The sequence below is a fragment of the Hesperophylax consimilis genome, chromosome 18 (genome assembly GCF_061612785.1).
Source record: "Hesperophylax consimilis isolate HC1 chromosome 18, BYU_Hcon_1.0, whole genome shotgun sequence".
NCBI classification, from domain to species: Eukaryota; Metazoa; Arthropoda; class Insecta; order Trichoptera; family Limnephilidae; genus Hesperophylax; species Hesperophylax consimilis.
The window spans coordinates 4031310-4175488 of NC_142853.1; the positions used below are offsets into that span (position 1 = coordinate 4031310).

Consider the following 144179-nt stretch of genomic DNA (forward strand, 5'->3'; position numbering starts at 1 on the left):
TTATTTTTCATCCAACAGTACATATAACCACATATTTTAATATCCCTACACCCCCTCCCCCTCAATATTTTTTTATGCAAATATAAGGCTTTTTTATAGGAAAAAGGGTCGTAATTCATTTGTTAGTTATGTAAGCTTTCAATAGATGGCAGAAATGACATATATTTTTTTCCGTAATATAGAAAAATCGTTTCGTTCTCAGTGCTGATTTAAACTCTCCCCTGAAAATACAATGATGGTGGAGTGTGGTATTTTCTATATATTATGCGTAATACCATTTTTTTTAATACATAGCAGGCGGTCTGTGGCAGGACAACGTCTGCCCGGGCCCACAAGTTTATTATAAAAACTGCATGTCTGTTCAGATACAGACACAAAAGCTCGTGTTGCTTTTACTTCCAACAGGTGGCGCTGTTCAAAAAAACAATTTTTTACCGATGGAAGATGACATCTATTTAATATAGGTATATAAAAACACACGCGTTTTTGGATGAAACCTTGTGTCAAAATTTCAAAACAATCGATGAAGAACTTTCAGAGATTTAAGATTTTGAATAAACGAACATTTACATTTATTTATATACATAGATAGATTTGTATTATTTTGTTTTGTGTTATCACTAAATAAATAAATAAAAACAAAAATGTCATACCATAAAATCGATTCCAAGAAGTAGTAATTCTGAAGTCGAATCTGTTAAAATAAAATGGAATTGTATAAACCTTTTCATTACTGTGATAAATCCAATTTTAGAACAAAAATTCAAATTACTGTTCACGGAAGGGCGGGTTCCGGATTTGCAGCCCTAACTCAAAAAATATCCTGATGATGAAATCCCACCAGAGTTCAGGTTCGAGTATCGAAGCACACTGGAGTAATATATTTACAAAACAGTCTGCAAACCGATGGATCTAAGTGAAAAGTGACGACGAAAAGCTAAAACATTGATGCTTATCTATATTAATATTTGTTATCTATTATTTCTCTTAGTATCTCTCTTTTTTTAATTCCTATTAAATTTATGGTATTACCTGTATGTATATATATGTTATCTGTGTGTTTTTTTACAGTAACCCTACAATGAATTCCCTCAGGGCCTATGTCAACTTTAGGGATTTTTTTTAAATAAAAGGAAGTAGTGCAAGTTCTGGGAAAGAAAATGGAATTAGGGGTGGGTAGGAATCTAGATATCAGAGTGTCAGGAGTGACGGACGAATAATAAGTAGGCAGGCGCATCTAGAACACACCTCACCCGATGAACCCGGGCACTCCTGCTAAATCACTAAACGTACCCAAGCCCGCCTTCCAAATGTACAGTCTATGAGATTACACTAACCTCCCCACATTCCGGAATAAAGACAATTATTAAAATGATTAAATGTCTGTTTATCGACTTCCGAATCAGACAGGGAACGAAACTGGACGAGAAAAATGACTTAACTAATTTAAGGGGGGGCTAGGGTTTTAAATTTTTTATTTTTGCATTTTTTTTTTAATAAATGCTTAATATGTTAAGAATACTGTGTTCAAATTTCAAGTTGTGTGGAGCAAAATTGACGAAGTTACGAGTATTTTTATACCTGTCGGATTTTAATCCCTACCCGACCATACGTATAAGCCGAGCAGAGCAGAAAGCTGAGAGACAAACTAAAGAAGGCAGGATTCGTCGTAGACAGGAGCAAAAAGGTGCTTAGACATCATGGATGATAGCAACATCCTTTATGGACCTGGCATTGATGATTCAGTGTGAGGTAAGCCGATAAAATTTGCTTATAAACGTCTAATACCAGATTTTTTAGTGTTCAAAACTTTATAGCGTTTTTCCCACAACTCACGTTTTCAAAGTCGGTGACCGTCATAACTTCAAAACTACTGCACCGATCCTTTTGAAATTTTGAAAACTATTTCTTTACATAATTTACGAGGTAACGCTGGAGAGTTTTTTTCAAATTTGTTAATAATTATTATTTTACAATAACAAATTAGCCGATTTTTTTCACTAAAAATAGCGTTTTTCCCTTCAAAGTGTTCCAAAAAAGTGAAAAATTAAAATTTCGAAAAACCCTCCCAGCGTTACCTGGGAAAAACTATTATCTAACGAAAGAACTTTGATTTTTTGATTTCAGATGACCCAGCACCGAGTTATGAGGGTCACCGCCATTCTACTTTTTTTTGAGACACGTCCGAATAATTGCTGCCATTGCCGTGTTTTTTTAATATTTCTCCGTGAAAATTTTATAAGACATTCTTAAAATGTCATACTTTACTGTCCTATTAGATTTAATAAAGAAATTTTAAATGTGTTGTCACAAAAAAAATGCCTTTTTTTGTACGAATTAACCCTAGCCCCCCCTTAAGTCATTTTTTTAAGTTTTAAAATTGTAAAAAAATACGTGGATCTTCCAAATGGTATTCATGAATTATTTTGATTTTATATCTAATTGCTTATTTGATGTGTGCATTTCAAAAATACTAAAAAACTTTTCCAGACAATTATCTCGCTAATCGTTAAAAAATACCATTAATGCTGCTTGATATTGGTGTGAATGATATTCACTTGAATCATTTTTACTGTAAATGCCTCACAGATTTTTTTTAAATCACTTCAATCAAAATTCATTCAAATAAAAATAGGGGATAGGTAAATAAAATTATATAAACTATCAGATAAAAAACCGCCGATGCCGTTTGCTGTTTGAAATCGCAGAGGGCGCCACCTCCGTTTGCAACACTCCTGTAACTGTACAGTCAGTAAGATAATAATACAATGGGTCGCCTCAATGTGACATAGCTACAGTTTGATAATGACCTGAACGCCGAAACTGTTTTTAAAATAATAAAAACTAAAATACTTGCAGAACTTTAACATTATTTGATAAGTTTTAAATTTAAATAAAAATACCGCACAAATACTTTATACTATTTTATTATAATTAAACCTTCAGGCTAATGTGTTCGCTTTCGAGAACAGGCCATATGGTATCGTAGAAATCATTGTGTCTCGATTAGAAATATGATCTTAACGGTGTTAGAATGAGAAAACACCACTCTTTATAGGTACTAAAGAAGAATCACAGAAGAATGAATTTTTGTTATAATTTGTAATAATTGTCACGAATTTTTTATCAATTATTTTTATATGAAAAGATAAAAAACGAGATACAATAATGTTTAAAATACCTTTGTCTAGTAAAGGTGATATTTTAAAATTTCTTTATGTGTGATTTCAATATTTTAATATTACAAAAATTATATGTTTATTGCTAATAACAAAATTTGAAAGCGTACTTTATAACATTTCTAAAACCGTTTTTAGTTTTCGGATACGTTAATAAATATTACATTTATTTAGATTTTATTGCGAATACATACAGGTTCTCCAACTTTCAGACAGCGTTTTTAAGAAATATAACAGTCAATATGCCAGAGACCTGAGGGATTAATAAAAAATTATTTGCGACAACGGGATTCGAACCCTCGACCTCCTGATGACCGCGGAGGTCTTCCATAGAATATGATATGATATTTGGCACTCGACTAAGCATCTTCAGTAGTATAGTGGTAAGTATCCCCGCCTGTCACGCGGGAGACCGGGGTTCGATTCCCCGCTGGAGAGATATTTTTTATTAAAAAAAAAAAAAAAATACTCGATGCTGTGTGGTTGCTCGACCGGTACCTATGTCACATTTGAGGATGCTGTGTAAAGGGTATTTTAATGAAAGGAAGGAGTAAACCAGGGCCTTCTGAATCAAGTGATCTGTGGTATACACGGTGTCCGGAAACTCGTAGTACAAGCGGGAAAATGATCACATTTGTAGTCGATTTTGTATTACAATTTTTTTTTGATTTGAGCGTTCGTTTTCGAGTAGGCCAAGTTAAAAAATGGATTTTTTGTATCAAATGTGTTGTTTCATATCAGGTAGTGAGTCAGAGTGTGATCCGGCTTCAAACATGTTGTTAACCCTTTATAGCCCAAAAAAGGATTTAAAAAAAAGTAAGAACCGGTTACGAAGGAATTGGGCAACAAATATGTTTCCAAACCATTTAGCTGTTCTTTAGATCATACGAGGGTCAATTAACAATAATAAAGTTGTAATATTCAATTATAATACGTTGGTTGAAACACACGTGTACAGTGCACACGCATGCACACATACTTGCAATACAAGCAATAACTTAAGGCGATGCACTACGTCGAGTAATATTTTAGATTGAACCGCTATCAATAATAACCCTTACGTAGATGGCGATAAGGTTTAAATTCCCGCTTAACACCATCCGCATGTTTTGATTTATGCAAGAAAAAAACATGGCCAAAAAGTGCCTTAGTTATTTTATTTTGTGGATGTTCAGGCATAAATATTTAATTCTTTTTCGATCATTTTATAAATAACTTAATTTTCCACATTATAAAATAAAATCATAACCGAAAATGGGTTCGTAAGTAGGAGATTTTGAACTTTAAAGCAGTTTTCATAGGCTTTATACATTATTTTTTTCTGGGCTTATAAAAATTCTTATCTTAAAAATAATGGATTATTTCAAAGGCCAAGATGTATTCTTCTGGCAGTATTTAATTAAATCATCTGAAACATTTCTAGGCGACCAAATTTTCAAACAAAAAACACATGATTTTGCATTACTACATATGGCATCGCCTTAATAATTGAAAATATTAAAATATGGTGAAAATTTTTGATTAATTTTTTACTCTAAAATTTACACATTTTAAGTGTGTGTAAAATAAATTCTGAATTAAAATGAATAAAATAAAAATAATTATACACGTGAATTAATGCTCAACGGCTTGGTTCCATTGAACACGTTGATTTGGAACCATGCTCGTGTTTGCGTCCACACTAAACCCTCAGTCGGCCTCAAATCCCGGCGTGCGCAAGTAAATTCTATTTCATTAATTTGTGTTATTTCACAAATTACTCATTAAAAAAATATATATAGTATATTTGCGGCTTGTTTCACAGTGGAAGATACTGTCAATATCGCTCTGGTTGACCACCATTAAGAATTTGAAACATCGCTTGAAGTTGGCAGACTTCCCCATCTTCCTCTTCTCCATCTCCTTCCCCTCCCTACTACAGTCACTCTCCCAACATTCCTGAATTGGGGATGTCGTAGTCTCACTCGATCCAGACGGCTGAGAGCCGTTGGGACTCTTGTGCGGATTCACAAAAACAGTTAATAAATCTTCACAATTTGCTGGTAGAGTGACGGAGGACCTAGCTAGCACAGGATTAAAGCGCTTGAGTGGGAACCACACGCATTGGACCACTAAATTTGATCCTAATTTGGATTTAAATACACTTATCAGTAACTGCATTATCTCACCTATGAAACGAAATGACGTTTGTGATATTTTTCAGCATTATTATAATATTCATCTGTTAGTTTGTCTATTTTTACATTCAAGTAGCAAGTTCACTAGTTAGCTACCGATGTCGCTGTCATCGAAGGTCTTTAATGCAAATGGCCAAATATTCCTGTTACGACATGTTAATTTGCATATTATCGTAATATACACAAGTTCATAACACGCGCGGGAAGTGAATAATTACCCATAATGGAAATAATTCTACTGTGAAACAATAAATTCGCTTGTTCTTTTAAGAGAAGTGTTTTGTTAAGTTTTACGGTGTTTTGTTAAATTGTTCGACAATAAAAGTGCTATAAGGGTCATTCCGCCGTTTCGTTCAAATCGCATGTTCTTGCAAAAAAGTCATATGAAAAATAATGTTTTTCAAGAAAGTTTTATTGGAAAATGTAGTTATTTAAAAAAGGAAAAAGTAGTATTTACCGGATTAGGCATTTGTTACTTAATAACTTTATGGTATACAAAAAACATGCTAAAATCTCATTACCTTCCCCGTGTAAATGAGGGACCGGTAAATTGATCAATAAATAAGAACATTTTACACTTGTAAAATCACTACATTCATTAATCGACCTGAATGTACAACTAATTTTGCATATTTATTGGTGTTTAATTTATTTTTAAAGTTACTGTATCATAGAAAGAATTGAGATTTTGTTTTTGTCCAGAAAAAATCGCTGTCGTCTTCCGCCAAAGCGGTAATTAAAATTGTGACCGTGTTTGTCACTGTTCGTCAGCTGTACCCCACCCCGCGCCTCCGTTACTAATCAGTGTACCGCTATATCTGGACGGGGGAGGACGTGCGTCGCTGAATAAAGAAATATCTGCGATCTCCGTGCTCGAAAACGACTTTGTCACCGACCAGGCATCATTACCTTCCAGCATTTTTTAAAGTAAGTACATGTTTTAAAAATTCGAATCATGAACCTATAAACTATAATTAGTCGGACTATTTTTTATTGAAACATAAAGATTTGTAATGTCATTATTAAGCGAGTTATTAAGGAAAGATTGTCAAAACCTCATTACCCTCCGTCTCATTACCTTCCGTATCGTAAAATTTTTTGCCGGATGGTAATTTAGAGGAGTGGAGGGTAATGATAAATTTGTAAGGGTTATTTTTACGTGCATCTGGGACCATGTTTGGGGGTTCATAAAAGTTAATATTATCAATAAAAGCAGTTTCTTGCGTTCTAGCGTCGGACAATTTCAGTTTTGGTGAAATACATATTTTCGTTTTATCTATTTACTGATATGGAAAAACAATCTGTTAAAATTTACCCTGCAAATTTTTATTTGAAAATCGATTTTTTTATTCAATGATATAATTACGGAGAATTTAATAACAGCACAAACATTAACTACTATGAGTGGACAATAGAAAAACAAACCTACAGGGGAAAGGATGGAATCCAGAAAATGAAAACCATAACAACTAAAAAGAAGCTCGAGGACAACCCTCGTAAAATAATCGAAAAGTTAGATACCACCATGGATGTTTTCTTAAAACACACACGAAACATCGTAATGCAGTACTCCGCTATCAGAGAATTGAAAGATAATCTGACAGACACGGAGGTTCTCATACTTGTTGATTTTAGCGAGAACTATTGGTTGAAATACCATGAAGAAATTCAGTCCTTTCATTTTGGTGGCAGCCGAGGACAAGTCTCTCTTCATACAGGAGTACTTTACTATGTAGACAGCCAGACGGGTAGATGTCACAGTTGACATGAATATTGAAAACTTAAGCCTACAAATTGACTCGCCTACTATTTTCAATAATATTGATGACAATATGCTATTGAGCGAATTCGACGGCTCCATGTTTTTGGACGATACTATTGCTTCAACGCCAGAGCCTGCTAAAACTATAGAAAAGAAATGTAAAGTTAAAATACTCTCAAACGTCCCGTTCGACTATCAGCATTATTCCCTTTATAAAAATAGTACGCAAGAATTCAATCCTTTCGATCAATGTGAGTTCGAGAAGTTCATCCGATCCCTAAGAGTAGAATATCCTGATTTCGATGAATCAAAACAGCAGTCCCCCAAAACTGTGGAACTCCCACACATGGACATTGACGAGGAAACCAACAAAGAGGATAAGGAGGCGCCATTCAAATACTACTTAGATGACTGGATAATGGTTCAATATAAAATAACTAACACGACACATCATTTCATTGGGAAAATTATTGGAAAACATGAGTACACACTAGAGTACAAAGTAATTTTTTTGAAAAAAGCTCGAGGGAATTCCAAAAAATTTGTCTGGCCAACAATTAGTGACGACGATTTCATTTTGGAATCACAAATTCTTCAGCGCTTGCAAGATCCAGATGAGAATGAAAGAGGACAATTCACTTTCAAAAATTTGCTTAACTTTGATTTGAAATAGTTTTCCAGCAAAAACTTTCACAAGAATGATCTCAAGTTCCTTAAATATTATGTTCCTATTTAGATGTAAGACCTTTATCTTGTACTTATTAGTTACATATGTTGTGTTTGTTTTAAGTATCTGTGATTTTATTTTAAACTGCATTTCAATTGACTTCTGATTTTTTCTTATTTTTAATTATTATTTTTATTATTTCTATTTTTCAAATATTACAATGTTTGCTTAGGAATGTGAAAATTTTGTATTTCTTGTGTACAAACCTACTTATAAAACGTAATTATAAAGAATTTGACTATTCCTTATAATTTTTGGGTAAGTAGTATAATAGGAAAATTTTAGTTGTGTTGGGTTTGATGTTCCAGCTGCCTTTTCTTTATTTGTATTTTGATATTTTTTTCCATTATTTTTTAACAATTCATACAGATATTCAAAAGCATAAGTAAGCAGAACTGATTACGTATGAAAAAATGTATTTCTTGTCTCCAATGTTCAAAAGTCTGAATAAAGCATTTAGTTTTTCACTATAATAGGTTTTTCTTCTTTTTCCTAATCCGCTCACCACGTCAAATGATACTTAGCATGATTTGAAATCTATTTTATTATTCAATTTCTATTCAAATTTCATTATTCACAGACATTTTAAGAACCTTAAACATGTTCACTACCATCTATTAATATTTCATTACCAAACTTCATTACCATCCAAATGTTTAAATGACCATCCAACAGTTTTTCATTACCATCCACACCTTCATTACCTTCCATCAATTTTCTTCGAATCCAAGTGTCGCACAAAGGTGCCTTTTTCACTTTTATACATCTGATAGGTACGGGAACCCATTTCTATAAAAATATATAGTAAAAAGGCAAAAAAAAAAAAATCCGCGGAAACAGGCAAATTTGAACGAAACGGCGGAATGACCCATAAACGATATGAAACTATTAGAAACTAGAATTATTTACGGGTTTAACAGTTTTTTACAAATTACAACTACAATTTTTTTTGAGTGTGATGGTTGAAAAAGAAATCATTAAAAAAGATTATAAAATCTTGAGAATAAAAATTAATTAAATTAAAATTTTTGATCTTATACATTATTGATGATTAAAAATAAAAATAAAACTAACAATGCAATGAAAATCAACGACTTTAACCAATTTATCAATGCAACTCTTAAACCTAACCTAATCTGAATGAAAAATGTATGCGTTGTAAATTAGATCAAATTACAAATTTTAATGGGAATATTTAATTTAATGATAAGAATATTGCTTATTTATCAAGTGTAATTTATATGAAAATATTTATTTTTATGTTGTAGAAACAAAAATAATAAATCTGTTATATTAATCCCAGACAAAGCGTAGAAAGAGCAAATCTCAACGTCTTTGCTATCAAAGCTCCGTAATAGTAATGACGGCAAGTTGTGTGGTAATGATTGTATAATTTCTCATAAAGAGTTTTACCAAAAAAGCAATTGTCGACCTTGCGGCTTTTATTTTAAACTTAGCCCCTCCACTCTCTTGTAGGCGGTGCCAAGAAGGTGGGACATTTATAACCCAGTGGACATGTGAAACTCTTGACTTTTGTTCACCTTTTAAATTTTTATTTATTTTTTATTTACGCCCGTCGGGCTTTTACATAAAACAATAATAATTTAATAACATTACATAGTTCATTAAAATTATTAATTATTATTATTCCCAGCTGCATGAATGAGATTTACAATTCAATTTATCCATATTTTCAGTATGTAGATTAACAATAGAATATTAAAAATATAGCAAAACAATTAATCATCGTAATACACATAAGTAAAAAATACAAAAAGAGAGAGAAAAACCAACATTAAAAGAAAAAGTAAATTATAAGGTGAATATTTACATAAAAAAGTAAGTTACAGATTATATAATAGAACTAGCTGACGTGTGACGCGTTGCTGGGAGACTTTTTTTTATCTACTTTCTATAATATAATGTGCATGTTTTATATATGAAAACCTTCCAGAAGTAATTTTCTAAATGATAATGAAAACCCTATCAAAATTCGTTGCTTAGCTCAGAAGAACTTAGCGTACAAACAGACAGACGCGGATAGTAACTTTATTTTATAGTATTTATTAGAGATTAGAGATAATGTTAGCGAAACAAAAAGTTAGAAATTTGTAATTTAAATTTTATTATGGATTAAATGAAAATATGAACGGAACTGCATTTATTTCCTATGCCTATGTAGTCTTATTGATTAAATTAAATTGATTTACATAAAGTCATACGTAAGACTTTTTTGGTGAAATTTTACACAATAGTTAAAATGTTTTAAAAAATTGTTGAAGTTTGGAGCTAGATCGATTGTGAAATTATCTTCCCGTATGGTTCAAACATTTACCCATGCATAGTTGAAACGTATTCATAAAGATTTTTATACTTTAGTTCAACTAACCACTTACTATCCTATTAATAAACGTGTTTTAAATGGTATAAAACCGAGAACCAATCTTTTACGAAATGTTAATTATGTTTAATTAGCAGTCATGTAAAATTTGAAACACATTTATTTTTAAATGCCTTAATATTTAATTTTTTATTTAAAGCGTAAATACCTTGAAAAAAATTTTTAACAAATAAAATTGATAAGTTTAGTTAATATGAAGTAGGTAATGTACAAATACATAACAATAAATTCGTATCATTGGAGACATTACTTTTTACATGACATTAAATTCAAAACATTGTGGAAATTACTTTCATGTTTACAGCATAAAAGACAAGTTAGGTAAGCACCTTGATTTTTTTCATTGTTTCTATGATGTGTAAGAAAGCGCCCCTGAGGTGATATCTCACAAAAGCGGCGCTATACAAATTATCCAATAATAAATAAATTATTATTTTAAATGATTTAAAACGTGTTTAAGGGAATGTGTGGTGGGAATTTTAGGTCTAAAGGCCAAAAATATTAAATAATTATATGAACGTACTACACATTTGTTGTTTATCTGTAAGTTAAAATTTGTTTGCTTTCAACTCTCCCTAAGTTCAGAAGACAATTGTTAACCAATTTACGCAAAATTCGGAATTCAATATCAATTTAAAGTTGAAAATTTAGTTTAAATTATTATTTTTATTTACTTATTTTTGTATATGAAACTAATGTTATTAAGTATTTGAATCAATTTCTTGAAAATATGGCGCTCAACTTAGGTTAATATAATATTAGAAAAAAATGTTTCAAATATAAAAAAATAAGAAAAAAAAATAAGGGTTAATTAAATAAAATTTGTGAAAAGCTCGTTATCTAATCAATATTGAAAACATTTTCTGTTTCCACCGTACGAAGAAGAAGAACGAAATCAAAATGCTAAATAACATTAAGTAAAATAAGTCCACTATCCGTCCCACCAAAAACGATTGCAACACGACCTGCGCACGACAAGCGACCATATCATTTCCCAGCTGCTGTCCGCGGTAGTCACAGTTACAGTTGGTCGTGCGGCCGCCGAAGAAAGCGGCGCGTCGGGCGCACATAGTTCCCAAATCTATCGCTCGAGCGCTACTTGTGACAGTTTCCCGCGCTTTTCCTGGTTTGTGAAAAAAATCGTGCGTGTCGCTTTTATTTTAATGTTGTTTTTTATTGTTTTTGTGTTCGCATGTTGTTGGAATTATTATTTTTTGTAATTGGAAATGATAATTTGAGATAAGTAAACTACAAATAAAAATTTTAATAATTTTTTTTGTTTCTGGAAAAAAATTTCAGGTTTGAACGAAATATATTATGTCACAGCATTTATTATGTTTATCGTAAATTAATTACTGCACGGAGAAAAAAATAGTATTGCTAATTTATTAAGAATCTCTTTAAATTAATCGAATGAATTAACAGGTTCCGGATAAACTTTTGGTAAATTTTGAATATATTATCACGATGTTGAAGGAACTACAAATTTGCAACATTTCGCCACAAGGTGAATAACACATTGAGGTAAAAAAATTATTACAAATGCGGTATAGAGTTATGTTTCCACGCCAGTGGCCTCGGGTTCGATTCCCGATAAAGACCATTTAAAAATACTAACATCTTTGTTTTTTTTTAATATAACGTGATGTTTGTCTGTATATTGTGATTGTGACACGTTAAAATCCGCATTATCTTCCATCTGTTGGATCCAATCATAAGATTTTTCCCTACAAATTTTATTCTTATCCGAAACCTAATGAACATAAAAATCCTTATATTTCTGACATATTTTTGATGAGACATTTTTTTAAATATGTGAAATAAGTAAGTCTCAACTGCTCCCGGCCGTCTAGATCAAGTGAGAATATGGCTTACCCAATCGGGGTATGTTGTGAGACTGAAGTTAATGGGGAGGGGTAGGAGATGAGGCAGAGGAAGGTGGGGATGTACCTGGTTATTCAGATTCAACTTTTATATAATGCGCAATGAAAATACTAATAAAAAGTTAAATAACATGCTTCCAAAACAGAATTTGTGTTTTAATTGTTTTTTTTAACGATATCCCTCTTTGTTTATTTGGAAAACACGCGATACTTCCAAAACGAATAAAATTTGTAAAGAGATCCAAATAGTATAATGTTTTAATAACATCCAACGGAATAAAGTCTAGCTTTGACAAAGGTATTAATTTTGATTAATCATTTTATTAATCTATTTTGATTAATCTTTATAACGAATAGGTTTACATTATGAATTCCAAAAAATATGTTTTAGATAAATTGAAAGTTTTTCTATCGTTTCGCTTATTTATTTACTTTTTTTTATTATCTAAACCCGCTAAACTGCCAAAGCAGTTTGTCAGCAGCAAAAGAATATAAATAAAAAATAAATTACTCAATGGAAAATATAAATGTAAACAACTAAAAAATATAATTCATCAATAGAAATGTATGAACGCATAAAGGAAACAACTTAAAAAATACAATATTATAGCTGAGATTATCTGTGACAGTTTCACTTGATTAACTTTTTTACTTTCTTATAAAATTATTTACAAAATAAATGAAAACCAATTTTGCGCTTGAAATCGAATGTTTCTAGACACCGTTTGTCAAGCGATTTTAATGCCTATTACCTAGAATATAAGTTATAGCAAGATTTTACAGATTTTTGGCTTGTAGCTTCCTCTTAACATTTATTTTGTACCAGAGTCTTGTTCTCGAAGGCGTCGCCATAACCTCATTTACTGTAAAGCCAGCCGCACTAATTTGTTCGTGAACTCACCCGTGGGGATAGCCACATACTTCCTAAATGCAGTTTATCAAAATATCAATTTGTTTATCATGTCTAAAGGTTTTTGCCATTTCAAATAAATTGTTTAAACGATACAATAATAACGTCTTAGACCTTTAACTATCCCGCAACCAAGTGGGGGAGTAGGTATTACCCAAAATTAGTATCCGTCTTATATTAGCGTAAATACTTGACGTATCATTTTGGTATTTTACGTATTTCTGTGCAAATACATAAGTTACCATTAATAATTTACTGAATAATTGGGATTTCCATAGCTTAAAAGCCCATAAGACAGAAAAATGCACGAGGTCGTCTTATTTGTCATCTTGGCCTCTCAAGAGTTATAACCTGTAAAGTTATTAAAAAATATATTATTAATTATTAAAGAAATCTAATTTCATAAATAAATGTATGTATTTGATGCCCTGATAGAGTGATGATATTTAAATTATGGGTCTTGCAAAATCATGCATATTTTTTTATAATTAATAATTTTTCAAATAATATAAATAATTTAATAATGCAATCATAACTAAATAGAAGGTTTGTTTTTAATAAATGTCACAATTATTTATGTATTTATAACACTGATAGAGTGAGAGGGGTTAAATGAATCATTCATATTTCATAATTTTACTAAGAATGGCATTCAATTCGGGTAATTTCAGTTCTATCAACAAAACGTATGAGCGTCATAATTATATACTAGGTTATGTGTTAACCCGGTGGGGTTACCCAACTAATGCTTGGATTGACTCAGTTGCCACAAAACCGTCGAACCAGACGGTGTTTGTTATCAAATATCGTATTGGTAAAAATTCAAAATATTAATAAAAATACAAATTTCATAATATCACTAATAATAATGCTTTCGCAGTAAATGAAAAAAATGGCGCGTTCTTAAAGAATCTAGTTTACCCAGCTTGCGACAAAATTAATACATTGTACCATATCGATGGCCTTGTGCACATATGTGTTAAGTGCAATTAGAAAATTAAATTAATTAAGTTAATTATAAGTGCAACAAAATTAATGTGAATATTCATTTTTTATCCATTCTAGATGTAATAAGTTATGTAACTTTCCCACGAAACATCTATTTGTAAAGTAAGTAATCTCAATAAACGCTTTTAAAAATATAATTAATGCTTTTTTCTTAAAACCGCACTTAACTCATTTGCACGCTAGGCCATCTTAATTTAATAATCGAATCTAACATCATTAAAACTGGTGCATTTTCAAAAATATTTATTTTATAAAAAAAAATATTATTGAATTTTTTAAATTAATTGTGTCCAGGTTTACCAAGTTTGTGTCAAATTTATCACATTTTACGTAAAGTGGGTGCAGTTTTAAGTATTGATTAGATACAATGGTATCGTAAAGTGAAGCTCTCCAGTGATTTGTGACAAGTGTTTGTTTGGAAGTTGCCATGGAGTCCACGATGGCTCCCGATGGTAATGTGGTCCCCAGAGATGTGGTGGCTGTTCACATCGGAGGGAGGTTGGGTCATCCGAACAATTTCGGCAATGGAAGCAGCATCATGGACCAATTCTCCTGCAGTGACGAGGAAATGCCGGATCTTCACTCGTATTTTAAAGGTATTTTTTATTCAGTTATTTAATTTGTTTTACTGCCCTCTTATCCTTTTTACACTGACTCTTATCCCTTTTACGCTGACTCCTATCCTTCTAACATCGACTCATATTCTTCTTACACTGACTCTCATTCTTCTTACACTAACTCTATTCCTTCTTACCCTGACTATTATCATTTTTACATTGATTCTTATCCTTCTTACCCTGACTATTATCATTTTTACATTGATTCTTATCCTTCATACCCTGACTATTATCATTTTTACATTGATTCTTATCCTTCTTACCCTGACTATTATAATTTTTACACTGACTCTTATCCTTCTTAAACTAACTGTTATCTTTCTTACGCTTGTAAGTTAGTACTTGCTATTAATTTTGTTATTGTTGACAAATAATTAATCTATGAATTTACGTATGCGTATTGAAACAACTAAAAATCTTCATTAATGGAAAGAATTTAGAGGAATTATTCGTTCATCTAACAGAAGACTGCACAAGCTAAATCAAATGTACAACAAAATACATTATCACTATTAATTCTTAACGTTTATGATACCAAACCAATATTAAAAATACATATTATGTTGGTAACCGCTTACCAGGCATATTAGGGTAGTAATCAGGGATATTATGGTGTCAACCAGGCATATTGTGTTGGTAATCAAGCATATTAGAATGGTAACCAGGAAAATTATGTTTGTAACCAGGTATTTTATACAAGTAAGCACTGGTTACTGGTTACTAACCAGGCATATCATGACTTTTACATGTTTCCAGCAGTCATTTGTTTCTGTTTCATCTTATTGGTAAGCCTTTTTTATTTCTAAGAATAGTTTTTTTCGGAATTCGTCAATTTGCCGAAAAAATGTATGAGTTTGGTTCAAGATTTATGGTATGTAATAATTTAGCCTCGAACGAAAGGAAGTGTCGTATCAAATTCTCATTTGCATAAAATTTCTTCCTATTATTTCACACAATAAGTAAGATTCTTCTTGCAGACATATACCTCACCGACATAAAATATAGATATATTGACTACGAGTATGTCGATGACTCAAAATCAATCACTTCGAGATTACTGCGGTCTAATAGTGAAGTGAAGTGTCGCGAAGTTAAAAATAAATTTAATGAAAAACTCCCCTAACCCATTTTACGTATTAACGTGTCCAATTACCATGGTTTTTTAAGCAAATATAAGTTGTTAATTAGTTAGTCATGTTTCTGAAAATACACTCAAATTCTGAAAATGTTGCCACTCAACTGTAACATACATTACTTTTTCAAAGGCTGCTAATAAAACTTACCTTCAAGCAAAATAATAATATGTAATTTCTTATGTAAAACGTACGGAGCGATCAATTTTCGTATGCCTTTATCGAGAATATATACCGTCCTGTTTTTTGTTATGAAAAGAAAATTATTTTGCGTAAAATTTCATTATTTTATCATATTAAGGTAGGAACCTATTTTAAGGTTTGATGTCACAGGTACTTTGCGAAAAAATACAGCGTTGTTTCGATCAATAATACCTTTAAATTTCACTGTAGGCGTTTGTATTGTAGTGATATTCTTAGTGTGGGTAAATAATCATGTTGTGAGAAGGTTGTATGCAAATACGAAAAATAAAAGTAACAGTGTGGTAATGAACTAAAATTACCAGGACTTATGAAGATATTAGAAAAGATTAGAATGTTTAGTGAAATTGTGAATATTTAATAATTGGAGACAATATTAACGACTATCAGATTCGGTCACATCTAAGAATGTAATCCTCGGAATCATTACAATTATACAAATATTAAAATTAGATGTTTTACGTATTAGGTTAATGCAAAAAAAAAAAAAATTATTCATCCTAGACTTGTAGAAACGTCAATAGATGTCGAACATTAAAATAAAAATGAATATTTTTATCGAAGACACTATCTTGATTGCATTTAGTACTGGTAGAATCTTGCAATCATACATAAAATTATGATAATGTTGATAGCTCTTAGTCGAAGTATGATACATTTAAATATGACCAAGGAGGATAGGTTCGAATTAGCTCAGTAGCAGAACAAGGCCCAGTCAAGGCTGAGGTCCTGGGTTCATTTCCTAGATGCGTCTGAATATTTTCTATTTTGTCTGTTTGAGAGTCTTTCATATTGTCTTCTATGATATTACAATTTGAGGTTTTACTCACTTATTTATTGCAAAAAAAAATAAATGTGAATTTTTGAAATAACATATTTCACACAAGTGAATGTTTATTCTGAATACTGTCAGTCAAAGATTCGTGAAAAGTAATTTTCTTTTTTTTATGGATGAATTCGTGGAATTTTCTAATATGTTGCTATACATGTTGCGAACCACATGGATTCCTTAGTTCTACCATTTGATCTGAGCAGGCTTTATTGAAATATTTATTTATATTTTTAATTTTATACAACAACTTCACATTACTGCTCAATTTGCTACAAATTCTTCTCTGTTAAAAATAATTATTCAACATTATAAGTTTTGTTATCTAGCCAACTGACTTTATCAGTGGGTCATTAACAAATTTAATACTGTTCGTGTGTTATTTGCTATCCCTTAACAAAAGATTATGTTTCTCATAGTTAAATAGATAAACGCCATGCACCTCACGATTTCGATAAATTATGCAAAAAAATATTGTATTTAGGCAATGATTTATGTCTTGATGTAGGTTGTTAATTTTTTTTATGAATACTCATTTTGAGAGCTGCAAAGTTATTTTTGAAGGGTTAACCGAACATCCGAACCGCAATTTGGACCTTTTTTATATTTGTTACCAACGGGCAATACTTTTATTTTCTTTCTTTCTAAGAACTTCTAAGAAGAAAGCTTCTGTACACGACCGGGTACCAATTTCACGGTATCTATACCACGCGGTTTCTGGAGGTGATATTTGCGAGTACGATCACAATATGATTCCGACAGTAGATATACAAAAGCCGCTAATTATGGCGCGGCCTTTTTGTTGACAAATTAGAGAGACGTCAGAAAAAGGGAGATATAATAATTCCGATCAAAAATTGGAACCGAAATATTTTGACGTCATATGATTGCCTAACTATATCCACCAATGAAAAACTCTGAAAGTCTATGGAATAAGCTTTCAGAGTTTTCATTGGTGTAACGTATAATAAGTAGGCTCCGAATTAGAATTTTCCTGTCTATATATATTGGCATATCTATGGTTTTCAAGACCAATTTGTTTCATACAAAAGGCCCGAAGATATCGATCTAGTGAATGCTCGAAACTGAAATTTTTCTTGATGACATGAATGTCGAACTGTGGATCCGCAGTATTTTCCCCAGCTAGGGTTGAACGTATAATTAAATTTCTTAAAACTCTCAGATCGAATAATTATATCCGACTTCATATTTATATTCAAAATTGTAAATGGTAGTGTAGACAGTCTTGATTTAATTAACCTCATTGAATTTCATATTCCAATAATACCTAGATTACATGAAGTTAGTAATAGGTACGCAGATGTAGCGGATCTGTTTAACGGTACAGAAACTAGGTACAAGAAGGCTATAATATCATATCTTATAAATCATTACTAATTTAAGGTAAGTCTACACATACTTGGTGGGATAATATTTTGTACGTGCTTGTATCTCCAGCTTGTATTAATTTTATATTTTCTGTCGTCATTTTATGATCAAATACCACAGTCAATTGTTATTCTGTGACATGTAATTATTGTGTATGGTATATTTAAATAAATAAATAATATTTGTTAATATTATTGGTTGCGCGAATACACAATACACACTATACATCAATATACATATACATCTCTCACACATATATACATACATGTGACCACTGTACTGAGGGAGTATTGTTGTCCTTTGGTTCTATCTTCCTATCCATTCTTGCACATTTATGTGCACTTTGCAATAAGTATGTTACAGGAACTCGAGAAGTCTCTTACAATATCTCGAACCGCATCGCTCTCCTCTCAGTGCCACCGCCGTGATCTGTGAGAAGATCAAACGTGAAAAACGAGCGCCTCTTTTCCCAATGGTGAGTCCTTCCTTTCATGCAACATATTGTCTCATGTGCAGTGGTAATTACACTAAATTCAAGGTCCTTCGAGAAACATTTTTACACTCATGAAACAACTTCATTACACCTTACACACCAATTATTTAATCAAAACCTTAATTTAGTTTTCCCTTCAAAACCGTTGGACAATTTTTGAGAGAAGTAACTATGTTCATTTTAATGCTAGCCATAAATGTTTTATATCCGCTTGCAACATCATAAGCTATGTGCGTTAGAAATTTCCAACACTTGCTGCAAAGAAAATAAAACAAATCGATTTGATGTCCAACATGACAGGCGTGTTGTCTTGTTAAAAACCAACGTACAGTTTTATGATCGAATTCAAGAAAAAAACAACAACAGAAGGTACGCAATGGAATCAACATATCTTTATTTATGTATTTTTGATACATATTTTTAGTATTTTTTTATAAAGTATTATTTGGTAATGTGAGCCACACTGGGTGCTTTACCCGTGCTGAGGCCTCCATTTTAAAATTTTTGTCTGACAAATTGTGTATGTAAATAAAATGGACTGTATTGAAAATATGTTAAATTAAACGAAACACTTTAAAATTTACCTACCAACTCTTAATAACTCAAAAGTACCCAGAAAGATTTATAGAGGGTGTCTGGGGTAAAAAGCGATATCTTCTAGAGGCGATTCTACATGATGTTAAAAGTAAAAAAAATAAATAACTTTTTTCAAAATTCAAATATGTATTTTCCTATACCAACCATTCAACCTTTTTACCTAAAAATTATCAATATTATAAAACTTAGGATTACGTTTTTTCTTCTTTTTTACTTCTATCATCACGTAGAATCACCTCCCGAAGTTAGAGCCCTTTACCCCCGGACAACCTGTATTTTAAACTTTTGTAACATTATTAATTTACGCACGGTGTCTGAAAACTCGTAGTTTAAGCGGAAAACTGGTGAATCTGCGTCATATAAAGAACTCCAAAAAAACTTTTTTTTCGTTCTGATCTTTTAGATTTTTTCTACAAAAAAAAACAAAAAGATTGATATTACATACCAACAGATTTTTTTAAATTTTAACTAAAAATTCTCATGTTTGGACTGGATTGACTCGAGGACGAAAGCTGATATCAAAAAAATTATATATAGAATGTAGATTCACCAGTGTCCCACTTGTACCACGAGTTTCTGGACACAGTGCTTTTAAAGACTTTCTTCTGACTGGCCAAGGAAAACCATATAACAAAAATACTAATCCCCTGCTTTGACTGAAAGTTACACAATTTTTTTCACACGTACGTACGAGTATGTTAACAATAAAATACTTATTTTAGGATAGCTTATTCAAATATTTAGATAGTGTACCTTGAGGAAACAAACACTTCGGGATAATCAATATTCTACACTTTATGTAAACACGTAGAATTCGAGTTATATAGACCATAATTTAATATTTATAATAAAGAAGGATGTATGATTTTTTACGCACAAGCATATGTCAAAATATATGTTTTCCTAGTATTTGTTAAAATGTAAAAAAAATCTGACCTTTATGTACAATCTTGTAAACTGATAGAAAATTATAAATTTATTTCGTACTAGGTATGTGGGAAGTAAATTATACATTTATTACTCTTACCGATACCACGGAACATACTATACGGGGACCTTGAATCAGAAATATTTCTGGGGGATACATTAACATTTTAATTAATTCCGAAAATTTAGTAACGATTTATTTAGACCTTAGAATATAAGTTATTTCAATTTTAGATTAATTAAAATAGTACCTTACGACTAAAATATTTTATGTAAAACGATTTGAAAATTTTATTATTAAAATGCATAATATAAAATTGGCCGTATAATCAGATTTTATTTTACTAGACGATGAATTAGTAACTTCCCGAGGAATTCCACCAGAAATATCTGAGATTTTAGTAATACGTTCATCAGAAATAATTAAAATAAATCCTGCGGAAAGATCAATTTTCTAGGCCTGCTGAGGCAAATTCGACCGTAGGTCCGTTCATTACGCCGGGCCGCGCGCTGAATATTGTTTTTCACACAGACATATGAATATAATGTCTATGGTCTATGTCTATACAATACACCAGAGCCGCGCGTCGCATATTTCTGTGCATGGCCTCTTCACTTATGTCTTTATGATTTTTTAACCTGATTACCAATAAATTGAAGAGATTCTTGATTCTTGAGATGTTAAACTTTTGTCTGTTTTGTACACTGCAAAATAAAATAATTCATAAGATAAAAATTATTGTTATATTATTTACACACAGTGAAAGATGCATTCGGTATTTATAGCCCTTTGTACTGAATATTTTGTCTGAAATAACAATAAGAAATACAATAAACTGAAGACATGTTGCGTAATTGATCCATTGTTTTGATTATTCACCCACAGGTTATTGCACGTCCTGAAGTTGACTTTCGATATGCAAAGTTACTCAATACTTTAATCTGTGACCATGTGCTTCTAAACAATGTTGCATCAAGATAAGACCGTGGCGACACGTAAAAGCAAATTTGAATAGTTTCGCGTCACGTTATGAAGAATATTAATATACTATAATATCTAATGGCAGATGGGTCGTTATTTTAAGTAGGTACTTGTTGCATTTTGGACTTTGAATGATTTGTAAATATATCTAATATATTGAATGCCAATGAAATCATAAAAGCAATAATTGCGACCTTCGCTAATTTTGCAATCAAAGTGACTGGACGATTATGAATGATGTAGTTATAAGTAAAATATACATGTGGTAGTAGGAATATAGGAGTAATAGGTCAGTGGAAGATTTTACCTACAATGTGCAATACTTAAGGCGACACAATACGCTAATAACGGGGATTTGATCAATGCTCACATTTTAATTAATTCCGACGAATTAATTTAAGTGAACCCATGCGGTAGTCGTAAATTAGCTTCCTTCTACTGTCGTTGCACACGTAAACAATTGTGTAATGAACCCACTGCAGGTTTAACTGGAAAAAATCTTATTTAAACTGAAGGTACACAATGATGAAATAAAAAATTGAGTTATTGATACACACATTACCCAAGTAAAAACTTTAGTGTTCTTTGCCTTAGCCTTTCATCGTCTAGTTTGTTTGATTGTTTACGAGAAATTTGTAGGTAGCAAAAAAGTAAAAGTTGAATAATTTTTCCGGAATAATCGATTAGAGATTTAAGTGTTTACAAATCTTCATAGACTTTTACTAAACATTCACAGTTAGTATAAAAATAAACCAGGAACATTGATTTTTTTTTAACACTAACCCCACACAAGAGGCCCCGAGGAAAATAATTTCCCTCAACTGTGTCATCTTTGAGGATGCTGTGTGGAGGGTATTTTTAAGGAAAAGAGGAAGTTCTGGGTAGGAAAAAGGTGAGAGGGGTGGGCAAGAACTTAAGGATCAGTGTGTGAAGGAGTGACGGACCTATGAATCTATTCCTCCCGGTGACTGGACAACTCATCAAAATGATAATTCATCACATCTTTAAAACGTTATATAAAGTCTTGGAAAGTGATGAAACAAAAACTTTATTAACTGGGTTAAGTAGGTTAGGTTAGGTTAGGTTAGGTTTAAATTTTTATTTTTTTCATCGTTTCTAATACTTCACTTTATATCACTTTTTAAAAGTGTGTTGAATTGTCACTGTGTTGAGTTATCATGGAACCATCCCTCCCACTGCGGTGCAAGGCGACGGGTCGAGACACCAGTTGGAGAGGTCAAGGGGTCTCCCCAAACTATTCTCTATTGACCTGGTTGGCAGGCATATCCTGTAAATACCAACTGAAATACCGTCTCTTAATGATCAATGGGACCTTGGCCGAGAAATTAAAGTTAATGAAAATTTTTTTAAAAGTGCCAACTTTCAAGCATATGAAAAAGGTGAAAAACGGCAAACTGTTTTCGCAATATATATATATATATATATACATATATATATATATATATATATTTATATATATATATATTTTTAAGAAAGACAAACATTCCCGGGTTACGAATATCCTGAATATTTTATATTATGTTATGTGAATATTTTAAAATCTCCTACTACCTACCACCACAGTAAGCGGAAAATGTTGCTTGTGTTGTGATGGAGGACTTAGCCAGCCGAGGAATTGAATACACTACACCTGGGTGGGACCCAAATGCGACGTCAATTAGATGCCATTTAATAAAAAATTGCCTATTATTCTGTAATACACTCATATTAAAACTATGTTAAATAGGTTACGTAGGTTTGTAAGTTAATTTTTTACATTGCTTTTAGTGACCTTATATAACTTTTCAACGGTGTGTTGAGTTATCATGGAACCAAAAATGTTGCAAATAATCCTATGATATTTGAAGAAAAAAAGGAAAAATATTTTTATTTTCACGGAACGGTTTTTGACAGAGGATTATTTAGAATTCTCGACAAGTTTATTTATTATAGACTGAGCGTACCGAAGTCCTGTTTTAATTTGCTATTTTGAATTTCATATATCTGTAATTTTGTTTCTTCGTTCCGTTTCCCTTTCATGATGGTAGAAATGTTGGATAGTGCTTTTTTTATCTCGCCAGAGTTCGCATGAGCGCGAATCCTTCTACAAGTTGTCAAATCCGAACAATCCATATTATGATACCTAACCGCCCGAAGAAAGTTTGAAAAAAGACTTGGACAAATTTTGGTTTTTATTTAATCTTATGATTTCAGAGGATTTCACTATAAAAAGAGCCAGATAAAATATTTAAAAAATATATTACTGTGATATGCTTTTGCAACGACCGAATTTACACCAATCAACCTTTCCATTTAAGTTGAAGCTGGATCATGAACATTGCAAAAGACTGACGCAAAAACTGGTCAATGTATGAAGTTGTTTGTATAAATGTTACGAAATAAGAATGTCTTGAAAAGGGTCCCACAGTTAACTTTTTCAGACTTGCCAATCTCGCTTTAAACATGTGTTTTTTCAGACTCTAAATGAGAGCAATTCAATTGCAACTCTGAAGACGAATTTTAAGTGTCTCTCTGAATTCTGTTGACGTTTATCCGAATTTATTTATTTAATATCCACGGTATAAATATACCATACAAATACATAAAATTAACATAGGGATGATGTCTAAGGAACTGAAAAGAAAAATAAATTACAATAACGAGATACACGGACACGGGACGATAAATTCTAAGCAAATTAGATTGCCAACAAGAAAAAAAACAAGCACCCAAAAATCTCTGATGTACCAGGCCGTTCAACTCTATAACAAAATCCCGAAGGAAATTGCTGTGATAGAAAATATTAATAAGTTCAAAAATGAATTAAGAAAATATGTCTATCTCAATTATTAATGTTTCTTTTTTTGTGACTTTATTGAAATATTTAAAGAAAGATTATGTTTGCCAAACAATGTACATGTTTATATGTTTATAAAACTATTAGCACACACGAAGATGTGAGCTAACTTAAGATTAATAAATAAATAAATAAATACAAAATATTGCATATCTCTGTATACAAGCATAATAAAATACTAGAAATAATTAAGACAAGACAATAAAAAACACCCTAAAACAAAGCAAGTGATTTAAAGTGACGCAGCCGTGCACAAAAATATGCGACGCTCGGCCATGGTGTATTGGATAAACCTTCGGTTCAATTTTCCCTATCAAATCTAAAAGTAGGTATCTTAACGACGTAAGTGATGAAGTCGTGTAAAAACAATATTCGGCGCGCGGCCCGGCGTAATGACGGCCTACGGTCGACTTTGCCGTAACAGGCCTAGATAATCGACTGTCCGTGGGATTTACTTTAATTATTTATGATGAATGTATTACTAAAATCTCAAATGTTTCTAGAGGGATCTTTCGGAAAGTTACTAATTCATCATCTAGAAAAATAAAATCTGATGCTTACCGCTAATTTTATAGTTAAAAAACGTGTTATAAAATTTTAAGACCGATTTACATAAAATATTCTAATTCTAAGGTCCTATTTTTTTTAATCATAAAAATAAATAACCTACATCCATAAGAATCCCTCTAGAAACATTTGAGATTTTAGTAACACGTTCATCACAAATAATTAGAATGTGAGCGTCAAGCAAACCCACGTTATTAGAGTTTTATGTCGCCCTAACTGTGGCATTTGATCGTAAAATTACGACAAAAGATATAAAATTAATACAAGTTTTAGAAGGAGATGAAAATAGGAGACAAGTACGTACTAAATTTAATAAAAAACTATAATTAGATTACGTTTAATTTAATTTTTTATAATAGTTGCAAAATTACTTTGTGGCAAATTAAAGGTGGTGTACACAAAGTACCTACATATTTAATTTTTATATAATTATTTAATATTGATTGAAAATATATGACAATATAGCCTTCTTGTACCTGCCATCTGAATCTAGGTACAAGCGAGTGTTTGAAATGCTCAGTCCTGGTATTGTTAATTTTAAACAGGATTTGAAACGATAGCTCTCGTAGATACATGGAATTCAATTGGGTTAGTTAAAACAATACTGTGTACACAACCATTTACAACTTTGAACTTACTAATAACATATGAAGTCGTTTCAAAAATAATAGCTTTAGGATCTTGTTATGCTTACCCCATGAACTTATTATTTGGACTGATTGATTGCTGATGACTTTGCTGATCTAAGAATTTGATTTTCTTTGAGTTGTTGTTACGCTGTATTGTTTCGTAGTGATCAAAGTAAAATGTAAAAGTAAATTATAAATACATTTCTTAAAACCTATGAATCACGATCGAGTGTGAAATTATTTCACATATTGTATGTTTACGTAATTAAAGAATGACTGTGCGTTATAAAGACGTAAGCACGTTTTATATTACGGTTATTTTTCCGCTTATTACGAAAGAAGGAAACAGAATGATACTCGTCAGTTCATTGTTTACTAATTTGCTATTATACCAGTCAAAATCAACAAACCCAATCAAAGTATTATTCCGGATATTATGATTATATGAACCTTTAATAATTGTTTTGTATAGCACAATACTACCAAAAAAATTATTGTATGTGAAGAATTAATTTTCCATTATTATGTTGACCTTTTAACGGTTCCATGATAACTCCTCAAAATGATAATTCAACATACCTATAAATAGTGCTATAAAGAAATGAAAAGTGATGAAACTAAAACTAGGTTAAATAGGTTTTAACTATTTTATAACTTAAGTGAAACATGTAGGTGTTAAAATTCGCTCATTTTACGCAAAATAACCAGATGTGATTTTGAATTCACCATATTTATTGTATGAAAACTCCACGTCTGTAATATTACTAATTTCACAGTTAAGCTGCTGCCACACGCAAAGCTCACATCAACAGATAATATAAAGCACAATAGCGCTCGCCATACAATCCCATACAGACCCGACACACGTAAAAAGATAACGCGCTATAAGTGTGGTTCTGAACTTCGCTAACCGAATTTATTTTACGTAACCGCTCCCGACGCGATATTTGAAAAGTTATGCGTCCCCCTCTCCGCCGTAAAAAGGAGAGGGGGTCATTTTAATTACGGAGCTACCGACTAAGTTCCGTGTTCCCTTTGACAGCCATGACATAAGCAGCCTAATAATGCATTTCTTATTTATTATGTTAGCTCATATCGTCATGTGTGCTAGTAAATTTAGAAACATAAAAAAAACTTTATTTGGCAAACATACTTAACATATATTTAAAATATAAATATAATCAATATTTGAATTTGAAGTAAACAAATTTTCGCCCTTTCAAAATTAATCATATTTTTAACTCAGTATGTTTATATGGTAATATCATTCGGTTTTTTGATAAAGTTGTACGGCCTGATACCTACATAGAGAAGCTTCTAGTTTGTTCGTTTGTTGATTGTTTTCAATTGTTTTCCTGGGTAATCTGGTTTGCTCTCGTCAGCTCTCGTGCTCTCTTCTCGTTCCCTGCCCTGGTGTTGGTCCTTGCCGCCTTTGCCTTCGACATTTTTGGAAATCGACTTGAGCTTATTTTACAATAATTTATTATATGTCGCTTTCGTCGATCGGCGTGCGAACTGCGAATTTCCTGATTCGACGGAGAGGTTATGTCAGGTTATGTGAAAATGCGCTATTTACGCGCAGATTGTTTAAAATCTAAAAAGTTTATAAATAGCATTTATAATTATATAGTTGGCGGCATCATCATCTGAGGATGAGGTGTCCAACAGATCCAGCAATAGGCGACAAGTATCATCCATTTCGAAAACGTGCTCAAGCTGTCAGTAAGTAAAGTTGTCACTTTGGCAGATGAAATTATGTTCCTCGACCGCTCTCGAATTCAACTGACCCCCTCTCCTACCATAGGAAGAAATATTTGATAGCGTCGTGTGTCGGTAGAAAAGATGATGCGCTGTACATTAACTTTTGATGTGAGCTTTGCGTGTGGCAGCAGCATTATTGTTAGATATAATACGTTTCTTTACAATCATAACAAAATAGAAGTATTTTTTATTGTAAAAGGTATTTTTAACGAAATTGACAAAAAAATAATTATTACAGAAAAAAATATGTATCTTGCTATTGTATGATTTTTGACGAATGTTTGAAAATACGTAAAATAATTTTCGTACACGGTTTTATCAAACACGAGAATTGCAGATACGTTTCTTTTGCATTACATGGGTGATATGTCGACATTATTTTTGTGATTTTGTTTTATTTAAAACATTTCAACCGTTCTAACTTTAAATATTTCGTCGAAAATTCATTTGAACTTTTCGAAGTAATTTGGGTTACCCACTATATTAATATATGATATGACCGTTTCTTTAGATTTATTTTCTGTCACAAATAATGCAGAAGACTGGTCTAGACCTTGAAAATAATCCAATGCAAAAGATACCGATCTATAAATTGAAAAAATAATCAAGAAATGATGGACGAATCTTGCATAAATAAACGTCGAACGAATAATTGTGATATTTTTATGCAGCATGGAAATAATGAATTATTCAAGGAATATAAAATTTCGTTTGAGACTTAATCTTGGATAGTTGTGAACAGATTTTTGCCAACTGGAATAGATATTAAGAATTTTGAGTGGATCCCAAAAAAAACTTTTGTTTATGATATCGAAACAGGCACGTGGCCGTTGCTGAGAACTATTTGTAAAAATTGTAAACATTAATGATAATTGGTTAATACAATAGGTGTGAATGAAAATATTGTTAATTGTAGCACAGATGGAGACGACACACTTACAAATTTAAGCGGGTAAAAGAGAAAAGGTAAGTTTACAAACGGTCACTATATCTCTTACAACTGCTGTAAATAAGTCCGCCAAAAGCCTTTGACAGACCACGTTGTAAGCGCGCGCTATTCCCATTGGAATTGTATGGTGAGCGATGCGTATAGCGTAATCTCTCATCCCTGTTATGTTTGGATGAATTACAATGTGTAATAGTTGCAAGCTGATATTTTTTTAATGTTAAGTCACTGAATTTTTGTGGTCGAGGGGTAAGGTTCTCGACCAGCAAGCTGAGGGTCTCGGTTTCGAATCGGGACGTGCGAAAGTAAAATTTATTTGATTAATTTGTGTTATTTCAAAAAATAATCATTTAAATAATATCAGATATATTTGTGGCATTTTCCAGAGTGGAAGATACTGTATATCGCCCTGGTACTTCCCCACCATCCTCTCCCCCATCCCCTTCCTCTCCCCACTACCTTCAGCCTACCCATACAACATACCCCAATTGGGGATGCCATAGTCTCACTGGCTGCAAATGGTTAGGAGCAGTTGGAACTCTTTTGCGGTATTCACATAATTTATTTGTAATAAGATAAAAACCGATCATGTAAATAAAAATAAAAAAATATATTATTTTTTGAAAATTTTTCTGGTGGTTTTGAAGATTATAATAATATAATGACAGGATGTAACATTAATTTATTGATGTATTGATTAAGACATTACAAACTGAAAAAGCTGTGCAATTTTCAGTACGGCATATCTCAAAGTTTTAGAGTTCTGCTGCTGCCGAAAGTCAAGACAGAAAAATACACACGCACGGAGAAAACTTACTTATAAGAAATATTGTTAAATTATTAAAAATCTGATCAAAAGATTTGACAAATTTCATAACAAACTATCAGTAAAGCACGAATATGTTACGAGGTAGTAGGAACACGTGTTCTTCAAATTAATAATAGTTTCGCATCTCTTGCATAATATTTATTCGGACAAAGGCACCTGAGTGAAAATGTGTTTAGATATATTCTGAATGACTAATATTTTACTGTGAAATGATCATGCAGTCACATTTTTAACAGTATCTCGAACAAAAAGCCGTACTCATTTCTCCGTGTGAAACACAAAACCTTCGTCTACGGAGCTAAGTAAACATGTTCAACTCCTTTTTCTCCTCATTTATGACGCAAGTCATTACACTGTCTGAACACACAGGAACTAAAGTCTCCAGTTCGAGGTACCAAAAGCCAGTTAGCCTTGTGGTGCCATTTTCTTACTTAACAAATTGACCCAGTTCTTACCTCCTTACCGAGTGCGAACAAAACAAATACCAGTCAGTACCAAATGTATAAATTATTGCACAGCAGAAAAGAGTCTGTCGTTCTTTCTGAAAATTAAGAAGATTAGTTCCTAGAAATGATGGCCCTGAGACGAACTCTATTTGTGGTAAAACCGTAAACAACTATATCGTATTATGAATGAATAATGCGAGACAGGCGCGACGTAAGCGAATTCAAAAATTGTTTAAATGAATCAACCACCCTCTTCCTCTATTCAAGGGTGCTCTACAACTTTATTAATTTAACCTAAAAACTTATTACTTAAATTTATAACTAATAACTTACAGCTAAGATTTATAACAACAAGCAACTTACAGCTACGATTTATTACTAGTGATTTACAATTAAGATTTATAGCAACTAGTGATTTACAATTAAGATTTATAGCAATTAGTGACTTACAAATAAACTTTATAACAACTAGTGACTAAGATTTATAACTGGTGATTTACAATTAAGATTAATAGCAATTAGTGACTTACAAATAAACTTTATAACAACTAGTGACTAAGATTTAGAACTGGTGATTTACAATTAAGATTTATAACAACTAGTGCCTAGTGATCTATAATTAAGATTTATAACGTAAGAGACTTACAGGTTGAGTGGAGATATGATGTCTTTTGTGACAAAACAGAACACCGCAGAACAACAGTCATATTACAATACGGAAAGAAAGGAAACATATAACATTATATAAGTTAACAAGGAAAAGAATAAACATTTATAGATTTATTAAAAGAAATAAAGAAACAACAAAAAACATAAAATATGTTACGCAGTGATATCAGATTTATATTAAAATAGAGGCACATTAAAAATATCAGCTAACATAGCATACAAGTTACCAGTGGTGTGTAATCCATTTAAAACAGAATTCTGGCCTGAAACCGTAGTATGAATGTTACAATAATACATTTTAGGGAGTTGATCTAATGGTAGGAACATGAAAGTGAAACAACATTAATATATCAGGGCTATCTAATTAATAATTTACAATTTTATATAAAAACTAGCTGACGTGTACCCGGCGTTGGCGGAGGTTATCCTTAGGTGATTTTTATTTATTTATACTGGGTTTTTACAGACGTACTCACTTACGTGAGAACAATCCAGTTATAAAAACTCAGTTAATATTCAAATAGGTACAAGAATTACTAAAATCTACTCAGCCATAGGACATATTAATTTTCATATACCTAAATAAAGATTAAAATATAAAACAAATTAAAAAAAAAAATTCAAAATTAAAAATATATATGAAACACACAGACATAGGAATCAATAGACGAGAAGATAATGGCGAGGGGTAAAATCAACTGTTGAAGAACGAAGGGAGTGAAGCTGACTGTGATTCGTCAATAAATCAATCTGACAGTAAATAGGCATCTCGCATTATAATATCAACATTTACTTCTTAAAAGTAAAATCTGCTTTTGAATGAATAGACATTTTTACATGGGAGCGCAAATTACTCGCCACGTTATGAACAAATTTGCCAAGTCCAAATTCGGCAAAAAAAATCGGTTCCATTTTCAGAGTCGAATATTTCGTTTAAGTATTTAGTAAAGACACTTTTATAAATGTTCATAATTTACTTCCCAGCAACCAACCAGCATTGTGTTTCGCGTCCAGACGTTTCTCGATGTGATAGTAACAACTGATCTATATTATACGATGTGAATATGCTTAAAATAAAGTAAAATAATGCTTATATATGGAATGTAATACGACAATTGGGTTTATTCTCTTTTTCACATCTATTTTTACAAGTTTTCATAGCACAAGTCAATATTCTGCCGTGTTATTTCGTAAAATGAACCGATGATGCCTCGACCATAGTTCGCACAAGAATGATGACGTCACGTTTTCAAATTTCACTTGAGGCCATACGCGAGCCCAGCCGGCTCCAATGGAACCGGTATGGGGAGTGGGGATAATACGCTTTTAATCACTTAGGGCAGGTCTACTAATATTCATATGTCTATGATGAAACACAAATATTACAAAAAAGTAAGAGACGCAAGTAATACATAATATAATCAGTGCAACATATTTTTTAACAACAACTAATTTTTTTTTCTGAATCCATATAAATTATCGACAAAAATATCTACTTCAGCACACTCAATCTTATTATACAGTCGACACATTTGGGTCAGAGGGCAAAAATAGGCGATATTATTTTTGAAAATATTCAGGTGAAAAATGCTATGGTGTCTTAAACAATGGGAATTGGGGACATTTATTTCAACATTGCTAAGACATAATGAGGTATCAAGATGGCCGTGAATAATTTTATGCAAACATATTAGGTCAGTCAGCCTTCTTATTTTAAGTGTATTAATCTTAAAGTATTCACGACGTGCGTCGTATGATCTAAGATAGTCATGTAGTCAACATTTGAAAGATAATAGTCTAAGGACGGGTTGTTTCGGAGAATTTGAACAATTCATCAAATTTCAACGTTAATTTGCGAGTTCTGTGAAAGTCCTAATCAAGTTCTGATATTATATCATTATAGGCTAGTTGCTTGACAGAACTGAAATAATAACAGAACTATAAAATATCTTTCACAGAACTCGCAAAATAACGTTGAAATTTGATGAATTGTTCAAATTCTCCGAAACAACCCGTCCTAAGCATTTTTTTTGAACCGATTGTATAATTTTTTCATACTTGCAATAATGTGGATTCCAAATAGTGCCTCCATATTCAAGTTTACTTCTAATTAAGGCATAGTAAAGGGTTAGAATTTATTAATGATCTTTTAAAGATATACTATTCCGTAGCACATTATTTTGATGTATCTCATAAGGTTTAGCCAGAGTTAGCAAGGAAAGCGCCTGAAAATATATTTTACGACTTAATTACAAAACATCGACTTTTCTCTAATTTTTGTTTATACAGGTTTTCCAATAAGAGGTGTTATTTTGATATTCAATCGTAAAAGATCAATGTTTTCGTTGCTTGTGTGGCACGTGACACCGTGTTGTTGAAAGTAAACGTTGTCCAGATCAATACCATCCAATTCCGGCCATAAAAAAATCATTAATCATCTCTCGATAGCGCAATCCATTCACCATAAATGTTGCTCCAGCCTCATTTTCGAAAAAGTAAGGTCCAATGACTCCGCCGGAAAATAAACCGCACCAAACAATAACACGTTGAGGATAGAGAGGCTTTTCAACAATAACTCTTGGGTTTTTCGAGCCCCAGATGCGACAATTTTGCTTGTTGACGAAGCCACCGAGGTGGAAATGGGCCTCATCACTCAAGATGATTTGCATTTGATTCACGTGAATTTTAATAATTTCAATACTTTGTTGAAGCGTGTATCGTTCCATATTTATTAATGGCGTAGTTTCTACTTGTTAAATGTCAAAAAATAACAGCTTCAAAAAAACATCTACCGAAATAGCGGGCTATTCAAAATAACACCTCTTATTGGAAAACCATGTATAATATGCATGTATTTAATATGTAAACCTTCCGGAAGAAATTTTCTAAATGAGAATGAAAATCCTATCAAAATCCGTTGCGTAATTTAGAAAAACTAAGCGCACAAACAGACAAGCATGAACAGCGAATTTATTTTTTATACTATTTAGAATAATAGATATAGGAATGTTGTAAGGCTGATGAAATAGGGACGGGAAGGAGATTAAAATTTTAATTGGCTAATACTATTTTCACTTTCATATACCAAATTAATGATACATAAAAAAATATCTAAGCGATTGATTTTATAATTAATTAAATATTTAAACACATCAGCTGATACTTAACAGATAGATAATGTGGGTGCGCGTCAATCTTGCCAGTACGGCAAGATTCTACGCATGTCTATACCGCTCACCGAACCATAGCGAATCAGACACTTCCGAGCTCTTCAAACATTTGAGCGATACTATTGATGATCTCTTGCCCCGCTACCCTTCGGCCGAGTTTGTTGTTCTGGGGGACTTCAACGTTCATAACGAACCATGGTTGAAGTTCTCAGGCCCAACGGACTCGGCTGGCCGACAGGCGGAATCCTTTGCCATTTGCTACGGATTAGAGCAATTGGTTCAGGAGCCTACAAGGGTTCCTGATGTCCAGACTCACCGCTCCAATCTGTTAGACCTATTCTTAACTACTGTGCCACACGGTTATAAGATTGACGTCACAGCGCCTCTGGGATCATCTGACCACTGCCTAGTGACGACATCAATCCCCGTTAGCCTCAGACCAACCAATGAGAGGCTGAGGAGAAAAGTGTGGCACTATAGGTCAGCAGATTGGTTCGGTATGCGGGCCCATTTCAATGCTTTTCCGTGGTCAGCTGTTTGTTTTCGGACTTCGGACCCTTCAAGATGTGCCCAGGAGATTGGTGAAGTCATCAAATCGGCGATGGATGGCTTCATACAATCGACTACTAAAGAAACTGGTGTGGGCTCAAAGCCGTGGTTCAGTCGACAATGCTCCGAAGCAGTTCGACGAAAAAACGCGGCTTACCGAGCCTACAACACATCTCGAACGCCCGAAAGCAGATCAGCATACAACAAATCGGCAAAGGAATGCAAGAGAATCATCAATAGGTCAAAATTCGAACACGACCTGCAGATCAGCAAAAAGCTGGCTGCCTGCCCGCATGGCAGCAGAGCGTTCTGGTCGCTTGCGGGCTCAATAGGTCGAAATTTTTGCAAACCCAGTTTGCCACCTCTTACCAGACCTGACGGCTCACTAGCAAACACCGCTACCGAAAAGGCAAACCTTTTAGGGAAAATGTTTGCGGAAAACTCGACCCTCGACGACGGGGGTGCTGTTCCGCCGTCGGTTCCTCACTGCGGCTTCTATATGAAAAAGCTGAGGATCCGGCATCGGGATGTACTCCACGTCATACGGGGGCTCGATGTTAACAAAGCTAGTGGACCTGATGGAATACCTGCCCTGGTATTGCAGAGGTGTGCTGCGGAAATAGTTCCAGTTTTGACAAAGCTCTTCAAAATGTCCCTGAAGTGTGGCACTGTGCCCTCTGGTTGGAAAAAAGCGGTAATTCACCCTATTCCCAAGAAAGGTGACCGCTCCAACCCGGCCAACTACCGCCCCATAGCGATCACATCAGTTCTGTCCAAAGTGATGGAACGTGTGATCAACGACAAACTGCTCACATACCTCGAGAAGAACAAAATTATCAACGACCGTCAATACGGATTCCGGCGGAACCGCTCGTGCGGTGATCTTCTCGCGTATGTGACGCATGTTTGGGGGCGGTGCCTGGAACGTCACGGTGAGACCCAAACGGTCGCACTAGACATATCCAAGGCCTTTGACCGGGTCTGGCACCGAGGACTTGTCAACAAATTGCATTCTTACGGACTTCCCGCATCCCTGTGTACGTGGATTGCTGACTTTTTAAGGGATAGGTCGATTCAGGCGGTTGCTGACGGTTTCACCTCTTCCTCGCACTCCATAAATGCTGGCGTCCCACAGGGATCGGTTCTGTCTCCGACTTTGTTTTTGTTGCACATCAATGACCTTTTGACATGTGCACCGATTCATTGTTACGCGGATGACAGTACAGTTCATGATAGCTTTTTGTTTGACAAGCCCCCAAAGGGCACACAAACTCCAACGGCTCGGAGGGCTTTGAAGCAGAGAATGGACGGTTATCTCGAGAGTATTTCCTCCTGGGGTAAAAATAATCTCGTCGAATTTAATGTTTCAAAGACCCAATCCTGTCTGATTACGTCTAAAAGGGATCCAAATGATAATCTTGTCTCCTTCAACGGAAGCAATCTTCCGAACAGGCCTTCCATTGATATGCTTGGTGTAACTATAAGTGACCAGCTCAGGTACGGGGGCTCCATCGAAGCGAGAGTAAAGTTGGCCTCTCAGAAGCTGGGCGTACTGTACAGGGCCCGCAGATACTTTAATAGTACACAACTGCTCACCCTGTACAAATCGCAAGTGCGCCCTACTGTCGAATTTGGCAGCCATCTCTGGTCTGGAGCCCCAAAATACCTGAAAAAAACCCTTGACTCTGTGCAGAAACGGGCGGTCCGTTTGATAGATTCCCCAATCTTAACAAACGGACTGCAATCTTTAGAGCACAGGCGTCAGGTAGGTATGCTGTCCTTGTTCTATCGGTATTACAATGGAAGATGCTCTGAGGAACTAGCGTCATTGATCCCTTCGGCACCGGTGCGTAGTCGGGATACACGCCAAACGCGCGCCCAACATTTGTACACAGTTGACACTTGTCACATGAGAACGGGTCGCTTCTATGATTCGTTCTTAAGTTCAACAGCTCGGCTGTGGAACGAACTGCCGGCCTCTGTGTTTCCTCCCTCCTACAACATGGGACTCTTCAAGACCCATGTTCACTCCTTCCTCTCCACAAAAAGACCCTCCACACAGCATCCCCAAAGATGACATAGGCCCTGAGGGAAATTATTTTCTTCAGGGCCTCCTGTGTGGAGTAAATATAAAAAAAAAAAAAAAAAAGATAATTAGGTACTTTAATTAGTAATAATTGACAGGTAGGTGAGGTATGTTTACATTCCTCATAAACTGCTGTTTTCATTAATAATATAATGAAACTTTGCGTATGGGTGCGGCTGTCTTGGGAATTCTAATTTAATTTGTACATTTCGTTCGTAATTTATAAAATTTCATTATTAAAACGTTTACTAAAGTAGATACAAATGTTTTCTTTTAAATTTATTTATATTGTTGAAAAATATCAAGGTACCTATTTAAAGAGATAACGCCTTATACGAGTATATTAAATCAGTTTGTTCATTTGTAGTATAGCCAAAATTAAACAAATTATGGATTTTCTCTTTGTAATTATTCCTTTTAATACAACATAAGAAAAAATTACGCGTGATAAGTAAGAAAAAAAATATTTTATGGAGCTTATTCTGATGTAATTTAAGGGACAAGATATCATATTATAAAAAAATTATAAGACAGAATATACCATTACATAAGTTCAAAATAGAATTATATAAAAACAACAATAACAAAAACTCAACTGTTTTCTATTGTGCATACCTATAGTCACGGTTGTCATTTATTGGTAACCAAAAAGAAGACAGGATGTAAAATATAAATATAGGATGTATATAAAACAAATTCTATTCATAACATAATTATAAATATAAACAACCGAAAAGTTACAAACTCGTGAAATATCACAGAAATACTCTTCAATAAACTTATTTAGATTAGTTCGCAATTGAAAATGTCCACTTTTGTTACTTTGTCATCTGTACAGTTTAGGATTGTTGTAAACAGAAGTGGTGCCCTCTGTTATTTAAAAAAAAGAACCGTTATCACTGTCAAACCGCGGTAACAGGTTATTTATCTGCTAGTTGTAATTATTACACAGTTTTTTCAAGCAAGCATTTTGTTTATAGTGAATTTTGCATTAATCCTAAGGCTGTCGGTTAGTTCATACATTGAAAAACTTTTTACTTTTACAATATACAAATAAGGGCCAGTTGTTTGACCGATTGTCACATTTAACACCATTGCAGATCAGCGCCATTCTGAATGAGATGAAATTTTAAATAGTCCCCGTTAAACGTCGATTCTCGGCCCGTTCCGAATTTTGTTCAGCTTGTGATCAGCTGTCATGATCACGGTCATGCTGCCAACAATCACAATATCGTTGATAATTTTGTTTTGTAACAATTCATTACGTGTTTAATTACAATTTATTACGTTAATAATAGTTTTAACGGCATTTAAAAAAATACCTCACATTAGATATATCGTGAGTGGTGAGGAATATTGATTATTGCATGTGCCTATGCAAAAAAATTATTAGAATAATCTCATTAATAAATACATATTCAAATGATAATTAGGGAGTGTAATCTAATCTACACAGCAGAACAAATGCTTTGCTTTATAGATTAAATCAATCAAGATAATTAAGATAATAATAATTACCTGTCATGTCTCGCTAAAAGCTCTTTGCCACGAAAATTACTTATATATAAGAGTTCACTGCAACTATTTTTTTTTACCTCATGACGTTATTACCGTCATGCGGATGTGAATTTGAAATATTAATATTGCATCATATTGAGTAAATTTTTCAAGAATTCAAGAATTTTTTAAATGTAAATTGATGATCTCAGTGCTTGAGGGGTTTAGATCTCACGGCTACGAGTCCAGAGGTCGCGGTTTCGAACCCGGCGTGTGCCTAGTTTTTTTTGTGATATGTTATAAATAATTAAAACATTATAATATTAAAAAAATATAGTACTAGTGGAGGTCTAGCGCGGACCATCAATAAAATGGTCTATGTCAATGCGATGTCGAGTAAATCCGTTGATAGCGATATTTGCGAGCACTGTCATAATATGATTATGAAGGTTGGCAGACCACAGCTACTTTTAGCGCGGTCTCCAAGGTGTCGGCTAAGCTGTCAATATGCACAACTTTTTGGATAATGTCGTTCGTTATGCAAAATAACTGGCTTATTAATTAATATTTTGACAGGTGCGCCGGTGTTGGCAGCGTATGTCAACTTGCGTTAGCAATATTGGTCTAGATATTAAAAGTGCGACCAGTATCGTTATAAATTCATCGATCCGATATTGGTATAGTGTCAGATACTTGAGTCTCATTCAGGAGAAAGATCTCCATTCCCAATCGAAAAGTTGCTTGAAATGTAACTAACTATCCATGTTTAGTGAATAGAACCGAATAGCCAGGTACTTCCCCACCTTAGTCTTTTTCATCTTCTTCCCCTACCACTACATTTAGCAATAACAGTTATTTTCTCATACGGTGGATAACTGTGGTTTAAAGTTGAAAGTATTGTTCTGTGTAAGAAAGTTCGTATTAATAATGTAAGAAGGAATTTTGCAACTACAACAGCGTGCATCTGAGGTGAGTACGATGCACCGGCGACACGTGGCGTAATACACAACGATAATGATTGGAAAGCTCCCTTCAAACCGGTTTTTAGGTACGGAAGTGCAATATCAATGGATGTAATGCACTGACATCGCTGCGTGCAGGAAGGTACCTGTGTAGTAAGTGAATAACTCGGCAATAATATTATTGCAATTATGTATCAAGTATTGCATCGTACAAATTTGATGTTCATGCCTTCATAGGGGAACTACAAATGACAGGTGAACAGAAATTTAAAAGGAAAAAAAATCAACCAGTAGAAAACAAAGTTTTTTTATACAATACATTCACTTTCTATTCATTCACAATACAAATCCAAAAACTAAGTAAAATTAAACGTGTTAACCCTTCTGGCTAATTTGTTCGCTTTTGGGAACAACTCATATGGTCTCACAGAAATCGTTGTCTCCCTTACTGTCATGGTAAGAAATATGATCTAAACGTGTTAGAAAGAGAAAAAACCACGCGTTATATTCAAATCTAGAAGTTAACCACAGAAGAATTAATAAGTACACCATTACGAAGTCAAGGTGTCGACTGCAATTCGAAAAATAAAACGAATAATAATTTTAAATATTTATTTTCATACAAAACGACAAAAAAGTGAGGTTACAACAACGTTTGTAATACATTTGTCTAATAAAAGTCGTTTGGTTTTTATATTTTTGTACAGTATCAGTAATTTTAGTTGCAAAAAACCTTAACTAAGCCGCGTTTTTTGTTTTTATGTTTGCACTCAAAATTTGAGTATTTCAAAAATTATATGGTTATTTCTAATAATACAACTTGAAAGCATATTTCATCACCTTTCTAAAACAATTTTTAGTTTTTGGATACGTTCAGAAATATTACAGTTATATGTATTTTATTGCAAAACGGAATTATAAAAAATTCTGACTTTCAGTACTGGATTATGAAAAATCTTTTTCATAAAGATTTCAATGTTCTCGGTATTGTTTTTTTAGATTATCCTCCTCCACCTTTCGGTATTACGAGACATTGAATAACTTCGTTTAATCTACTTTCACAAGTGACCGCTGGCGCTGGTCTGATTTACTTTTTTTTATTTCACATTTTAGAATAACAGTCTTTTGATCGATAGACTGTGCAGTAACATCAAAAAATAATTGCTTATTTCTAATAGAGAGTGATCGGTGTCGTAATATGCACATACTTCGTCAATACGAACACTAAATACTAATAACAGGTCCAGAACGAATAGCTAAACGACGATATATCGCTTTCTGTTGATGTTTTTGTGAACTTATTTAATTTCTTTCACCTTTATGGCGATGTTGATATGTACACTACTTGCAGATTAGTGGCCGAATAGTCTGGAGCTTTGGATTCGGGATAGATGATTGTGTTGTAGAGAGATGTCTTTTGTAAAGATTTTCCAATATCGAAATTCCTCTCCGAGAACACTGAATTTGTTTCCCGATACTGCCAGTATAACCCTGGTGAAAGACCACATTTCAGATTCGAAACATTGCTGAATTGAATAGACAGTTTCTTTCCCACCTCCCTCTTCCCCATCACCGTCTCCTGTCTCTGCATTCGGTCTCACATCATCAACATCTTAAGGGGAACAGTTGCGCAGCGTTTTTCATACAAAACTACAACTAAGAACGTTTTAACCAAATGGTATAGCAAATATCTGGTACGGATATGTGCTGTTTTATTTAGTTGTGTTTTACACTATGAAAAATCGGCCATTAACTCTTGACAGACCAAATAGGTAACAAAAAGTCTGTAACCAAGTGGGTCTTCGGACGACCCCGTGCATTTTTCTGTCTTGTGGGCTTTTAAACTATAGAAATCCCAATTATTAATTGTAACTTATGTATTTGCGTAGAAATACATAAAAAATACTAAAATAATATGTCAAGTTTTTAAGCTAATATAAGTAGGATAGTAATTTTGGGTACTACCTACTCCCCCACTTGGCTGCGGGATAGTTAAAGAACTCGGTTTTTCATGATTTAAAATAGCATCATCCTTATTTAGTTTAGTTGAGTATTTTGGCCACAAATCCAAATTTTAAGTTCTACATGAAAAAGGCCGTGCAGCCATTCCTCTTAACCGTTTATTCGTGTGGCTTTCTGGTAATATTGTACTCTCTTCATAAAAGCCGTGAGAAATAACTCAGATTTATGTACGACTTTCTCCAGAAACTTGGTAATACCGCTAGTAAACCGATAAAAATGTTACTATTTTACATGGAAACTGCACTGGTTACTACAATTTACTACTATAATAGCCAAGTTTTGTATGAATTATTTTGTCAATCTAAGTAACACTTTCTTTTTTAATGGTTATAAAATAATCAGCGAAACATAAATATTATAGAAAATGTTATTGTTTGTAAAGTTGTTTATAAATGTATGACCTTTCATAAAATGATATAAAATAATGTTACGTAATGTTAAATTCCAATGAAAAATAGTATGTTATGATATAGTTCTGAATCTATACACGGTTTCCGGAAACCTGTTGTACGGCGGAAACTGATGAATCTGTACCAAATTTTGGGTCGATTAGGAAGTACAATTTTTTTTATTTAAGCTTTAGTTAACTAGGAAATCAAGTCAGAAGATGGGATTTTTCAGAACAAATATGAAAAAAAATCGGTAACTATGGGGTTGACATCAGTTATAATGTATTTCAAAATTTCTCGAAGCATAGACCCGGATCAAAAATTTTTTTTAGTTAATAAAGTTTAGCAAAGTTTTTTTTGGTTTTTTAGATAAAAAACCAAAAAAAATCTATTTCCTTTGTTCAATCGAACTACATGCCCAAACTTGATTCTCTGCAAAGGAGGACAGTTCGTCTGATTGACAATCCATTATTGCCATCTCTAATGCATAGACGCAATGTTAGCATGCTGAGTCTGTTATACGGGTATTTTAATAGAGCCTGCTCTAAAGAGCACCAGCGGAACACCCGTCCACAGTGATGTTGGCTTCATGAGAACGGGCTGTTTCTTCGACTCCTTTTTGTGTAAGGAGTTACCGGCATCTGTTTTTCTTCCCTTATACAATCTGGTCTTCTTCAAGACCCGCATTTATTGATCCCGTCCTACAGCTCTAACTTAACCCGCCTCACAACGCTGCCCAACCGGGTGGTAACATCATCCCCCTACCATTACAATGTACATACAGGGGCGTTCTTGTGATATGTCACATAAAAATAAAATTAAAATCATCTTAGTGTCCCTTTCTTACTTATTACGCTTACATCATTACACTTCACTGTGGACTGCTAGCTTCACTGTGGACTGCTACCTTCACTGTGGACTGCTAGCTTTACTGTGGACTGCTAGCTTCGCCTATAGGGCTTAAAAATTTTCTCATATATTTGAGGACGAATGACAAATTAAAAATTTCGGTTTTTCTAGAGAAAGGTGACAAAATACTGATTAACAAATGACGTCCAAACTTCGCCCAACAGCGATTAATTTATTGATCGATTTCGTGTAATAAAACTTGTTTAGTCCATATAGATAAGTTTGCAGGACTGCGTGGGTTGATTTATTATATTGTATTTATTAAGTAATTCTTTATAAGTATGTGTGTAAACACTGCGGTTCCGACACGCAATAATCCGTTTAATCATATTGTTTATTCCAAAGGTTCCCAATATTCGTTCTAGGTTTGCGAAAAGCATTTAAAATTTTAATATTATTTTGAATTTCACTTAAATATCTTACAATATTCGTTAGGCAAACTGTAATAAATTCATATTTCAAATAAACAAAGGAGCACAGTAGTGTTAGAATAGATATAAAATGTAAAATTCAATAGCTCAATAAAATATACTTATTTAACGGTATTAATGAAACGTTTTTTTTTCGAAAGACTTTTATGTATAGAAGTACGCCACATAAGTATTAGAATAGCTTATCAAGTATTTATTAGGAGGCAAAAAATTATAGTAATCTTTTACCCAAAATAATCTCTATTTTAAGGGATTTAAGATATTTAATGGACTACTGACAGATGTTAAAGAAGCTAAAAGCCTTGCTGCTTTTCGTGAGTTATGCCTAAATACTATAAAGCATAAGTTTTAGATGAATTGTAAAGTGTCCTTAATGTCATATAAATAAATTGTTAAAAGGTTTACACTAGACTTTAAACTTTAACCTTTTAAAAATGTTGTTGTTTTTTAAACTATTATTTAATTGAGTATTGAATCAACCTAATCAGGAATTGGGGTCGACAACTCTACGAACCTCGCCAAATGCCGATCGGGTAGGATCGACATTTATTTTGTAAATTAACTGCATTGATGTCTTCCGATTTCAGAGAAACGCGTATATGTCCACGTGTATAAATACGAGATTGCAACCAATGATTAATAAAATGCATTGTCGGTCCCTTGATAACTCCTCAAAATGAAAATTCAACAAACCTATATAAAGTGCTATAAAGTTATGAAAAGTGATGAATCAAAAACTAGGTTAAATAGTTACATATTATGTACCTAATATAGTTTTTGTTTCATCAATTTTCAAAACTTTATAACGCTTTTTATGGGTGTTTTGAATTGTCATTTTGATGAGTTATCCGGTCACCATTTTTTATGTTAATACCGCACAAGAGTCCGAACTGCTCTAACCGCTTGGAGTCAGTGAGACTACGGCATCCTCAATTGGAATATGTTTTGAGGATGAAGGTAGTAGAGAGGTGTAGGAGATGAGTAAGAGGAAGGCGGGGAAGTATCTGGCTACACAGATTTGATCACCAAACATGGCTAAAGCCATTTCAAGCAACGTTTCAAATTTGAATGGTAATTTCAATTCTTCCACTAGGTAGTATCTTCCACTCTGGAATGTACCTAAAATATATTTCATATTATTTAAAATTTTGAATAAAATTTACTTGCGCACGCTTGTATTTGAACCTGCGACTTCCGGATTGCTAGTCGAAAGCCTTACCCCTCGATCACGGAGGCCATTAAAGCGTGACAAGAGAAATGGTGTGTTAAATTAAATTTCTAAAGCAGTGGATATTTTTGATTACTTACTAGGGTGATACTGAGAGTATCTTTTACACCAATAATATATTACTTATTGGTATCTACCTACGCACTTTAAATATATTTCCCTAAACAAGGAATTTTTGGCATATAGTAGTCCCAAAGAGAGTTCGTAATTACAACATCGGCGAAAAATGTTCCCTTTTTTCTTGTATGAAAACTAGATGCTAAAACGACGATATCACGTACGACCTCCCTCTGGGACCAATTTACTACTCATTATGGTTATTAGTCATTATTCATTATGGATTAATTAACTTTCTTTTGTCAAAATAATAATTAGTATATTCGTCAATCTTGGGTTCGAACAGAATTCGCTCATTGCTTCTCATCGTGCAACTGACTGTGTGATAAGAATTGAAGGAATTTGTGTGGAAACTATCTGAAATGGCCTCACGGTGAAGATTATTTATTCTTCGTGATGAAAGTGAAAGATCGAAAGAGAAACCAGAAAGACCCGTTCGCCTTGGAGCGAGACGGTTCTTATGAAACACTGCAATAAGAACGGTTTTCTTGCATATCTGCCTTATTTACTGTGCGGGTTTGTTGACTGGTTTAATGCGTGATACAGCTCATGTAATACTGGCTTTTATAATAATGATCCATTATGTAAATGTCGTGAATAATCATTTATTTTTGGAATAACTTTAATGAGTAAAATCTCAAATTGTATTATTATTTAATCATTGAAGACAATATTAGTGATTCTCAAACGACAATTTGAAACAGAAAATATACGGTCGCATCATAGACATATGAATATTAGTAGACCTGCCCTAAGTGATTAAAAGCGTATTATCCCCACTCCCCATACCGGTTCCATTGGAGCCGGCTGTGCTCGCGTATGGCCTCAAGTGAAATTTGAAAACGTGACGTCATCATTCTTGTGCGAACTATGGTCGAGGCATCATCGGTTCATTTTACGAAATAACACTGCAAAATGTTGACTTGTGATATGAAAACTTGTTAAAATAGATGTGAAAAAGAGAATAAACCCAATTGTCGTATTACATTCCATAAGTAAGCATTATTTTACTTTATTTTAAGCTTATTCACACCGTATTATATGGATCAGTTTTAGAAACATATACTATCACATCACAATGTAGCGATTCTCAAGTGTGCTCATCGTTGTTTACTGGGGTAAGTAAATTATGAAACATTTGTAAAATTGCTGAAACTAAATAAAAAAACTAAATACTCTGAAACTAACTACGACTCGGAAAATGGAAGCTGCCTTACTTTGCCGAATTTGGACTTCGCAAATTAGTTCATAACGTGGCGAGTAATTTGCGCTCCCATGTAAAAATGTCTATTCATTCAAAAGCAGATTTTACTTTTAAGAACTAAATGGTGATATTATAATGCGAGATGCCTATTTACTGTCAGATTGATTTATTGACGAATCACAGTCAGCCTTACCCCCTTCGTTCTTCAACAGTTGATTTTACCCCTCGCCATTATCTTCTCGTCTATTAATTCCTATGTCTGTGGTTCGCCTGTAGAAATTGAACTCAAGACTTTAGTCTTTCTGGGACGCTGCTATACCACTGAGCTAATCCATCATACAAATCAAATGTATCATAGATAGATCAAACATAAAGTTAGCAGCCAATAAAAATATGCGTTAATAAAATGAAGATAATGTTGCTATTGACAAGGTTTTATGCATAGCATAAAGGATAACAAATAATTATAAGCAATAAGCCCGAAAATATCAATACTAATTGAAAATATCTCCCGAGTAAAAATTAATGCCACCAACGGATTGAACTCGTACATTCTGATGTCCGGTCAGGTGCTCTGAACCACTGAGCTATGTCGGCTTATTTCGTCAGGCGTCCCCTGCTTGCACCATTCATTACTGTTTAGCACATTGTTACTATTGAAATACTACATTAAATCGACGTTTATTCAACTCCGTATCTCATTGCAGTTCAGAGCTATTTAAGGCGAAGCTTAATGGAAATCACCATTTTGATTAATCTTAATAATGAATTAGTGTGCATTATGAATACCAAAAAACATGCTTTAGATAAATTGAAGGTTTTCCTATCGTTTCGCTTGAGTAGAATACAAATAAAAAAATAAATTACTCAATAAAAAATATAAATGTAAGCTACTATTTTTTTTCAATAGAAATGTATGAACGCGTAAAGGAAACAACTTTTTAAAAATACAGTATTATAGCTAAGATTATCTGTGACAGTTTCATGTGATTAACTTTTTTGCTTTCTTATAAAATTATTTACAAAATAAATAAAAACCAGTTTTGAGCTTGAAATCGAACGTTTCTAGGCTCCATTTGTCAAGCGATTTTAATGCTTATTACATACAATATAAGGTATACCAAGAATATACACAATTTTTCTTTCTTCCTCTTCCTCTTAAGTCTTCGTCGGGCGTTCCTGCCTTCGTTCTATCATCTAAACCACTCTCTAAACACTTCTGTCACTAATAAGAACAAACATTTAAATTTTCTGTGAAATCGGTACGGTTGTTTTTGAGTCTATAGGGGACAAACAAAGGAACATGCGTTTATTATATAAAATAGAATACGGCTTTCGCATATACATTTATGCAGCGAATAACAGAGAATTAATGAACATATTTAAATTGTGTAAAAGAGGTTTTATGTCTTGTCGGTCGATATTCGTTAAGGCGATGCACTAAGTCGTGTTATATTTTGAATCGAGCCGCTATCAATAACATACCTTACATAGATGGCGATAAGGCTTAAATTCCCGCATAACACCATCCACCTGTTTTGATTTATTCAAGAAAAAAAACATGGCCAAAAAGTGCCTTTTATTTTATTCTGTGGATGTTCAGGCACAAATATTTAAATGTTTTTGGATCATTTTATAAATAACTTAATTTGCCATACTATACAATAAAACCATAACCGAAAATGGTTTCCTAAGTAGGAGATTTTGAACTTTTAAGCAGTTTTCATAGGCCTTATATATTATTTTTTTCTGGGCTTATAAAAAGACTTATCTAAAAAATACTAGATTATTTCAAAGGCCAAGATGCATTCTACTCGCAGTATTTAATTATGTAAAGCATCTGAATCATTTCTAGGCGACCAAATTTTCAAACCAAAAACACATGATTTTAAATTACTACATAGTGCATCGCCAATGCTCCGGATATTGCGTGCCATAGTATTCTGTAATAAATTTTTACTGTTATATTTCAATATAGGAATTCATTAACAGCCTTACTAATCAACTTGGTGAATATTTTATACAATTGATAAACAACCGTATAAATAGAAGCTAGTTATAAAATAGTTCATGGAAAGATAATATACATCGTTTGTATAAATTTGAAATTTCCCATCGAATTTCGGAATATTTCCAAGATATTTTAAATATACTATATATTTCTTCTTTTTGAAGATATCGTACTAACAAATACTATTTATAGAAATTAGATAAAATTACCTCTTAGTTTTGATGATGTAATTGAATTATACTTTAATATTTATAAATTGGAATATTTTAATTTCAGACATGGATAAAATCACGTATGTAGAAAAATTGTGGAAAATGCGATTTTGAAAACACATTCCATTTATTTAGGGTATCTGCAAGAAAACAGTCACTTCAGTTTTTATCTCGTTTATACTATACACAAAATAATAATTCCCGGGAATAACCAAAAAAAATATTACATACGAACATTTTGGATTTATTGTGCAATATATCTTCTTAAAAAAATCACTTTCACGGATTTTTTAAAAATTCACGTCGTCAACTAAATACTAAAATGTCAGAAATAGCCTAACTTTTTCAAGACCTTAAAGACATTTTTTATTAGTAATAATTCAAAACTGAAAAAATGAGAGTAGTAGAAAAGAAATGAAAGAAAGAAAAAATAGAAATTTGAAATTTGGTTCACTTGAGCAGTTAGAGCTCTTATTCGTTATTCCATATAACAGGTTCATATAATGTTTGGTTTTGTGTGTTCGTTTACAATCCGAGGTACCTACATATATAATTTGACTGAGTTTAGCGTCTTGTCTTAAGTCTTGTTTTAACTCGTCCGTTTTGCATTTCGTCTGTCTGTAAATTTATTCCATTTCTTTTACAAGATGGTGGCCGTTTTAGTGTTTCAGTAAAGGTGATTTTTTTTAGTGAGAAGTCGTCGTGTTTATTTAGACTTGTGTTTTTCAATATTAAGGGAAGTACCTACTTGCCTGAAAAAAGTTTTTAAAAAAATCACATAATTCCTTTTTCGGCTCTGCAAATGAAAATCAATTATCTTAAAAAATAACATAGTGGTGTGTTCCAGTATATATTATGTTACATTCATCGGTAGAAATTTGGAGTTGGCAGTCTTAAGTATTAACTTACAAATTTGATTTCATAGAAAATTTTGGTTTTCATTTATTAAATAAGACAAAATTAAAAACATTATTTTTTGGATACGATGTGTTCCGTTCACAGAACTACCAGTGTTCGCGCAATATATATGGGATTGTTAGGTATGCATCCACAGGCTTAAAGGACAAGTGTAATGTCAATACCAAATCCTGCAAATGTCCTACCTACCTTTTTACCCATCCCAAAATGTCACCATATTAAAAATATTGTTGCGACACATGTAAAATCTGACAAGTGGTGTCAGTTGCTTATCAGAGTTCGGAGTGATAATTAATATCAGACAGGGCGATTATACATATATTTTGTGAAGTGAAATCAACCAATACTCCTGGAGACGTGTGATAGTCATCAACGGGTGAGTCCATCTTTCCTGCATTCCAATCTGGGCTTATCTTGTGCTCCAGAAGCCCAGATTTATACCTTTGATTATTGCACTGTCCATCGGGTTTGTCGGATGCATATATCGTCCCATACCTATCATTCGGAGTAGTTTGGGACTGGTCCTTTGGGCGTGTGGCATATCACACCACCTCTAAAATATATAGTGGAGTCGCAGCTTCGCGACACCAACCAGTATTATTGATAATCAAGTACCTTGCAACTTTTATTATTCTCCATATCACTATACCGAAATACCTGCGTAGTAAATTACATCGTCCTTATTGAAGGGATAAAATAAAGTTTCATTAGTTATTTTACTGTTAGGATAAGCACATGTATAAGTTACCTTATACATGGTAATAATGACGATAGATAACAATCCGTTTACCACAATCGTCATAAAAACTATACAGCTACTATAACGCTGATATTACCAAAGAGTACACTTATCGATGTATATTGTCGGGGAAGTGGTTAATATTATATCTACCTTCAAAACGACAGCTCAGTTTTGATACACTAATTTGTTAGATATAATATCATTGTGACGTACTTCTGAGGTAGGAAACCTAATTCACCTAACACTAATAATATACATGGTATCCGGAAACTAGTGGTATAAGCGGGAAACTGCAATCTACATTACATTTGAAGTCCATTTTGTTGTACATTTTTTTTTAATTTCAGCTTTCGTTTTCTAGTAAAACTAGTGCGAAGTTGAATTTTTTTGGTTCAATTTATAGGAAATCTTATATTTTTTTAATTGTATTGCGTCGAAGCATAAATCTTGTAAATATTTAAAAAAAACTTTTAGGCCACTAAATTAAAATTTTACAGGAGACGATAAGAACGACATTTTTCGATTTTGTACAACTAATAAAAAAATTAAGTTTACATGAGGTTACTTGTTTTCAAAATTGAAATGTAATAAATTTTGAAATTCTATTCATATATATGAGATATTTGGGGGTTGAGTAAATTCGTCTGGGTTTTTCTCGAAATAATTTAAAAAAAAATCTAAGCACGAATTTGGTTATTAGTATTAAAAATGCCTTAATCAGCAAAAATTGCTTTACCATTTTGTATTTTAAAGATTATACTACATGAACCTAACCACTCAAAGTAGGTATTATACCGAAAAATGTGGCTTGAAGGGTTTTAAGAAAACATAGGCAGTACCATTAGTTTCTAGATACTGTGTGACACCTAGTTGGAAACGTGTCACCCGTCAATCTATACCAGACAGGCTTTCTAATCAAAAGCTTTGTCATTACAAGCAGATAAAAAATATGTCCTAAAATTTTGTCCTCCGTAAGTTACCCTCGAACACTCAATCATATTTTTTTGTGATAAGGACATCGAATCTGTGCACAAATTGACCAAATTTCATAATTCTCCGGAATGCACTAATAGTGGCACTTCGTGACTTCACGTCCACCTGACATATGTTCATATGTCCTGGGCCAACCAAACCTACCTAACCATCCTCCAATAGGAGAGGTAGGAATGAATAGATATATTATAAACGCAAGGTGGCAAATTGTATTTATTCATTTTTCAACGGAAATCGATTCTGCCATGGTCGGCCCTGAGCAAACCGACGCCTGGCGCAAGTAAAATTTTGACGCACCTTCTCAAAACCAGTAGACGTCTATGTAGGACCCATCTCGATGATTTGTATTTTGTGTAGCGCCGTTTTTGTGAAAAATAATCTTAAAGGCCTGTTAAATTAGTATCTACTGTTAGGTTTTAGATATTATCAGCACCTTGACAGTTCGGCACCCGTAGCGGACTCGAAAAAAAATTACGAAGGTGAAGGTATTTTTACTTTTTTTTTATGTTGACGAATATTTTTTTTATAACGATTTGAAACGTGCCATTTTCGATCTGCCGCCAAAACAATGTGTTCGTGAATTCGGCGGCGTTGACGTCACCCCGGGCACCTGTGCGATTTTTTTTTATGCTTCCGATTTTGTTGTCCCTTCCCCATAGTAAAAACTAAACCCTTCCACTCACTTTTCCACAAATGATCAGCTAGTCAATCAACACTATGCAAGTGCATTATATAAGTAAAATAAATACAAAACAATACAAGAACAACAACACGTCAACTCACCAGAGATCAAATGGGAAAAAAAATTCACCGACTCCAGATATTTTCATATCAGAGGGTTCGGCTCGGTAGAACTTCTAACAGGGCCTATAAATCCTACTGATCCCTCAACATAAATATTTACAAATCAATAATTATGAATGCAAATATTATTATTACATATTTTTAGTAACATCATACGAATAAAAAAAAATGTGTAAATCTTCCACACATTTTGAACGATATTCCTAGTTTGTGAAAATATCCCATCGGGCTGTTGGATCTTTCTTAGCTGTTGATATAGCCATGTTCTCTCAGAAATATTGCCAATTTAAATGTCACGCAACGCCTCTGCCATGTGTAGAAACCTAGTCAAAGCTCTAGTAGGCTACATATACAGGGTTTTCCAATAAGAGGTGTTATTTTGAATAGTCCGCTATTTCGATATATGTTACTTTTGAAGCTGTCATTTTTGACATTTGACAAGTAGAAACTACGTTATTAATAAAAATGGAACGATACACGCTTTAACAACGCATTGAAATTATTGAAATTTACTTCAGTGAATCAAATGCAAATCATCTTGAGGGATGAGGCCCATTTCCACCTCGGTGGCATCGTCAACAAGCAAAATTGTCGCATCTGGGGCTCGGAAAACCCAAGAGTTATTGTTGGAAAGCCTCTCTATCCTCAACATGTGATTGTTTGGTGCGGTTTATTTTCCGGCGGAGTCATTGGACCTTACTTTTTCGAAAATGAGGCTGGAGCAACAGTTACGGTGAATGCATTGCGCTATCGAGAGATGATTAATGATTTTTTTATGGCCGGAATTGGATGGTATTGATCTGGACAACGTTTAATTTCAACAAGACGGCGCTACGTGCCACGCAAGCAACGAAACCATTGATCTTTTACGATTGAATATCAAAATAACACCTCGTATTGGAAAACCCTGTATAAATTTTTGTATTAGACAGTCACGAAGGGTCATTGCTCTTTTACATTATTAAAAAAGCAAGAATGGAGAGAAATATTAATAAAGTTGTTTGCGTAAGGTCACACCATGTTGTTACAAGTAACAGAACTCCGGCGCTAAAACAAGCGGTTACTTTTACTAAATTCAATACAAAATGCGATAATTGCAATTGGTTCAGATAATATTTTCATATTGTATTTGCATATCAGTTCTCACGTATCAAAATAATGCAAATATAACTGGTGATTTAAAAAATTGTTTGCTCCAGTCGATGTATTTAAACAACGCACCTGTTAATTAGCGGTTCTCATAGGATCGTATCACAAATAAACTCCTTAATTAGGGGAAGGGAGGGCAGGATGGAAGGCTTAACTTTAAGATGTAAAAAAAAATAGAACAACATAATATTAATCCTTTACTTTAATAAGTATTCAGAGAGATCTTACATGCTTATAAAATTGCGTTATTAAAAATAATTAAAATTGAGTATAAAATCTGTTAAGACTCATAAAAGAAAAACAGGAATAATTCCATCTTGCCCTAACCCTGAGGGCAAAATGGAAAGCTTATAAGGGAAAGATGGAATAAATAGGATATCCTTGCATTTTACAATTGACACACAAAAGACAACCGTTTTCTATGTCTGAACATAGTTCATGTGCCCAACCACAACACTCTGCACACTGTACCCAGTCCTCTGTGGGCGGTTCCACATATGCTTCTCCACATAATACACACAACACATCGTCTTGTGTTGACTGCTCCGGATGTTGTAGTATGTTCTCATCTTTTCCAGTCCTTTTCTCCTTTCCTTTACCCTTTCCTTTGCTCTTTCCTTTGTTTTTCTTGCCATTGATGACCGGATTAAGGACTAATTTTGGTTTCGCTTTCAGCTCCGTATTTTTTTCAATAGTTTGTTTGAATGGAGAACTAGTTAGGATTTCTGATTTTTGACATCTCAATTTTCGTTTCTTTATTGTAGGAGTAACTTTTGGTGATGGAAGTATTTTAATTGGAGAAACTAAGTACGAGGTGGATGGTTGTTCCAAACTCTTATCAATAACACCTGAACTTGTTTCTTCTGACATCGTATTCTGTATATTATCAAAATTAAGTTGCACTTCTTCATCCTGTATTTTTTCATAACCATCATGGAAAGTAGATATTTCATTGGTAATATTGTCTGCAATATTGACGTTGACGTGAGATTGGCTTTCAATTGCTGAATCATTTGTGTCGGTATTTTTGTCTCCCTCATCAGTTACAATGGAATTTTGTTCGCCTTCAATTACTGGAGCGTTTTCATAAACAGTGGCCGGTGCAAAGTCTAAATCTGTAAACAAATGTCTATTATATGGGAAGATGCCAGCCTTTCTGAACCCACTAGTGGCATTTTGCACAGTGGCACTTTTTTCATAGGCGATGCATACTAGCCTAGCTATATCAAACTGATTTACTCTTCTTCGAGGATGATTATTTTGAAAAGTGTCAGGGCTTGCTCAAAGGCCACTTTGAATGAACGGTAAACCGAGACGTCCAATGGTTGCAGCTTGTGGCTTGTGTGGGGGGGAATACTGACTATGATTATATGTTTTTCTCGAGCAAAATTTAAAGTTTCTATTTTTTGTTTTGGTGTTTAATTCGTAGAACTCCATTTAATTTTTTAAATAAATTTAAAATAAATCAAATTTAATAATGTTATAATAATTATTAAGTTCTGCAAGTATTTAAAAACTGTAAAAATAAAAAAATAACAGAAATACTTTCAGAACTTAATAATTATTATAACATTATTAAATTGATTTATTTTAAATTTATTTAAAAAAAAATAAAAAAAATTCAAGTTTCTAGGTTTTGATGAGTAACATGATTATCTGAAATTAATTAAACGGGTCTATCTGCTCAATAAATATTTGAAGCCAGTTGTTAAAGGTGTCATTAGTTAGTTATCCAGCCCGAATCAGAACACCAAGCTTGAGAGCCATTGAGAGCTCCATCCAAAAGACGTTCATTCATTCTCTTCTTGTGTCCAAATATAAAGAAAGGTGGAATGAAGCGACCAGTTGCACTGCAAGCACAAATTATTGTGGTAAGAAGCCCTTTTCTGCTGTTGCTACAACGCCTACTTGTGTTTTGACTTTTGTAGAAATTACTCGAGGAGGTTTAGAGGCACTAGTCTTAACACCAGTCTCATCCATATTATAGATGTCGTCGGGTCGTGACATAAAGGTATTTTGAGTAATAACCATTTATAGGTTATCATAGAACCGATCCACCTTAAAAGCAGAACAACGAGCTAAAGCTGTGGGTCCCGGTGTCCTGTAAGTTAGTTGGTGATGCCTTTTCATAAATCCGTGCCATAATCCCCCAGCCTTCCACATGTAAATGGATGCCGTATTTGTTTTGTACCGCCACCTCATAAGCAAATTGCTGTAGACTTTCTTTTGTTAAGCCGTAAAAAAGGGTGTCCCGTTCAATGGCAAGGTCACAAATTTTTCTCCCAAGTTTTTTCGAAAAAACAGTTTGAAATCTACCTAGGTTTTTGGACACGATACCTTTTTTGATATAGCGGTGTAAGTTCCGATTGCAATTCCATATTTCTATGAAGCTGTGCGTATTTTAGTAGTTACAGCTTCGTCCATCGCTATCTGCCAAGTCAAGATCCAAGATCCTATGTTGCTCTTTCTAATATACTTGAACACCATCTATAAAGAGAATCATTCTCAATTAGTTGAAAAAAATTAAAACATAAATCAAAATAATTGCACGCGGGCAAAATGGAAACTATTCCATCTTGCCCTAAAATGCAATTTTCCATCTTGCCCATAAGCTAACTGCCAATAATAATATCAATATCTTAGAAAATCCTTTAATTTTTTCCCCTTTAAATATCAATTCATACAATCTATTCTTATATAGTTAGTGTTTATAAAAACAAAATGGTAGTATTACTTACTTTGTATGAGTAATCACACTTTTAAAGTCCACTGATTTTGTAATAATTCGTCGCGAAAATACAAAACACGCGTGCAAGTCGCTTGGTGGCGCGAGCCGAACCGAGTCACCGGACTTAAATACAACATGGGCGCTTACATCTGTGTGCCTAGAGACACGGGCACTTTGTCGAGCGGTTTGCGATAGGCAGATAGTTTCCATCTTGCCCGCTCCTTCCATCTTACCCTCCCTTCCCCTAATTAATTGTTATCAATTTGTAAAACTCCATTTTAATATTTGGTTTTAATTTTATATCTATTATATAAAGTTGATTGTCACGGGCGGGCGGGCGAACGGCGTTGATTTGATTTATATACAGTTTTATTCCGAGGTTGATGAAAATTTGCACTCTTGACCTTCAAAACAAGAGGAAGGTCACTTTCTAAGTCTGATTATGAAAAAAAACTTCTCTGTGAAGCCCGAGCAACGCCGGGAAGTTCTGCTAGTATTCAATGATATTATTATAAACTACAAAAAACAGTTTATTTATAAACAAGTTCTTCTGTGTAAATATTATTACGCGTGAGCTGTTTCGCCTTTAAAGGCATTATTATTTAAACTACTCAAAACAATGCACATTTTCCAAAACATAAATAAACTGAAATAAATACACAAAACCTTATATTTTGCACTTTGTCAATCGAATACAGAAAATAGAACAATTGATTAAGGAGGAGCAACAAACTCAGCTATCGGTCATATGGAAATCGCACAAAAAACCATCTTTATTTATTTTTGTTGGAAAACCAACATGTTTTTTTAAATACATACATAATAGACTTAAAAATAATATAAATAAAATCCAATGACAGAGTTCCACAAGGGTGTGATAAAATATTTACAAAAAATAAAAATAAAATACTTAAAAAACATAGTATGACTGACATAGACCAAGCATTCAAAGTGTTTGAAGTTTTAGACATACGCCAACTACACATTCATTACCTATTAAACTACATTTTTAACCAATTACAACAAACTCAAATCATTATTAATAGACCAGTTAGACAAGCTTAAAAAAAACTACGATGGTAAACACATACTTTGGACAAATACTAGGCAATATAAGCATACAACAATCTTTCACGCGACACAAAAAACTTTTCAAATTCAAAATTAAAAGATGAATTAAAGAACAAAGAGGTAACATGTATTACAAAATTTTATAGTGTAAAAGATTAAAATATTTCATCAAATATTGATGCTACCCAATGCTACCTTGCAAGCAAGTTGTAGGTGATTTTCATTCAAATAATCTCCTCAACAAAGAAAGGAAATTTATTTTTAAGTACTCCTTCTTGTTTTTGTGGCGATAATTACCTCGAGGTATCGCGGTGAACTCACTATATTGTAATTGTGTTGTTTGCTCCTTCTTGGTAAGTGATTGGTTTTCCTGTTTTTTTTTCTGTCCATACCTTGTTCATTCTAAACTTACTATCACCCAATTCTACCAAAAACACTATTTCATTTCGTCTCGTTTAAATTATATACAGTCTATGTTCATCTAAAACTGAAATTCGTAAGTTGATGCAAAAGTATAAAAGAATTGATTACAATAACAAATAATGTCAATAGTTTACTCATCCAGACATAATTAATGTATTTTGTTGTTATTTGCTTCCAGCCATAAACAACTACGGTATCATCCTGTTCGCCTACGGCGGGATCGCGGTCCTAATCATGATGGTGTTTTACCTGGACACCATTCGCCACGTCATGAAGCACGCCACATCCAAAGTCAAGACACACACAGCCTTCGTAGTCAGCGTCTATCCGGTATGGCTTCAAGCACAATCCTATTTTATTTGATCTCTACTCTGCACTTGCCGAGGATATTTGCAATTTTTTACAAAATTAACCAAAAAAATTAAGTATATATTTACTGTGTAGATACACCACCAAGGTTGTTTTGCATAGTGATGGACAGTATGGACATACTCGAATCAACAATAATTATTATCGATACTATATCGACGGGAGGGAATCGGTGGAGGCCACGAAATCGGACCAATCAGTACCTCTACACGAGAAAGAAGAGATATTTGTTAATTCGAATTAATTTTAAATTTCCTTAATAATTATATAAAACAGTTGGATACCTAAAACCACCAGGAGGTCTAGCACGGAGATCGATTAAGTCCTAATTCAATACGATATTGACTAAATTCGTCATCTATGGTGAGTTGGCAATATTTGCGAGCACGAACAATGATTGATAAGAAATATTCCAACCGACGATGGACAAATTTTAGCGCGGCCTCCGTAGTATAAGATAAAGTACAATATACCTTATTAATAATGTCGTTCGTTATGCAAATTTATTAACGAACGGATTTGAAATAACGAAGCTCTTAGAATTGAAAGAATTCGTATACGTGCGAGTTGAATCCTTTCGGGCCAAAAAGTTGTGAAAAAAGACCTCGCTATCTAAATAACTCCTTTTTTAGTGTCAAAAAGAAAATGCGGACTGCCGATGCATATTTAGGATATTATTTCAAATCAACATTGTTAATTTATTAATATTGTCGTTTGACGTTTTGGAATGTTAATTCATAGATAATACTCCACTGTTGCTAGCGTTTGTCGATTTATGAATAATTGCGTTATCATTGACGGTCTGGCTATTAACAGCGCGTCCGTGCTCCGTAAATCCGTATAAAATCTTTGGTAGTTACGCCTATCCATCCAATATTGTAAAGTTATCTATTTCTTCAGTTATTTGAACATTTCGATTTAAAAAAGGTAATTAAATTGAATTTTTAACATAATATCTAACATTAAACAATAGTTAATCATTTCATTTCTCAAAATAATACATTTAAAATTTCCATTTGTCTCGACAATAAAGGATCTTGGAATCATGTTTGATAGTAGGCTGACATTTCATGCTCTTATTGAGACGGCATGTAGCACTTCACTGAGAATTCTGGGTTTTGTTCTACGCACTGCAAGGAATTTTAGAGATAACCGGGTGCTTATAGTTTTATTTAATTCCTTAGTAAGGGTTAGACTTCAAAGTGGGTCGGTGATTTGGAGTTCACACCAGGTAAAGTATTCTCTCATGTTGGAGAGAGTTCAGAAGAAATTCTTAAGATATCTCTACATGAGGGAGTATGGCTACTACCCTTGGCTCTATCCCACTGACTCTCTTTTGGGTATGCTCGGAATGAACTATCTACGGGTCAGGAGGGATGTGCGCATTGCTACATATTTCTTTAGACTGATTCGTGGATGGTTTGACAACTCAGTCATCATGGAGAGCATTCATTTCTATGTTCCCGATGGTTATCTACGTCGCCGACAACATAGACTATTTTATCTCCCGGCCTGCAGAATTAACTTGCCAATGGTCATGCCTGTGGGGAGAGTAATCATGCTGTTGAACAGAATCAATTCGGATATCGACATTTTTAGCATCAATGAAGCTTCCTTTAAAAGGCAAGCTCTATTATTACTGGTATAGTTGATTTACACACTGTTAATATTAATCTAAGAATTCTTATAACCAAAATATTTTAAAAACGCATTGAAATGAACGGTTTTGTAATGTTTTTGAAATGAATAAACAGAATTGAATTGGACGCGCTCTTTCCCGTACAGAAATAGTCGTTTATGCATCTTGAGACTAACAGACGCCGCGGCCGTAACGTCTATTCAGGCGTAGAAACGACGCGTAGCGACGCCCGGCGCCTCTTCATTGCATGCCACGTCCAGTACTATATTATTAGTGCCTGAATACTGTTTTTTTTTTTAAATTATCATTGCATTTTTACTTTCAGATTGTGATATTAGAGGACAATGTATACTTTGCATACGAGGTCAGGTTTTATTTCTACTTGAAAGAGGATTTACTCGTAATCGTAAACGGCATTATGTAATATCTTTTTATGACACTTTGAAAATAAAATTGCTTTTATGTTTAAAATTACCACAATAACGATTAATTAATTATTAATCTAGTAACCTCAACAAATAGATACCAAGTTATATTTTTAATTATATATTTACATGGAATTAATGATCTATACTCGCGATGGCGAAAATACATTTATATTAATTTTATGCGAGTAACACGAAATCTCTAATAAATAGTATAAAACAAAGACGCAATCCGCGTCTGTCTGTTTGTGCGCTTAGTTCTTCTGAACTACGCAACGGATTTTGATGGGGATTTCACTGTCATTTAGAAAATTTCTTCCGTAAGGTTTATATATTTAATACATGTATATTGAATTTATGGAAAGTAGAGAATTGTCGATGTTTTGTAATCAAGTCGTAAAAACGTAATCAAGTCGTGAAGTCGGGCTGATACATTGCTAACGCTGGCTAAACCTTATGAGATACATGAAAATAATTTACTACGGAATTGTATAACTTAAAAAGGCGGAATTGTATACAGAAAAGTCAGCTGTCGTATATGTCTGTTTCATAAGGATAACCTCTAACAACGCCGGGTACACGTTAGCTATTTTAAATGAATTTAAAATAACACAATAACCTTAGTAAACAACGTTTTTATTTTTTTAATTCCTAACGACGACCAGGTTTCGATACATACGCAGCTTCTTCAGGGCAGTACAATACTCAATTAAACTAAACTCGTCTACTAGCAACATCTGTTACAAAAATACAGGGTTTTCCAATCAGAGGTTTTATTTTGATATTCAATCGTAAAAGATCAATGGTTTCGTAGCTTGTGTGGCACGTAGCGCCGTCTTGTTGAAAGTAAACGTTGTCCAGATCATTAATCATCTCTCGATAGCGCAATCCATTCACCGTAACTGTTGCTCCAGCCTCATTTTCGAAAAAGTAAGGTCCAATGACTCCGCCGGGCCATAAACCGCACCAAACAGTCACACGTGGAGGATAGAGAGACTATTCAAAAATAACTCTTGGGTTTTCCGAGCCCCAGATGCGACAATTTTGCTTGTCGACGAAACCACCGAGGTGGAAATGGGCCTCATCACTCAAGATGATTTGCATTTGATTAACTCAAGTGAATTTTAATAATTTCAATGCGTTGTTGAAGCGTGTATCGTTCCATTTTTATTAATGGCGTAGTTTCTACTTGTCAAATGTCAAAAATGACAGCTTCAAAAATAACATCGTAGGTTTATCGTAGGTCTGCGTAAGTACCTACATGGTTCCATGAACTTGTGCCTACAATCCGTTTTTTACGGCGCTTTCGTGGACTAGTTAAAAAAAATAGCCTTCGAGGGACTGCAGGCAGATGTGAGAAGTGAAAATGAATGTAAACAAGTCATTATATTTTTGATAATAAAAGGATTATTTTATTATTAAAATATATTATAAATGGAAGATATATTTATTCAATGCGGTTAAGTTAATTCATCAGTTGTATATGCAAATAATAAGTTTTCAATAAAGAAATACCACAAAATATTGATCATTTAATGAAATTATTAATATTGAAAAAAAAAATTCTGCACAACAACAAACTTTACTTTGGAATGAAGAAAAATATTTGAGATAAGCTCTAGGACAACAAAACATCCCACAAATTATACTATTCGATAAGCCTTCCGGCACAGAGTTTTGGCGGCCGGACAGAAAGAACTGACGAGTTACAAGGCTAGACGAATGAAGTCATGTTCCGTGCCAGAGCGTCTTTCCACGCTTGCTATGTAAGAGCCGGTTTTACCCCTCTAGGCGCGCTAAAAGACGTTTCACATCAAATAGAAATAATCTGACAACATCTGAGTCCAGGTCACCACCAGGAAAAGCCTCTACTCCTGCCGGTCTCCTTCCAGTAACCACGCAAAGTTTCGCTACGTTCAGCCACTTTAGTTTAAGTCTCCCAACATTCCTTTGACCTGACAGGTTTTCACGAAGAAACCTCATCAATGGTTGGCTATTTTCCATTTGCTGCATCATAAAAACCAACATTCAGAAAAGAAAATTGCTTGAAATAGCTTTAGCCGTGTTTGGTGATGAGATATGAGTAGCCAGATACTCCCTCACCTTCATATTCCCCATGTCCTTCCCCTCACTTCCACTACCTTCAGCCTCACAACATACCCCAATTGGGGATGCCAGAGTCTCACTGGCTCCAGACGGTTGGGAGCAGTGCGGACTCTAGTGCGGTATTCACATAAAAAAGCTTATTTGAATAATCACCGAATGGAAAATCAAATGAAGTGCGTAAATAGATTGTCAACATTATTTATCACTTCTACCGCCCCGTTCCACTCCTACGCCCTTAGAGTAATAATATACCCTACGCCATGTAAGGTGGTTCCAGCGCTTCCTATGGGACGGTTCGCGTTATTACAAAGCCTATACCATTTCAGTCACGGTGACAACTGTAATAGAGTAGGTAGCTTATGTTTTTGCAAAATCATTTACAAAGCCTGTACCATTTCAGTCTATTGACTTTATTTTATTAAATAGATTAAAATACACACAACGATAGCCAAGTCTAGTCTTTAGGTTAAGTGCGGTTAAGTTATATTAGGGTAGGGTAGATGTGCAAAAAAAATAATGTATTATAGTTGTCACCGTTACTGAAAAGCTACTGAAGCTTTGTTAATTATTTTACACAAACAAACAAAAACTATTGCAGTTTTCACCTTGACTGAAATGGTATAGGCTGTGTAAATTATTTTTCACAAACAAAAGCTACTCTATTGCAGTGGTCACCGGTACTGAAAAAGTTCAAGCTTTGTAGTTGATTTGCACAAACAAAAGCTACACTGTTACAGTTGTCACCGTTACTGAAATGGTATAGGGTTTGTAGATGATTTTTCGCATTAAGAAGCTACTATATTACAGTTTTCACCGTGACTGAAATGGTGTAGGCGGTGTAAATGATTTTTCAAAAACAAAAGCTACTATATTGCAGTTGTCACCGTTACTTAAATAGTATAAGCTTTGTAGACGATTTTCACAAACAAAAGCTACACTGTTGTGTTTGTCACCGTTACTGAAACGGTATAGGCTTTGTAGATGATTTTTCGCACTAAGAAGCTACAGCATTAAAGTTGTCACCGTGACTGAAATGGTATAGGCTTTGTAAATGATTTTTCACAAACACAAGCTACTATATTGCAGTTGTCATCGTTAAAAACAATCATTTACAAACAAAGAAACAACTTAAAATTACTGTATGGCTCTGAGGGCCTACTCCCAATTAAAGGACTTCTCTGGTTTATTATAATTATGGATAATGCGGGAGAAAATGCGTACAAAAAGCCATTGGTGCATAGTCACAAAACAAGATTTACTGAAAAAAAAGGCCTAAAAATTCCACTAATATCAAATAAGTATGGTAGCAGAACACTTGACTATTTGATACCTGTGATTTATAACAAATTTAACGAAAACTTTAACTTGAAAAATAATGAGGAACCTTGCCCTAAACTGACAAAAAAGTGGTTAATAAATGAACAAAACGTTTATCTATCCTAAACATTATATTTGGTATTTATATTTAAACTTAAGCTAATGTGTATTATGTTATAACATTAAATGGTAGAACCTACAGATAAGCTGATTGTCACAGCTTTGTGGGACTACCCATATCTTATATTGTATAAAATGTAACTATATTAAATTTAATAAATAAATAAAAAAATAAAAATAAAAAAAATGTGGTGTAATTTTAGTAAATATGCGCACGGTACCCCACATTGACAATCACTGTTCTAAATTTTTTCCTAAAGGTTTCTGTTGACAGAAATTAAAAATAATATTAGCATAGTGAAATTAAAATCGTATGGAGGGAGTGCCCTTGTGATAATAATCTGTCAGTTTCCTTTGGGAAGGGAACGAAAGACAAACATTCTTTAGTATGGACATAATATTTGGTTAGTATTATATAGCAGCAGTTATTTTATGAACGTTTTCTCGTCAATATTTGGCTTGTCGTCATTTGAAAGCTTGAAGCCTTGTACCCTTGTGAAGCAAGTGGAAAAGAATGTTTTCTGTCTTTATCCGTCGTGCAAATAGAAAATATTATAATGCGTAATAGCAAGCTATAGCTCTTTAAAGACTACAAATTTGCACATCCAACATTGTTCTACGGGACCATCGAAATATTTGTTCGGTGTTTTCGCGAATGATAAAAACAGAAATAAAGGCATTTTAGCCATTGTTGAACTCAATTTCATTCCGAGTTTTTAAAAAATATTTTAAAACATTAAATGTGTGGATTTGTAGTAAACAAATACGTACCTACTCGGTTGTAAATGTACTCGGTTGCTGCAACGGCATAACGTCTCTAAACAGTATGAAATAAAATCGCTTTTCGTGTAGGTATGTCTGTTTGTGCGCTTAGTTCTCCTAAACTACGCAACAAATTTTAATACGGTTTTCACTGTCGTTTAGAGAATTTCTTTCGGAAGGTTAATATATATAATGCATGCATATTATATTTATAGAAAGTATAGAAAATACAAAGTTTTGTAATAAGTAAAAAAAAATAATTCGGGCGCTTATATTGCTAACGCTGGCTAAACCTTAGAAGATACAACAAAATAGGGTACAACGGAATCGTATATTTTAAAAAGACCTACTAAAAAGTTCGGGTGGTACCTACCTATATTTCTATCTCCTAAGGATAACCTACAGTAATCATTTTTAACTTTTACATTCATTATGTGTTATTTGCGACGTTATTTTGACAAATAAAATATTGATTCTTATCAAATTAAACATATTAGTTAAGTTGAGATTTTAATGTATTTTAAAATTGCCCTTCAGAACATATAATTTAAATCAATATCTTAGAAGATATCGCATTTTGAAAAATCACTTGCAGCCTAACTATTTGCCGCACGCACAAAAGCCGCCTCGGCGAGTATTTATCTTCGGAGCTCTCTGTGTAGGGTTGTTTATGTTTATTGATAATTTTATTTGGTTTTCAAGGAAGAAACAAAAGTTATTCTTATTTTAATGTTGTTATTTTGTGAATATTGCGAACATTAATTATTTCGTTATTTGTCGTTTATTTTCCTGATCACGATTTAATATTCAAATGATATCTCAAAAACGTAGTAGTATAAATATAGGTCGAAGTATACGAGTAGGTACATGCATTTGGTACGTCTTAGGAAAACGAAGAAGAAAAGGCAATCCGGCTGTCAAATAGCAGAGAAAGTACTTCTTCGCGAAGAGATCGTCTATTGAACGTGAGGCTCGCCTTAGTCTTGACTCTTGATCGGAATAGGCATAGATCCCAGAGAGCCAGAGAATCTTCCGTACAAAGAAACAATCGATTAGAAATAGACAAAATAACCATCCATGAGGGTTAATAATTTGTGTTGAATTGTTGCTATGAATTACGATTCTTCAATTGAATACAAGAATTATCCTGTAATTTCTACAGGTACAATGTCTGTTGTCTGTGTACATTGCTCTGCTCTGTAATGGAAGGATGAAACTGAAAGTATGTGTTGCTTACAGGGAAAAGTATAATTTTAAAATTTGAAATTCTTCACCCACGAACCGCTACACTCTCATCTGATTGGTTATAAATATATAGTTGCTCTGCCTCTTCGTGGCCTACTGCGGGGGAGAGTCTGAACTCATCAGGTAACACTAATTCATCAGGTAATAAACAATTTGAGTAACAGTGTCGCTCAACCAATTGAATTAGCAGTAAAGCTTTATTTTTAAATGACCATTAATAAGTCACGGGGCTCAATGTTGCAGGTTCAGATTTGAGCGTTGAATTTTTTTCACATGGACAACTTTATGTAGCCCTTTCCTAGGCAAAATCTGTTTGTGCTGTCTAATGAAAGAACAGCTGTATTGTACCTACATACAGACATTCTGTAGTTACTGGCAAAATAGTCTGATTCAAGATAAAAATTGATATTTACAGCTAATATGATCTAAAAAAAACCTGTGCAAAACAATGTTGTTAACAATAAAATATAAATAGAAAATAAAGCATATTACGTCAAGTAAAATTATTTTAATAAAAATAAAATATTTTTTTTAAAACCACTTTAAAAAAAAAAAAAATTATCGACCGACCGGTTTCGTTTAGCTCAAAGTGATAAGATTACAAAGTGATTGCTTTCTACAATAATATAAAATTATTTGTAGAAATTATTGCTAAACGCACTTTTCGGAACTATATACTGTCAAATATAAATCTAAATAGTAAACTCGGTTGATTCAACGGCGTAACATTACATCTAAATTGTAAAAAAATACGTACCTACTCGGTTGCTGCCACGGCATAACATTACATCTAAATAGTTAACAAATAGGTACTTACTCGGTTGTAAATATAATTGGTTGCTGCCACGGCATAAAATTACATCTAAATACTAAACAAATACGTATGTACCTACTCGGTTGTAAATGTATTCGGTTGCTGCAACGGCATAACATTACATATAAATCAGCGATTTCTCGAATTCCTCTGCACCGAAGGGCTCTTTAAAAATATAATATATGATTTCAACTTCAATATTGAATGGAGACAACTATTTAAGTCAGGGGTTTAAGTAAACATCCACAAAATAGTTTTTAGGATTTGGTTAACCTAACCTAACCTACAAACTTCACTTGTTTGAGAAAAAATTGAACTAAAATCCATCTTTTACCATCTCCAAACAGAAAAATAATTAATTTTTTTTTTTTTTTGGTAAACTAATGTTTTTAAGACAAGATTTTTTATGCATAGCACAAAGGGTAACAATTGTTTTACAAGCAATAATTATTCGCCTGAAACACTCATCCACATTGAAAAATCTCTTGATAAAAGATACATGACGCCAACGGGACTCGAACCCATGTCCCTTCGATTTCCGGTCGACAGCTCTGACCACTAAGCTATGGCGGCTTATCTCTTAACTTCGCGGGTAAGAGATAAGCCGCCATAGCTCAGTGGTCAGAGCTGTCGACCGGAAATCGAAGGGACACGGGTTCGAGTCCCATTGGCGTCATGTATATTTTATCAGGAGATTTTTCAATGCGGATGAGTGTTCCAGGCGAATAATTACTGCTTGTAAAATAATAATTTTTTGTAGTAATTATGATGAAACCAAGTGCATTTTTTTGCGTATTCGTGCTTCGGAATTCGACAAGTTTATCAAGTCTTCTGTCTGGAATTTTTGGTCAATACAACTATTTTCAGTTCGAGAGGTATTTTTCCTCACGAGCTATGATGAAGGTTTGAAGATTCTAAATATTTAATATATGAAATACGACATTTTACATTGCTTGGTCTTAACTTTCAAAGAATTCAATATGAAAAAGAATGTACGATTTCGAAATAAATTTGATAGGTAGGTATTTGTAATAATATTCACATCTAACGTTGTTGGGTTGTTTCGGAGAATTAGAACAATTCATCAAATTTCAACGTTCATTTTCAAGTTCTGTGAAAGATTTTTTCAAGTTCTGTTTTTATTTCAGTTCTGTCAAGCAACTATCCTATAATGATATAAAAACAGAACTTGAATAGGACTTTCACAGAACCCAAAAATGAACGTTGAAATTTGATGAATTGTTCAAATTCTCCGAAACAACCCGTCCTATGTGTTAAAGTACGCTATCAAAATCGTGAAAATCAAAATTAATAACCGAGTAGTCACCTAACCTCGGTATTGTGCGGTCGTGTTTACCAGTGCTCTGTGTTTGACGGCTTACTGACGGCGGCGCGGCGTACAGATAAGATTTATTTATTGTTACCTTTTCGTATTCATTATTTTTGTTTCTGTTATTGGTTTGCTACGCAGTTGCGTGTATTATTTCTATTATTTATTATTTCTAAAATAATAATTATTGTTTATTTTTTTTTTAATTTGTTGAGATGGAGGAGGATGAAAATCGACCTCCAGACCCTGAGTCCATTTTTAATATTGCAGACGTCTACGATTCTGATGATTCCCAAACCTCTGTAACCATTCCATCCCGAAAAAGACGACCTCCGCTTTGCCTTAATGTACCTCCTAAATTAAATCTCTTTCACAAACAAACGAAGCCCCAATCTCTCATGGAAGTTATAATGATACCATTCCTACAGAAGCAAAAGCCATTGAGCTTTTGTATTCTATTTCATCTTCAGCTCCATTATTGTTAATGTCCAACAGGGGAATGTCTGAACAGGGGAAAATAATTCATCCCTTGGATTTTGGTAAATTTATTTTTAGCTCAAAACTCAATAACCTCGGTATTATAAATGGATCAATAAAACCGGAAGGTCGATACAAACTATCCATAGAATTTAAATCCGCCACATTAGCTAATGATTTTGTTAAAAAAATAGGTTCTCTTTCAAATAATAAATTTAAATCTTTCATACCTACTTTCAATTTAACCAGAATGGGCAGAGTAAGAGGTATACCAACCGATCTATCAGAAACAGAAATAGTAGACGCTCTTAATGACTCTCAATTAACTCCAAAAGTTTTAAAAGCACGTCGTTTGAATTTCAAGGATACTTCCACCGGCACCACTATATGGAAACCTTCCCAATCCGTTGTTATTACTTTTGAAGGTCAAACATTATCATCCCGTGTATTTATTTATTATAACGCTCTTCCCGTTGAAGTATACAGATTCCCGACGATCCAATGTTTCAACTGTTGCCGTTTTGGCCATTCAAAACCTATTTGTCGTTCCCCTCCTCGTTGCTTCCATTGCGGAGAGGATCATCCCTTTGAACAGTGTCAAAATACAACGAATAACCCTATTTGTATTAATTGTAAGGGCAACCATACTGCTGTTAGTGTGGCCTGTCCAGAGTTATCTAGACAGAGAAATATCAAACAGTCAATGGCTGCAGACAACATTTCCTACTTTCAGGCTTCTAAATTATTCCCTCCTACGAAAAAATATTTTGCAGAGATAACATCTAACGCTTCTCTCTTTCATTTTTCTTCCCCTAAATCCCCTCTATCATCTTCCCACAAAGAAACAATTTTCAAACCGGTAAAATCTAATCCAAAATTTATTCCTTCTTTCGATAAAAAACTACATAATAATCTTTTACTTAACCCGAATGGGAATAATAAATCCCAGGCTCCCAATGGGACTGCCTTAAAAAACTGTTCCACTTCCGATATCTTACCTAAAGTCATGATTGAAAATTCTTCTTTTATTCAAACTTGAATTACCCTATTAATTACGATCCTTTCAAATAACAATAAAGTACCGTCCAACGCTGCCGATTATATGAAATCTTTACTCTCTAGCCTTCCCGATGTATCCGCAACTGAGCAAAATACTTCAATGGAATAGTAGAAGTCTATTCGCCAACAAAATTGATCTTGTACAGTTACTTGATGAACATAATATTTCAGTTGCTGCCATCTCCGAAACGTGGTTAAAACCCTCATACCAATTTAAGATTCCTGGATATCATTGTCTAAGACATGATAGACTGGATGGCAAAGGTGGCACTGCTCTTATTATACATAATTCTATCCCTTTTAAACAAATTATTTTCCACACTCTATCCAATAATTTTCAGATAGTAGCAGCTGTTGTATCTGATATTACATTACTATCAATATATATCCCTCCCTCTACAATTTTTGTTGAAAACGAATGGTCAACATTTATATCCCAGATTCGTCCTCCGTATATGATACTTGGGGACTTCAATGCTCATTCTCCTTCTTGGGGCAGTGAGTTAACAAACCGTTCTGGCCATAATCTATTAGAATTTATGGATACCTTTAATTTATGTATTCTAAATGACGGATCTCCAACTCGTTTCACTGCCCCTCAACATCGGAAAAGTGCAGTCGATTTATCTCTTTGCTCATCTTCGGTGATTCCCATATGTTCTTGGAACATTCTTAAAGATCCACTTTCCAGTGACCATTTTCCTATAATAATCACCTTCCACCATCTATCTTCCACGCATTCCTTTTCTATAAACAATAGTTTTAAATTTAAAACGAAAGACGCGAATTGGAGAATTTTTTCTTCAGAATTAGACTCCATTGTTCAAGCATCTAAGTCTTCCCTTGTCAACACTAGTTTACAATGTGAATTATTTCCTAACATGATTATAAAAGCTGCAGAAAAAACACTTAAAAAACGTAATGTTAACATTAAGATTAAACATTCCACCCCATGGTGGGATGAAGAATGCACTAGTGTCGTTAAATCCAGAAGAGAAGCAATTTCCATTTTCCGTAAATGTATGTATTTCGAAAATTACCTTTCTGTGAAACGTGCCCAGGCAGAAGCGAAACGCGTTTTGAAAAACAAAAAGCGGTCTGGATGGCGAAAATTCTGTGAACGCTTGTCTCCTGAATCTCCCCAGTCATCCGTATGGTCCAATTTAAAAAAATTCGGTTCGTCATATACTCCTCAGCGTTCCAAACATATTCCAGAAGAAATTATTATAGGTTTTGCTGATAAGATAGCTCCTCCGTCAGTTGCTAGATGTGAGGAAATGCCTTCCTTTATTTCTTATCCATCTCACTCTAGCTGGCTGGACTCTCCTTTCTCAGTAAGTGAATTAAATCGAGTAATCAATTCCCTTCCAGACTCTTCTCCTGGCCCTGTTGGAATCTTATATTGTTTCATTAAAGCATTTTCAGATATGTCGGTTGAATATTTTTTGTCCCTAATTAATTACATGTTCGAAACAGGATTTATACCGGAAGTCTGGAAGTCTGGAAAGTTTTAAAACCAGGCAAAAATCCATCTGAAATCTCATCCTATCGTCCTATTGCTCTTTCGTCATGTTTAATGAAAGTAGCAGAACACTTGATAAAGAACAGATTGGAATGGTTTGTTGAAAATCACAGAATTATCTCTCCTAATCAATATGGCTTCCGGAAAAAGAAATCAACCATAGATAATTTAAGTGTGTTAACAACAGACATCCGTATATCTCAGTCCCTTAATTCTTGCACTCTGGCCACATTTCTTGATCTTTGGTCAGCTTACGACGATGTATTAATTAACACTTTGAAAGAAAAATTAATTAAAATAAAAATCCCTTAAAATTAGTTCAATTTATTATTAATTTACTAACAGACAGATCCATTATTATCCACTTTTTCTCAAAAACGATAAATCGCAAACTATGGAAGGGATTACCTCAGGGGTCCGTAATCAGTCCATTATTATTTAATATATATAAGTGATTTAGACAGTGTAATTCCTTCATCTATCAAGCGACTTTATTTTGCTGATGATTTCCTTATATATTTATCACACAAAAATCTATCGCGCGCTGCGAAGGAATTGAATTTGGCTTTACATAATATTAAAGTTTGGTTGTTGACTAATGGGATGAATTTAGCTACGTCTAAAACCAAAGTAGTGGCTTTTACGCGCAAAAGAAAAATACCCCCCTTTTCTGTCTGCTTTGATAATGTCCCTCTTCAAATCGTTAAGCAAATTAAATTTCTTGGACTACTTTTGGATCATAAACTTTCCTGGCTCCCGCATATTCAGAACATTTCGGCTAAGTGTGAAAAGGGGCTAAATATTATGCGAGCTGTTTCCAGAGTGTGGTGGGGATCTCATCCTACTACTCTCAAATTAATGTATGGTGCTCTAGTGCGAAGCCATTTAGATTATGGAACATTTCTTTTCGATCCTCTTCCTAAATATTTGGACAAAAAACTTGAAAGAATTCAGTCCAAAGCGCTCAGAATAATTATTGGAGCGATGAAATCTTCTCCAATTAATTCTCTCCAGGTAGAATGTGTTGATTCCCCCCTTAATTTTGAGGAGACGATTCCTAGCTGATAAATATATTTTTAAATCCTTTTCTATATCGCGTCACCCTTTAGAACAAAGCCTTGATTATTTGTTCAATAACTTAAATAACGAAAAAAGATCGACAGATAAAAATCGACTTCCTCTCCTTCTAAAAAGTTTTCTTTCATTCAAATCTCTGTCTTCTTCCCTCCAAAATCTACAAAAAGATCCTTTCCTTCCTATTTTCACCATCCCATTTGATTCTATCAATTATATCCTCAAATTTATAACTTCAGACTTCCGAACTGATATTTTAACCTCATCTAATCAAAATGTTGAGAAAAAATTTAAAAACATTATATCTTCTAAGTTTCCAGAATTTTCACTCATTTACACAGATGGTTCTAAGTCTGATAACAAAGATTGTGGAGCTGCGGTACACATTCCCGAATTCGATTTAGATTTGTCTTATAAATTGCCTAAAGAAATTTCTATATTTACTGCAGAATGCTTCGCAATTGAACAAGCTTTGAGTCAAATCCAGCTTTTCAATATTCGACGAGCCTTACTGTGCACTGACTCACTAAGCGCAGTGTTGAAAATTTCCTCAAATATCCATAAACCAGAAGACTATATTATTTATAATATCAGAAACACCCTTAAATCTTTAAATGAATTAAATTTCGAGACAATATTGGTTTGGGTCCCTGGCCATTTGGGAATTGAGGGAAACGAGAAAGCAGATTCTCTAGCTAAACTTGGAACAATTTCTGGCTCTAATCCTTTAGATTTTAGAATTCCTATCTCTGACGTCATCCCAATTCTTAAATCCAACATGATTCGCTCCTGGGAAGAAAATTGGACTAATACGAAAACCCGAACTGGTGCTTTTTATGCTGGAATACAAAATCATATTCCAAGTAAACCTTGGTTCCACGGCAAGAAAAAATCCAAAAGATTTATATCCTGTATCTCGAGAATGAGAATTGGTCATTGCTCCATTGCATCCCATTTGTTTAAAATCCGGGTCCTAGATAGTCCACTCTACCAGTGCGGCATGGAAAATGAGACTCTTGATCATGTTTTCTTTAATTGTAAAAATCATTCATCTTTCAAAGGCATTTATCGTTTACTTATAAAAATCACCCACCAATCTCCTCTTAGTATTCCTTATTTACTTTCTCTCAACAATTCTCGCATTTTTTCGGTTCTATACAAGTTCATAGACTTGAATGACTTCAATATTTGAGATTTCCTATTCCCGTATAGGTTTCCCATAAAATTATAACCATCTCCCTTAACTTTAACGGCACATAGCACTCTCTTTAGGGTGAATTGCCTAATACAAAAAAAAAAATTAATAACCCTAAACCAAAAGTTTCTAGAATGAAATATTAGTATTATTACCGATTTTAAGAATTATTGAAGACTACTTTTTTGACAAACAAATGTATTATTTTTCATTCAGGTGGTGGGTTTAGCCACGTACTGCGCCACGGTGGTGCCACGTGCACATCTCCTGGCAGAGGCAGTAGCGCAAGGGATGTTCATGTTCGCCATGTACCAGTTGTTCTGCCTCTTCGTGGCCTACTGCGGGGGAGAGTCTGAACTCATCAGGTAACACTAACCTCATCAGGTAACACTAATTCATCAGGTAACACTAACTCATCAAGTAATAATAATGCATCAGGTAACACTAAATCATCGGGTAATACTAGCTCATCAGGTAACATTAACTCATCAGTTAACAGTAACTCATAAGGTAACAATAATGCATCAGGTAACACTACATCATCGGGTAATACTAGCTCATCATGTAACACTAACTCATCAGTTAACAGTAACTCATAAGGTAACAATAATGCATCAGGTAACACTACATCATCGGGTAATACTAGCTCATTAGGTAACAATAATAATAATAACATGGCATTTATATAGCGCAGTTTAGTGTCATGTTCAAGTGCGCTACAACTACAACTACAACAAACTTAAAAACGGTAATTCAGTATTAGTGGTCATGTTCTTAAAATTATTCCTACAGTGTGCCTTAACCAATACAGATCTAATATTATAACACTAAATATACTGTTTATACAAAGTGATGACAAAACTTAGAATAACAATAACAGTAGGACAGGGCAAAACAAGAATATTAAAACTAAAACATAATATAAAACAGGAGGCAGTTTGTGCTCAGAAATGAGAATTTTCTGAGCAGACGTTTTAAAAAGGTACAATAAGGAGGCTACCGGAACCAAACAATTACCGGAAGTTTTAGAATATGGCTTATTATAAAATATTGAAAAGAAGTTAAGATTTATAAATGGTAAGATTTTTTAAATAATTTTGTTTTTAAAGCGCGTTTAAATTCAGCCAAATTCTGGAGATTAGTAAGAGCTGAGGGAAGTCTATTCCAGATTAGCGGGCCTGTTACACTAAAAGAGCGATCATAGTAAACGGCTCGATTTGACCTTCGAAAGTTCGAATAGACGATTACTAACATCTATATCTGCTGACCTCAGAGTAAACTGTCTATTCCTTAAGTTTTGTCGGACACAAAGTTCCGATATATAGGCTGGCGCCATTCCTTGCAATGCATCAGGTAACACTATATCATCGGGTAATAGTAGCGCATCAGGTAACACTAAATCATAAAGTAACACTAACTCATATGTTAACTCCTCAGGCTAATGAATAATTAAGCAATATAACGCATTACCTAGTAATCTAGAACTTTCGGCAACGAACAAAAAAACATTGGCAAAAGCTCTTAAAAGCTATTTCCTCAGCAGTTTTATCAATGACTGACACATTCTTTCTTTGAACTCCAAAATAACTTCTGCGTTTATTAATTTTAATGTATCTATGTTGTCTTGTCTTTAATCTAATGTTGTCTTTCCCGAAATGAGTTTTGTAAACTCACTGATGGGAATAATACATTATAACTTCTTATTTTGTAATAAATAAATAAATAATTTGTTCGGTTTTGGGAACAAACAGCTGTTAACAGTAGAGTCAATTTGTTAGCTTTTCGGAATTATTTCGCTCATATGGTATCATAGAAATCGTTGCATGTCACTTACTGTGATAGGTAGTTAAAAATATGTAGGTAAACATACTAAACGGTGTCAGAAAGAGAAAACACCAAGCTTAATATTAAAATTATAGAAATTAACCACAGAATAATTCATATATACACTACTACGAAAACAAAGGTCCGACCGTTAATTGAGTAAAATTTATTAAACTTTGTAATTTTTTTATATGAAACAACAAAAAAGTGATGTGGCAATATGTCTATAATACTAAATATTGTAATTCAGTATTTAGACGAAAAAAGGAAGGCAAGCCATTTAAAACATTTTTTATGTATGATTACAAAATTTTAAAATTACAAAAATTATATGTTACTAGCTGACGTATACCCGGCATTGCTCGGGGTTATGAATGGTTTGGAGTAATTTTTTGAGGTTATGAATTCTAGTGTATACGAAGGCTTTGTGCATTTTTAAGGTGGAAAAAATATAATTGTAGTGTTGTAAGCACAGTCATATGAATATTAATAGACGAGAACCTAAAGGCGAGGGGTTAAACCAACTGTTGGAGAACGGAGAGGGGAAAGCTGACTGTGATTCGTCAATAAATCAATCTGACAGTATATAGGCATCTCGCATTATAATATCACCATTTATTTCTTAAAAGTAAAATCTGCTTTTGAATGAATAGACATTTTTACATGGGAGCGCAAATTGCTCGCCACGTTATGAACAAATTTGCAAAGTAAATTTCTTCTATTTTCAGAGTCGAATATTTTGTTTCCTTATTTAGTTACGACACTTTTACTATGTTCATAATTTACTTACCCCAGTAAACAGCGACGAGCACATTTGACAATCGCCACATTCGAACAATGATCTAGGGTTGTCACAACCGCTCTGTTCCTATTAATAATAAAACAATGTAATTATCTCTTTTAATTAAAATTAATTTACGCGAATTATTTCAAACATTATTTAATCACAATAATACGTAGCAGTTACATTATTATTTGCTCCTTGTTTTTGTAGTATAACGCTATTAAAGTGGAGTAAATTTAAAAATGATTGGTTTATTATCCTTTATTAATACGACGGAGTTCCAGCAAGAAATAACAGATGAAAAAATAGACGTTCCAAATTATACTATTATGTATTTTATCAAAGCGCAAAAAGCGAAGGCACATCCCTGATTCTTGTGCAAACGGCTTTGTGTTTCGCGTCCATCGCGTGATTGTATATGTTTCTAAAACTGATCCATATTATACGATGTGAATAAGCTTAAAATAATGCTTACCTATGGAATGTAATACGACAATTGGGTTTATTCTCTTTTTCACTTCTATTTTTACAAGTTTTCATAGCGCAAGCCACCATTTGTCGTGTTATTTCGTGAAATGAACCGATGATGCCTCGACCATAGCTCGACGCTAGTTCGCACAAGAATGATGACGTCACATATTCTAGATTCACGGAAGGCCATACGCGAGCCCGGCCGGCTCCAATGGAACCGGTATGGGGAGTGGGGAATAATACGCTTTAATCACTTAGGGCAGGTCTACTAATATTCATATGTCTATGGTTGTAAGTATTTTTTCACTAAATCGTGCCATGTTTCCTCGGGCGTCCTAGACCTCTTCAACCATTCACTTCGAAGTCAAACATTCTTCTAATACCTATTTCTTCATTAATCACTTACATGTCTTTCTCGGGCATCCTCGATTTATTCTACCATAGTGGATTCCTTTACTTACCTTTGTGTATAATTATGCTGTAAAATAATTGGGAAAAAATAAATAACGAGTAATAAATTATTATAAGCAATATTTATTCGCCTGTAAAATCAATATAAATTGAAAATATCTCCCGAGTAAAAGTAAATGCCGCCGACGGGAATTGAACCTGCGCCTTCTGTAGTCCGGCAAAACGCTCTGGACACGCCAAATAATTCAATATGTACTACTACTTCAATCAACAATTATTGCTTATTATATATGTTTTACCTGTAAACAACCTACTTTATTTTAACTTTGTTTAGGCGACTAATTATTGCTTATAATAATTTATAATCGTTTGTGCTATGCATATAAAACTTGTCTTATAAACATTAGTTTATCAGTAAAAAAATATATTAATAATAATGAGAATGGGTGGTTCTCATGACGCGTGGAATCATCTGACGGCTGTTGTGTTTCATTCCTCATATAACATGGGTATTAAAAAACATCTTCCTGCTGAAATAATGTGTCATAAAAATTTCGCAAATAAACATTTAATTAATCTTTAATACAGACGAATTGAAAAAAAAAAATGATAAAAAAACAATGTGTTTTGTTATCCTTTTTCAGGAAAGTAAAGCCTGATTCTTTGGATCCTCGAGTTCCTCCATGCTGCTGTTGGCCTTGCTGCTGTATACTGCCACTAATGTCCGTCAATAAGTAAGAAAACTTGCTAATATTGCAAATAAAATGTGTGCGATAATTTCACATAAAAACTTAATATTTTCTTTTTTGTGTATTACAGACTGTGTGTCCATTTACAATACACATGTAACATTAACTACATATAGATGATACGAAACAATGAAAGAAAAAAGTAATAAAAATAACAAGTTATAAATAGTGATTTTTGGCATTGACATGCCTTTTGAATTCTTCAAGACTAATATCATTTATTTTTTTCGGAACAACAACAAAGATACAGGACTTACTGAGGTCTGCAAATGGAAACAGATGGAGTGTATAAACTCAGCTGTTCCGGATGTGACAAGGTCTATGTAGGCCAGACAGAGCGGACTATCTCCAAAAGGATTTCAGAACACTTCAGAGCATGTAAACTCGGCCACCCTGACAAATCGGCAATTGCCGAGCATTTGATTGACACCGGGCATTACTTTGGATTTGTTCCTGAAATCCTGGGGAGACCCAAAACTTATAGAGCACGGCTGATTACGGAGGCCATTGAAATTCATAAAAATCCCGTAAACATTAATAGAGACGATGGAGCTAAGCTTAATAGTTCTTGGTATCCGGTAATTGACGGCTACACCAGAGCTAACCGAAGAAAACCACTTTAATTAAAAAATGATACGTTAATGTTAGCTCAGAGGGTTGGAGCTGGCAACACGGTATCACAACCTCATACATAAGCTCACATTTTAACACAACCTCAAATAACACATCTGCCCTGATGATACACACTGCAATGCTGTCCGAAACGTTGGCTAAAGAAGGAGTTAGCGCAACACGGCATAATACCCCAAAAACAAATAACAAAAAAAAAATCTTCAAGACTACTATTAAAAATATCGATAGTCTTGGAGGCGTTGTTTAACAGCGCCATACCTCGTGTCATGCTATGCCGAGCCAGTATGTCCGTTCTGCCACGTGGGATACTTAGCAAATCATGGTGCCCTCCCTGGCTGTAGTTGTTCGGTACGAACAACTTATAGCATTCCAGAAGGTATGGGCTATCTTTTAAATTATTAAGAATTTTGTACGCCGTTACTGCAAGGGCCGCACTCCTCTTCGAGTGGAGACTTTTGTAGCGCGTTTCGGCAAGCAAATCTTCGTGATGCATGAATCGCGGGTACTCTCCGTGCATTCTCAAATACATGTATCTCAAAAACTTTTTTTGAATCTGTTCTAATTTTTCAATGTATTTTTGTTGGTATGGGGCCCATACAGCAGAGGCTTATTCAATTTTAGACCTTATAATGCAGTTGTAACTACAAAGTCATCATTGCCTCGGGATTTGAAAATTTAAATCAATACATCTATTTAAATTTTACTTTTGTTTTTGGTAATGAATGAATGCAAATTTTGGAAGAGGAAATTAACCCAATTCCCTTCATCTGAGCTGGAACTCGGCCGATAGACTTGTTGTCGATGACAACGCAATCTATCAACTTTTGGTACCAATCACGCACACATTCGTGGACATTTACGCATTTCTCTGAAATTGGATGACAGCAGTTAATATACGCACTAAATATCGGTCTTATCCAATCGGATTTGGCGAGGTTGGTAGAGATGTCGACTCAGTTTCTGGGTAGGAATGTTCAATCGTCAGTCAAACCAATTTATTATTATTTTTACGTCTTAACCCGTGGAACGCCGATGGGTCTCTGGAGAACATTCGATCCTTCTAATATGATTCTTATTAGAATAATTTGCGATGCGATTTTGACCTTAATGCTTCGAATAATGTATGAAAACAAAATCAGCATCGTTTGGGCTAATAAAACTTTTGATTTCAATGATGTTTTTCTGTTTTATGCTCCGGCCTTCAACAGGTTAAAAAACATTTTTAAAAAGACAATATTTATAGTAAAAAAAACTTCCTCAACAATTTTTTTTTTTAATTTTCAGACGGAATGTTAGTATTCTGAGGGTCCTTGTTCTACAGCTTCCTGTGGTTCAAGGATTGGTTTACATGATCCTTCTTGTGATGTGGGCAGAAAAACAGGTATGCTTTAATTACTATCTACCTTGTTAATAATTTTTGTTGACGCAAAAACCCGCTACGGCATCTACTTAGTAAGAAAGGCAACCCATCTGCTAAGTATTGTATGACTACTTCTTTACAAACCAGATTAACAATATTTTAGCAGTCACGTTTTAAAACGCCCTGAGGATAATGTGTACATTTGTAGATTAGACTTGTTTTGAAAGCATGTTAGCTAAAACCATTTTAATTTTCATACCTCACCCGATGAACCCGGGCACCCCTGCTAAGTCACCAAACGTAGCGAACCACTTAGGGTGACCTATGGCAGAGGTTTTGAATATCCAATAAATGGTTCCCGTAGCGGCGGTACCCAAGCCCTCCCCCCAAATTGTGAATGTAATGCTAAATGAAAAGTAAATGTCAATGAAAGGTGTAATATAAATTAATCTTAATTTACAAAGTAAAACTTTCTCTATTACATCTTTTCTGCTAAATCTGAACCTATCATTGAAAAAAACTTAATTTTTAATTTATTGAATTAAATGGAATGAATTGAATTAAAGCACGAATCGATTTAATTAAATGAATCTAACATTTTGAATTAAGGGAATTAATGAAATGATTCCAATGAATTCAAAGATTTGAATTGATTTAATTAAACGAATTAATCGAATTAAGTGATTTTAATGTGAATTAAATAAATGAAATTATATAGGTGGTTTTAATGAATTGAACAAAATTAATGTAATAAAATAATTCATTTAGACGAAATGAATTGATCGAATTAAGCAAATAATGAATACTTGAATCAAATGAAATATAAGTGATTTACATGAAGTGAATCAATTGAATTAATCGAATGAGTTAAGTGATTTGAATGAATTAAATTTAATTAATGAAAAACATAACCGTCACGGGTCGCCTGGTAGATGTGTAAAATTTAAGTAAACACATCTTCATATTTTTCATATAAAAACATATTTTTTTATTATCAAAATATACACAAAGTAGATAACGAATTAAAAAATTTATCATCGTTTAGTATGGATCAATTGCCAATTTTAGTGAGAATATAAGCAAATATACTGCATAGAGTTTTGGCGACCGGGCGGAAAGAGCCGATGAGTCACGAGGCTAACCGAATGAAGAAGCTACGCAAAAGACAGTATTCCCTCCTTGCCAGGCCAACATATGTTTCATGTCAATCATTTTTCAAATTAACTGAATGACTAGAAAAAAATATTATGTGATTAGAATGAATCAATTAATGGCATGAAATATTTAAATAATTTAACTGTTTCCTTCCAGAGTTTATACCGAGTCAACTACATGTACCTGCAGCTACTCATCGTGGCGTCCATATTAGTGGGCATCTGGGCGATGATCATGACGCTCAAGATGCTGAGGGATACCCTCGAAGGCTACTCCTTGCCTGCCAAGTTCTTCGCGCTCCAGCTGGTGCTGCTGCTATCCAAGGTCGAGGGTCTTCTGGCCAGGGTACTGGTGTGGACCAACGTCTTGCCTTGCAAACCTCCCATCACCCCTTCTGTCTACGCAAGCCGTGAGAAATAATAATTGATTTGTTTTGATAACTTTAGATTGCCTTATTCAATTTGCTATAGGTGCATTCTCGTCCTGATCTGATCAAATTGTCTTGTTCAATTTGTTATAGGTGTATTCTTATCATGATTTGATCAGTGATCAAATTCATCTTGGACAGCCGTAATAATTGTGTACATATTTTTTATAATATTAATTCTTTTTCCCATTCTTTTATAAAAACTAGTCAGTTTTATGAGTGTTAGGTTAGGTTAGTCACCAGCATTATTTGTACTTACAGATCCTTGATATTTACCCCATAAGTTTGGATAATTTTTCATTGCCTCATTACTCATTGATAAAATTGTGTAATCTCTGCTTTTCTTGGAAAATAATCGTTTTAAATTATTAAAAAATATGAATCATCCCAGAAACCCAGCAATTATTTTATCAAGTATTTGGTGGTTTTCTGTTTTATAAAATTATTTCAAACTAACTAGAATTCCCATTCGTTGCCCGGGCTTTACGGACTTTTACTTCAGAGTTTTCCTAAATCTCATGTGGACAGTGACCTTTCTCTTGTTTTGAAAAATGTGCAATATTTCATCAATCTTGGAATAAAACTGAGGCTTGTTAAAACAAAGACGGCAATCTCCACCATTGGTCTAAAATGAGTGAGATATGACGATGGATAGAGAATCAAAAATACCATTGACAGTTGCAAAGGTTTAGGAGCAAAAATTACAGAATCCCATACGTCCGATAACTCTATACATATGAATATTGTATACCAATCTTTTTGCAAGGGTCCCAACTATAAATATATGTATTATGTTTAAACAATGTGATACAAGTCTACCATTTTCTTATCTTTTTGTCTCCTGTGTGGAAAAATATTTAATTAAAAAGAAACTATACTAAAACTGTATAATGTATAATAAATCCTTCCACTTATGGCACTGGATATGCGGAAATCATTATTGTTTTTAAAATGATTTAAGCGAAAGTGAAAACCAAAGTTTTTACACATAAAACATCACTAAATGACTTAAAAATGATATAACTTCAATTTATGGAGTTGTATTTCAAAGTAGGCTTTAATTTCAGACAGTAATTTTATAGTTGGGGTGTGGTGATTACCATGTAAAAAAAATCATTCAAATATTACTATGTTTCATTTTGAAAAGCAAAATAAAGTTTTAAATCAAAATTTATTTTCTTGAACTGGACAGTATTTTCGTCTGCTTGAAGTATGTTAACAAGTCGCACAGGTTGTTACTTTGATTTCATTAATACAGTTACTACTGGTCTTTAAATAATTTATCCGAAAACTATATCTTTGTGAATGAGGAGTCAAACCTTTTTACATTAATTCCAGTGCTGTACAACACCGCAAAGCTGTTGGAGATGATAATACTAGCTTACTGGGCGAGACACCTCTACAAGAAGTCCCTACCCGAGATGGAGTCACACCCCATGAGCATTCAGCAGGTTTGTTCCCTTCCCACCATTTGCAGTAATGTTGAGAAACAGCAAGATAATGAACCCTCTGTGACCGCAGTGCCAAGGTTAAACAACAACACTAATCATTTCGATAATCAAAACTATATTAACGAAAGATTGTAAAGTGCAACAGGTGGTTTAGTTCCAATATCCAACTTGTTAACTTTGCTGGTAAAATTATTTGGTCTCTTTTCATTTGGCTTGGCTGAGTGTCAAAAAAAAAAAAAATTGTTCCACGAAGACCTAAGTTCAAAGTAGGCAATGATATTGTATGCTAAAACCAAGTTCTTCCAGTGTGAGAGGCACTCAATATCATCATGGTAAGATAGTGAAAATGTTAATTAAAATGACTTATGCTATGATTACTGACTAGATCTGAAAAACCAGGTACTTGCCAACTCTCATATTTAAAACTTAATGTCCTATAGTTCTCCTTCCTTGCCTTGTGTTGAGGAGACCAAAAAACCCTAGCATTTTTTCAAAATGGATAAAGGAACAAATTTTCTAATATTATGTACAGGTAAATCATTATAGAGAGACCCTTTCTTGTATTTAGTGGTTTTACTCATCGATATATAATAACATTAGATTAGCCCTCTAATAGATAATTTCAATCTAAAAATGACACCGCCTATGAGTAATTTAGTTTAAATTTTTTTAAAACAGAGCACAAAGATGTCACTCTAATCCCATGATTTAATTTGTTTATTTATCGACCAAAAGACAGCCCGAAGATTCAGAGATGAACTTAACAACCTTGATGTAAACCTACTGTACAAGCATCTAAAAATACAATTTTGTGGCAAAGTGTTTCTTGCTGCAAAAGGCAATGCATCTTCCGATCTTTCGACTGCGAGATAATGCTCTTTATTTTTGATAAATGTTTTCTTAAACCAATATTTTTGGTTCACACGCCTTGTCTAGTTAGTATTTGGTCGATGGGTGTACGGGTGAATCAAATTTTTTTTTAATAATAATATTTTGTTTCTGTAGAAGCTGAGCAAAAAAAACAAAAAAAATCCTTAAAAAGAACATTGTCGAAATGAATCGCGAGTATAGATTTAAACAGAATTGATAAATGTAACTACGCACCCAGTACTTGCACTTGCGGGGTGAGAGGGGACTGCAGACGGGTGTTCCAAAGTAGTTTTAAAATCTTTTTTGAAACTTTCGATACCATTGGTGTCAGGGCCGCCCTGAGCCAAAGGGCATCTGGCTCCAGTAAAAACCTCAAGGGTGCTGTATTAGGTGTTATCAGCGCTTTGTCTCCGTGTTTCCTTGGCAAGTCGGTGCCCGTTAACGGTCAGCTCCAATTACGCCTGCCGAAAGCCGGCCCTGATTGGTGTGCACAAATACATTCAAATGTGTCCTCTTTACAATGATTTGCCTGTATACATTTTGAAATGCTGGAAATTTCAAAAAAAAATTACCATAATAAGTTAAAATGTTACAAACAATACTCACGACCCTAAAACAAGGTATTTTTTTCTTATCATAGATTTAAAGATGTGAAGATTATTGGTATTTTATTGACCAAAATCTGTAATTGATGATTATTTTAAGTAGTATTTTTTCAAAGTGTTTTAAACCTTCTAGGCACAAATACAAAATAAAGGTTCACAAAAGACTTAAACTAGGTTATTACAAAATGTTAATTTAATTGATATTTTTAGGTAAATGTATCCATTGTATGTGATTTGTCCACATTATTATGAAATTTATAAAAAAAATAAAACACAATAACTTTGGTTTACACGACTCTTTATGAATATTTATTTACAGGCTTTTGCTTGGAACAGTTAATAATTATCATTAAACCATCAAAAAGTTTGAGTGGTGTAAAACAAAGTTAAGTACCGTGTTTCAATTTATTATAAGTGATTTTTAATCATAAATAAGAATTATGTATTGCACTTTGTCACGTGTTTTGTCAATGTAAAAAAGTCAACATTAGTACCTATGTATGAATGTTGAATTTATGACTGATTGATAATATTGTACCTATGTAGCATTCCATCCTTATTGCCTACTTAAAGGACTAAAGAAGAAAGAAGGTATGTACTATACATAAAAAAGTAAGAATTTATTTTTATTTCGAAGGAATATAATTACGTTTAAGTATACGTATAAGTCTCCCACCCCAGGTAAAATTTTATAAATATCTCAAAGCATTATTTAATATTGAAAATTAGATTTAAAATAATAGACACAATTCTACAAAATCAATTTTTTTACTTTGGAACTATTATGGACAGAAATGAAATGCGTTCAAAACTTCTAAAACCTATCTCAACACACTGCACACTGCAGTGAACCTCCCGGTAGTTATAATTTCACTGAACTGCAAATGTAGTCAGACGTACAATAGGGGTTAATGATTAGGACGTATTCATTTGTGTCACCAGTCAAAAAGTGTCACCTTACTTTGTAGCTTAGACATCTACTATGGATTCAGAGGTTGTGGGTTCGACTCCTGTTGAAATTCATAAGTACAGGGGTGAACTGACAATTAAATATTGCCTGATTATTTTTTTTAAATACCATTCTCTCTCAGTAATTCGCTGTTCGATTATCCGGCAACTACTATAATCTGCTGTTATTTTCAGTTTCAGTTAACTCAATTCGCTGGTATTCATATATATATAATTCAGTAGTCCGCCGAGTGCCTAGAGCGTCAAGCTATCTACACCGACAAGTTGGATTCTCTTACTCTTAAACTCAGCTACTATACCGCCGTCTACCTTGCTTGAGCTGATCATTTTACCATCAGGTTTCATTATTGTTGTTTGATATTACGGTTAGTCAGAGGTGTATTCTAGCAACTCTTGCTAATGTTTCTGTTTGTTTCGTTCTGCCACGTATTTTATTTGATTATCTTTACAAAACGGAGTTTTCTAGCAACAACATACTTAACTTTAAACTGAAAAATGGATATATTACGAAAAATGAATAGCGCTGTTTTTTACGAAATACCTGATACCTAATTTTTTAGCATATTTTGTATGTATGCACTATAATTCACCATTTTCACTAATTGGACGCTTGCCTGGTTTTTGGGAAGGCGGATTAGTGAGAGAGAACTGTATCTAAATTGTTAATCTGGGTAAATTATATGAATCCAATGAAAATGTCTTCAAATAAGTCAAAATCATTTTAAAAAATGGTAAGCTTTGGGGATCGCTGGCTACGCTTAACATTTTAGATAAAACCTTTTGATTCACCTTAATTACTATAAAAAACAACTATTTGAATTCGGAATGATCCGATGCGTTCAGAGAGTTCCACAAAGTACTGCCTACCATAAATTAACCTCTATAGATCGATAACTTCGGGCTTTTTGTATGAAACAAATTGGTCCTAAAAACCATAGATATGCCAATATATAGACAGTAAAATTCTCATTCGGAGCCTACTTACTATACTATATACCAATGAAAAACTCTGAAAGTTTATTTCATAGACTTTCAGAGTTTTTCATTAGTGGATATAGTTAGGCGATCATATGACGTCACAATATTTCGATTCCAATTTTCGATCGGAGTTATACCCCCTGCTGCCTACCTAATATGCATAGATTAAATGGTAATAATGTCTTTTCTAGCCCCCTTTACTATCAGATATCCCAATATAACAAAATGTCATAGACAGAAATTATTGTAAATGGCTGTCATCCGATACAATGAAAGCAAATTTTCATTTTATGTAATTGTAATTTTAAATGCAGTATTTTCCGTAACCCCAAATGCAAATTTTGTTTATTTAGCACGTAGGAGGCCCTAAGGAAAATAATTACCCTAAGGGCCTCTTGTCATATTTGGGGGTGCTGTGTGAAGGGTCTTTTTAAGGAATGGAAGAAGAGGATGTTCTGAGAAGTAAAAAGGTAAAAAGTTGTTAGCAATTAAGGTGAATCAAAAGGTTTTATATAAAAAATATTTGTATTAAGCGTGGCAAGCGATCCCGAAAGATTACCCAAAAAAATATCCATTATTTATTATCACTAACTGAAATGTATATATGTTGTGTTCATTCATCTTGCTTTTAAATTTATATGCCCTTAATAAATGTTTAAAAAATACTGTTTGTTTTGTATGAAACCTGCACAATAATTTAAAAGATTTATCGTCATTTTTCATGTTTAGGTTCCCCTTATCGACGAAACTAAGGTTGAATCAATTATTCAGACTAAGATGGAGTTTGAGGTCAAAGTTCCAGCAACGGACATTGAATCATTTAGCGCTGAAAAAAATCTGAAATCCAGCTAAATTCCGAAGTAGTAAAAGGTCCCAGAGAGTCATCAATGCAATGAAAAAAAAAAAATTGATAATTTTTTTCATTTACGAGGTTTGTCGTTGTCATTGATGATCATTATGTGTATTCATTTATTTGTATGTGGGTAAAATAATGTGTGGAATATGTCGAAATCAAGACACCGAGTAATTTCGCTAGAGACTTGTAGCTGCAGGTATGATTTACCAAAGATACTCTACTAGTTCAGTTTTTGATGCCCAATTTAGTGTACTTAAATATTTCCCACTAGTTACAAGTCACCATGTACATACCATATTTATGAAACAACCAAAAACGGTAAATATGTAATAACTAGACATCGGATTATATACACTTTCAAAATGGCGAAATATGCATGCGAATATGCACTATTCAATACAAATATGTTTCTGAAAAACATACCTTTCATCTCTTTTTTATAATATTTTTTTTTGTTTCCTAAGAAGATAAAAGAATATCGACCATTTTGAAGAATTTTATGGCTAAAATATGCTAAATTATTGATGAAAAAAGGTTCAAATATTTTTAATCATTTTTTCATGAATCCTAAAAATATGCAACAAATGGTCAAAAAAATAGGTGCATTCAATGGCTCTCTAATACTATAAGCAGTTTATATGTCTCCATATTAAAATTCGGAGATATAATCTTTTGATTTTAGCGGGCAATTTACAAACTAAACGTTTAAAAATTTGCGATAACTCAAGGCTCAAATTGATTATATAGCGAAATGATCTTGTGGCTAACGACAAAAAAGCATCAAGTACGCATAATGCGCAAACACATATAATCCAATGTCTAGTAATAACAATAATACAAAAATATGTATAAGAGAGAATTTCGGATTTCGTTGCTTCAAATAATGGTTTCCCAATGCAAAAGCTTATCACTCCTTTCTGCAGATAGACAATCTACTTCTTCATTGGGTATTACTTTATTATAGTCAAGTAAATTAGTATGAAAAAACCTCTGTTCCACTGTGAAGTCATCATCCATCGACCGGTAATATGTACCGTGTGTAACCACATATTATTTATTTATCAAACCTAACTAACTTAAATCTGTCGTGCATAACAAACACTAAACTATAATAAATTATATCCTATCATGACAGGGAGTAAAGAAAAGACGAACCGAACCTCTCCTAAAGACAAAACAAACAAGGTGTATCAGCACGTACCCAACACACTTTAACCAGCAATTACCGAGCATATTTGAAGTAAAAAGGGTAGATGTCATTTTGCTGTTCGATGACATTTTTCCCGTGTCTTTCGAGCAGCATCGTACAGACGAGACGTATGATCCGTTGCTACGTGTGATCAATGGCAATAGATATTTTATTATTTTTAATTGAAAAAAAATCATTTGAGTAAAATGAAAATCACACTTATTAATCCAAATATATTCAGGAATCGCTGGGTAAAGCCTGTCGGGTATGTGCTGATACGACCTGTATACATAATTACTCATAACATCATAATTCAAACAGTTAACAACTCGACCAACCGACGAATGGCCTACAATTCAAAAAAAAGTTATTCAGGTAAGTGTAACACAACCATATTTCTAGATTATTTTAACCTGCCATATAACTTAATTAATTTCTCATTGAAATTCAAGTAGCTTTCTTCGTCTACTCCAAACTAATTTCTATGAATTTAGAAGATGTATGTTTGATGGATGCTTATTGGAACTTCTCTGGGTAAAATATATTCTTGTACTTATATGTATGTAGTTCGTTAAAATGGTGGTTCTGAATGTTGAAAACTATTGTCAAATAAACATAAGTTTATTTAGTCCGCAAGGTCAGTTTCGTTAAGCTTTGTCAGTTTTATATTTTTGGCATCCAAAACTTAAGCCCGTAGTGCCGAAGAGATGACAATAAAATAAAATAATTGAGGGGTAAAAGGTAAATGTAAAAGAAAAACTGCCATTATCCACCAAAGCAAAATTTTCAGCATTAAAAAAAAACGTTTGCATATTTCCACTAAACTGTTTGGTGATGTTCAAAATTTAATTTTTAGCTTTATTTCTGCTCTAAAAGCAAATGTATTTTGAATAATGAAGGTTTTGCAGTTCTGAGCTTAGTGGAATTTTTGAACCTGTTTTTGTTTAGAGTGGTGGTTTTGCAAACAAGTATGGCGGCCATATTGGATTTGCCAGGTACATATTTAATTGTTTTCTGGCTCGTGATTGGTGTATTTCGAGAGTGGTGCTTTTGAATATCACCAAAAGTGGAAGAGAGTCGGTTTTGCATTTGACCACCATTTTAAAAGTTGTTTTTGAATGGCTTAGGGGCATTTTTCTTGATTTTGAAGATTGTAAGGTGTAGAGAGTGAGATAAAGATTACTAATCAATCATCATTAGGTGAAAATACTGCTTTTATACCCCTCAATTGCAAGTAATTAAAGATTTATGATTTTCATATTTCAGAAAGACACTGGTGTAGAAATAGGTAAACTATATTTTGGTGTTGGGAGTAATTAAAAATAACAAATTAATACTTTCTTTCCAACATATTACATATTTTCACCCTTCTAACTACATATGTAGTTACCTTCCATTCTATTCATCTCACCTTCTGTACATAAACTAATCTAACCATCCTTCTTACAATACATCCTACCGTACTATCGATAGTTTGCATTAGATAACTGAAGAAACCCATTATTTATTTGAATGTTTAACTTATTTTTTATAATATTAAAAATATTATTTTATGTATTTAAACATTAAAAACCACCACTGTAAATAATAAAATATTATTATTTGTGAATAAAACAATTATGTATGTACATATGTATTAACAAATAATTTAGAATATTTGCACACACCAGTAATTCTTACATAAGTAGTTCTAACTAATACTTGTAGACCAGGAGTAGAAAACACAATATTGTAATTCAATTAAAAGAGAGGTGAAATAATTAATGTATAAAAGTTTATTATTTATTCAATAAAATATGCCAAAAAAAGTTCAATAATGTATTCATATTATAATTATTTGTTACCAAAAATAACATACCTAATAGATTGTTTTAACCAGTACAATAGAAGGTATTATTTATGTTACAAACATAAGACAATTTTTTGAACACACTGTTGTACCACAGAAAATAGATGAGAAGATAATTATTACTGGGATGGATTTACATATCTTCGTTGTCGGAGTCAGAGTCCTCTTGTAGGGCCTGTTTCGCGGTCCTCTCGGCTTCTTGGAGGATATTGACGGGAACTCTCTGGTGGACTCCTCCGGTGATTTCTCCTACCCACGAGAGCTCCAGCTCAAAGTTCTTGTCCTTGAGTTCATCGTGGACGAGGTAGATACTGTAAACAAGATTAATTAATTAAAGATAATCATTTCGGTGGTGTCTTTAACCCTTCTGGCTTTTAAATATTTTTACCTCCCGTTTTAAGTCACGACGACGGTGACATTTCTCGTTGAATTACGAAATGCTTCCGAGGCATTTTAAAGGTGGAATATCTCTAAATAGTATAAAACAAAGTCTCTATCCGTGTCTGTCTGTCTGTCTGTGCACTTACTTCTTCTAAACTATTCAACGGAGTTTGATAGGGTTTTCACTATCGTATGGAGAATTTTATGTAATACAATACATATAATACATGGATATTATATTTAATAAAAGCAGAGAACAGTCCAGCAACGCCGGGTAAACGTCGGCTAGTATTTCATATTTTTGAAGTTGTCATAAAAACCAATAACATTTTAGAAACTAGGTAAATTATCTTTTAGATGTTTTTTTTTTAAATAAACATTGATATTTAAAAATAATAATTGAACAAACATGAAAATGTTAACAATAAAACACAGCGAATGTAATAATTTTGAGAGAATTCAATATTTAGGTAACACATTAATTTTGCAGAGGGAATTAGTGAGAAAGCTGTCACAAATATTTTATTATAACTGAAAAGAAAAATTATTTCTCTTTCCAACGAAGAAACAAATTACATATGTCCGCATTATAGAAAAAAATATAAAAATACTTTTATTATATGTGGACACTCCGGTCAGATCTATCCTTCAGAGGCTCTAATGGAATAAGATGTTTGTGGCTAGTAATGTCCTTCCGAGGCCTTAAGGGTTAAGCAACATTGTTTAAATGACCTCTAGAACTGTGATTTGCTCTGATTTTTCAAAATTGGAACTGATTGTCAGAACGATTCAGACAAGCGATAGGTACCAAAATTATTTAATTAGTTAATAATTCTTTATTTGGGTCGTGGAGTTGCAAAACCCGCTCTGAAATTTTCAGAAATTTGGAGATTAGGAAAAACTGTTAGGAACACCTTGAACTTAAAAAGAATATACCATTTATGCGAAATTACAAAATAATTATACATTATTTTGATATTTAGCGAAAAATATGTATGCTCAACTTACTTCAAGTACTTTTTGTGAATGTGTCAAAAAAAACAGAAATTTCCGGAGAAGGTTTTACATTTCCACGATTCATTTCAAATGTGTAATTTTTTTGTTTAAATTTTTGACAGAAGTCAGAGGTCATTTTTCAAGTTCACAAAAGGTGTTTATTTGAATTTAAATTTCTGATCCTCTTTTGAAAGGCAAATGATCCTGAGGCAAATATATTTTTTAATAAATACTTTCAGCTTAACAAATTCTACAATTATAATATCTCATTGTCTGTACCAGTATCATAGTAAAATTGGTATAACGCACTGCAGAAATCTATTGTTTTTAATTATAAAGAGACGAACATTGGGTTACGAATAACCTAACAATACATAATATTTGAATTGCACTCATAATAAGTGAAAAATGTTGCTTGGGCAATGATGGAGGTCTTAAGTTAGCAGAGGATTGAATCGGAGAGACCTGAATGGAAACCTGATGCATTTGTCCACTCGGCTAAACTGGTCGATATACACACTGTCCAGAAACTCCTAGTATAAGCGGGAAACTGGTGAATCTACTTCTCATTTTGAGTCGATTTTTTTATATAACTTTTTTCGATTATAGATTTTGTTTTAGAGTAAATCGAATCCAAAGTTTAAGTTTTTTAAGTCAAATTTAAAAAAAATTAGTAGCTAGGGGATTAATATCAGCTGTTTAATGTCTTTTAAAATACGTGGAAGTGAAAACCGGGCTCCAAAAGTTTTTTAAACCACTAGATGTCGAGTTAAAATGATTTTGTTTGGATTCTCTTTGTGATGTATATTTATCAGTTTACCATTTGTACTATGAGTTTCCAGACACTGTGGCTGCTGGGAGTGGGGAGGGGAAAGGAAGGTTGGGATGTAAATGAACGAGCAATTGTGTAATATCTTTGAAATTAGTATATATATGAACTCACCCACAGATGGCACTAGATTAGTACATTATTTAGCCATAGATAACAACATCTGTTGAGAATAATAATGCAATAAATAATGTGGCAACTTCAAGATCGAGGTCCAGATTATTCCAACCTCTTGCTAATTAAGATGTCAGAGACCATTGTAAATCCATCACAATGAAGTCCAAAATGTTTTGTTGAAGGCGTTGTTTTCATTAAGAGTTTGAGACAATCCCAGAGATATAACGAATTTCATTAATCTAGAGGACTATCTTTTCAGTGGTACAATACAAGGCATTTATGTGTGTCCTTTTGTGGAGGCAGCTATAATAGTTAATAGGGGATTAACTTACATTCTTGCAGCTTCCTTGACAAGTTCTGAGATGGGCATATCGGCTAGTTTGAGCTTTTCAATCTCGGTCTTGGCGGCCTGCTTTGCTTTACCCACTGCACATCCGAAGTACGACTGGAAAAATCAAAATAAACATTATAAAAAGATAGAAAATAATTCTACAGGTCAGGGTACTTAATTTGTTAATTGTTATAAAATATATCGAAGAGAATTATAAAGCAAAATAGTTCTGTACTGTTACTAACGTTGGCACACTGACAACAACTTTATATATTACCAGTGCAGAATCGTGAAAATCATAGGAGAGTCATAGAGGCACTATTGAGTACTATTATCTCCTTGAAAATTGTTCCATTTTTATCACGTAAGTAGCAGTGCACGAGGACCAGATTCGGTAGTTTCGGGTCAGTTGGTCAGGTAGTTCGGTGTTAGAGCTTTGGAGGTCAATTTGGACTAATAGGAGGTAAAAAATTAGTACATATCAATTGTTTCGCTTCTTGTCTCATCTATCTGGTACAGTCTGAATTCTCGACAAATCAGCTGCAACTTTTAAAATAGCGATCAAAATAATTTTAGCACCTACTTTACCGAATTCTTCAATTTTGGTAGTGAAACTTAAAAACAAAGCAAAAATTCTAGAGTTCCTTCAACTGGAGTTACAGACACAAATACTATATACTTGCGGCACGTTCCAGAGTGGAAGAAACTCTTAAGTATCGCCCTGGTGTAAGACCACCATTAAGAATGTAAATGTTGAAATGTTACTGGTTGAAATAACAAGAGTAGACTAAGGACGGGTTGTTTCGGAGAATCTGAACAATTCATCAAATTTCAACGTTCATTTTCAAGTTCTGTGAAAGATTTTTTCAAGTTCTGTTTTTATTTCAGTTTTGTCAAGCAACTAGCCTACAATGATATAAAAACAGAACTTGAATAAGTCTTTCACAGAACCCGAAAATGAATGTTGAAATTTGATGAATTGTTCAAATTCTCCGAAACAACCCGTCCTTACATAGGAGACTCCACTGGGATCAATCATGTACATGGTGGGTCCGTCAAACTTGTTCCAGGAGCACATGACGGCAGAGCAGCCGTAGGGGCGCACGGCGCTGTAGAGTGTGTAGGCGTGCATGTACATGGCCACGCGCTCGTTCAGGAACTTGAGCGGCACGGGCACGCCGTACTGCGCCTGGTAGTTGCCCGCCTCGGAGCGCGCCGTCTCCACGATCTGTCGGGCGTCTGAGATGAGACCAGATACTGCCTATAACAGATGAACCAATGAAAATTAATTAACAATGCAATAACTGGTTCTTTAAAACAATGATCTATAATTAATTGAGTAGTGAAGAGTTGTGCAAAACTATATGAAATACATTGAATATAATAAGATTATTAATTTGATGCTAACTATCTAAATAACTTAATATTATTAAAAAATTATTTATTCGTATATTCACGCCTTGAAGGCATTTACGTGTATACATTGTTATAGGCAAGTTGTTCAGGAGTACAATAATAAGTTTAATATGGTACATAACATAATAAACTGAGTATGAACGATATAAGCAGGTACAATACATGTACATAATCATAGAGAGTTCTCTTGTACAAAGGAGTTCAATAATTGTATATATAATAACAAGAGTACAAAATAAGTACTTAACCCTTCAGGCTAATTTGTTAGTTATTGGGAACAACTTCTATGGTCTGACAGAAATCGTTGTGTCTCCCTTACTGTTGTGGTGAGAAATATGATCTAAATGGTGTTAGAAAGAGCAAACACTATGCTTTACATTCAAATGTAGATGTTAACCACAGAAGAATTAAAATGTGCACCTTTTTGAAACCAAAGATACCGACTGCACTTTGAAAAAAATTATTTTATATCAAACGACAAAAAAGTGAGATGATGTTATGGTTAGTGATACATTTGTCTAATAAAATAAGTGTGTTTTACACATTTTTTTCATTGAGTAATTTTAGTCACAAAAAACTTAAAATGATACATTTTTTTTATTTTATATGCTTGCATTCAAAATTTTAACATTCCAAAAAATATAACTTGATTTCCAAAAATAAAACATGAGAGTGTATCTCATCACCTTACAAAAACAGTTTTAAGTTTTTGGATACATTCAGAAATATCCATTTATTTGGATTTTATTGCAAAGAGGAAATACTTCGACTGTCTTGACAGAATATGACTGAGGCCTGAGGATTTAAGTTACTATGAAAGTAGTTACAGAGCAATGTGTAGTAACTTTGTTGTTATTTATAATAATAAACATGTTCAGTTTATTATAATTAAAAAAGCTTTATTACGCCCGATTGGTTGTTTTACAGAAAATATAAAAATTAATATAAAGTTAAAAAGTGCTAAATACGACAAAAATATATAGATAGTATTATTTCTTTCAATGTATGAATGTATTAAATTTTGGTACGTATAGTGTGCGGTTCGATTCTTTCAACATTCTCGAAGCAGATGACGCAGAGATGACTGTGTTGTCATTTTCAGGAATACACATTTACGATTAGCTGGTGCCATTACGTTAATTGTTTTAAGCCCTTACATGGCATATTTTTTATAGTTTTACATTATTTACAGAGCCTTTAAGTATCTCCACATACTATACAAATGTATGACTGTGTTGTTGTCATTTTCAGGAATACACATTTACGGTTAGCTGGTGCCGTTACGTTAAGTGTTTTAAGCTCTTACATGGCGTATTTTTTTATAGTTTCACATTATTTACAGAGCCTTTAAGTATCTCCACATAATATACAAATGTCAAAGCAGTGCAAATATTAACTAAAAAAGAGACACTATTAAAACTGTATTAATTACCATTCCTATGTGCTGATCAACGTCGAATATTCTCTTATTAGCTTTGGGCTCATATAGCTTGGAAGTGATAAGTTTTTCTACGGCAAATACAACTCCATCTTTCCCCCTAAGTCCGATGACAGTTCCAGAATTTTCTACGGCTTTTCCAGCATATTCCACTTGAAATACGCGGCCATCAGGAGAGAACTGGGAGGCTGAGAGATCATACTGAAAACATAGAATTAACGAATCGTTCACATTATTGTTTTACCAAACATAACCAAAAAATAATGACTAGCAAATAATTTGATTGGTAAATATACCTACAACTATCAGAAAAAGGTCAGAGATGCAGTAATTTTGACAACTAAGATTTAATAAAAGGTATTACATATTAAGATTCATTGTTAGGCATAAAATATTACCCGAAGGGTTGGTTATAACCTGAAAATCAACCAAAGAGATTAATTCGTAACGAAAAGCAAATAATCATGTTGTACTTACGCCGGTACCGATTGAACTCATTTTGATTTGCAATTATTTAAACAACTTGAACTATTTACTTTAGATATTTTGATGCTATTAGCAAATGAAACAGCTAAATTATTTTTCTGCTTTCGGTTTGTTTCTGACAAATGACAATGCCGAAATTTCAGCGAGCGGTGCGACGTCTGGTGGTAGAAAAAATTGAAAGCAGACTTATTCTTATTCTTTACCGACGGATACATAGTTTGTGATTTTCATATTAGTTTGAAAAGATGCTAACAGATGGCACAACATAAATTCGATATTAGTAAGAATATTTTTTTTATAAAGCAGCTAAAACATGGTAAAAAACCAGGCGGTGTATTGTGTAAGTGGTGTTAGATATCAAAAATAATGTTTTGAACAAATATTGCTGATGTGTCAATATCAATAAAAAATAGATATTATCAGCACCTTGGCTCCATGACGCCTAGGCAAGTCGACGCCATCGGCGCCCAGAGTGAACTACTCCAATAGCGCCTGTACAGGGCCGGCCATGGGGCCGGCCTGCTATTAAATGATAGCTAAAACATAACCCCAAAAATAATTGACATTCAAAATATAATGCATTGCAAAAACACGGTCCTGTTGAATTGATGAACAAGGCAATTAGTCATGATGCGTTCTATGATAATTGGAAAGTGCAACCGAAAAATGCAACTCATACAAAACGCAACATAAATACGAATGCCTGTTTATTTTCTAGAGTCCCACGTCATTTGATCTAATACAGTGTAAAGTGTCAGCTACACTACTCGCTTCGACGCTTCGACGAAGTCTTCGACGAAGTTAGCCGAAGTTCGAAGTGCGTGCCCACACACTCGTGCAACTTCGCGAGTAACGCTTCGAGTCCTTTGACTCGGGCGCATTTACCGACAACAATCGGAAGTCGGGCGAAGCGAAGCGAAGTTGCCCGAAGCGAAGTGAAGTTTGTGCCCACACTATCGTATTCGGTCAACTTCGATCAACTTCGCGAGTAGTGTAGCTGGGCTTTAACCATAAATAAACCAATCATGTGCCCCTATCGTCAGTCGTCACCCACTTTGCCATTGAGCACATTATGCAGTATTACAATATTATATTTCAAGTAAAATAAAAGTGGGTGTGTCAAGCCTACGCAAGACAGAAGTGAAACTTCTAGTTTCAGCTGATGCTTGGCGTGGCGCAGTTCGCTGGTGTCTGAGAGAGAGGAAAGAAGAGAAGAGAGAGAACGTTCGTGAGCGGCTCCCCCACCTCAACAAGGTTTCACTTCAAAAATGCCACAGCCGAGAATCGAACCTCGCTTAACTGATTGAAAGCCAACCACGCTGAGCACCAACTGTAAGCAAAGCCGCATAAATTGATTATATTATGTAGGTTCTGAAAATATGAGAGCTTGTTATGTTTTATAATGTTACCTACATCACACCCAAAATATAATATATTTTTAAAAATAATGTACAATGTACAGAAATAGAATCCCACACAAGATCGCGTAGTGCGCTCTAGCGAACGGATATTTTATCAGAGGGAGATAGTTTTAATTTTTTTTTCTGTAAATTATTACATATTATCAAAATAAATAAATTAATTAAATAAATGTAATACAATTATCATAATATACGGATTAGATAATAATTTTAATCCAACACAATAACGCAAAGCGCGCTCTAGCGGAGTAATGTTTTATCACAGTGAGATAAGTGTTTTTATTATTTTGCAATATTATTTTCTTTTAAAAAATGTTCTGACCTACTAAAAAATAAGATATTGAATGAAAAAGGCGTTAAAAACAAAAAAATAATGTGCGATGGCCGAGAATCGAACTCGGATCAACTGCTTGGAAGGCAACTATGCTGACCATTACACCACCAACGCCAGTTGTCGGGATGAGCTAAGAAGCATTTATATGTTACTTCAAAACTTTGACTAGATCAAATGAACTTTAATCGGTGGTGGGGGTACCCGCATTTTCGTTTCGGTCATGAGTCGGTTTTACTCCGGTCCTCGAAATTGCATGACGCGCGTAAAGAAGTTTCACTTCAAAAACAGATTGGCCGATAAGATAACTGTAGGTATTGCGATTAGTTTATACAACTACACTATTTTTCTTTGTGAGTTCCAGGTAATTCAATGATTCTTCATATTGTTATACATTTATATCATTAATGATATCGAAATGTTTGTTTATATCTTTATAATACGTTTTTCGGTAAATATTTACCTAATCGCCGCACTTTAAGCACAGATTATGGAAATTACTCTTGCTTTCAACAATTACTACAAGAAACACCTATTTACGTCGGGAGAGTTAGTAAAATATGCATTGAAAATTGTAACTTCATTTTTATTATGAATGTTCAAAATTTCTCTAATAAAACGAGTCCTTTGCCGCCATTTTGAATTTTTTTCAGTATGGATTTGACGTTGGCAAAAGTTAAATTTCAATCTAAATACCCATAAATGACTTAATTAACCCAAACTAAGAACCTAATAGTAGTAATAATTGTTGAAACAAAATTAGGTAATTTCTAAGATTGAAATTGCGGCGGTTAGATAAATAACTGCACATTTTTCTTTGATAATAATTATGTAGCGCTGTAATACTTAGTTGATTGAATGAACTGTCCAGTAATGTTTTATACGTAATAAATTGCTGCATTAATTATTATTTAAATGCAACATCGTAGTTCCAGTTCGGCCCTGATCATTTTTATTATCGAAAATGACGCCTTGTTCATATTTTAGCTATTGTAGCAATGGTAGATACAATAAGTTTTTATTATTGTTCTCTAGAAAAATACGTCACCCAATGACAGGTGTAGTTACCTAAAGAGTAAAAATAATCCGAGGATGTAATTAGATTCTCCATTTTTAAGCGCCTTGAATGGCTGGAAAAATAATGAAAACAGCATATAATACGAGATTCATTTTACATACTAAATCAGGGTGGATATTTTAGCACGTCTCCAAAATAATGTCAGTTTGATTGAGGCATCTTTGGGTTCACTGCCTACGAAGATACATGTCTTGAGTGGAGATTACCTATCATACCTTCGAATATTGATACGAAAACAGATAATCTGTTAACTGTCGTAGAAAGCCAATGAATTTACATATTTTTCGTAACTTACATATGAAACAGAATCAACTATCCCGTAGCTAAGTGGGGGAGTAGGTAGAACTCAAAATTACTATCCTCCTTACATTAGCTTAAAGACTTGACATATCATTTTAGTATTTTACGTATTTCTGCGCAAATACATAAGTTACCATTAATAATTGACTGAATAATTGGGATTTCTATAGTTTAAAAGCCCATAAGACAGAAAAATGCATGGGGTCGTGGGAAGACCCACTCGGTTACAGACGTTTTGTTTGGCATCTTGGTCTGTCAAGAGTTAATAGATAACGAATGGTACCTACTACGAAATTTAACCCCTTTGTGGGGTCGTTTAGTTCATAAAAATGTTTGAAATCCCTTATAGTGGAAATAAATATCAATATTTCCTGCATAAAAAAACACTATATTTTTTTTTTACCCTGACCGGTTTCGGAACAACCTAGTTAGAAATACCTTAATAATAATGAGTCCTTTATCAATAAACAAAAAAATATCGTCTTACAGTTCCATCTTAGACATGTCTCCTTTACCGTCCGTTCTATATCATCCCAACATCAACTCTTCACTAATCCCTAGTCCTACCTCCACTCCCACTTCAACACTTATTAATACATATATAGTATGTTCACCCATTGTCTTGATATGTTGTTAGTATATTTTGCCCGGAAGAAGCAACGGCTAATCCGAAAAAAATGGTTGTTCAAACAAAGTAACATTGTTTCATTTATTTATAGTAGATAACCACAAAGTTATAGCTGCATTCAAAAGAATATCAATATTTCCACCTAGAAATGCTTTTCTATGACTTGATTTTTCTCTTTTGTGGCCATTCCTATATTATATAATACTATCTTTTAACATTTTGTGGATACCTATGTTCAATTCTGTTATCGAAAATCTGGAATGAATAAAGAAATTCCCTATCGTGGTCATCCAAATATTTAATTAGGCGTTCGTGAGTTTTGTTCCACCTGTAAGTAAATATACACTAAATAATTATCTCAGATTTCAAGTGCCCCCATAGCGGCCATAGGATATGACAGTGGGTAAATGATTATTTTGAAAGAAAAACTCAGTTACCTTCTGGGCTTAGAGCAACGCACGTCGCAATGCCCTTGCTTTAAGATTAGGGTTCAGTAATTAAAATATAAAACAACGGACGTGTTCACTTTTAAAAATGAGTTTAACATTACAGACAAACTTGTAATACTCACAGTTTTCAGATGTTCACAAATGATAAGAAATATAAAATTAAAGTGCATTGTTTAGTTTATTGGTGATAAGTCGTCAATCAAAGACAATTACTAGATCATTTTTTGATTGACGATTTTAATTTGATCTCAATCAGGAGAATCGAAATTCGTAGGTTTTACTGATTGAAGATCACCGCGAAGTGTTTACAATTCAAGTGTTATCGCTGTCATGGGTGTTGTTAAAGCGAGTTGACAATATTTTAAAGTGAAAATTGCTGAATTTAGTGATCAAAATGACCACAACAATGATTTATAACTCGACTCTGGACGGGGGAGATTTTGAGAAAGACCTGATAATGCAAAATGATTCAGTTGCTTTTGAAAATGACACAGATGTAGATCTGTGCCAGGATGAAGAGATGCCTGACTTTAAATCATACGCTGAGGGTTTGTAAACTGAAATATTTATAAACCATACAGGGTGCACGTACCCGACAAACTTTAACCAGTTATTCCTTAGCACATTTGGAGTAAAAAATGTTATGGGCACTTTGCTGTCCGGTAACATTTTTTTTTTAATAAAAAAATTATTATTCATATTTTCACCACATGTCACCAATGTTTTATCCTTTGTCAAAGTTTGAAAACCCATCTGGCAATATTTTGTTCGAGTTTCGTTGAATAATGTACGTACGTACCTACGTTGGCGCGCTTTTACAATCACAACGAAATGGCACGGCACCATTCGTCTCATTTTTAACTATTATTATTTAGTGTGTGCGAAAGAGCGAGGACACTTTTTGACACACTTGTTAATAACAGCTGTTGAACACGAAATTCAATGCAAATGACAGTGACGGAGTGTGGATTTTTTATTTATTTTTTGTTTTTAATGGAAAAAAATGTTACCGGACAGCAAAGCGCCTATAACATTTTTTACTCCAAATGTGCTGAGGAATAGCTGGTTAAAGTTTGTCGTTTGTCGGTACTTGCCGATACACCCTGTATAATATCAGATATATAAGATGGTCTATTTGCTTAAATTGTTAATTTGCTTTTTAAAAAGGACGGTACGTACCAACGTAAAACTGAATATTAATGGTACCTGCCTACTGATTTCCCAAGTATTTTGTTGTTGTTTCTAAATAAAACAATAGTTCGGCAAGTGTACGTAGATTGATGTTCACACAGTACTGCTATCACAACATTGACTTATTATATTATGTTATTGGTTACTATTATCTTATCTGTTAGGTGAAGTAACCGAGGTTGTTTATCTTAACCATGTGCCAATTTAAACCATAAGGTAAACTCTCTTTTCCAACTAAAAAAAGAGAAACGCATTTATTGATGATTTGTAAGCTAAATAATTTTAAGTGCACTCCACAATTTTATAAAATAATTTCACCAATATTGTCAACATTACTTATTCTGTCCTAGGTATATGTTAACTTTTTGTGAAATGTTTAATATGATGGATAATTCAAATATACAGACATATCTGTATAGACGGGGACGACGATAATATTATTGTGGATTAAAAATAGGTCCTTCGTTCGTTAGTTTCTATTTGACTGCCTGGAAGGTTAGTATGGACGATAGTTTGCCAAATACTTTACAATGTCGGATCGATAAGCGCGACAACGGATGATTTTACACCGATCTATTTCGGAAAATCAAACATCTCTAGAGTTGGCAGTGTATATCAATAACTGTACAATATCGAATCGAAGAATTACTTGGCATAACTACCGACGATTTTGCAGTAATCATGCTAGCACGGACGCACTAATGATACGCAGACTGATATAGGTGATGCAAATCGACATACGCTGGCAATATAAAAAGTTACTAAAAGTTAAAAATACTAATAAATTGACAATGTCGGTTTGAAATAAAAACATCAATATACATTGGCAGTCTGCATATACTTTTTGACACTAAAAGAGAGTTAATTAGTTCATGAGTTACGACTAACAACTTTTGTTGTTCCAAGTTGGAACGGAATCAATTAATCATCTCGATCGTCCATGGTCGTGTATAAGATTTCTTTCAACTCTAAGAGCTTAGTAAGTTCACATTCAATCATGAATTAGTTAGTTATTTTCCATAACGAACGGCATTATACAAAAAGTCGTACATATTTTTTTATTTATACGCCCATACGGGATATTACAAACATTTGACATATACAATAGCTTAATACCTACAAACAGTAATAGAGAAATAAAAGGCTGCTATAAGTTATACAGGGTGTATCGGCACGTACCCGACAAACTTTAACCAGCTATTCCTTGGCACATTTGGAGTAAAAAATGTTATTGGCACTTTGCTGTCCGGTAACATTTTTTTTTATAAAAAAAATCTTATTCATATTTTCACCACATGTCACCACTGAATTATCCTTTGTCAAAGTTTGAAAACCCATCTGCCAATATTTTATTCGAGTTTCGTTGAATAATGTACCTACGTACGTACCTACATTGGCGCGCTTTTACAATCACAACGAAATGGCATGGCACCATTCATCTCATTTTTTACTATTATTATTTAGTGTGTATGGAAGAGTGAAGACGCTTTTTGACACACTTGCTAATAACAGCTGTTGAACACGAGAAACAATGCCAATGAAAATGACGGGGTGTGGATTTTTTTATTTATTTTTTGTTTTTAATTGAAAAAAAATGTTACCGGACAGCAAAGTGTCCGTAACATTTTTTACTCCAAATGTGCTAATGAATAGCTGGTTAAAGTTTGTCGGGTATGTGCCGATACACACTGTATAGAAATTCAATGCAGAAGATTAGTATTATGCTAATTATAGTTATTGATATTATTGAGGATGTTACTATAGCCTTCTTTTAACTATATTCCGTGCAGTTAAACGCATTTTAAACTGTACGTAATCTAGATACAAGTGAATATCTACATAACTCGTTCCCATTATTTCATCAAATGGTTGTAATTTATGTATTCTATTGGTATACCGAGATTAAAGTTAATATATCTTAGAAATTTATGATGAATTTATCAATGGAATCGGAGTGGATCTTAAAGTGAGGGGACCAGATAGAAGAATTATATTCGACTTGACTTCGAACTGAGGAAGAATGTAAGATTTTTAATGTTGATAAGTTTTTAAAGTCTCTCACTTCAACATTTTTATCAAATATTGTAAAGATATTATATCGGACGTACAGAGCCAAAGTCATTATGAGATAACAAGATCTCAAGTTTTTACGATGTCCTTAATATTTTTGGTAAAACCATTAAGATATCTGAGTCAAAATAAATATGATACTATAATATTATCCCACATCCTTAATGTGCGACTGCTATAGTTAATATTAATGGGTTTTCGGCGCCACTATACATTTAAAAACTAATGTTTTGCTTGTTCAACACAGTGAAGAGATAAGGGTGATTGCTAATTACTCTCATTGACCATGTATGAAATTTAATGTATAATTTTGTCCAATAAATAGAGAAGTAACTGGTGCAAACAGTCACTTCTCATCCGAGAGTACTCGGGAAAGTAATACTTGTTTAACTTCACTAACTTGGTCCCGTACAGATATCATTAATTAACAGTAAAAAGTATTGGACCTAAATAAGTCCCTTGAGGTACACCACTTGTATTGGACACAGGCCATGAATTTGTATGACAGGTTTATTATTATATCTATATGTTACCAATGAAAAGAAGGCAATAAATCATTATATTATTATTATTATTATTAATTATTATTATTAATTTTTTATTAATTTTTCTGATCCCAGTCTGAAATTTAATCCAAATATCATTTTTAAAACAAGTATGGTCTAATCTATTTGATTGTGGGTATCCTAAATATTTATAAACCTTATTCCGTGTCATACTAGTAATTTGGAAATTTCTAAATATAGTCTCGTCCCCATCTACAATTTTGCCTTTCTCTATATGGATCGTTCTACATTTATTTAAACCAAAAGTCATTTTAATATCATCTGAAAAGTTTTTAACTACCTTGATCGTTTTTCTAAATTTTGTTCAGAATTCGAAAATAATTTTATATCATCCATAAATAATAAATGCGAAATTTTACTACTTTCCTTATTTTATTACCCTTAAGTTTTATTCCAAAAGGGCTTTTAATTAATATTTTAGACAGAGGATTCAATGCTAAGCAAAACCAAAAAGGACTCAATGAGTCTCCTTGAAAAATCCCTTTTTTAATTGAAATCCCGGTACTACTATTTTCTTACATTTTGTAAAGTAAATTGGTTTTCCAAAAGGACATAATATTTTCCAAAAAGCTGATAATGGGGTTAATTTTATATATATTTAATACTTTGATCAGCCACGAGTGCGGGACACTATCGAAAGCCTTTTGGTAGTCTATATACCAAGTATGTAAATTACGTTTTCCAGTTTGAATCTGTTTTAGAATTACAGAATCAATTACTAATTGTTTTTTAAATCACATATGTTTCGTGCGACAACCTTTTTGCTGTTCAGATAAAATATTTTTTTCATCTAACTGAGTATTTATTAAATCTGTCAAACATTATTAAACCATTTGGGAAACTTTGATGGTTTGATTTGAGTTGAGCGAATGTATTTATCGATAGCTATGATGGAGTAAAAAGATTCAAGATTATTTTCAACATTTTTGTTAATATAACGGTGATGTTTAAAGGTGGATGGTGGGAATCTACGGGGAGAATGGGGTTCAATTGGTTTACATAATTTTACTGAAGGATCGCTACTACATGCGAGGTCTAAAATGTGGTGATTAGAATTAACTACATTATTAATTTGACTAAGTCCTAGGAAATTTGACATATTTATTATTTGAAGAGCAGTAGCAGAGATATTAAAATGGATTGTTAGATTATTAATTTGAGTAGCCGAGTATATATTTTGAATATTGTAGTAATCGATTAGCAGCAATCTAAATTCTGAATATTTCTGCTTGAAGGCTTCAACATCTTCAATGTGGTATTCGTATATTCGCGTAACCGATCCGGATGGAATATAAACACATCCAATAATATTTTTTCGTAAGTTCGTCTTGAGTAGGACGAAAAGTTGTTCAATGTTTTGATGTTTGCTTTTTAAACTAGACGAAGTTATGGATTTACCTCCTCTTCTTAATTTGGTACTGGCAGTGGTACTTCTATCGTAGCGGAATATGTTATGAGAAGTGAAACCTAATTCATCTGTGGTTTATCCGATACCTTAGAGGCCTCTCGCTAAAAGCAGCGGCTTTTGTCAACCGACTGTCGGAATCATATTTTGACCGTGCTTGCGAAAATCAACTAACCATAGATGACGAATTTCGTCGATATCGTAATGACGTAAGGCTTTATGGATCGGTATAAAATCATTGGTAGTTACGCCTGTCGATCCCACATTGTAGAGTTATCGATTTCACTGTGCCAGAGAAGTTTGAAAATCTGTAAGTAGCCTAAAATATGTATTGTAAAAATATTACAATTTTTTGTTTTTTTTTCTAGCCATCGACATATTTGGGCTTCTTCTCATGGCAATGGCTGGATTATTTATTTTCATAATTTCGTTTATGTATTTTGATACTCTGAGACATGTCCTGAAGAATACTACTTCGAGAGCCAAGACGCCAACTTCGATCATCATCAGCGTCTATCCGGTAAGAACTTTAGCAATTTTCGAGAAAACTTTTGTAAAGCTCACAATATAAAATATTCTCGTTGGGTGAGATAATTGATTGTTCTAAATAAATACCGTCAAATTTAGTTTAAATTGAAAGTAGGAACACGAAAATATTGTCCGAAATATTTGTGAACGGTGAATCCTTGGATCAAGATAGTGAATTTGTGTAATTATGAAGAGGTATGTTCCCAAATGTATAGCAAGGGATGTAAGGAAATTACCAGAAGGATAAATGCAGGAAATTAAATGAATGGAGAACTGGATGTAGTAGTTGATTGTGAAAACGAAACGAGACAAGTCTAGTTGTTCAAAAATCAATCTTGATAGAAACGGGACAATACATGGCACTAGCAGATAAATAGTACTAAATAAATGCTGTATAGGTACAGAGTAGAGATATGACGGAGAAGAGCAAATGAGTTAAATGGGAACAATATAGAGGATAGATGAAGAAAGAATAATAATTAAAGAGTTTTGGGTGGAAGAATAAGCAAGGGACGTCGCAGAAAGATGTTTCATGTGACGAGGGGATACAAGAAAGGAGAATATGGAATAGGATGCCAAGGAAGTCCCAGGAAGATATGGGACGATCAAGGGGAACAAATTTTCGATTCGGGTTAAGTAAGGAGTTTGACTAACTGCTGATTATACAAGGGGATGAATCAAGGAGCGTGTTTAAAGATAGATAGATGTTTATGGCGTTCCATCATCTGTGCCATAGACCTAAACTTATCTGTTTCTCTCATGTGTATTCCTCTATTTATAATATCGTCCTTTGCAGGTAGTAGCACTGGTAACTTTCTGCGCAATCCTCGTTCCACGTGCTCATCTTCTGGCTGAAACTGCAGCCCAGGCGATGTTCATGTGCGCCATGTATCACCTGTTCTGCATGTTCATTGCCTACTGCGGGGGAGAGGCAGAACTTATCAGGTTCTATATTTTTTATTAATATAATTATTTTTTTATAAATTAATATACTGTAAGCATCAATTAAAATAATTAAAATGCGTTAATCGGTTTTGATTGAACCGTTCATAAATTGATTTATTTTGACGTATAACACATTTAGAATCATAGTTAACCATACAAACCATGTTAAGTTACCATAAAAACCAAGTATAGCATAATATTCAAAAATTTACCATAAAAACAACGTAGTGCATCATATTTAACAAGTTACCATAAAAACCACGTACAGCATCATATTAACAAGTTACCATAAAAACAACGTATTGCAACATATTTTACATGTCACCATAAAAGGACGTGTCTCTGCATTTCATCATTTCCCTTGCCTATCTTTTCTTAACCTGTTGAACGCCAGAGCATAAAACAGAAAAAAATATTATTGGAACCTTAAAACCTTGTAACGTCATACTATCCCAACCGATTCTGATGGTGTTTTCGTACATTTTTCGAAGCATTAATGTCAAAATGGCATCGCAAATTATTCTAAAAAGAATCATATTACGATGCTCGAATGTTCTCCAGAGACTCATCGTTCCACAGGTTAATTATTCTTGCATCCTGTATATACTCAAAATAATAATATATTATCTTCTTATTATTTTGAATTTTGAAAAGTTGTAGGTTCTCTAAGGAGGGTTGTTTCACAGAATTTGAACAATTCATCAAATTCAAAGGTAATTTTTAAAGTTCTGTAAAGGTTCTACTTCAGTTGAGTTAAACAACAGAAGAACCTTTACAGAATTTGAAAATTAACTTTGAAATTTGATGAATCGTTCAAATTCTGTGAACCAACCCTTTCTAAGTAAATTATTCTCTGGTGAACGATCCTCCTTCAGAATGGAAACGTTGCTTGAAATGCTAATAGCCAGGTACTTCTCAACCTTCCGATTTCTCATCTCCCTTCCCTCCCCACTCCTCTCAGCTTCACAATTCCATAGACTCATTGAAGCCGAACAGTTGGGAAATAACATATTTGGCATGCTCGCAAAATTTAAGAGATTCATTCCAAAATATACATTTGTCAATGTAATGTAAATACTGTATTTTTCTTTGTAATAGTCAAGAAGCCAGCCATATTTAAACAGTTAAAATATGATTCGGTTAAAAATATTTATGACGCCATCGTGACATCATGACTGTCCAGTTAAACTTTGTGACAGTTGGAAAGAAACTATGTAACTACAGAGAAAATAAAAATGACGAAAGATTTAATATAATTTACTCGCCATAAAATAAATAAAAGTAAACAAACATCAAAAACTACTACTGTAAGTTGTTTTAGTAATTTGTTTATCATAGTCACACGCTGAGTAATACGCTGCTGCATCGCTGGTATAGCTATACGGTGAGGTGGCCGTATACTGCTCATTTTGAAATATTTACTTATAAGAATATTCAAGCAGGATTTTTTTAGCTTGTCATCATTTTGTTCCGATCCTCAAAAACATGGTAATTTTTGCATTTCACGTTTAGTTGCTAACTTCACGTTTCTTCAGATGACATTTGCGATGTCATTGACTCGGTATGCTTTGAATTGCTTCGAAATTTGCCCAATTTGATTATGCGTTCCTTGTTTTCTTTTGTAAATGGTTTAGATTTAAAATATTCCTCTGATGTAGTGCTGCCAATGGGTTTTCTTTGCGCGACAGATCGATATTTTCCAAAACAAACAGATATTTAAGAAAATCCGCGATCTCCGTCTTAATACCATATTAATAAGTCCCTAATCCTAGGGGTCGGACGGTTTAAAAATCTACCAGCCATTAATACTGCGGTATTACGGCCGGTATACGCAGTACGCATGCGCGTGATTATGTGTAAAGTTAACTACTATTATTATTATTATTATTACCTGTTCTAATCCCCCCGTAATATCTATTATGAGTAAGACGGATTATGTTTTTTTCTAGGAAGGCGGGGATTGAGACTCTGGAATTGAAAGCTCAGCCATGTTGCTGTTGGCCGTGCTGTTCAATTCTGCCGCGGTTGGCAGTAAGCAAGTAAGATTCATCAAGAAGAGTAGAGTTTATCATATCTATATTTCTGTGGCTTACTTCTAAAATGGCCAATGTCAGGTATTAGAAATATATTTTTGGACGCCTCAAAATTGGGTCATCTTCGGAATAAAAGAATTTTCCATTTTCGGGGGCCAATGTTACACAAGAAAAAACTTGCTAAGAGATACAAACTTTACGCAGACCTCGTGAAATTTAAAAAACCATCGCTTGCCTCTTTAGAAGCAAGCCACAGATCTGAGGGTGGAGATTTTAGACTATTTAGAAAGACACAGCAATAAAACCGTTTCGACAGTGTCATATCGTATATACGTTATTGTCGTGATTCATTTTTGGGTTATTGTGCCGTGTTTTTATTTTTACTTCTTTGGCCAACGTTTCCGACAGCGTTATAGTGTCGATCCATCAGATCTGTCCTGCGGACACTGTAACGCCGTCCGAAATGTTGGATAGAGGAGGAAGCGATACATGGCATAACAACCCAAAAAATAATCACGAAAATAAGAAAAAAAAACTCATATCATACCTTTAATTAGTTATTCGATTTTTAAATTTTAATTACCAAAGCGGTTGTAGAAGTCTTTTTTTATAAAGTCAAGAATCATAACGTTGATTTTCTGGAAAAGTATCTTATTTGAAAAAAACTGTACATTGGACCGAGTGATTTTTTTTTAATATTTAGTTTTTCGAAATCCCTGTATGTTTATTGAATGACCCAACATTATATGAGAAATATCACAAGATTTTATTGAACTGCGATGACATCTTCAGGTGGCGCGGTAAACCTTTAAAAAAAACATTAAAAATTAAATTAAATAATTCAAAATAGTCAAATCACTCCACCCTAATGTACACCATTCTGAGAGCCCACCCTTCTGAGAGACCACCATTCAGTACTCCCCACTGGAGGCCCTGAAGGTCCTTGAGGGCCCTTTCTCTCTGTGCCTGTCATCCTTGGAGATTTATGTGAAGGGTCTTTTTGAAGAAAGAAGGACTGAACATGGGAATTGATCGCGTATTATTGTATCATGGTGCTTTCGCACATACGAACCTAGTCCAATTTTACAAGCTCTGTTCAACCTTTATTTTTTCTTCCTCACAAAACTCCCGAATCAATTAGTTAATACTGAATCACAGGGATTTTCACCAGACAGTCGTTACCTTGAGGTCTAGCAAAATGATTTTTTTTCAGGAGAAGTCTAGGGATGCTCAGACTTATGGTTTTACAGCTTCCAGTGGTCCATGGGATATTTTACTTGTTTCTTCTTGTAGTGTGGGCAGAGTATCAGGTAAGTTATTTATTTATCTTCATTTCATTTATACTGATATATTTTTTTTCTGAATAACTTCGAACATACGCACATGATAACGAATTGTCCGCTTCTGTTATCTATAATTTATTGCCTTATTTAAAAAAATGATATCATTCATTAAATTATAAATATGAAATCAATTAATCACGAAATGGTTTTTAACTTTCGAGCGGCTTCGGAAGTCTTTCTCAAAGATTTTTGTCAGTTTTTCCTATGTGAGCTAAAAAAACAATGTTTTTATATTATCCCCTGGGGATCTAGTACAGTAAAATCGATAAATTTACAATATCAGCTTGATAGGAATAACTACCGATGATTTTATACCCCCTAGCACGGTCGCATTACTGATATCCAGACCGATATTGCTTATGCAATAAATTATAAATCGACTTTTAATTACAAATCCTGCCAGCACCGGAGGTATTTTCTATGAATTGACACACCTAAATGTCAGACAGCTACTTAAAAGTTAAACATACGAATAAATTGACAACGTCGAAGTGAAATATGTAACAACTTTAATGTACATTGGTAGTCGGCATAAAATTTTCGATACTAAAAAGGTCATAAGTCAAACTCATAACTAACAATTTTTGTTGTCAATGCTGGATTGGAATCAATTGATCGCGTCTTATGTGAATTTATGAAGTCTACGGATCGTGTTTACGATTTATTTCAGTTCTAAGAGCTTAGTTAGTTCACCCCCATTCATCAATAAGTCAGTTATTTTGCATACCGAACGATATTACGCAAAAATGTGTGCGTATTGACAGCTTAACCTACACCTTGGAGGCAAGGTGACTAATAGACGCTTAGGCAGTGTAGATAGGCGAATACTGTAATCGATAATATTCCGATGGTTTGTATATTTGTGTGGCGCCGTTTTTATGAAAAATAATCTTAAGGGTGATGCGATAGGACTGTTATGTTCGATATTATCAGTAGCCTCCCAAAATCGCACCAAATCTATCGACGCGCGACGTGAAGTATGACGTCATCAGTCACAGTATCAAAACGCGAACGTTTTTTTTCCAACTGGCGCGGCGCTGTATTTTGTACGGGGATCGAGACGTTTTGTATTCCTAAGATTAACCGATTTTGGCGAAGCTTGATGCCAAATCACTGTTTTGATTAATCTTTATAACGAATTGGTATACATTATGAATACCAAAAAATATGCTTTAGATAAATTGAAGGTTTTCCTAAATAAAATAATAAATTACTCAATAAAAAATAAAAATGTAAACTACTAAAAAATATATTTTATCAATATAAATGCATGCACGCGTAAAGGAAACCACTTTAACAAATGCAGTATTATAGCTAAGATTATCTGTGACAGTTTCACTTGATTAATATTTTTATTTTCTTATAAAATTATTTAAAAAATAAATAAAAACCAGTTTTGTGTTTGAAATCCAACGTTTCTAAACTCCGTTTGTCAAGCGATTTTAATGCCGATTACCTACAATATAAGTTATACCAAGGATGTACACATTTTTGGCTTGTAGCTTCCTCTCAACACTGAAAAACACTAGGCAAAATGTTAGAATTTCGTCACGAATGTTATTGTATTGAACGAAAGTGCAAAAATACATCCATAACCGCACATGATAAATAATTTTCCGGTGTTTAAAAACCTGCATTAATACGAACGAAAATTACACTGTAGATTATAGTTGTACCAACCGAACGATGTATTTTAATGTGTTGGCGTTTTACGTATAATAAAACTTATGAATATATATTTTTTTTTAAGCCATAGAGTCCTTTTTCTGTCCCTTTTCTCACGAAGTTTTGTTTTCCTTTCAGAATCCATACCAAGTGAACGTGGCTTACATCCAACCCATAACACTTACCTCCATATTCACAGGAATATGGGCCCTTACAATTTTGATCAACATAATGCAGAAAGCATTGGGTCCACAAGGGTATTCACTGAATGGGAAGTTCATAGCCCTTCAGCTGGTGCCTATATCAGCCCAACTGCTGGGGATCATCACCAGGTTTCTGGTGATGGCTAACGTCTTGCCGTGTAATCCGCCTATCACACCAACTGTGTTTGCAAGCTGTAAGAACTACCTTTAAAATAATATTAAAATAGTTGAATATTGAATGGATACCACATGATATGATGTATTGGGTTTGTTCTTCGTAATTTGAGATAATCTACTAGTGGAATTGCAGTACGAAGAACGTATGAATCAACAAAATTGCTCGGTGTTCTACTATTTGAGCCCCATCTGAGAACCATATTTATCGTCGAAATAGAAAGAGCGCAAAAGAATTTTATGCATTATCTTTGTACTTATTATATTCTAATATCCATCGTAGTCTTAACAGGAATGCTTGATTTAAATTTTCAACACCTTATCCCGCCAAGAAATATTGTTGGGGAAGTTAGCAAGTTAATGTAAACTTAAACTATACGTAATCCACCTTCTATGTTTTTATCAGTTAGGTACACTAGTGGGAGTTCTACATTCTCCACTATGCTTTGACTGTTTTCGAAGTCATTTACAGACAGTTCAGCGACTATCTGTTGACGCATGACACAAAATAGTTGTAAAACTGCTTCAATATATTTCTACTTCGTTGTATTTCCTACTTGTTGTACCATAGTGAAACAAAAATTTCACTGCTTGTGTGTTTGATACAGATTATGTCTTTAGGATTGTTTTAAATCATTAATATGCGACATGTCAATGTACTATGTATATGGAACGGTTCGGAAGTTTCCGTCGTTTTCGTCCGATCGTAAAGAACCACCGTTCATGTACCTTAGGACGTAATTTTTATGAAAAAATTCGTTCACTTTTTTCATGACTGCAAGGTCCTCCAAGAGGTGCACCGGCAGACCAACCTTTTTAAGGCTTGCTAATTGTCTATTCTCACTACAAAGTAATTTTATCTGTGTACTCGATAGGGTTTGTTTGTTTGTGATAAAATAAGATAGGAAAGAGCAACATAAAGAGGGTATTTGCACTATTGGGTGCATTATTAAATCGACCTTTTTTTTACAGTACTCTACAATTGCCTTCTGATCACCGAAATGATGGTACTAAGCGTATGGACTAGGACATTATACAAAAGACGTCTCCCAGATAATGATTCTGTAGGAGCACAGGTGGGTCCTTTGCCGCAAATGTACAGCGAACTACAGACTAACATTCGGTGAAAAATCCGCAACCTCATTTATCACACGCCATTACATATTAACCTTGACTGCTAATTATTTTAATGCAAGCATCAATACATTTATATAAGTTTGTGTCATTAATAAACTAACAGCACTGGTCGTAAATAGGCCCTAATAATTAATTGTTTCATTTGTAATCACTTATCAGTACATATCGCCATTATTAAGTTGCGGTTTTTGAAATAAGTTTGTGTCATTAATAAACTAACAGCACTGGTCGTAAATAGGCCCTAATAATTAATTGTTTCATTTGTAATCACTTATCAGTACATATCGCCATTATTAAGTTGCGGTTTTTGAAGAGATTGAATGAAGCTTGGAATGTGGGTTATCTCGGAATTCGATATCGACAATCTTGAAGAAATAAAGGCGTTTTTACATAATGGAGTGCTTTATAGACGATTAACCACTAGAAAGATTTTTGGCATACTATGGAAAGTTTGCAGAACATCTTAAGGGATCTCTTGCCATAATGTGTAACAATTATAGAACCTAAAAATATAAGATAAACGGTGAAATCTAGGTGTCGCGGTAGCCAGTTATTATGTCACCATATTTATATTTGCCGAATCAAAAACCGAACACCCATCGCTCGAGAGGAGAATGCAGACGTAACGAACAAATAATCTCGAAAAAAATACTGTAATTTAAAGATGGTACAAAAACTAATAAATTGTATGTACCCATAAAATTAAAATAATCTTGAACTAATTAATTAGTCAAAAACCTAGAAAGACCAAACACAAGGCTTCTCATAACTAAGTAACTAATAACTAATACCATTTAGTTTACAAGTGAAAAATTCTGAGAAGCGACATTAAGGATGGATTGTTTCACAGAATTTAAACAATTCTTCAAATTGAAATGTTCATTTTCGGGTTCTGTGATATTTAAGTTCTGTTATTATATCATTATGGGCCAGTTGCTTGACAGGACTAAAATAATAACAGAACTTGAAAAAATCGTTCACAGAACTTAAAAATTAACTAATTTGAGGAATTGTTCAAATTCTCTAAACTTCCCGTACTTAGATTAAATAAATAACTCCATGTTTTCAAATATTTGTTTTATGAAGTCGTTTCGCCTATAGAAGGAATCATAAGGTAAACGTGATTAATTTTTGCGTTATTACCAGTTAGCAACGCTCTCCGAAAAGTTGTCGAAAGAAAGAGGAAGCGCGACACGGCATAGTAACCCAAAAAATAATCACGATAATACTTTGGCCGTAAAATTCTCAAAACTTGCCTATTACCTACAACTTTTAATTATTTCTAATTTTAGGACTTTGAATTAATTATGGTGGTATTTAATTTTGATACGACTTTTTATGGATATATTACAACAAAGTTGTTCGAAAAAAATAAATAAAAAGGTAATTTAAAAAAGATAATACATAAAATTATTTTCCAACACCTAAAAATAAAAAAAATACTATTTTTTCAAACCAATTTATAATATATCGCGATTGATTTTTGGGGTATCATCCCGTGTTGCGCTTTTTCTTCTTTTAGCCAATAATAATATTTAATGTGAAAAAATATTTTTTCAAAATGATTTATTTTCATAAATTTACAATATTCCATCCGCAGACTCCTTGCACAAAAGGCTGAGAAACATACTTCGCATATCGCTAGTATTTTGTATTCAATGTTGACTACAAATATTTATGTACAAGTTTAATGCAATAACTTGAAAAAAATAAATATTGAAAAAATCGTAAATTAACTAAGTACTTACGAGCACTGTGCGCGATTTAGTTAGAAAATAAATTTATGGAAAAATTACGAACATGATTTTGAGTAGGTTTATTATGTACCGCCCTTTCTATCGAAATTAACAAGACTAATCTTAAAACATGCTTATTATTTCGGTTGTCGGTCTGTCTGTGAGTGATTGTAACATGTAATTTGCAAACGTTAACGATTTATTGCGGGGCGAATTTACAAAATTGAATTTTCCGTGCCTATAAGTCCGGAAACGGAATATCGTCTTGGAAAAACCCGTTCAGTATAGGTTATATTCTAACAATCCAAAACTCTTATCAATATATATATTTTGGTAATATTTTTTTTATACACAAAAGAAGTGATATTAATATATTACATGAGACAGTTAATATATTACTTGTTCGAAGGATATTATGGTTTAAAATTATGTGCCCAAACCTACTGTCGGATTCTATATATAAAGGAAAAGTAGATGATACACAAAACAAATATTTAGTCAAAATTAAGGTTACAGAAATTACGAATAAATACGGGCAACGAACATTCACTTCTCTTGTACCTACTATATTCAATAAGAAGACAATACATATAAAAGTAATTCAAATATCACCACAGAACTCTAAAACATGGCTAATAGATCAAGATTTTTTAAACTGATATTGATTCTAAACACATTGGTATTCATTAGTTCTGTGCATGTAATCTTATGTATAAATATGCCTTTAATTGTGTTTAAATATGTTGTGCGCCTCTGAGTGTGTGTATGTAATCTTATGTATAGATATGCCTTTAAGTGTGTTTAAATATGTTGTTTGCCTTTGAGTGTGTGTATGTAATCTGATGTATAAATATGCCTTTGAGTGTGTTTAAGTATGTCGTGTGCCTTTGAGTGTGCGTGTATGTAATCTTATGTATATTTATGCCTTTGAGTGTTTTTAAGTAAGTTGTTAACCTTTGAGTGTGTTTAAGTAATCTTATGTATAAATATGCTTTTGAGTGTGTTTAAGTATGTCGTGTGCCTTTGAATGTGTGTGTATGTAATCTTATGTATATTTAGAGTGTGTTTAAGTATGTTGTGTGCCTTTGATTCTATGCATGTAATCTTATGTATAAATATGCCTTTGAGTGTGTTTAAGTATGTTGTGTGCCTTTTATTGTGTTCATGTAATCTTATGTATAAATATACCTATAAGGTATGTTTGCGCCTTTGAGTGTGTTTATGTCCATGAGTATGTTACCTGTGTTATATAAATCTCTGTCTATGCATTTGTATTGTATTCACTTGAAATGTTAAACTTCTTTTATATTGTGGTTTCTCGTTACACCTGTGCTTTAGTGTTATAAATAATATTATGAAGTTGACCTGGTAACAAACTGCTTAGCCAATTTAGCGGAAGCTTATAATAAAGAATAAAAATTCAGATAAGCGATAAAGTTCCAACATAATATAGTTCATTTCGTGAATATTTTTCTTGATTATTCTGCAGCAATTTATTGTCCTTGTTCATTACATAAATTTTTAGCTCCACAAATCCTACAATTATTAAATTCCGTGATATTTACAGTCATATACAATCTGAAATATTTGCTACATTCTTTGAATTTTCTTCTTACCATTATTTGTGTATATCGTACCTGAGATGCTTATAAGTATGTAATCATATTAATATAAGTACATTTAGTGTTATTCTATTCATATTAATATATGTATTATATTGCTTTCCAATAGAATGGTGACCCCTTCAACGGAATCCCAAAAGGAGAAATCTTCAATACCCACTTATAATATTTATATCTACCCCTCATTTTGAGGATCTACAAATACTCCAACCACCGAAATTAATTACGTGAATATTTTGTACTCATCTACTGCCTGTATTTTGATATTCATTTATATAATTTTAACTCTGTTAAAAATTATATTTTTTTATTCATCAAAATTAAAGTAAATGTATTTCCCCATACTCATACATACATTCTCATTAGAATATTACTAATAAATAAATAAAAAAATGATAAGAGGGAGTATTTTTTCTTTCTTTCGATGTTCAGCAATAATTTAAAACTCAGCCAAAACATATCATCGAAACGTGAAGAAATCGTCCTCAAAAATATTTTATGTTATGCCCTACAATCCTTAGAGACTCCTGGCTTCCTCGACGAAACGTCACCACTTCTGGTGGTGTCCTGCTGCCTCCTTCAAGTATGCCTATTGCATATGTAAAGACTTATCCGGATTCAACAAGGGTCGTCTTTTCATGTGGATTCGCGATGAAAAAAAGAACCTGTTCTATTATGTCCTGTCGACGGTCATCGTTTTATGTAGAAATATTGCATGTTTATTTAGTTTTATTTTAAAAATATTGAGAAAATACGTGTTTAGTGTAGTGAATTTTGCTTTTATTTTTGATAATTTGTTGACGAAACAGCAAAAACTAAATGTGGTCAATGGTTATGTTCAAGATATTGCGATTTTTTGACTATTTGGTACCACCCCATACTATATATTCTCTAATGGCAACTATCTGTATTCAACCGTAGTTATAAAAATAATGATCGTGTGAAGTAAAGATCTTTATATGTGTCCCGATGTAGTTTCCACAAGGGAATCGGTGTGCAAAAAGCACATCAGACGCCCACAGTATTAACAACCAGTTAACTTTTGAGTTTAGGCCTCCCAAAACTCTTCCTGCAGACTTATTATACAAAAATCTTTACAGGTGGCTGTTTGCCTTCAGTCCTTGCTTCATTATTTTCAAGGATTGAATGTAAGCTCCCAAATTATAGCAACGCTTAAAAAAGTTTAAATTGCTTTTCTCCGATCTTGGTAAGACAGAAAAGTAATGGTTTAAAAATATGTATGATATTTTGAAAAAAAAAACATGACAAGTGACAGTTGCTAAAGAAATTTATTTAGAATTCTTACTAACAGGGACCTTTTAAATCTGTTGATCACTGATAAGAATCTGAAGAGACGGGCTTATCATATTATACATGAATATCATGATACGCTTATTGAATAAGTTGTTACTTGTTAATAATCGAGTTTTTCATTGTGTGGATTCCTAGTAATCCAAGCAATCGAAGATGTCGCACACAACGCAACAATCTTATGGCGAAGCACTAAAAAGTAATGCAAAATCACGTGTTTTTGGTTTGAAAATTTTATGGCTTAGAAATATTTTAGATAAATCTTGACTTTTAAAGTAATGGAATATTTTTTTGATCTGAGTGTGGTGCATATGTAGACATAAAAAAACTTTCAATGTATCATTTTTTTATTTGAATACCGTCAGAATACGTGTCTATATTTACTGTTCCGCCTGAAAAAAAGTAATTTCGTTCGCCATGCTAAGGATGACCCTGTGTTATGGCGGATAAAATATGTATGGAATTTATGGTCAGTATCATATGTAATGCGATTTGTATCAAAGCTTAATTAATAAATAAAATAAGAAGAAAAAGAAACGTAGGAGAATACATACAGATTATATAAACGGTAAGAAGAATAAAAAGAGAAACTGATAAACCTATAATTTAAAACATACTTACATATTACACCAATAAAAACATAGTCAAATACTTACATGCAGGGTATTGCATCCGAAAGGGCTTACGAATTACAGCTTTAAATAGACTGTTAATAATTTAGACGATACAAAATGATTTTTACTGGTATTGGGTGATAATATGTGAAGGAAAGAACAAGGTATGGAAGGAAAACGAAATAACCAAACACTTACATTAATTATCTCTGCAAATGAACACGCAACACAACCACAATATAGTTAGTTCCACCGCGATGCCTGAATGTTATTATCACCATAACAAAACGAATGAGTTCTTAAGACAATACTTTGTATCCCAGATAATCAAATTCCACATTTTAATTTAAAAAAACGAGATTATATAATATAACTAACAACACAAATAACTCGCTTCCAAGGTAGTCCCATCCTTCTTCTGTTTTCTAAACAACCGTAACTAACACTTGTCCCAAATTCAAATAGTTTTCCAGCAAGGTGATGGTTGCGGAGAGGTGGGAGGAGGATAAATGACATTCCGGTAGGAACCAAGCATATTCTGATTTCAAGTACTTGGAAGGAAAAATCTAGAAAGGTAAGATTGGTGGGTAGGAATCGACGAATGAATATATACCTCCTACTGCGGTGTAAAGCGATGGGCCGAGACACCAGTTGGAGAGGCTAAAAGATCTCCCCAAACCAGCCTCCCCCAATCTGGCACGTCACGCGTCCTAAACACGCCTCACCCGATCACTGAGGTTTGACTGAGGATTAAACTTTCCTCCCAAAACACTGGAGTCAACAACTCTACCAATCTCGCCAAATACCGATCGCGTAGGAGTATTTCGTTTATTGACTGCTGTAGTTTTTTTACCCGTTTATTGATAGAATATTAATTAATTACTTATAAATTATGTAAAATATCGGTTTTCGGGAAGTAGGTAAGTTTCCGCTTCCAAGATTTGCACTAAATGATTCATTACCGAAAACAAAAGTGAAATTATGTAATTAATTAAATATATATTTTTTTAAATTAAACAATAACTTTGTAAACATCACTTATATGTAAATACTTAATGTCGACCGGGTTTTGCGGTAGCTTCATCAGGACAGTATAATACTGTCCTGATGAAGCTACGGTTGTAGCGAAACCCGGTCGACATTAAGTATTTACCTATAAGTGATGTTTACAAAGTTATTGTTTAATTTTAAATTATAATGTCACATCACAAAGTAACCGCTTCATATGAAGAAAAAATATATTTTTGTTTAATATAGATACATTGTAAAACTTCGTAGCACCTTCTTAATTCTAGTTACCAATTTAATATTACAAACTACTACCATTATAATAAAAATTAATGTAATGTTAGAAACATGTAACATAAAATCCATACAATAGTTTATTTGTACAATCCACATGATAAGTATAGTACATACTACATAGACTGCCGCCTCGATAAGATAAATCTTAAATATTGAAATAGAGGCTCGCAAACCAAAGTAGGCAAATGGCCTGATTTAAAAAAGTTGAATAATGTCTGATATTATCGAATTAATTTTTATACGAAAATTATGGCAATATTTGTTACATAAATTATGCGTAATAAAAGTTGCAAGATATAAAAGCCTTCAAAAAAATAAAAATATTTTACTAGTGGAACCCGCAATGCTTTGCTGTTGCTAATGTCTTTCTCTGGCGTCGCCGACATCTTTCACCATTCAATATTATATAAATTGAGGTCTATACATAGAGCGAACATTGGCGTTCGAAGTATGGGCCACTACTTAGGCTAGCTTTAGACTTGTAAGTTTTTTCGTAAATTTACGACTTCTAGCCAATGGGCATCTTGCATTTTGAAAATCCAATACGCCCATTGGCTAGAAGTCGTAAATTTACGAAAAAACTTACAAGTCTAAAGCTAGCCTTACATTGGTTCATTGTCCGCTGTGAGATACCACGGACTTCAGTAACTTCACTTCAAAATGCCGACAAACACGCTGCAATACTACAGCCTTACTGGAAAAGATAGGCAAAGCAATGGTAAATACATTTCATCGGTAAACAGGGTTTAAACCATAATTAGTAGACGTGTAAATTGGTTTTTTAATGTTAAAAACCTAAGGAGAGCTTGAAGTTGGCGCGCCGTTAGCCCAAATGTACCGGGCGGTGGCGTGGCTTCGTTCGTTGAGTGCGTTCGCGGTCTGAAGGATTTGGGCAACATCGACTGCCGCCACACAATCCTTACTACTTTCCGCACGGGAACTACACACTGATTTTGCAAGGAATATAGACTCTATCTATATATCCCAATGAATGTAAACCACAACGTTACTGTTAAAAAAAACTCCATTACATCGACTTTAATTCGACTCTGTATCTCATCCCGGTGCAGAAATTTATTTATTTTATTTAAGCAACAAAAAGTCGTTCATTTAAGGCGATGCCATACGTAGTAATGCAAAATCATGTGTTTTTGGTTTGAAAATTTGGTCGCCTAGAAATGTTTCAGATGCTTTAATTAAATACTGCGAGTAGAATACATCTTGGCCTTTGAAATAATCGAGTATTTTTTAGATAAAGCTTTTTATAAGCCCAGAAAAAAATAATGTATAAGGCCTATAAAAACTGCTTTAAAGTTCAAAATCTCCTACTTACGAACCCATTTTCGGTTATGATTTTATTGTATAATATGGCGAATTGAGTTATTTATAAAATGATCGAAAAAAAAAATATATTTATGCCTAAGCATCCACAAAATAAATTAAAAGGCACTTTTTGGCCATGTTTTTTTCATGCATAAATCAAAACAGGCGGATAGTGTTAAGCGGGAATTTAAACGTTATCGCCATCTACGTAAGGGTTGTTATTGATAGCGGCTCAATTTAAAATATTACACGACGTAGTGCATCGCCTTAAGCATTAACAGTAATTATGCATATTTTCAAGAGCAACAAAGTACCAAGGTTAAAGTTCTTAAGTTTAGTTATTGATTTAGTATTTTCACCTACACAATTTATTTATAACTGACAAAGAAATATAAAAAATAAATAAACATTACAAGGAATTACAAAATGCTTAAAAACAAGTACAGACAGTTAGTAGTAATACACTTTTCGCATGATTATACTAACAACAATAAAATAAACCATAAAATAAACGAAGATGATAGAATTATTTCACAAAATTAAAAAAATATATCAGTTTAGTAAGCCGCATTTTATATGTTTTCAAGTTCCAGTTGAAAATGTGTATTGAAAGCTCTATATTTTTTATTGAAATAATTACATCTTACATGGTTGAAACGCATCGAAAATAGACTTTCAATTTTAATAAAAGTACAACTTTTTTATTTATTTAAATTATTAATTTCAAATGTCCAGTAGGAAATTTCCTTTGTCCAATTGGACATTTCAAATGCACGGTAAAATGACCAATAGGACATTTCCAATCTCAAATAGGATATTTCCTATGTCCAATGGGACATTTATACTGTCGAACAGGACATTTCCAATGTCCAACAGGACATTTCCAATGTCAAATAGGACATTTCCTATGTCCAATAGGATATTTCCCACGTCCAATAGGATGTTTCATACGTCCAATAGGACATTTTCTACGTCGAATAGGACATTTGCTATTAAATAAAATACTTACATACATCATAAAAATGTTAAAACATGACCAAAATCAAAGAAAGAATCACCACATAATTCAAATGAGAAAATATATATATATTTTTTTTTGGATTAGGCAATTCACCCTAAAGAGAGTGCTATGTGCCGTTAAAGTAAAGGGAGATGGTTATGATTTTATGGGAAATCTATACGGGAATAGGAAATCTCAAATATTGAAGTCATTCAAGTCTATGAACTTGTATAGAACTGAGAAAATGCGAGAATTGTTGAGAGAAAGTAAATAAGGAATACTAAGGGGAGATTGGTGGGTGATTTTTATAAGTAAACAATAAATGCCTTTGAAAGATGAATGAAGAAAATATCTTACACATAACAGGGGTAGAGGGTTCGTCAATAACAATTTTTATTTAATTTTTCACAAAATATATTTAGTAAATAGACCTAAGGAAAAATGGAAAATATCAGTGTCTGAAAAGATATTATTGTAATTTCTGTACGTCCTTCTGAAAAATGAATGTTGTAGTTTTATGCCATACATTACTTTTGGCCAACTGTATACAAAAGTAGTGAGGATAAAAATTACTGCCTATATCTCAGTTAATCACACGAATAATAACGCCACATAGAAAAATACACTTGCCCGGTTCAGTTATCTTTTCCGAATATTGATAAAAATACACTCGATCAAGATTACAAAAAAATGTTCCGTTATTTTACATAGTTTTATGGCAGTCTGCTAAGTACAATATTATTGGCAACATGAAATTGTCAGTATTTTCAAAAAACAATAAAATAAAATTTAAGAGGTGCGTCTAATAAAAGAAATTAGTTTGTCCAACAAAATTGTTCATCTATTTTTTTTAAAGAATCAGTGTACTTGGACTGTGATTGCTAGTGAAAAATAACAAAAAATATGTGTTAATAAAAAGGGAACTCTGTGATAATGACGAATAATAGTGATATTTTTAGTGAAATGACGACTTTAAGCAGTGTAGAAAATGTCACTAATTTACCAATAGATGAGGATTTGTGTGCAGCAGAAAGTATGCCGGATTTTTATACGTACTCAGAAGGTATAATATTACTGTTTTCTTTCTTATTCTTCGTATTAATTGATTAAACATACCGGGAATTAATTTAATTTTCTTGCAGAGGTACTTTGCGAGATTTAGAATACTACCGAAGGTAACATAATTTGCAAGGAAGCCTATTGATGTTGCGTGTATGTGTTAAATGACACATGCTCTGTATACAAAAACTGAGAAATAAAACAGACGAAAATCATTTAGAGTTTAAAATTTATTAAAAAATATCGTTAGCAAAGATGCCTGGGAAAACTTATTCTTTTGATAAAAGTACCACCAATGATATCGTAGATGTGCATGCCATGCAATGCATCAAAATATGGTAGGCGTGAGAGTAATACCTATCATAAAATAAATTAGCACGGCCTAGAGATTATTTCCATACAAGAGAATGGTAGAGCTGGATTGGTAGAACAGTACTTCAAGGAAAGATATTGTTGCCGCAACACCCTTATAAACGAATTAAAAGAAAAAGGGTATCATTGAGCCCGCACTAGAGATGGAGCTAAGATTGAAGAAGGCGCAGATGACTAGACGACGGAACCTGGAAAAGAAACAAGAACTACTGGAAGATAGATCATGAACTCGAATACCTAATTAGGCATGAGACCGACCTAAGAATTTACAGGTCTCAAAGACTGAAGAATATGTGTTGAAATTGTTAAAATCATGTCAGCTGACAGGACATAAAAAAATAGACGAATGGACCACAGTCAGTGGATAGCATTTGTAAAGAAAGCTTATAAAGTTATTCATATTATGGTCTTAATTTTTCATTTTTTTAATATTTACCCCATACCGGAGTTCCTGAGGAAAATAATCAGGGCCTATGTCACTTTTGGTGATGCTGTGTGGAGGGTCTTTTCGAGGAAAGGAAGGATTGAAAGTCCTGGGAAGGTAATAGGTATGAAGGTTGTGTAGGAATCTAGGGAACAGTGTGTCTAGGAGTGACTGACGTATGAATATATCCCTCTCAATGCGGCGCATGGCGATGGGTCGAGAGACCAGTTGGAGAGGTCAAATGGTCTCCCCAAACCAGTCTCTCTCGATCTAGCACTCCACGCAGCTGGCCTGGCGCATCCTAAAACACTTAAACCCGGGCACCCCTGCTAAATCACCAAAATTAGCGTACCACTTGGGGTGACCTATTACAGAGGTGTTGGTTATCCAATAAATCGTTCCCGGAGCGACGGTACTCAGAACCTGCCTCCCAAATTGAGAATATGTATTGCTGATGATAATGGTTGGGAAAAAGGAACAAAGCATTTGTGGGTAGTGCAAGAAGGCATTATATATCATACATCACGTAATAGATTATTGACGAAAATATCGTACCAAAACCAAATCTTTTATGTACAGTCAGTCAAGTGTTTAGTGAGCAGATACTCTAAAATATTTAATTGAATCGTTTTCACTTGTTACACTGATAAGATTAATGAGAAGGGTGTATGGTGATAAAGCCACTTTGCCATGGCTGTTATGAATAATGATATTGGGCAGAATGAACATGTTGAGCGATGAGGTGCTTGCTCGATATTAATTTGACGTTTTTATCGGGTGGAATAATGTAGGATATTTTTAGGGATAATATTTAATTTATGGCAATCCTTGGTGACGTGTTTTGTTAAATGAATCTGTATATCTAATTATGTATGACTGAAAAAAAAACTCCTTAATAGAAGGGTTTACTGCAAACTACACATTAAAAATTAGAACAGATAATAATAAATAGCGAACGTAAAAAAATTGAATAACTGCACACGTGGAAATTTTTTTTATTGATTACAGTAACGAATATGATTTTATATTTTATATGCTGACTGTAATATTCAAAAAGTAACATGATAATTCAAAAAAGCTTTAACGCCAATTTTAGGAACCTGTTTCAGTTTCTACGTCCAATCCATTTCATGTTTTTAGAGATATGAAATAGATTCCACTACAAAATAAAATTGTAACGATCTCAAAACATTAAAATCAGGTGAATTGGTAAATTACAAACAATATTTGCAGGTTTAGAAAATGACATAACATAAGGGAGTAAGAAAATTACCATAGTTAACTTGGTAAAGGTTTGAACGGAACCCGAAAAAAAACAGATCATTTCTGAAACTTATAGTCCAATCTAAAAAATATATCATAGTTTTTTAAGTGCTCAAATTAGAACGTACAATAGCGCATTACAGCTAAATGGCGAATAACGAACGAAAGAGTTCCGCAAGCAACCATTCTTGGACCTCTTTTATTTATTGTCTACAAAAATACCCAACAATTATTGGATCCAGAAGATTGTTCAATGTTTGCCGATAATATGACCTATTTGAATCTGAATCCAGTGAGAGAGGTCAAAGGTCTCCCCAAACCAGTCTCTTCTGATCTCTGCACGCCACGTAGCTGGTGGACAGTACAGGCGTATCCTTAACACACCTTACCCGATGAACCCGTGCATCCCTGCTAAATCACCATCGTACCACTTGGGGTGACCTACGGCAGAGGTGTTGGTTATCCAATAAAGTTCCCGGGGCGGCGGTATCCAAACTCGCCTCCCAAATTGTAAACGCTTTCTGATATATGTGTAAACTAACATTGTCTAATTTTTTTTAATTCTAGCAATGGGAGTTTATGGAAGAATACTCTTCGCTTACGGAGGTGGAATAGTACTATTTGTATTCGTTATATTTTTCGATATAGCGAAGTACATAATGAAAAACTCTCAATCCAGGTACAAAACACCCACAGCCATCATCCTCAGCGTGTATCCGGTAAGCGACAAAGACCACATTACAAGAGCTTTGATTAAAGACTAATTTCGATGCTTTGTACGAATAATAATTCCCCCGAGATGAAAAGTGAAAATTTAAATGATGGAGGATACGTAGCCTGGTATTATCATTTAATAAAATATTTTTTTATTACTGCATAAGTGTAATTTTGCGATTCTGAGCAATAAAACATAACATAAAAGAATGAGAATAATTCAAAACATACTCGTAGGCATGAGGTCTATATTTTGCTGTAGCAGATACACTAGGTTAAACAATGCAACGCCAACTCAATCTTCTTAGTGTATGGCAACGTTAAGTCTGTAATACTTTAGTAGTTATACATAAGTAAAAAAAAAAAAACAGGTTATGTGTAAAAAAGTGTTATTATAAACAGTACAGTCCATGGCTATCCTACGAGAAGCTGCAACGATTTTGGCAAATTTATCGGCAACACAAAACAATATTTTTATTATAAAGTTTTTGAAATGTTCAATGAACTCTCCGTGTTTGTTAAGGAAGCTTTGCAGCTTTTCGTGTGTTTTATCTCAATGTTGTGAAGTCCAAAAGTGCATGAATGAAATAGATTGTTTTCGACGAATGAACAAAGAACAACTCTGGAAGTCTCATGATACGATTTGAAATTATTATGTGATCTGTTGCTTTCGCTTATTACACAATGTAATCATAAACTATTTTGAAGTCATAATATGTTTGATTGGTTTCAGATAGCTGCTTCAGTGACGTACTGTGCCATCCTTGTTCCTAGGGCGTATATCTTAGCCGAGACTACCACGCACCTGGTGTTTATGTGCGCAATGTACCAACAATTCCGGCTGTACATTGCCTACATCGGGGGGGAAGCTGAATTTATAAAGTAAGTTATTCATGCTTGAATTTCAACTTGAACATAAATATAAACCTATATGTTTTTCGTTTATATTTTATAATGACCATTAAAGAAAGGTACTTGGTATAAAAGAATATTCACAGTTCTCCTAAAGATTCTTTTTTTTATTTTATTTTATTTTTTATTTTTTATTTATTTTTTAATTGTACAACAGAACATTCGTTCCAGTTACAGTACAATTTTACAAACAGTATAATTTTACATCATATCAGCATTTGGGTAAGTGACTCTTCAATAATTGTTTTAGGTCGTTTAAAGAACAGTCATTTACATCCAAATTCTCTGCTAGTTCGTTCAACAGCACCACTCCCCTCGTCATGCTATGCTTTGCCAGGACGTCGGTTTTGCCTTTTGGTACTCTAAATAAGTCATGGTATCGACTTCGGCTGTAGTGGTCTGGTACATATAAATCATAGCATCCCAAGAGGAATGGGCTATCAATAAAATTGTTCCAAATTTTGAAAGATATAGTGGCTAGGCTTGCTTTCCGCCTAGTTTCCAGACTCACAGAATTGGTTTCCTCAAGTAAGTCGATATGGTGCATGAATCTGGGATAGGTTCCATGCGTCCGCATATAGACATACCTGAGGAATTTCTTCTGGATTTGCTCTATCATTTCAATGTACTTCTGGTGATACGGTGCCCAAACATCGCTCGCATACTCCAGCTTGCTTCTCAGTATGCCATCGAACAATGCTAACATAGCATCTTGGTTATTGAACTGCTTGCATGTCCTAATGACGAACCCAAGAAGTTTGTAGCAAGACTGAGTGAGCTGCGATATATGGCCAGAGAATTTCAGTTCGGGATCAAAGACGACACCGAGATCCTTTACGGAATTTACACGTGATAGTGTTTCGCCCTTTATCTTATAATCGTAAAGTATAGTGTTTAAAGAGCGAGTGTAAGACATAGTGACACATTTTTTTGTATTGAAATCTAATTTGTTTATCAACGACCATTCAGATAGTGCATCCAGATCAGCTTGCATTTTAAGACAGTCTTGTTGGGAGCTTATTTCCATTAGAATTTTAAGGTCATCTGCAAACAGTAGACATTTACTATTCTTAACATAGTTTTGGATGTCATTTATTAGTATTAGAAACAATTTCATTTCATTGATTCATGTTCCTAGGCGAGCTGTGGGTTGTTGTGTTGGTGTTAATTGATATTTTTTATAATAAAAACACATAAATTTGTTTTTGACCACTATAGTTTTATTTTCACTCTACCGGTTTCGGAAGAACCCTTCCTTCGTCAGGAGAATATTAAAATCAGTTTTTAATATTCTCCTGACGAAGGAAGGGTTCTTCCGAAACCGGTAGAGTGAAAATAAAACTATAGTGGTCAAAAACAAATTTATGTGTTTTTATTGTAAATTATGATGAGCCACAAAGTGAATGCTTTTTACAATTACGTGATATTTTTTATGATTTCATCATCTTATTATTAAAAGACCCCAACATTAAGTTTAATAATTTCCTATTTTTAATGTTTATTGATTTTATAATCTTCATGTTTGTTGACTGTAGCTCGTTGTATTGATGTTACTTCATCATTTTTTATGTTTTCTTCATCTTCACATTTGTTTTACACATTTTTATGTTGTTTTTAAACTTGCGTATTTCCTAATTTGTTAAAAAAATGGAAAAACGAAAAAAAACTAACCACAAAAAGAAATTCTCTTTTTTGGGAGAAATTGGTGACCGTATTCACATTTTAAACGACAGCCAGACTTTGCTTGTTCTCACATAAATTCTAACAAGTGTTAACATGTTTTATTTTCATAATATTTTGATGAATATTGAATATTTTTATTGCACGAATAGAAAAGCTAGATATTAAAAAAAACTGTTTAGTGAAATGTTAATCATTAATTTGATATATTTTTTCAAGGAGAGTGGAACCGGATAGATTTGATCCGCAAGTGGGACCATGTTGCTGTTGGCCTTGCTGTTTTTTCTTACCACGGCTAGCAGTAAATAAGTAAGAATATACTCATAACTACACATAATTTGCTTTTAAAGCTTTACTACAAAGCATAAAATCGGTGAACCAGAGAAACAAAAACTTTCGAACGATGAAATCTGGCTTCACGTGATTTAGACAGATTTTCTGCCTGGAGTTTCCATGATAAAACTGGTAGTTTATTAAATAATGTAACATTATCGGTTTTCAGAAGAAGCATGACTTTATTGAGGGTGCTCGTGATCCAGTTGCCGGTTGTCCAGGGGGTTCTTTACATGATTCATCTCACTTTGTGGGCTGAGAGACAGGTATGGCTTTTCGGAGATAAACTAAATCTATCACCTTATTTAAACCTAGATAGCTTTACGCATTGTCACGAAGACTGTTGGAAAACCCAGAACAAGCGTTAAGTTGAAGAAACATCGAATGAACGCATATTCGGAATCCTGAAAAGATGAGTGATCAAATAATACTTACGGAGGTCAAGGCCCACAATGATTTTATTTATTTATGTATTCTACGTCCATATGGGCTTTTACAAAGATTTGATGTACATAATAGTTTACTGCAACAGTAATCAATATCAATAAATATTATAAAAGTAAGTGAACTATGTACGTGAAGCTAAAACTAACAAACGAGTCCCGGTACGATGAAGGGAGTTATATAGGGAGCCCTCTATCCCCCATCCATGAAGATGGTTCCCGGTTTCACCTGGAGGGCGTGCTTTTGAATATATATAAGGGCTGGAAGTTTCACCCTCTAGAAATATCAAGAACAGTCCAGAACATTCGAGAGTATTCGAGAGAATTCCGCAACATTCCAGAACATTCCGGAACATTCTGGAATGTTAGGGAATAGTCTGGAAAGTTCGGTAACATCCCGGAACATCCCAAACCATAAAAACGGGATTACAGGCCGTTTCCTGAGAAAATTTTATTAAATTCGTAATCGTGACAATACATTGGTGTCTCTAAATAGTACAAAACAATGTCACTATCCGCATCTGTCTGTGTGTACGCTTAATGCTTATAAACTATACAACTGGGTTTGATGGAGTTTTCACTATCATATGTTAAATAAATGGATATTATATATTTGTTGAAAGTAGAGAAAAGTCGAACAACGCCCGGTACGCTTCAGATAATAAAGAAATAAAAGTTTGCCATTAGTTATATACATAGAAATTTAATTCAGAATAGTATTATGCTTAGCTTAGTTATTAATATTATTGTTGTATGTTTCTATAGCCTTCTTGTAACTATATTCCGTGCAGTTGAACAAATCTACAATTTTTGCGAAATTATTGCCAACTGCGAGTAATATAGGTATGAGTATCTAAATGATTCAGTGCTGATATATTTGTTGAAATAAAAATAATTTTCGATCGAGTAGTTCTAGTTGGTATGTTGAAGGCGATTAGGCAATGAAACAGGGTTGTCTATAATTCCATTAAAAAATTTAAAAATAAAAACAATCCCGAAACGAGTCTTCTATCTTCATTTTTTTCCTTGTGAGTGATGTCTCTAATCCTGGTACGTATTGCTATCAGAAACGCCTAGAGTATTTCAAATTAAATACATATTTAAGAACGTCGTGACAAAAATATAAAATTTCTTTTCAAAACTAAAAATACACGTAGGATCTTATCTCTTGGCCATAATACTTAGAAACTCTGAAATTCTGCTCTTCTTTCCAAAGAATCAATGAAACCTTCTATCAACCTCTTATACGAATATGTTAAGTATATAAAATCCACTGCAGTGGCACGATTCCCGACATATTAATGGCGTATTTTGAAAACAGTTCAATATTAATTATACAGATATTTTTAAAGAGGTTAGGTTAGGTTAGGTACACTCGTGGTCAGAGGCGGATTTGCCCTTAGGCCTATGTAGGCCCGGGCCTAGGGCGGCCAGATATTAGGGGCGGCCAATCGTGACAAAAAAGTCACAGATGATAACAAGAAATTACTTCCTAAGTACCTAAATATTCTACGTACGAAATAGCGATATGCAAGAGCGTGTTCACACACAGCACACAGCGCGCCCCCACGCCCCGCAGCCGCCCTCGCCACACCTATCATGCTCCGTCGCTCGCCCGTATCTGGCAACCCTAATTGTAACTGTGAAACACTTATATATTATTGTATGAGAATAAACCTGAAACTAGTTAAATAAATTAAACCTAAAACTGTTTTAAATGTTGTATTCAAATCCTTGAAACCTTAGAAAGTATTACAAACTAGCAGCTATTATAGTTAACTAAATTTCTGAATCGATTTCGATAAAAGTTGTCAATAAAGTAAATTCATTATGTAGTCTATAGTCTATATCAGGGGTCTCCAAACAACGGCCCGCCAATGTCATCAATCCGGCCTGCGACAATCGACAATTATACAGTTATTGAAATAGCGAATTTAGCAAGCGTATTTTTTTACATTAATTCCACACAGGAGGCTTTGAGGAAAATATTTTCCCTCACGACCTATGTCATCTTAGGTGATGCTGTGTGGAGGGTCTTTTTAAGGAAGGGAAGGATAGGAAGTTCTGAAAAGGAAAGTGTATGAGGGGTGGGTGGGTAGGAATCTGGGGATTAGTGTGTCCAGGAGTGACATACGTATGAATACATCCCTCCAACTGCGGTGCAAGGCGATGGGTCAAGATAGTCCGGCTGGAAAGGTCAAAAGGCCTCCCTCACCCAGTCTCTCTCGATCCGGCCCACCACGCAGCAGGTGGGCAAACGTATGCGCCGCCAAGACCTGGACAAATCTCACCCCATGAACCATGAATGATAATGGCAGGAAAATTAAAACGGTTTTGACCCTAGGAACTTACTGAAAAGTTTGGATACTCCTGGTCAATATGATGGGTACTGAGAAAGGGGCGGCTACATGGTCTGGGGCCTAGGGCGGCCAAGACTGCAAATCCGCCTCTGCTCGTGGTAGATCCTACGCATTTTTTATGCTTCGAAAGCGAGGATTTCTGCCTGTCAGGATGCACCAATCAACAGAGCGAATTAACCACATCGATTCTTCATTGACCATCTACATTTTTAAAAATTTACTTTCTGTCGGTAGCGTTAACGCTACCGACAGAAAGTTCAGCAACTATCTTGTGACGCGTGCCACAGAATAGCAAAACTGACCCCACGACCCTTAAATACGTACCTCAAATTTCTAATCTTCCCCGTAATATATTAGGGTTTAACCCTTTTATTGAGAACATGTAGAAATAAGTAAATACGTACTTAAAAACCCCTGTCGCTGCGTAAGACTGCCTAATGAAAACGTCCAGACAAAACATCAAAACTAAAATAAACGAATGCAAACCAGTTGAAGTTCTAGCATTATTTCAGCGAATATATGTTAACTGAGTTAATACTCAAGTAAATTTAGCTGACGTTTTTTCTCCTAGGAATCCTACCGGGTTAACTTCGCCTTCGTCCAACCATTCATCATCATCACCATAATGTTCGGCATCTGGGCTATGAAAATGGTGACAAAGGTCCTGGGTAAAATCCTGCCTGATCACCGGCTCTTAGGCAAGATGTACTCCTTACAGCTGGTCAACTTGCTGTCTCAAGTGCTGAGTTTGCTACTCAGGATTCTGATCATATCAAATGTGATTCCGTGCGAGCCACCTCTTACTGTGGGACTTTGCGCTAGCTGTAAGTACCCAATTTTCAAATTAATTACTAGATATGTATTAGATATTAGAGATCGTCCAGTGAAATTGAATCAATGTAACTCACCGCAACAATGTTTCATGCTGGGAGAGGGAAAATGATGTCACTTCAGTCTGTCAACTTGCAATGGGATTTTGGTCATATCAAAATAAGATTCCGTGCGAGCCCCCTTTGATTAATATTGGACTTAAATCAGTTGTAAAATTTGTAATTTTCTGGCAAAAATTCATAGTCCTATTATAAATTCCAGTGAAATGCAATAAATGAAGTCTGTGACTCCGTCAAAACAAAGTCTCGGGGTAAAAGCTGGGTGATTTATAAACACTATCTATGTAGAAACTTTAAATTGAGGAACATTTTAAAGGATAGCTGAAAATAACCCCGTAGCGACCGGACTTTTTGAATTTGACCAAAAAAGTTCCAATTTCGGACTAGAATTACACAAAATCAACTCCAAATCAAATATAGATTTATTAGTTCTCCGCCTATTCAATGAGTTTCCGGACACCGTGTGCAGGAACTTCAGCAAACAGCAGCAACAAATAGAAAAACTTCCATTTATAAATGGATTCTTGATCTTATAAATTTACTAACTACTACTTGTCGTCAAATTTTTTCTAACATGCATTTAACTGGAAATCCCAGCTTATCTCAACTTTATAAAAACTGCAATCTGGTTCATTTGCACCATATTAATTAGAAGATTAAATCAGTCTGAACGAGATATCGGTTGGCCGAAAAAGCAGAAATTGAGAAAAAATATTTAGGTACCATTCCAATATCTTTTAGATCTCAGATGTATTGGCGATTTGGCTTGGTCAATGTCCAATTGTCAAATGATTATCATCAGATATTTTTTTTAGTTTTGTTCTACTGATTAGCAAATTTTAGTGCACAACAAATGAATCACCATATTAAACCAAAGATCACTTCAAAATAACCCAATTCAATTCTTCTAGAATAATTGTCGCACTGTACTCAAAAGGGTAATGTTGGAATGCATTGCTTAGGAACAGAATTAAACATTTTGCTGGAAAAAAAAGAAAAAGAAGTATACGAAATTGTGTTATACAACGCTGTTTTAAGAAATCGTGAATTATTTTATTGCATAATAAACCTCATAAAATTTATTATTCCAATGAGGAAGTCCGGTCTTTTTTTTTCATTTTCCAATTATTTAAATATCTTTCACTTTTTTTAAAAGCTTTTGGGAAGTAGCAGTGGCGTAGTGTTAAGACCTACGTCAGTGCTGTCACTGCTGTCTCCAAAAAATAAATTTGAATGTTTAAAACAGTCCAATTACTCTGTTTATCTATTAACAATACACAAATCAGCAGTTACAACGAGAATCAACGACAATCGCCGCCATTTGCAAATTGTCGTTGTTCGACGGCATTGCTTGATCAATCAAAATCAATCGCGCGCGTGGGTTGGGTTCCAATGACGTCAGAATTCGTCTGTTCAAACGTACCTCTTACTTCTATTACGTCAGCATTTGTCTTGTTAAGCCGGCCTTAAGCTCTGTATATCTATCTTATTCCGCGGTTATAAAGGATGATGGTGTTCTGATACATTTTATTGTTAAGATTGATTTATTAATTCTGCCAATATTTTCCTTTTCAGTGATCTACAACAGTACAATGCTGACGGTGATATTCATACTTGCTTACTGGTCTAGAAGTTTATACAAGAAACCTCTGGGTGATATCGGTCCAATCATCACAGGACCCCAAGAGGTGGGTTCCTATCCAACATCGATTGGCAGTGAATTAGAAAACGCCATGAAATATGATCTCCCTTAAAAGTTATCTCGAAATTTTAAAAAGTATTTATTTTCTTTTATCTTTCTGAAAAAGTGTTAATTTACAAGAGCGAAATAAGTAGTATTTTTGCAAAACATGATATTAATACTAAGTGATTTAAAAAAAACACCAACATCACACGTTACAACTGAGTACTTTGACACCCAACTACTAGCCTAGCGGGTCACGTGGTACGCACTCCATCTCGTTCCAGCAGCAGGAAACAGAGGAGAGAGAGAGAGAGAGAGAGATAGATAGAGAGTTCGTGTCACGGGTGCAATGTGATCAGTGGCGATGCGTGAAATAATATTTTTTTTTGTATTTAATTTGAAAAAAATATCGTAGGACAGCAAAATGACTCTACTCCAAATATACTCAGGAATCGCTGGTTAAAATCCTTCGGGTACCTGCTGCTACACCCTGTATATATTTTTTACATGTAAAAAACAGTAAAAACCGTTGCTTAGGATGTAATTTTTATTTGAAGGTATTTGTTTTAAATTTAAAAACAATTTTTGAATTATTACCTCGGTATTATTATTACGTGAAAGAAATATTAATACCTATTGGCGCCCAACGTAGGGCTGTTTTAAAACCTTCTATAATTTCGCTCTTGTAAAGTATTGAATTTACAGATTTTAATTGACGTTAGTAATTAAGTAGACAATTCCATGTATTGACATTATACATAATATTATGTTAATTCGATAAGATAAACCAGAATTACAGCGCAAAATATTTCAATAAATTCTGGTTACCAAAAATATTATTATTTTAACATACCTGCGTATTGATTTTCTGTGTATCATTATTTAATTATTTTGTTTTTATTTATTTTTAGGATCCGTTAATCGAGTGCATTAAACTTGAATCTCTACGGGACATATAAACTAAATATTTTGATTTATTCCCAATAATATCGGCGAACGGTTTAACGAGGTACAAATTCGACAAAAGATGGTTGGATAAAATATATAAGATTAGATCGATGTGAAGCGTTTTGTGTCTATATAATATGTAGAAATAGGTGTGGTAAAATATACGTAAATTTTTTACCCATTTAGTGTTCATTCATTTCCGTTTTATCGAAACAAAACAAATAAAACAATAATATCGTATCACTTCTCCACAGTATAAATCAACAATGTGCGACATCTATTGATCAAATACTGAAACAGTTCAAGGTTCTTAGTAGTATTCCGACTATTTTCGGTAGGGTAGAATGTATATGAAAATCATTTTTAGTTTGACTTGTCGTTGATAGATGGCAGTATAAAAAAGAAAAAACTGTAATCAACAACATCTTTCGTAAAATATTCTGAAAATGCTTAGTGATAACATTAAAAAAATGGTGTCACCAAAACAAACAATAATATAGGGTTGTTTGGCTTAAATACTCGTATTACTACTACTTATAATAACGTTTATTTACTTTTTAAACTAAATATATGTCACCAATCAGGGCCGGCTCTACGCGGGCGCAATTGGAGCACTCCAAGACGCCAAGGCGCTGAAATATAAATATTCCAATTATCATTGATTAAAGTGATCACGAACCCAGGCCCCAGGCCCTAGGCGTCTTCTGGTTTTTACAAGGGGCGCTAACATTTTACTCGCGTTAGGCGTCGCCTGTCACCAATAGTTGCTACCCGGCTTCGCTGGAGTTACAACACTAAGTTAACACATTCAGAACACGTAATTTTATGTTTTGGCGGAAACGACGTTGCTTATTAAATATAGTTGCGTAGATGACGAAATTTTACATTGAACACTACGCAATTCCCTAATGCTGGTTCATATGTTTTAGACAACAGTTTTGCATTATGGTGTTAAGATTAAACCAATTTAAATATATCTGAAATGCCCTATATTTTATCCATCTCTTATGTCATCATTAGAGACACCCATTCATAGCGTAAACGATATTTTCGCGAATCAAAGCGATAAATCGTGTTTTTAGCGAAAGTAAAAAAGATTTTTTAGTCGCGATAATCTTGTATTGACAGATCGTAGAACGAACATGACACACTCTACTGTAGAAACATGTGCCATGTTGAGTTTCAATCAATAATACAATAAACATGTTTCAAGTGATTTTGCTAATTTGATTGTTTTTCCCCTCTTGCCGACTCCCATTCCTTGACGTTATCGTATTTAGCTATAAAAAACGCAAAAATTAAAGCTATGAATGGGTGTCTATAGTAATCATGCTACACACCCCTATGTACATAGATGTAGATATTTATAAACAGAACCATAAAAAAGCCTCCAATCCCGACTCGGTTGAGATTCACGTTTTTCGTATTTTTCTTTGTGTCTGACGATCCATTCAGCCGGTTGGTTGGGGGCGGAGGTATTCCGATATAAATATTACCGTGAGCAATCAGCTGAGAGCTGCTTTATCAAAATTTCCAATGGCGACCGAACAAACCCTTTGAACAAGTTTTTTTTTTCGATAAAGTCAGGAACGTCGCTACAAGCAGAAAGATAAAATACAGTCTGCCAACTTGTCCGATTTGTATTAATGCCGAGCAGACCGAAAATCCTTTGGAAAATAAGTTTTTCTTTATAATCTTCTGATAAATTATTCAGAATCGAATAAATTAATCAAGTTACAAATTTTTTTCAATTTTGCTTCGTAACGAAACTACGAACGAAAACGCAAGAATTTGATTTATACAAAATCGTAATTAGCTTTTTCTAAATCAGATAACGGTTGATTAAAGTAGTCACAGAGAGAAGTCGTACGTACGTCATTAATTGTCCTACTCGAAAAACGATTTTCCTAACGAACTCTTAAAAAGATATAAGATAATGGAACGGTAATGTCACGTACGACCTCGCTCTGTAACTTTTATAGGTACGTTTTTCGTCGAATTCTATGAAGGTAAGTAGGTATGCTTTATATCATATAATTTCTTAATACGATAAATAATACAACGCAACAAATAGAGTCCGTTTTTTGGTGTACACGGAGAGACATCAATTTTTTCCCTCACCATAAATTAACAGATAATTATAAACAATAATTAGTCGCCTGAAATATCAATACAAATTAAAAATATCACCCGAGTAAAAATAAATGTCGCCAACGGGAATTGAACCCGTACCTTGTGATGAAATAGGTTTCTTCCAAAAGAAAATGTATTTAATGAAAACTAAACCTCAATTACGAAGAAATCATCACACTAGAGACACCTAGCGAACTTTATTGAAATAAATGCAGGAGACTGTAATTGGAAAAAAGAGGCGTTTTAGTGGGATGTGTCTACCCAAATTTATTACTAAAATTAGCCAATCACAGTGGGTTTTTGACAGGACAAAGGAGAAATCTACATTATTTATTAACATGGGAACGAAGACATCGAGTCAAAGGATAATGCACTATAAGATAAACATGTTCTCACGGGGGAAACATTGGTCATAAACTTTCGGTGTAAGAAACGAAGAGAGATTGATACAAATGAAAAAAAAGGATTGATTGTCGTTCGAAATCAAATAAAGTATGATAGACTGTTATCTGGAAGGGGCAAGAAACTTCTAATAAGTGAAATTAACGCGTGAGGGTAGAGTAGACTCAGGAGAACCTGAAAAAAACTGTGTAGAGAGGTGAAAACAAGACAAAACTAAGTGATTTAATTATAGTTTTGAATGATGGAGGGAAATACATCTACAGATCGACAAGAAAAACGCGTAATCGATATGCAAATTTGAGAGGATCGTACTAGCGATGTGTAGGTTCAGCCGGATTGAGTCCTTGAGCCCGAGTCCTTTGCGGGAAGCGGGTCCTACTCCCACTCCTTTTCGTAATCAACCACTCCCAGAGAACTCGGTCTGGGACTCGGACCCGAATGCCTCCAATCAACGACTCCCAGAGAACCCGGACCCGAGAATGCCTCTAAGGACTTGGACTCGGACCCGAATGCCTCTAATCAACAACTCCCAGAAAACTCGGACTCGGGGTCTCGAACCCGAATGCCTCCCTCCACCACCGGCCTCGCGAGTCCTGCAGTGAGTGGTAAGTTCTGGTGGTGAAGACATCTTCTGTTTACCTGCTTTACAGTAAGTGGATGTTTTGTTTATTGTTTAATATCTAGTACTTATTGGAGTTATTTGGGGTTATGAGTTGCTTTTCTAAACCGATGAGCTAATTAGTTAAATAATAATATCGACTGACATGTACTAATAAATCAATAATAGCAATAAATTATTTGAGTGATGTAAAAAAAAATAAGTTAAGTAATATTTAATTTAATTAGGTGTATAAAAATTAGGCTGTGACTGGGGTTTTCACTTTAAAAAAAATTGATTCTTACCCTAGTATTGTCGATAGTTTTATCAATCAATTCTGTTTCAGCAATCAATTCTGCCATTCGATACAATTAACAGCATTCCTCAAAATATTAGTATTGAAACAATAAGAAATGATTATTGCGGCTTATAGCCAATGAATTCACCTAGATTTTACCATTTTTCCAATATTTTTAGACTCACTAAGTACTCTAGGATGTACCTAGAGGTGCTACTAAGATATTGCAATACTTGCAAAAATTTGACGAAAAGCGCTCCAGTGGATGTTTTTATTTATCTTCTAAAAAACACAAGCCACTAAAAAGCATCTTGCCTATTATTTATAATATCCATAACACTTCATTGTAAATATTTTATTTTTTGTTGTCACTGTTAATAACTACAACGACTACAGAAAACAGATAAAACAAGTTCATTGGATTTTGAAGGAACAACCTTGGAAGGCTCAGCCATCCGAAAGTTATTACCTTAAATCAAGCCCATTGTTCGTCCCTTTTTACAGATTTTTAAAAAAATTGTTGGCTAAATCAGATAATTCGGGAGTTGCAGCCAAGCCGATTGTTTGTTACAGCGTTTCCCAAATGGTGGGTCTGGAGTCTGGATAAAATAAAAACTCTAATTAATTTATTATTTTACATTTAACTTCATCTCATAACAAAATATTATTGTCTTCTGTTATGAATTACGACTCTCATTTTGTGATACCTATGACATATTACAGCGCCCATAAGGTGTTTTTTTCACAAAACGGCGCTATGCCAAATATCCAACATTATGTGCATCCTGTACTAAATAAATAAATAAAGATAATCTTAGGAATTTGATTCAGGTGGTTGTGAAATGGCCTCTGTCTTCCCTGACTTATACCGCAAATCAATCTTCCATATTACACACACACTAATCTAATAATCTCCTGAAACACCTTTCTCCGCTCTTCATGTCCAAACTATCTAAGCGGTCCTTCGACCAAGTATCTCTAGACAAGCCCTGTGATCTTAAAAATGCCACCCGAACCAAAAACATTGGTTTACGTAAACATTTATCAAAAACAAAGTGCATTTTCTCGCAGTCCAAAGATCACAATAAGCATTGGTTTTTTACCTTTTATTGGTCTGTGTGGAGCAAATTTGTCCTCCAGTAAGTTCGCGGCAACAGAATCGCTAGTTTTGTGAAAATCTTTTTTTTTCAAACACAAACATGAGGCAGTCCGTAGTATTTTAGGTACGGGCTATCGCAAACTTTATTATTAACAAATTGATCAGTTATATGAATACTTCAAAAATAGATGTACCTAACAGATAGATCCGAGGCAGCGTACAAAGAAAAGTAACAAAAGATCAAAATGTTTAAATTCTTCCTAAGAAAAAAACCACGTTACGCAACAGATGCGACGGAACTCGATCGGTAGGTAGGTACCTAGTAGTATTATGAAATGACGCGTTAGGTGGTATTACTTTTGGATTGAAATTAGGTATGGGAGGGCTAATCTATACTTATTATATCGATGAAGCGGTAACTTCTTAATCTTGTGCATTACGCCGTGCACTTTTTCTCCATATTTGTACTGTCTTACATTCCTTTAAAAAATATTAATTAAGGTTAGTTTTTTTTAATGTAAATAGGTAGGTTCTAAAATGTGTAGGTACTGAATTAGATTTTATTTAAACAATACGTCAATATTGAGTGAAATAAAATTTTGTGGATCTGTGAAAAAAATAAAACCAAGAGGACTGCGGAAACAAGTTTGGGAAACGCTGAGAGGAATATAATATTCATTTTGTCACAAAATCATATCGACTACATGTGCTCCACGGCGCGGTGGGAGGTCTGCTGTGCACGCGTTTGTCTCGTGTGTTTTGCTGTGTGCCGGTTTTTAGCATGCGTTTTCTCGTGTGTTTCACGTGATAATTTCGCGGAACATTTTTTACTTTTTCATATTTTTCATGGCTGTTTTAGAAAGTATCTAAGTATTCGCGTTTTTAGTTTTGCTCCCAAATCTGCCTGTAAATTTCTGGCAAATGTTTATTTTTAATGATCCTGAGACATATATATGTATATATTTGTGAAACCAAAAGGAAAAATATACAAATCAAGTATATAATATACACAAATCCTACAATAATATATTGAACAAAGTGTGTATGTATTGTAAAAGTTAAAAAAAATGGACTGGAATAAATAGATATTAAAACATGTTGTTAATTGTTAAAATTTTAATAGTTTAATGCTGTACCTAACTACTTCCTGACTTTGTTTTTAAAACATCTCGCCTTTACTGAGTTTCATTTGATAGAGGCTTCGACCAAGTACCTTTATCTATATCGATGGACAGAGATTATGAAAACGACAAATTCTCAACGACAACCGAAATTTATGTTACTACATTTGATTTATTACTGCTTACGCGTGTGCTAAAATTATCATCTGGAACTTGGAACCTAATACTACATCCGTTACGGCCTCGCATTAGCCGTAGCCCAATCAGCTGGAACACGACAAGACACGAATGGATTTCGTTGAACTTCGCCAAAATGTAAACTGCACAACTCGCGACTCGGGTGCGATGGGTGACGGGATTGACTCCGTGTTCTCGTGTGGGTCCGAGTTCTTGTGCGGGTCCTTGTCCTGCTACGGGTCCGAGTTCTTTCGCGGGTTCTATCCGAGTCCGAGTGCCGAGTCCTTGGCCGGACCCGTGCGTCCCGGTAGTCGCCCAGTACCCAGTCCGCACCCAAGAACTCGGACCCGGGACCCACTCCAAGAACTCGAGTTCTTTTAAAAGGAAGCAGTCCTCGGATACCTCCGGAAAAATGCAGAACTCACCCACCTCTAGATCGTACTAGGAAACTACCGGCCGAGGAACCAATGGTTTTGGATCGATGAGATTAAATACAATGGCCTGATTCATAAATTTATGTGTTTATATCGAAATAAACAATACAAGATCCACGATCATTAGAAGGACAATTAAGATGGAATTGGTCATAAAATTTAACATGGGACATATGGGACTATTTATTTAAGACCAAATACATTAGATTGACAGGCAGACACATTAACTGGAATTGATGGCTGAGGTACAAAGATTTCATGATAATGACTCCATATAAATCAAAAATTAATGACTATTTTTGAGAGAACAAGATGCAATACGGGAAACGCCTTAATATTTAATTACTTTACAGTGGCGAAACGGTGAAAGGGGGCGAAAATAATGTTCATTTCGGGTCTAATGACATTAAGGTGCATAAAGATTGAGGTGGTTAGGAGTACTACCCTGTACACTTAAACTGAGATAATGCATAAAGATATAAATGAAAACATTTGAACTCTGTTTTCCAAGCGAAATTCGAATAGAAAGTTTGGCCTTGGAAGAAAGGACGCATACAGACCGACAGATTGGCAAGAACTGGAATATACACGAAAATAGCAGCATTATGAAGTTGATTTCGGCATCATAGGAGCGTGGAGATGAATTTAAAGTGCCATAATAACCAGAGGAAGGATGAAATAAAGGTAAGCACTAATAAACATGATTGGATTGAGGGAATCCAATGCGAACATGAACTTGCCTGCTAAGACAGGAACAATAATGACTGAATTATGAAGCGCAATCCCGAGAAGAACAAAAATTAGAGGGAAAATTATTTATAAGATAAAGAATTAGATAAGGAACGTTGAATGTGAAGTGTGCGAAGGGAGTACGGTAATGGACTGATTATATTCCCAGAAAAATAAACGAAATTAAGCACAGCTAGAAAAACACATCTAACCTTACGACGAACTCTATGAAAACAATTAAAGGATGCTGATCCAGCCCTGCAACTGCAGAGGACAAAGACGGTAAATTTGAAGGCGTGGCCGAGAGATGACTATGTCGTATGAATAAGTGACCAGATTTAAATAATCAAAACTAGTGGCACATATGTTCCAATTTACGAGTTGATTGATGATCTATTTGCCTGAAGGGTGAAATCGACTTAAGTCATTTTGGTATTGAAGACAGTATAAAAACGAGTGCGCGAGAGGATTCGAGACAGTTCTCGGGGAATTTTGTGAGGCTTGAAAGGACGGGAAGTGCGAATTACGCGTGTGTGTACGTCGAGAAAGGTAACTAATAAGTCCCTGGACTTAGGAGATTTTCAATAAAAGTATTAAATTCAGTTTTAAGTCTCTTTGAAAAAAAATCCAATCAGTGAAATTTGAACAAGTCAGTTTTAATTAATTAAACAGTGTTAATAAAGTAGGGTTATATTCAGTGACTTTCAATAAAAGTTAAATTCAGTTATTCTAAATCCTCTTTGAAAATCCCATCAGTGAAATCCTATAATAAAATAGAGTTTAAACTCAGTGTTTAGGAGTGTTAATGTGAAAAGTGCAAAAAAGTGATTTGTAAATTATTTAAATTCTAAACTAATTATTTCATTCAAAGTGAAAATCATTTAAATTCAATTTAAGTGTTCTATCGGATACCTAAAGTGAACGTGATCGCGTATTGATATTTAAAAATAGATTATAATTTAGTATCAATTTTGGAAAAAAAATATTAATAGTAGATACGTACATCTTAGCTTAAAAGGAAACACAATTAGACAGTTCGAAAAGTAATATCAATGATTAGATTTGATTAAATTTAATCCCTTTGTGATTTTATTGTTCAGTTAAAATAAGTACGAAGAGAATTCGGAAGGATTAAAAAAAAAAAAAAAGTGAAAATGATAAAAATAAATATTGTCTCTTTGTTTAAAAGGTAATAATGAAATAAATTTGAAAATAAAGGATTCATCGGATACTTTAAAGTTAAGTTTAAAATTAAAATAAACGTTACCTCTTTGTCTTAAAATAGTGTTTCGGGAAAAAATAACAATAATCACTCTCCTTTGTTTCGAAATAAAAGGAGTAATAATAATACGATTAGTTCAGATTTTGTATAAATAATAATACTAAATATCTTATCATTGTTTGCGATATATTTTGGAAAATATTAACCTCAGTCCTTACGTCAATCAACATTTACGAAAACTAAATCAAAACTTTAAAGCCGCGGTCAGATGGAAAAAAAATGGTAGTTACGAATCAATTTAATTAAGACTACGTTCTAAACAGCAAGTAGGTAATATTTTGGAACCTTGATCGCAAATTTCGTGTAAACCCGAACGGACATATTTGCATGATCGATCAAGGTGGGTGAGTCAAAAGAAATCAAAATATAAAATAAAAATTCAGAAATCAAAAGACAACGTTCCTGAGAGCCGAGAGGGGAGAGAAAATCATGGGCGACAACGTTCCTGAAAGCCGAGAAATCATAAAAATGAAATCTTATAATATTTTATATTTTATATATATAGGTTATAATTCGGTCCAGCCTCTGGTTGCGATATTTCAGCAACTAGATCTATCCCAAGAATTAGGTACATATGATACCTATAATATGGTATAACTTTGTACCATTTCACATATAAAGATGTATATATCACGAATACCTATTATCACACTTGTGTCATGCACAAATGTCTACTTCAAATACCTATTACCACATTCGTGTCAAAAACAAATACCTACTTCCAAATATCCTTTCAAAATTAGGTAAACCTTATTTACCAACATGTACCATGAAAATCCAAAAACGATAATGTACGATTTGTCTTCTAAACTATCAGCTGATAGTAGATATTATGTCACTGATAGCAGATACAAATATAACCCACAAAGAATTCATAAGACCCTAAAATAGGTCAAAGTCCTCTTAATTAGACGAACTGCATTCCAACCGAACTCTAAAATAAATAAAACATCGTGTCCGATAGGGGCAGGTTTCTCAAAGCTCGTTTCTTCATACCAAATCACAGCAAGCATACTCATGTGTGTTTTATACACTGGCTATAAGTCAAAATAATATCGACAAGAAAACTTCCTAAATACCTAACTACGTACGTCAGAGATGAATAGCCCACTCAAGATACCTATTCGTTTAATTATGATTCAGTTAAGTCGCACATACTAGTTATGTGATCATATCCAAAGTGGCCAAATCAAAGTGTCATAATAATTTTGTATGTACGAGTACAACCTATTTCCACCCAATGTCAAATAACTCAGTCAAATTCAACCAAAAGAGGAGGGGGGGACACTCCTTATAAAATCCATCAACGAAAACAAAAAAAAATGTGGTTGTCAGACCGCGATACCAAAACTGTCAAACAAACAAACAAACAAATATATTACTTAGTATATCGTATTTATTCGTATTTCCTATTAGTATTTATGTATCGAGATATCGGACTCAGGACTCACAACCCTGGGATTTGAGATTCTCGGTTCCCAATGTTTCATGTGAGAAAATGTTACATTGTGAATTATAAAAAAACGTATGTATACATATATGTATTTGAATGTATAATCCACTGGGTGATGTGAACCCGCCTACAGCTGGCGTTTTAGGCCTAAGAATGGTCATGTCACATCGCTTCTTGGAGTGGTGGCAAGCCTAGGAAACTTGTCATTACAACAACCGTGAGTATTGTTCAGAAGACGAAACCGGTTCGCTTCAGTAGTCGTAAATCCGGAGGTGATGGAATTTGGAGTGTACTGGACCCAGGGGAGGTTCGATCGTAGCGCTAGAGGGTTGTGGATCTGGAGGTGTGGGAAAGCCTCGCAAGTACCTACCACTAGAGGCACCTGACGACGGTGTGAAAGTCTTATTCGACCTTGGTTCACCCGGTTACATTGCAGGAGGAGGCGCCAAATTATTAACAGCAATATTGCTTTCCGAGTTCGTCTTCGTACAAAATCATAAACACTAACCATACTTACAAAGATTAAATCAACATGTATGTACCCCACAGGTCGTCGCAGAATTGGAGAGAATTTTGGAGAACATATGTTTCATAACTAATATTGTACTAACCTATATTCGATTGTTTTAACTATATATGTATGCTATGACACTAAATTAAATGTTATGTATTTTCCACAGGTTTTACGGTTTCTAAAGGAATTAGAACTAGGAGATAGGGATTATCAGGAAAAATTTAGTTAGGTTAAATGATACCAGCGTTCGCAATATCTCGACGTAATCCAATCTCCTTACCCAATCACTAACCTGAAAAGAACCAAAGTTACCACAAAATGAAAGTAATTAAAATCCTATATCATAAATCAAAAAAATTACACAACGTTTGATGGAATTTAATTACAATATAAATACGAAAATATTTGCGTTCAAGGCCGATATATAGTACAAGAGAGCTTTAAGTGGCTTTCTGTAGTTATCAAAGAAATTAAGGGTCCAATTTTCATGGAGGCTTATGTGTTGTAGGGGAAGAATTTTCCAACCCTACGAACACATATGTAAAGCCTTAGAAAAGAAAAACAAATATCGATCATAGCCAAGAGAGAAGAAAATTCTATTTGTTTTAAACAAACAAAAAGGAATTATATAAAATATTCACACCAAAAGCTGAAACATTACAACCTTCTGATGTCCGGTTAGGTGCTATGAACCACTGAGCTATGTCGGCTGATTTCTAACACGCCAAATAATTCAATATGTACTAGTACCTCAATCAACAATTTTGGCTTATTATATTTTTTCACCTGTAAACAAAAAACTTTATTTTTGTAGGAAGGGCTTTGTTAGTGATAAATTTCTCACTAGATGGCGTCGAGACATAATATATCTACATTTGTTGGTGAAATATTTAGACTTGTCAATATTATTATTTTT

At 33.8% G+C, this 144179-nt stretch overlaps 4 protein-coding genes and 1 non-coding gene across 5 annotated transcripts; 4 read left to right on the forward strand and 1 right to left on the reverse strand.

Moving 5' to 3' along the window:
* Nucleotides 1–3545: 3545 nt before the first annotated feature.
* On the forward strand, nucleotides 3546–3617 carry TRNAD-GUC (transfer RNA aspartic acid (anticodon GUC)). The gene has a single exon. It is a non-coding gene; the product is annotated as a tRNA-Asp (tRNA).
* Nucleotides 3618–11280: 7663 nt separating this feature from the next.
* LOC149415276 (organic solute transporter alpha-like protein) lies at nucleotides 11281–80401 on the forward strand. The gene is made up of 8 exons (XM_089642449.1): nucleotides 11281–11388; nucleotides 14342–14643; nucleotides 55713–55864; nucleotides 71205–71353; nucleotides 75123–75212; nucleotides 77145–77241; nucleotides 78532–78784; nucleotides 80141–80401. The coding sequence occupies exons 2-8, from the start codon at nucleotides 14475–14477 to the stop codon at nucleotides 80386–80388; spliced, it is 1158 nt and encodes a 385-aa protein (XP_089498575.1). The 5' UTR covers nucleotides 11281–11388; nucleotides 14342–14474; the 3' UTR covers nucleotides 80389–80401.
* Nucleotides 80402–87477: 7076 nt separating this feature from the next.
* Nucleotides 87478–93726, reverse strand: Prosalpha7 (proteasome alpha7 subunit). The gene is made up of 5 exons (XM_089642252.1): nucleotides 93555–93726; nucleotides 93072–93278; nucleotides 91236–91484; nucleotides 90225–90337; nucleotides 87478–87880 (listed from the first exon to the last, which is right to left on the reverse strand). Exons 1-5 carry the CDS (start codon nucleotides 93573–93575, stop codon nucleotides 87703–87705), a joined length of 768 nt encoding a protein of 255 aa, XP_089498378.1. The 5' UTR covers nucleotides 93576–93726; the 3' UTR covers nucleotides 87478–87702.
* Nucleotides 93727–98126: 4400 nt separating this feature from the next.
* Nucleotides 98127–114600, forward strand: LOC149415278 (organic solute transporter subunit alpha-like). The gene is made up of 8 exons (XM_089642590.1): nucleotides 98127–98318; nucleotides 103371–103522; nucleotides 104327–104475; nucleotides 106425–106514; nucleotides 107722–107818; nucleotides 109655–109913; nucleotides 110866–110969; nucleotides 114498–114600. Exons 1-8 carry the CDS (start codon nucleotides 98165–98167, stop codon nucleotides 114552–114554), a joined length of 1062 nt encoding a protein of 353 aa, XP_089498716.1. The 5' UTR covers nucleotides 98127–98164; the 3' UTR covers nucleotides 114555–114600.
* A 9096-nt stretch (nucleotides 114601–123696) lies between these two features.
* LOC149415279 (organic solute transporter alpha-like protein) lies at nucleotides 123697–133077 on the forward strand. The gene is made up of 7 exons (XM_089642794.1): nucleotides 123697–123778; nucleotides 124507–124655; nucleotides 126585–126674; nucleotides 126868–126964; nucleotides 130073–130325; nucleotides 131967–132079; nucleotides 132987–133077. Exons 1-7 carry the CDS (start codon nucleotides 123719–123721, stop codon nucleotides 133032–133034), a joined length of 810 nt encoding a protein of 269 aa, XP_089498920.1. The 5' UTR covers nucleotides 123697–123718; the 3' UTR covers nucleotides 133035–133077.
* The last annotated feature ends 11102 nt before the right edge of the window (nucleotides 133078–144179 follow it).

Excerpts from the sequence above, each read along its gene's own strand:
- LOC149415276 (XM_089642449.1), top strand. The coding sequence starts at position 14,475 with ATGGAGTCCACGATGGCTCCCGATGGTAATGTGGTCCCCAGAGATGTG. Across the intron at positions 14,644-55,712 it reads TCTTCACTCGTATTTTAAAG|CCATAAACAACTACGGTATC; the intron begins GTATTTTTTATT and ends ATTTGCTTCCAG. Across the intron at positions 75,213-77,144 it reads CCACTAATGTCCGTCAATAA|ACGGAATGTTAGTATTCTGA; the intron begins GTAAGAAAACTT and ends TTTAATTTTCAG.
- Prosalpha7 (XM_089642252.1), bottom strand. The coding sequence starts at position 93,575 with ATGAGTTCAATCGGTACCGGC. Across the intron at positions 93,279-93,554 it reads TGAGTTCAATCGGTACCGGC|TATGATCTCTCAGCCTCCCA; the intron begins GTAAGTACAACA and ends CTATGTTTTCAG. Across the intron at positions 87,881-90,224 it reads GTCAAGGAAGCTGCAAGAAT|TATCTACCTCGTCCACGATG; the intron begins GTAAGTTAATCC and ends TCTTGTTTACAG.
- LOC149415278 (XM_089642590.1), top strand. The coding sequence starts at position 98,165 with ATGACCACAACAATGATTTATAACTCGACTCTGGACGGGGGAGATTTT. Across the intron at positions 104,476-106,424 it reads GGAGAGGCAGAACTTATCAG|GAAGGCGGGGATTGAGACTC; the intron begins GTTCTATATTTT and ends GTTTTTTTCTAG. Across the intron at positions 110,970-114,497 it reads ATGATTCTGTAGGAGCACAG|AATGGTGACCCCTTCAACGG; the intron begins GTGGGTCCTTTG and ends GCTTTCCAATAG.
- LOC149415279 (XM_089642794.1), top strand. The coding sequence starts at position 123,719 with ATGAAAAACTCTCAATCCAGGTACAAAACACCCACAGCCATCATCCTC. Across the intron at positions 123,779-124,506 it reads TCATCCTCAGCGTGTATCCG|ATAGCTGCTTCAGTGACGTA; the intron begins GTAAGCGACAAA and ends GATTGGTTTCAG. Across the intron at positions 126,965-130,072 it reads CTTTGTGGGCTGAGAGACAG|GAATCCTACCGGGTTAACTT; the intron begins GTATGGCTTTTC and ends TTTTTCTCCTAG.